General features: G+C 44.0%; 1 protein-coding gene across 1 annotated transcript; it reads right to left on the bottom strand.

The window, feature by feature from the left end:
• Nucleotides 1-81,472: 81,472 nt before the first annotated feature.
• On the bottom strand, nucleotides 81,473-130,660 carry ST14 (ST14 transmembrane serine protease matriptase). Its single transcript, XM_040432083.1, has 19 exons — nucleotides 130,368-130,660; nucleotides 99,217-99,376; nucleotides 99,000-99,127; nucleotides 98,817-98,887; nucleotides 94,551-94,699; nucleotides 93,638-93,673; nucleotides 93,207-93,447; nucleotides 92,954-93,093; nucleotides 92,764-92,861; nucleotides 92,558-92,667; nucleotides 92,109-92,239; nucleotides 90,997-91,101; nucleotides 90,719-90,829; nucleotides 90,523-90,636; nucleotides 88,598-88,726; nucleotides 83,664-83,850; nucleotides 83,307-83,584; nucleotides 82,846-82,982; nucleotides 81,473-82,442 (listed from the first exon to the last, which is right to left on the bottom strand). Exons 1-19 carry the CDS (start codon nucleotides 130,404-130,406, stop codon nucleotides 82,281-82,283), a joined length of 2,526 nt encoding a protein of 841 aa, XP_040288017.1. The 5' UTR covers nucleotides 130,407-130,660; the 3' UTR covers nucleotides 81,473-82,280.
• Nucleotides 130,661-144,179: the final 13,519 nt, after the last annotated feature.

Below are 144,179 nucleotides of genomic sequence, written 5' to 3'. Positions count from 1 at the left end.
GTAAACCCAGTTTTGAATACCTTGAGGGGTGTACTTTCTTAGATGGAGTCACTTTTTTGGAATTTCTATTCTAGGGGTGCAAAGGGGGGCTTGAAATGGGACATGGTATAAACAAAACCAGTCCTGCAAAATCTGCCTTCCAAAACCCATATGGCGTCCTCCCGTTTGGCCAAACAGTAGTTTAGGACCACATATTGGGTGTTTCTGCAAACTACAGAATCAGGGCAACCCATATTGAGTTTTGTTTGGCAGTTAACCCTTGCTTTGTTCCTGGAAAAAATAGATTATATTGGAAAAATTAAAAAAAAATCAAAATTCTTAAATTTTATGTCCATTAGCCATGAAGTCTCGTGGAAGACCTAAAGGGTTAGCAAAGTTTGTAAAATCAGTTTTGAATACCTTGAGGGGTGTCGTTTCTAAAATGGGGTCATTTTTGGGTGGCTTCTATTACGTAAGCCTCACAAAGTGACTTCAGACCTGGACTGGTCCATAAAAAGTGGGATTTGCTTCTAAACTTCTAAGCTATGTAACATCCCCAAAAAATAAAATGGCATTCCCAAAATGATACAAACATGAAGTAGACATATGGGGAATGTAAAGTCATCACAATTTTTGGGGGTATTACTATGTATTACAGAAGAAGAGAAACTGAAACTTTGAAATTTGCTAATTTTTCAAAATTTTGGGTAAATGTGGTATTTTTTTATGCAAAAAAATTTACTTTTTTGACCCAATTTTAGCAGTGTCATGAAGTACAATATGTGACGAAAAAACAATCTCAGAACGGCCTGGGTAAGTCAAAGCGTTTTAAAGTTATCAGCACTTAAAGTGACACTGGTCAGATTTGCAAAAAATGGCCAAGTCCTTAAGGTGAAATATGGCTTATGGGGTTAAACCAGTTTTGAAAAATATCTCCCAATGTCTATATTTAAAAAAATGTTCTTTTGTTTTGACAAAAACAGAATGCCACAACCAGATGTTACATACTGGGCTGTAGTAAATCAAAAATGCCCTATAATCAATGCTTTTTTGTTGTTGTTGCCCTTTATGACACGTTCCTCCTTTTCTGTTTTTTATTTTTTTTATTGCAGCATTCCCTGGTGTTTTCTCCCATAGACTCCCATAGAAAATTGTGGGGGGGGGGGGATATAAATAAAAAACACCACAAAAATAGGTTTTAAAAACAGCTTGACTTTCATGTCGCCACTCGCCAACCAACCGATGCATAGAAAGATGTTAGGTCACAGCTTAGAAACAGCTGGTAAAATTCTAAATGCATCTCAATCTTTCTTTATATGGTGGCAACATATTCCGCAGACATGAACTTAGAAAACTGCACTCTGCAGGATCTACGGACCAATACGTTATACTCAATATTGGGAGGATGAAGTGGAATGTAGATAGCTGGAGATCTCTCATATCCAGCTTCTCGACAAATCATACCAAAGTGGATTCCTAAACTGCAAACCATGTTCAGAGAAGGACGAGACACACTCGTTGTGTTAGTGTGCGTTCACACTTCAGTTATTTGGTCAGTTATTTCAATCATATTGGCCCATGTAAAGGAGCCTTTACAAGGATGAACTGTGGGAAGATCTGAAATATAATTCCTGCAGAACACATGAATGGTTTTAGCTGCCCCAGCACAACTTAGATTAACTGCATGTGTAATCTTCCTAGTTATATGAGAGTGGGAAATGCTAATGGGGTTTTCCGGTTTCTATATGATGTCCTATTCTCCAATAGGTCATCTCATCAATGTACATAGTCGAGTCACATCATTATGGCCACCAGCCAATATCCAGAGTGACTGCCATGTGCAGCATGGACAGCAGCTAGACGGGCTGGGAGTGACTCAGTAAGGTCCTGGTAGGTTGTCACAGGTATCTGGAGCCATTCTGACTGCAGTGCATCCCACAGCTGCTAGAGGGTGTGTGGAGGAGGATTCTATTCCTCTGGACATGGGTTGGCACACAAAGCAGCTGGCCCTGGCGGACCAGGGGTACCAGTGCAAGGTACTATCATGTAGAGGAAGTTAATACAAGCCACTTACTAATGTATTGTGATTATCCATATTGCTTCCTTTGCTGACTGGATCCATTTTTCCATCTCATTATACACTGCTCGTTTCCATGGTTTCGACCACCCTGCAATCCAGCAGTGGTGGTCGTGCTTGCACACTATAGGAAAAAGCGCTAGCATCTCTGGTGGAAAGGACCGTGGGAGTGCACATAGGCTACTGCATTTTCCTCTAGTGTGCAAGCACGCCAACCGCTGATGGATTGCAGGGTGGTCGTAACCATGGAAACGAGAAGTGTATAATGAGATGGAAAAATTAATCAAGCCACCAAAGGAAGTAATATGAACAATCACAATATATTAGTAAGTGGCTTGTATTAACTTTATCTACATGATAAATTCCACTTGCTGACAACCCATTTAACCCTTAAATCACAGGAAGTGACGCCCTTAAAGGGGTTGGCCACATTCTGGTTATCGTTGACCAGTGTGTAGGTAAGATATGGCACTTACTAACATAGCCTTTGTGGAAATTCTGCACCATTTTCAATATTTATAAGATATGCCCCCCTGATTTACAAAATCTTTTGTGCTGTCCGCACAGAAGTTCTGTCCATAAAATGGCTGCCGACGAAGGGTCATGTGATCAAAAAATTGCCTCCAAGTGATGCCTCCTCCATTCAAACACACTGCACCAGCATTAAACTCTCAACAAAACAAGTGCAGATGGCAGGTGCAGTGTATGTTAATGGAGGGGACATTGCATGGAGGTGATTTGTCTGGTCACATGATTTTGAACAGCACCTCTGTGTGGAACCAAGGTAATATATAGAGATGAGCAAATCGAAGTTGACGAAGTGGAATTCGATCCGAATTTCAGGAAAAATTCGATTTGCACCGAATCAGAATTTCCTCACGCTTCGTGGTAACGAATTGCATTTTTTCCTAAAATGGAAGCTGCACGTGTGAGGACATGGAGCAAGGAACTCTGGGAAGGCGGGTTCACCCATAATTCCATGCATGCAACCAATCGGCAGCCAGCCAGCCCTGTCATGTCAGAGCCCTATGAATAAACTCAGCCATCTTGGATTCTGCCATTTTCAAGTGTACTTAGTGCAGGGAGAGACGTCAGCAGGCGCTAGGGACAGTGAAAAAACTTTATTGTGCTAAAAAAACGATTTACAAGTGCAGGGAAAGATTATTCAATGTGTAGGGGAAGGATAGGGAGGAATCATTCCACAGCATTTATGTTGAACAGGGTTCAGTCGGGGAGGTTACAGCCTGGGTAATAGGAACAATCCTATTACACCTTGCTGCACTGACTGGGGGACCCAAATTGCCATTATACGGCTCTGTAATTCCAGCATACCATTCTTGTTATTGGGGTGCAAGTGCTGTTTGATATAGCTATTAACAGGGTTTATTACAAGGAAATATTTATATGTCTTATTTGCCCTTGTGCTGTGCAGTTATATGTTCTAAAGCATTTTTTGGCTTTTATTAGTGGAGAAAAAATGGGCTTACTAGCCATTATGTGGTGAAGTGTGAAAATTACAGCCCTTTTTGTCATGTATTAGTGGCAAAAGTAAAATATATTTGCCGTTCAGCGGTGCAGTTATATGTTCTAAAGCACTTGTTGTCATGTATTAGTGGCAAACGTAAAATATATTTGCCGTTCAGCGATGCAGTTATCTGTTCTAAAGCCCTTTTTGTCGTGTAATAGTGGCAAAATAAAAAAATATTTGCCGTTCAGTGGTGCAGTTATTTGTTCTAAAGCCCTTTTTGTCATGTATTAGTGGCAAAATAAAATTATATTTGCCGTTCAGCGGTGCACTTATATGTTCTAAAGTCTTTTGTGGCACGTATAAGGGGAAAAAAATAAGGGCCTACTTGCCATTCAGCGGTGCAGTTATATGTTCTAAGGCCCTTTTGTGGAGTGTATAAGTGGAAAAAAGAAAAAAATATTTGCCATTCAGTGGTGCAGTTATACGTTCTGAAGCCTTTTGTGTCCTGTATAAGAGAAAAAAAGAAAAATATATTTGCCGTTCAGCGGTGTAGTTATATGTTCTAAAGCCTTTTGTGTCGTGTATAAGTGGAAAAAATAAGGGCCTATTTGCCATTCAGCGGTGCAGTTATATGTTCTAAAGCCCTTTTTGTCGTGTATTAGTGGCAAAAGAAAAATATATTTGACTTTCAGCAGTGCAGTTATATATTCTAAAGCCCATTTTTTTGCGTGTATTAGCGTCACAAATAAAAGGATTTGCCGTTGTGTGGTGAAGTGAGAAAATTACAGCCCTTTTTGGCGTGTATTAGTGGGGGAAAAAAGGGCTTATTAGCCATTGTGTGGTGAAGTGAGAAAATCACAGACTTTTTAGGGGTGTTTTAATTTCCTTTTTATTTATATATTAGATTTTTTTTGGCATTAGCAATACTGATGGATTACTGACCAAATGCTGACCGATTGAAGGCGGATGCTCCACAGACAGGATCCGTTTTTTGGGGGTTATAGTTCTGACGGATCAGAGGAAGGGCAAAATAATCAGTGAAGTCAACACAAACTTACTGCTGACACCCTCTCTACTCTGTTGGGGGGCTCTACTTGTATAAGCGTTTAATAGAACAGGTTCTGTAGACATCTATGTGGAATCAGCTGACGACGGTGTAACAGAAGTGTGCTTCTTCTTGGCGATAACATCGACCTGTAAGGCAGCGTTCATACTTGAGTTATTTGGTCAGTTTTGGCCCCGTGACTGCCCAAATAAGTGAAGTGTGCAGTGATTCTAGGAGCGACGCCTGTCATCTTCATGTCATACTGATTCACAGTATTATTTCACTACCAGAGCAGACTCCCTATGCGTGTTACTGCAAGGCACAGTGTTCTACACCACTATAAAGGCTCTCTGCAGCCAGGAAATAGACGTTTTTTAATGCGATTTGCCGCGAATAAATTCGGATCAAACCAAATTTTTTTTTTTATTCAGTGAACCGGCCGAATCGAATTTTTTTAAAATTCGTTCATCTCTAGTAATATACCTTATGAACATGACTATATTAGTAACTGCCATATAATCATCTCACAACACACACTGGTCAACAATAACCAGAAAGCGTCCAACCCCTTAACGGGGTTATCCAGTATCTACAACAGCCCCCCCCCCCCCCATGTGCCCGGCCCCTCCAAGGGAATATACTTACCCCACTCCCTGCGCCGCTTCTGGTCCCCGCACCTCCGCTTCTACCTGTACTCAGATGAAAATATCCAGTGTTGGGGGGGAGCAGCCAATGGCAGATGGGGACGAGCCTCCCTAGCACCACGGATGATGCTAGAGAAGCTCGTCCCCGTCCCCCGCCTGCTATTGGCTGCTCCTTCCCCCGACATGGATGTTTTCATCCGTGTACAGGGAGAAGCAGCAGCGGTGGTGCGGGACCAGGAGCGGCGCAGGGAGCGGGGTAAGTATATTCCCACGGAGGGGCCTGGCACATAGGGGGGCTGTTACTGGATAACCCTGGCACATAGATACTGGATAACCCTTTAAAGAAATGTGCTACAGGAAACAGGTTGGAAATCATGCTGCGCCCGGGGCTGGAAGGAAACTGTGTTGGCGGCGTCCGGGAGGATGGCACCTGCAATGACAGAGCCCGGGACCACAGTAGTGAATAGGGAAACACTGGCAGCTGACCACTGCCGCTATCTGCCCCGCTATGCGGCTAGATGTGGACATTGCTCCCTGCTTCACTGTTCCGTTGGTCTCTGGAGCTCCTCTTCAGGCCACACATGAAGCAGCAGAGTGATGTGTGTTAGTTGTGCTGCTGCTGCTGAGAACGCAGGATGGATGTGCCGATCATCAGGGCAACAGGTAAGTATTTTTATTTTTTATGGAGCTGGAGAGGGCACCAGAGGCCAAAGGGGAATACAAACAGAACATAACTACAGTGAGGGGGTACAAAGGTGGGCATAATATTGTGAAGGGGTCACAAGGTGGGCATAACTACTGTGAAGGGGCACCAAGGTGGGCATAACTACTGTGAAGGGGTACCAAGGTGGCCATAAAGACTGAGGGAGCACAAAGGTGGGAATAACTACTGTGTAAGGGGTCACAAGGTGGGCATAACTACTGTAAAGGTGCACAAAGGTAGGCATAGCTACTGTGAAGGGCCACAAAGGTGGGCATAACAACTGTGAAGGGGCACCAAGGTGGGCATAACTACTGTGAAGGGGCTACAAGGAAGACATAATTACTGTGAGGGTGTACAATGTGGATATTACTACTGTGAGGGGGCACAATGTGGACATTAGTACTGTGAGGGGGCAGAATATGGGCATTAGTACTGTGTGGTAGTTCTAAGGGGAAATGCCATATATGGATAGGGGGAAACGTCTGTATGTGGGTAAGTAACTGGCTCAGTGATAGAAAACAGAGGGTGGTTATTAGTGGTACACACTCAGATTGGGTCACTGCCACTAGTGGGGTACCTCAGGGGTCAGTATTGGGCCCTATTCTCTTCAATATATTTATTAATGATATTCTAGTCCTGCCACGTTACAAATCAATAGTCAGACCACACATGGAGTACTGTGTACAGTTCTAGGCTCCTGTGAACAAGACAGAGACATAGCAGAGCTGAAATGGGTTGAGAGAAGGGCAACTAAAGTAATAACTGGGTGGACTACAGTACCCCGAAAGATTATCAAAATTAGGGTTATTCACTTTAGAAAAAAGATGACTGAGGCAGGGGTGTTGCTAGGGTCTGAAAACATCCGGGGCACAAGCCCATTGTATCACGCCCCTGTGAAGCCACGCCCCACCCCATGAAGTCACACCCCCATGGGCCTTCACAGTAGTTATTAACCCCTTTCAGCAGTCCCCCCCTTCACAGTAGTTATTAACACTTTTCAGCAGTCCTCCCTTCACAGTAATTATTAACCCCTTTCAGCAGTCCCCCCTTCAGTGAATGGAGGACTGCTGAAAGGGGTTAATAACTACTGTGAAGGGCCTAGCCGTCTGGGCAACCCCACAGATTATCCCCTCAGTAATCCGTATCCTGCAGTAACTGAACTTTAAATCAGCGCTCATATCATTACTATCTTACACACTCAGCTCCAGTAACAGGCAGTGCGGGCGGCGCTCACTCACTGACGTCACGCGCCTGCGCCGTCTAGTGGGAGAAGCAGGCGTGTGACGTCAGTGAGTGAGCGCCGCCCGCACTGCATGTTTCCGGAACTGAGTGTGTAAGATAGTAATGAAATCATGAGCGCTGTTTTAAAGTTCAGTTACTGCAGGATACGGATCAGGATGGCGGGGCTGCGCAGTGCAGGAGAGTCAGAGCAGCCAGCCCTGCCAGCCAGGGGTGTAGCTAGAACTGACTGAGCCCCACAGCAAAATTTTGTATGGGGCCCCCCCCTCCATGACTATCCTGGCATCCTATATGTGCATATGTAAGGGAGAGTTCACATCACATTTTTGCCATCCATTTGATGTTTACGTTGAAAAATAGGATACAAAAGCACAGCACACTACACTTTTGTATCCTGCAAAGTCTGTTAAAAAAAAAACGTATACATTAACGTATCTCTTTTTTTGATGGTGTCAGTCTGAGTCACCTGTTAACATATACATTTTATGTATACATTACCAGGGGTCAGCAACCTTCGGCACTCCAGCTGTTGTGAAACCACAATTCCCAGCATGTTCCATTCATTTCTATGGGAGTTATGAAAAGAGCAGAGCAATAATGCATGCTGGGAGTTGTAATTTCACAACAGCTGGAGTGCCATAGGTTGCCTACTCCTGCATTAGACGAATGGCAAAACGTCATGTGAAACCGGCCTTAGTGTGCCATGATAGTGCCAAGTGGCAAGCACTAGAGACAGAGAAGGGAGGCTGCAATGTACAGGGCACAGTATAGTATAGGGGGTACAGTACAGGGCAAGGGGGGGACGCACAGTGCAGCATAGGGGGTACAATGCAGCATAGGGGGCACACTAAAGGGCAGGGGGGACAGTACAGCATAGCGGGCACAACACACAGTGCAGCATAGGGGGCACAGTGCATTATAGGGGGTACAGTACAAGGTAGGGGGCACACACAGTGCAGCATAGGGGGCACAGTGCATTATTATAGGGGGTACAGTACAGGGCAGGAGGCACACACAGTGCAGCATAAGGGGCACAGTACAGGTCAGGAGCCACACACACAGTGCAGCACAGGGCAGGGGGCAAAATACAGCATAGGTGGTACAGTACAGGGCAGGGGGTATATACAGTGCAGCATGGGGGGTACAGTACCGTGCAGGAGGCACACACAGTGCAGTATAGGGGGTACAGTACAGGGCAGAGGGCAGAATACAGCCAAAACATGCACCTAGAAATGCTCCATTCACATGTCCTACCAAAGGACCTTTCATGATGTCAGGAGCACATGATCAGTCACATGAGTGGGCAGAGTCAGGCTCCGGGCTGTGCAGGAGATTGTGTGGAAATGACTGCGCTGGCACAAAAAACTGCATTAGATAATCAAGACACTTGGTGTCAGGCTGCCGGGCGCCAGGCCCCTTGACAGCCTGGGCCCCACAGCAGCCGCTTCCCTGGTAGTTACGCCACTGCTGCCAGCATAACATTCGGGGCACTGGTCAAAACATCCGGGGCTCAAGCCTCGAATGTTTTGACCTAATGACGCCCCTGGACTGAAGGGAGATCTAATAACTATATATATATCAGGGGTCACATACAGAGATCTCTCCCATCATCTATTTATCCCCAGGACTGTGACTGTGACGAGGGGACATCCTCTGCGTCTGGAGGAAAGAAGGTTTGTACACAAACATAGAAGAGGATTCTTTACGGTAAGAGCAGTGAGACTATGGAACTCTCTGCCTGAGGAGGTGGTGATGGTGAGTACAATAAAGGAATTCAAGAGGGGCCTGGACGTAATTCTGGAGTGTAATAATATTACAGGCTATAGATACTAGAGATGGGTGATTGATCCAGGGAGTTATTCTGATTGGAGTCGGGAAGGAATTTTTTTCCCCTAAAGTAGGGAAAATTAGCTTCTACCTCACAGGTTGTTTTTTTACCTTCCTCTAGATCAACTTGCAGGATAACAGGCTGAACTGGATGGACAGATATCTTTCATCAGCCATATAAACTATGTTACTATATTACCCTGTTATACATTGGGATGGCTCGGTCTTACAGGGCAGCACTGTGCCTCCTCCCAGGTATTTTATTCTGCCACAGATGTACGTTAGAGAAGTCTCTGACTGGTTGTGAGTGGTAATCTCTGTACAAGCAATGGTAGACAGTTGAACTCACTAATATCCCACTAGGTCGTGGTACCAGTTGCATGTGATAATCCAGTGAGGAGAATGCAATGGAGATGCTTTGGTAATTTATTGAATTTACCTTGAGCAAAGACACATGGAGGTCATTACAGGATATTAGAGGTCAAAACTAATGCTCTCACCAGCTCTGAGTCTGTTGCAGAAGAAAAAACACATCAGGACTGGAGCAAACAGGATATGATGTCACGGAAAGGTAGGAGTAGACAGAGAGCAAAGGCAAATGAGATTTACCGTATTTTTCGCCCTATAAGACGCACCGACCTATAAGACGCACCTAGGTTTTTGAGGAGGAAAATAAGAAAATAAATTTAACCAAAAGGTGTGCTTTTGGTGGGTTTTGAACTAATGGTGGTCTGTGCATGACACTATTATAGGGGATCTGTGGATGACGCACTGTCATGTTGGGGATCTGTGAATGGCACTGTTATGGGGGATCTGTGGATGGCACTGTTATGGGGGATCTGTGGATGACACTGTTACGGGGGATCTGTGGATGGCACTGTTATGGGGGATCTGTGGATGGCACTGTTTATGGGGGATCCGTGGATGGCACTGTTATGGGAGGGGCATCTGTGGATGGCACTGCTATGGGGTGGGGGATTTGTGGATGACATTGTTATGGAGTGGGGGATCTGTTGATGGCACTGTTATGGGGGGGATCTGTGGATGACACTGCCATATATGTATAAGCAAAACTTCGTGGCACTCTGCCGTCCGTTTGCCGCTGGAAGTCGGGTTCCCACCCCGTTTCAACAATAATATAAGAACTCCAGCAATAGCGTTGCAAAAAAGGAATCTTTTAATAGACATTTGCGGCTGTGTACAATTCATGACGTTTCGGCCCTATATTGGCCTTCATCAGACTTCTGCCGCTTTGGGGTAATATATGTGTCATCCACAGATCCCCCTCATAACAGTGTCCCCCAATACACTGGCCCTCTGCTCACCGAAGTATTTCTAGACCGTAATCCTTAACCTGTTAATACGTTTAACTAAAGCTGCGCTCTCCCCTGTTCCCCTGTATCCCCTGTATCAGTACAGCACTTACTAACAAGCTTCCATAGCAGGCAGAGCGACTGGCAGCGTTACGTCACTCACTGACGTTGCGCGCCTGCTCCGCCTGCTTCATTCATAAAGTGGGAGGAGCAGGCTCGCAACGTCAGTGAGTGACATTACTGCTGCCGTCCGCTCTGCCTGCTATGGAAGCTTGTTAGTAAGTGCTGTACGGATACAGGGGATGCAGGGGAACAGGGGAGAGCGCAGCGTTAGTTAAACTTAATAACAGGTTAAGGATTACCGTCTAGAAATACTTCGGTGAGCGGCGGGGCCCGGTGTAAGAGTACAGTGACTGCACCGGGCTCCGCCGCAACTTCCGGACTCCAGCCCCTCCTCTCTTCCCGCTCATACATCGCAGGCTGCGATGTAAAATGGGAGCATTCGCCCCATAAGACGCAGGGGCATTTCCCCCCCCACTTTTAGGGGGGAAAAAGTGCGTCTTATGGGACTAAAAATACGGTACATAATACCTTCAGGAAACCCATAACAAGAATGACTACAGGGTGGCAGCATTACATAACATGGCAATGATATGATAAGGGTACTTTCACACTAGCGTTTTTCTTTTCCGGTATTGAGTTCCATCACAGGGGCTCAATACCGGAAAAAACTGATCAGTTTTATCCTAATGCGTTCTGAATGGAGAGCATTCCGTTCAGGATGTATCAGGATGCATCAGTTCAGTCCCTCTTACGTTTTTTGGCTGGAGAAAATACCGCAGTATGCTGCAGTTTTTTTCTCCGGCCAAAAATCCTGAACACTTGCCGGAATGCTGGATCCGGCATTAATTTTCATTGAAATGTAAGTGTAAAATTTCCGCATTGACGGATCCGTTCTTCCAGTCCGCGCATTCGCTGACCTTTAAATCTGTGGGGAAAAAAATACTGGATCCATTTTTCCGGATGACAACCGGAAAGACGGATCCGGTATTGCAATGCATTTGTCAGATGGATCTGCATCTGGATCTGTCTGACAAATGCATCCGTTTGCGTCCGAATTGCCGGATCTGGCAGGCAGTTCCAGCGACGGAACTGCCTGCTGGAATCCTCTGCCTCAAGTGTGAAAGTAGCCTAACACGAATACAGCAATTAATCTTAAATTGAAGAAATAAATGCTAGAACAGCACACTCCCCGTCTGAAATCCTAGGATTTCACACTATATACTACAAACCGGATATTGCTCCACTATCTTTCTGCGCAACATTGTGGGAATTGGTGATCCTCTACCCATCTTGGCTTCTGAGAGACACTGCCACTCTGAGAAGCTCTTTTTATACCCAATCATGTTGCCAATTGACCTAATTAGTGTTAATTGGTCTTCCAGCTCTTCGTTATGCTCAAATTTACTTTTTCCAGCCTCTTATTGCTACTTGTCCCAACTTTTTTGGGATTTGTTGACACCGTGAAATTTTGAATCAACGTATTTTTCCTTTAAAATGATACATTTACTCGGATTAAATGTTTGATCTGTCATCTACAGTACAGACCAAAAGTTTGGACACCGCTTCTCATTCAAAGAGTTTTCTTTATTTTCATGACTATGAAGGCATCAAAACTATGAATTAACACATGTGGAATTATATACATAACAAACAAGTGTGAAACAACTGAAAATATGTCATATTCTAGGTTCTTCAAAGTAGCCACCTTTTGCTTTGATTACTGCTTTGCAGCTCTTGAAGCTCATCAAGAGAATGCCAAGAGTGTGCAAAGTAGTAATCAAAGCAAAAGGTGGCTACTTTGAAGAACCTAGAATATGACATATTTCCAGTTGTTTCACACTTGTTTGTTATGTATATAATGCCACATGTGTTAATTCATAGTTTTGATGCCTTCAGTGTGAATCTACAATTTTCATAGTCATGAAAATAAAGAAAACTCTTTGAATGAGAAGGTGTGTCCAAACTTTTGGTCTGTACTGTACGTTCTATTACAAATAAAATATTGACATTTGCCATCTCCACATCATTGCATTCAGTTTTTATTCACAATTCGTTTAGTGTCCCAACTTTTTGGGAATCCGGTTTGTAAACATGAATGTCCATATGATGTTCAATGAAAATACTGGAACCTGAAAGACAAAAAGCAACAAAGAAAATACTTTAAAATGGAATGGGTGGACAGGAACAGTCCAAATGTCTGGAATGTTCTAGGAATAGTCCGGAGATGGACGACTGAATGGATGAAAAGTTTTTAAAAAGTTCCTCAAGGGAGAAGAAATCATTCCTCTACGGGTAAGAGGAGAACAATCTCAGATGCAGGCCTGATGAAGGACTTGGGATCGCCTTGTTTTGCGATGGTCACTCCCACCTTATGGACCTTGCCATCTTCACTGGCGAAGATTTTGGAGATTGGACCCATGCGCCAGGAATTTCTTTCCACCTTATGGTCTTTCATAAGAACAAGAACTCCTGTTTGTACATTTGGCTTGACCTGCTGCCACTTCCTATCCTTCGTCCTTGAAGAAGGCTTAAGTACTCTTTTTTCCACCTGCTCCAGAAACAGTTGGCCAGATGTTGAACGTGTTTCCACCGTTTCTGATATAGCAGAAGAAGACTCTTTTAGGTGGATTAGGAACAGAGCCAAACTTCTGAGTGAGAAGAGTTGCTGGAGTGAGAATGGCAGGGGATTCTGGATAGATACCATAGATACAGGTACAAGAAGTCTTGCGTTGACAATAGCAGATACCTCAGCTAAGAAGGTGGTCAAAGTCTCATGGGTGAGCCTTGAGAAGTTGAAGTCCATAAGCATACAGTCCAAATGAGAGGCATGAGGGGGGTTAAAGATCCATGTACAACCATTGTTGGCCAAGTAGTCTTGAACTGGCTTAGAGTTGATTTGCAATTCTCGGCAGGCACCTATGAAGTTGGTTCCACAGTCAGATCTCATTTGCTTTACTTGTCCTCTGATGGTGAGAAATCATCTTAAAGCATTGGTGAAACTAGAAGCGTTCATGGATTCTATTACTTCAATGTGTATAACACGTACACTTAAGCATGTAAACAACACTGCCCATCGTTTGCTGTCTGCATGACCGGGGGTGGGATTCAAAGTTTTAACAACAGGTTCCCTACTCAACTGTGGACACGCTTAGTCAGGACACATGTTTACATATACATATACCATATACAGTACAGACCAAAAGTTTGGACACACATTCTCATTCAAAGAGTTTTCTTTATTTTCATGACTTTGAAAATTGTAGATTCACACTGAAGGCATCAAAACTATGAATTAACACATGTGGCATTATATACATAACAAACAAGTGTGAAACAACTGAAAATATGTCATATTCTAGGTTCTTCAAAGTAGCCACCTTTTGCTTTGATTACTGCTTTGCACACTCTTGGCATTCTCTTGATAAACTTCAAGAGGTAGTCCCCTGAAATGGTTTTCACTTCACAGGTGTGCCCTGTCAGGTTTAATAAGTGGGATTTCTTGCCTTATAAATGGGGTTGGGACCATCATTTGCGTTGAGGAGAAGTCAGGTGGATACACAGCTGATAGTCCTACTGAATAGACTGTTAGAATTTGTATTATGGCAAGAAAAAAGCAGCTGTCACGGCCATGCCCATGACCGTGACTTCTTTACCGCATGCAGTTGCCTGCGGTTTTGTATGGGTGTTCAACCACGGGTGAGGGCCGCTTGTTTGTGGCCTCACTTGTGGTTGCCGCGGGCAACTAGTGTTGTATTTAGCAGCAGAGCAGCCTGAGTGTCGCTAGGCAGCTTGCTGCCCTGGCATGCGGTCTCACCTGACTTTCTTTATGTTAGGTGTGTCTGTTGTGTGCATGGTATATTTTGTATTGTGTGCACTTCCCCTTTATGTGTCTTTCCCTTCTGTGGTACTGGAAGGGTTAACTTCCTTCCCAGTGTGTGTGAGATGTCACTGGGTGTGTCCAACCCTTGGGTGTGGCCACTTGGGCCTATATAGACCCTCTCTTTAGCAGAGCTCAGTAGGTTGTTTCAGTCTTGCTAGCTGGAGCAGCCTCCTGTCTTTTCTATCCGCCTGTGAGAGCCACCACTGTGGTCATAAGTTTAAGTTTAAGTTTAGCTAAGTCTGTGTGATGTTTGGTTTATGTTTTCCTGTATTATTCAGTGCTGCCATGTATCTGGGTTTCGGTGTGTGGATGAGTTTGTGCTGACTTCTGTTTGCTATTTGTGGACTTCAGCTCTCCTGCACACGGATCCAGTCAGCAGGGCTGTGGCAGGTGGCTGGAACTAGTGCAGCACCTGCCATATACATAGGCTTGCATTTGTTCCCCTTTTCCCAACAGCTTGGCCAGTGAGACTCCTGCTCCTCCGTGCCTAGGAGGAGTAGGTCGTCTTACCCTTACTCCTAGCGCAGGGACCGGACGGAGGGTGAGTTAGGGATCCGAGGTTCCTGCGCATGGGTCCTCCTACCTTTAAGGTCGGCCCATGCAGTTAGGAGTTAGGGTCAGGGTAGGGACGCTGTTACGAGGTGACCTGCTCCCTATCCTGTTCTCCTGGCTGAGCAGCCATAACATCACCCGGCACACACGGCTGAGGATTTCCCCCATCCTCAGCCGTGACAGCAGCTAAGTAAAGAAAAACGAGTGGCCATCATTACTTTAAGAAATGAAGGTCAGTCAGTCAGCCGAAAAATTGGGAAAACTTTGAAAGTAAGGGCTATTTGACCATGAAGGAGAGTGATGGGGTGCTGCGCCAGATGACCTGGCCTCCACAGTCACCGGACCTGAACCCAATCGAGATGGTTTGGGGTGAGCTGGACCGCAGAGTGAAGGCAAAAGGGCCAACAAGTGCTAAGCATCTCTGGGAACTCCTTCAAGACTGTTGGAAGACCATTTCAGGGGACTACCTCTTGAAGCTCATCAAGAGAATGCCAAGAGTGTGCAAAGCAGTAATCAAGGCAAAAGGTGGCTACTTTGAAGAACCTAGAATATGACATATTTTCAGTTGTTTCACACTTGTTTGTTATGTATATAATTCCACATGTGTTAATTCATAGTTTTGATGCCTTCATAGTCATGAAAATAAAGAAAACTCTTTGAATGAGATGGTGTGTCCAAACTTTTGGTCTGTACTGTATATGCCACACACGTACACATAAATACACCATATACATGCATAAATACACCATATATACACTACACACACATACCACCCAACTTTTAAAAATTCTAAGGAGCCATGACGATCACCCTGACGAAGGCCGCGCAGCCTGGTTTCGGCTAAAGAGGTCCGATCTGGATCATCATAGATAAGACCCAAAGCTTCGAAAAATTTATCTACCGACCGGAGAGACTGCGATCCAGTCGGCAGAGAAAAAGCCCATGACTGAGCATCCCCCTTAAGCAAGGAAATAACCACACCGACTCGCTGTTTCTCATCTCCAGATGAGTGTGGACATAGCCTAAAATACAGTTTGCACTCCTCCCTAAACAAAATGAAATTATCACGTCCCCCAGAGAATCTGTCTGGGAGGGCAACTTTATGCTCCAGATAGGCCTGGTCTCCACCACTACCACCAGGACCAACAGCCTGTGATCTCTGCATCTGCAAGACGGTCGTGCGGAGGTCAGCTACCTCCAAAGACAGCCTTTGCAGCTGACCTGATAGTGCAGCAACAGGATCCATGGCTGCACACAAACAAACAAAAAATTACGGTTTTGGCAGTTTATAATGTCATGCTTCGGTGTGGGAGGGAAACACCACACTGAGCATAGGAGGGAAGGGGGGAACAGGGAATCAGGCCTGAGAACTAAGGAAGGAAGATATACCCCTCCTAGTGAAAACCCTAACCAAAATCCTGACTGACTACCAGTATGAACAAACCCCAAAGGTAGGTAAGTTCATACGTAAGAATACCTAGAGTCCTATCTAGCCCTATAGGACCCTGGTACTAATGGCAAAGATGAGACTACCTGTGCCTCCAAAAGGAAGGATGAACAGGAGTCTTCTACATGCCTAATACAAACAATAGGGAAAAGCAACACACATAACCCAAACAAAATACAAAAGGGAAAAGAAAGACTTAACTTCAAAGAAGCTATAAAAGCAACGGGAACTCAGCCGAGATCCAACCACAAACTATCCATAGGCACAGAAGCTATAAACCACACAGCATTGTGGGAGAAGCAACTATAAATAAGGAAGGTTAAATGACCACATTAGCAACACCTGGAGGCAAGGGGTGTGGCCATTACCAGAAACAACACAGACGCCAATTGATCCACAAGGAAAACCTGTCAGATCAAACCACGTGTTGCCAGTCTCACAGATCTCCTGCCACTCACTGTCGCCAGGACGGCCGTATGTCTTGGTACGTCCGTGACAGTACCTAGCACTAAAGACATATTTGCATACACAATATAATCAATGCTATCCAGAATACAGCGCCACATACCTCTTACATCCAGTGACGTTGCCTCTGATGTAGATGTTCTCTTTTCTCATCTTCTCCTTTCAGACCAGACCCCCATGATGATTTCTTACCCATCTCTTGTCTCTGAAGTTTGACAAAAAAACATCTTTGGCTCCTACTTTTTCATCCTCCTCCTCTGAACAACTCATCCGGCCACCTGCAATACTGTGCCCGCTGTGCTCCCCAATACTATAATACAGAAACAGATAATCCACCTGATAATACTAGTACCACACAGATAGTGCCCCCCAATACTGTGCCCGCTGTGCTCCTAATACTATACTACAGAAACAGATAATCCTCATGATAACACTAATACCACAAAGATAGTGCCCCTTCAATAATTATTGGCACACACTGCCCTAAAATAACTGCACCCAGCAAATAGTGCCCCTGACACTAATAGTCTAAACATTATGTCTAGGGATGAGCGAATCGACTTCGGATGAAACATCCGAAGTCGATTTGCATAAAACTTCGTTCTAATACTGTACGGAGCATGAGCTCCGTACAGTATTAGAATGTATTAGCTCCATAATTAATTTGTACTGTAAAAAAACATTTTCTGAACTCGGGTTCAGTCCCAAGTGGTACTCTCTCCTTCCCCAATGTGTCCCCCATAATGTGCCAGTATAAAATGCCCCATAGCGCTCCTTCCCCTTCGCCATAGTGCCCCCATAATGTGTCCATATAATATGCCCCCATAGTGTTCTCCCCCCCAACTCCATAGTGTCCCCCATAATGCGCCAGTATAAATGCCCCTTCATAGTGCCCCCATAATGTGCCTATATAATATGCCTCCATAGTGTTCTTTACCCCCTCCAACACCATAGTGCCCCCATAATGTGCCAGTATAAGATTCCCCCATAGTGCCCCCACTGATGTGCCAGTATAAATTCCCCCATAATCCCTCATAATGTGCCAGGAAATGCCCCATAGTGTTCCCCATGATGTGTCAGTAATGCACCCAGTAGATGCCCCTATAGTTTCCCTTATGATGTGCCAGTAGATGCCCTCATAGTGCCCCCCATGATGTGCCAGTACTGCCCCTATGGTGTCTCCCATGATGTGCCAGTAGATGCCCCCACAGTGTCCCCCATGATGTGCCAGTAATGCTCCCAGTAGATGCCCCCAGTGTCCCCATGATGTGCCAGTAGATGCCCCCACAGTGTCCACCTTGATGTGCCAGTAGATGCCCCCATAGTGTCCCCCATGATGTGCCAATAATTCCCCCAGTAGATGCCCCCATAGTGTCCCCCATCATGTGCCAGTAAGGCCCCTATAGTGTCCACCATGATGTGCCAGTAGATGCCACCATAGTGTCCCCATGATGTGCCAGTAATGCCCCCAGTAGATGCCCCCATAGGTTCCCCCATGATGTGCCAGTAATGCTCCCATAGTGTCCCCCATGATGTGCCAGTAGATTCCCCTATAGTGTCCACCAGGATGTGCCAGTAGATGCCCCCATAGTGTCCCCCATGATGTGCCAGTAATTTCCCCATAGTGTCCCCCATCATGTACCAGTAATGCTCCATAGAGCCCCCCATCATGTGCCAGTAATTCTCCCATAGTATCCCCCATCATGTGCCAGTAATGCCCACATAGTATAACCCATCATGTGTCACTAATGCCCCCATAGTATCCCCCATCATGTGACGGTAATGCCCCCATAGTGTCCCCCATCATGTGCCAGTAATGCCCCAATATTGTCCCACATCATGTGCCAGTAATGCCCCCATAGTGTTCCTCATCATGTGCCAGTAATGCCCCCATAGTGTCCCCCATCATGTGCCACTAATTCCCCCAGTTGATACCCCCATAGCGCGCCACATAAAAGAAAAAAAAACACTAAGACTTACCTCCATGCTGGCAGCGATGCAGGCCTCTTCCGGCCTGTGTCCCGCGCAGTACAAATATCGGCTCAGGCGGACGCGATGATGTCATCGCTCCGCCTGCTCCAGTCTCTGATAGGCTGCAAGCCTAGTGCCTGCAGACTATCAGAGGAGCAGGAAAGGGAGACGTCTCTCCCTTGCTCTGCTGAAATATTAAACTGTATCGCTCATATCCCCCTGACCTGCTGCCGCCGCTGCCGAGCTCTGGATCGGGATTCAGCCAGCAACACGGTTCTCCGATCCGGGTGTAACTTTAACAACTGGATCTGGAGAGAACAGGAGGGAATCGGCTGAATCCCATGCCTGTGCATGACCACCTCTGGTCCTACGTGCAGTGACTGTCCATGGCTTGAAGACATCCAGACCAACGTAAGTAAACGGTGGTTCGGTGCTTGTCCTATCAACTGGCAAATCAGACATGCCTTGCGACATTTAATGCAATGGTAAATTATATGAGCAACCTGTCTTTTTGCTCCCACTATCCAAAGACCTGCGGCTCTTAAAGCACCCTCAGTGAAATGTCTGCCCTGGTGTTTGATTCTTTCATGATAATGCTGTATCAGCAGTGTAGTAACATGGTGATTGGCAGGAATAATGAGGGGATCCCTTTCTGAAATCTCTAACTTAGCCTTGTTTAGGCGACCACCAACCCTCAGCATGCCGTGATCGTCAATTGCTGGTTTCAAATTGACAATGGGGCTGCTTTTTGGAATATCTTGCTTGTCATGTATACATTTCAGTTCCATGTGAAAGGCACTCTGCTGTACGTTATGTAACACAAGCAACTCACTTAGGACAATACCTTCTGCAGTGAGAGGTTTATGGCACACGTGCCAACTGCAACATTCAGCGTTATGTTTGTCAGTGCGAAATCAATGTACAATGTGGACTAACCTTGCAATGGTGTGAACGAGCCTTGACCATCTGGAGAAGCGTTCAAAGCAATGACAGCCCAAGCCAGACCTCCTATCAGACTTGGTGACAAGGGTACTAACTTCAGGGCGAATCTCTGGATCTTCATGAGGGTCTTGGAGACTGAAGACGTCTTGAGTAGGAGTTTCTTTACTCTGGTTCAGCAAAAACTCCGGAACTGTTAACCAAGAAGAATTTGCAGAGACTCTTCCAGATGCTGGTCTGGTGGCGCAATCTGCGGGATTGAGATGAGATGGAACAATGGAACATAGTGCCACTGTTCAGATTTAGGGGACCTTCTAATCCTTTCAATGCAGTTACTGACATAGACGTAAAAGCGTTTCGACTCGTTGTATATATAACCCAGAACAACCTTACTGTCTGTGTAAAATTGAATGTCATCCACATGAATATCTAGCTCACGCTGTATAAAGTCTGCAATCTCGACAGCTAGTACAGTCCCACAAAGTTTGAGCCTAGGAATGGTGTTCTCGGGTTTTGGAGCTAATTTAGCCTTTCCAAACAGAAATCCAACATGAGCTTCATTGCAATAGTTTATTACCTTTAAATAAGCAACAGCTGCAATAGCTTCAGTAAACACATCTGAGAATATGTGGATTTCTTTCCTCTGAGTTGTTGTAAGGGATGTTGGAGTGTAGCATTGTGGTATGTGAAGCCTGTCTAATGCATGCAGGCATTCCTTCCAAAACTCCCACTTTTGCTGTTTGTCAGAGCGCAGTGGAGCATCCCAGTCTGAAATACACTTAACAGGAATTTGTCTTAACAGGAATTTGCCTTGTACAGTCAAAGGTGCTACAAATCCCAGGGGATCATATAGGCTGTTCACCACTGAGAGAACTCCCCGTTTAGTAAAGGGTTTATCGGCACAGCTAACTTGAAACCCCAAGAGAGTCATTTGATAAGTCCCACCTCAAACCCAGACTTCTCTGTACTGGTGGATTGTCTATCCCTAGATTCAAGTCTCTGAATTCTGTGGCATGATCACTTGGCTGGAAGGCTTTCATTACAGCAGCACAGTTAGAAGCTATTTTATGTAACCTCAGACAAGATTTTGAAAGCATACCTTGTGTCCTTATGAGCAGATCTATGGGTTCCTCCACCGTGGGCAAGGATTTGAGTGCGTCGTCCACGTAGAAGTCTCTTTCAATGAAGTTTCAGGCATCTTTCCCAAACTCTGACTCGCTATCAGAGGCAGCCCTACGTAGGCCATATATAGCGACAGCAGGTGAAGGACTGTTACGGAACACGTGTACCTTCATGCGGTATTCAACCATTTCCTTGCTGGTGTTATTGTCTCTGTGCCAAAGAAACCTGAGGTAATTTCTGTGGTCTTGCAGTACGATAAAGCAATGGAACATTTGTTCATTGTCTGCAGTAATGGCAACTGGCTCCTTTCTGAATCTCATAAGTACTCCTACCAGATTATTGGTCAGGTTTGGACCGGTGAGAAGGACGTCGTTCAGAGATGTTTAGCACTTGAGTCGAATACCACTCTTATCTGGTTTGGTTTCCGTGGGTGATATACTCCAAAGGAGGGAAGGTACCAGCATTCTTCATGCTCTTGCAAAGGTGGAGCCGGCTCTGCATGGTCATTGTGAAATATCTTTTCCATGAAGGCCACAAAATGATTTTTCATTTCAGGCTTGTTTTTTAACGTACGTTGCAAGGAGATAAATTCTGGATAGTGCCTGTTCCCGGTTGTTAGGAAGTCTGGCTCTTACAGCACGGAAAGGTAAAGGTGCAACCCAGTGGTTAGATGTAACCCAGTGGTTAGATGCATATTTGAAGAATCCATTGTCCATTATTTTAATAAACTCTTTGTCATCTATGCAGTGGCGTAGCGTGGGTTGCCAGCACCCAGGGCAAGCCAAAAATTGTGCCACCCCAGTCTGTGGGCAAGCCCCTTTTAACAGATAATGTAGTAGATCACTTGCAGTCCTATGTAACACCACGGATAACACAATGATAACTATCTCAGTACAGATAACGTAGTAGATGTTACCTGCAGTCCTATGTAACACCACAGATAACAGTGATAACTCTACGTGTACAGATAATGTAGTAGATTCACCTGCAGTCCTATGTAACACCACAGATAACACAGTGATAACTCTCTGAGTACAGATAATGTAGTAGATAGGTGTGAGCCCCCAGAATTCAGAACACGCACAGTGTGACCTGCAGTCTGGGGCCAGGGTAGGCCAAATTCTCAATCTCAATCTCCTCCCCCAACCCTATGGACATTATTATATACAGTAGAATACAGCAGTGGCGTTGCAAGGGGGGTGCGGACCGCACCGGGTGACACCATTGATGGGGGTGACACCAGCAGGGCCGGCATTTACGAACCATTTGTATTGCCGTCCTCAGGAGAGGGAAAGATGTGACTGGGATTCGAGCCCACGACCTTCTGTATCAGAGGCAAAGCACTGCGATGCAGCCTCTTCCTGTGTCCCGCCCTGTATGTCCATATATGGAGTTAGTGCTTGTGTATTTCAGAAAAGCTTCGGCTGGTATTCGAACCCACGACCTTCTGTATCAGAGGCAAAGCATCTAACCACACGGCCATAAGAAAAGCCTTGCTACTGACTGAAAATATATGAGACTTCTACTGTTATAGCTGTACATCTATACACATGACAGCTGCCCTAACACACCCAGCACTGCTATATCTCTATATGACAGCTGTCCCAGCACACTCAGCTCTGCTATATCTCTATAAATGATAGCTGCCACAGCACACCCAGCTCTGCTACATATGATACACATGACAGCTGCACCAGCACACTCAACTCTACTATATCTCTATATATGACAGCTGCTCCAGCTGTCATGTGTATTAGATGTAGCAGTGCTGGGTGTGTTTGGGCAGCTGTCATGTGTATAGATGTAGTAGAGCTGGGTTTGCTGGAGCAGCTGTCATATATAGAGATATAGTAGAGTTGAGTGTGCTGGTGCAGCTGTCATGTGTATTAGATGTAGCAGTGCTGGGTGTGTTTGGGCAGCTGTCATGTGTATTGATGTAGTAGAGCTGGGTTTGCTGGAGCAGCTGTCATATATAGAGATATAGTAGAGTTGAGTGTGCTGGTGCAGCTGTCATGTGTATCATATGTAGCAGAGCTGGGTGTGCTGGGGCAGCTATCATTTATAGAGATATAGTAGAGCTGAGTGTGCTGGGACAGCTGTCATATAGAGATATAGCAGTGCTGGGTGTGTTAGGGCAGCTGTCATGTGTATAGATGTAGCAGAGCTGGGTTTGCTGGAGCAGCTGTCATATATAGAGATATAGTAGAGTTGAGTGTGCTGGTGCAGCTGTCATGTGTATCATATGTAGCAGAGCTGGGTGTGCTGGGGCAGCTATCATTTATAGAGATATAGCAGAGCTGAGTGTGCTGGGACAGCTGTCATATAGAGATATAGCAGTGCTGGGTGTGTTAGGGCAGCTGTCGTGTATAGATGTAGCAGAGCTGGGTTTGCTGGAGCAGCTGTCATATAGAGATATAGTAGAGCTGAGTGTGCTTGTGCAGCTATCATGTGTATTAGATGTAGCAGTGCTGGGTGTGTTTGAGCAGCTGTCATGTGTATAGATGTAGCAGAGCTGGGTTTGCTGGAGCAGCTGTCATATATAGAGATATAGTAGAGTTGAGTGTGCTGGTGCAGCTGTCATGTGTATAGATGTAGCAGAGCTGGGTGTGCTAGGGCAGCTATCATATATAGAGATATAGCAGAGCTGAGTGTGCTGGGACAGCTGTCATATAGAGATATAGCAGTGCTGGGTGTGTTAGGGCAGCTGTCATGTGTATAGATGTAGCAGAGCTGGGTTTGCTGGAGCAGCTGTCATATATAGAGATATAGTAGAGCTGAGTGTGCTGGTGCAGCTGTCATGTGTATTAGATGTAGCAGTGCTGGGTGTGTTGGGGCAGCTGTCATGTGTATAGATGTAGTAGAGCTGGGTTTGCTGGAGCAGCTGTCATATATAGAGATATAGTAGAGCTGAGTGTGCTGGTGCAGCTGTCATGTGTATCATATGTAGCAGAGCTGGGTGTGCTGGGGCAACTATCATTTATAGAGATATAGCAAAGCTGAGTGTGCTGGGACAGCTGTCATAGAGATATAGCAGTGCTGGGTGTGTTAGGGCAGCTGTCATGTGTATAGATGTACAGCTATAACAGTACAAGTCTCATATATTTTCAGTCTGTTGCAAGGCTGTTCTTATGGCCGTGTGGTTAGATGCTTTGCCTCTGATACAGAAGGTCGTGGGTTTGAATCCCAGCAGAAGCTTTTCTGAAATACACAAGCACTAACTCCATATATGGACACACAGGAAGAGGCTGCATTGCATCGCTGACATGGAGGTAAGTAGAAGTGTTTATTAATTTATTTATTTTTTAATACCCGACTGTTACTGCCATGGGGGGAGCAGGAGTCACTTCATACTGGCACATGGGGGGAGGGGGGTTGGCACCTGATACTGGCCAATGGGGGGGGGCGGAGATGGCATGGCACTATGATACTGGGACATGGGGGGGGGGAGAGGCACTTTATACTGGCACTTTTTTGGGGGGGGATGGAATGGCACTATGATACTGGGACATGGGGGGGAGGCATGTGATACTGGCACTTTTGGGGGGGAGATGGCATGGCACTATGATACTGGGACATGTGGGGGGAGGAGAGAGGCACTTCATACTGGCACATTGGGGGGTAGATGGCACTATGATACTGGGACATGTGGGGGGGGGGGAGAGAGGCACTTCATACTGGCACATTGGGGGATGGGAAATGGCACTATGATACTGGGACATGTGGGGGGGAGGAGAGAGGCATTTGATACTGGCACATGATGGGGGGGCATCTATGGGGACACTTACTGGCACATTATTGGGGGGCATTATGGGGGACACTAGGCCGGCAGCCTATCAGAGGCCGGACACTGAGGGGCATCTACAGGGGCACTATATATGGGGCATTTTATACTGGTACATTATGGGGGGCACTAGCAGGAAGAAGGGGGAAAGGAGCACTATGGGGGAATTCACTGGGGGCACTATATAGGGGTATTTTATACTGGGACATTATGGGGGCACTATGGGGACATTAGCTCAACTGGGGGCATTACAAGGGGGTATTTTTTGCACTGTCACATTAAAAGGAGAATTATTTCTACTAGGGGGGGAGGGGGCATTATGGTGGGCTTTATTACTCCCCCATGGTATGACCCCCTAGTAGCAGCACCAGCCTCTCCCTGCTCTGCTATCCCTCTGCCCCTTCTCCAAATCCTTATTATGAAATCTTTCTCATTAGGATAAAGCACAACATCAGCTCCGCCGAGCCCCCGGCCAAAGTGTTGAAGTGGCGTCCGAGATCCCCAAGGGCCAAGCCAAGTAACTTAGTTTTTATGTGAAATATGTTTGTTATACACATATAGCCTACAGTGTGCCACACAATATACAGTATACCTCTACACTGTGCCACACAATATACAGTATACCGCTACACTGTGCCACACAATATACAGTATACCTCTACACTGTGCCACACAATATACAGTATACCGCTACGCTGTGCCACACAATATACAGTATACCTCTACACTGTGCCACACAATATACAGTATACCTCTACACTGTGCCACACAATATACAGTATACCGCTATGCTGTGCCACACAATATACAGTATACCGCTACATTGTGCCCCACAATATACAGTATACCTCTACACTATGCCACACAATATACAGTATACCTCTACACTGTGCCGCACAATATACAGTATACCTCTACACTGTGCCACACAATATACAGTATACCTCTACACTGTGCCCCACAATATACAGTATACCTCTACACTGTGCCACACAATATACAGTATACCTCTACACTGTGCCCCACAATATACAGTATACCGCTACACTGTGCCACACAATATACAGTATACCTATACACTGTGCCCCACAATGTACAGTATACCGCTACACTGTGCCCCACAATGTACAGTATACCGCTACACTGTGTAGTCTGTTCTATAAGCACCATTGTTTTGTGGTGGCGGACAGAAAATAATCTGGAAGTGCCCCTCCCGAGACCAGGCTCTGACTGCTAGGGGGGGTCTGCTGAGCTAACGGATGACCCCTATGGCAGTAGCACCACCATAGCCCCCATATATGGCTAAAAAATTTGCTTCGGGGAGGGGGTGGGGGGGGAAGGGGGTGACACCATTTTCTACCGCACCGGGTGACACCAGCCCTAGCAACGCCACTGGAATACAGCACCATACCTGTTACATCCAGTAACGTCTCCTGTGATGTAGACTTTACTCAATGTCTTAATTCAGAGATATGACCGCCATGATACCTTCTTTCAGCCGCTTCTCATCTCTGCAGAGTTTCACAGATTTTTTTTTAGGTTCCTCACATTACTATCATCCTCTCCTTCCTGGTTTCTCAACACTGTCATCCTGCTGCCCCCCAATACTGTGGTAGAGCCAGACAGATAGTCCCCCATTCCCCATAATATTATTCCCCCTGTATATTATAATGGCTCCCTCTGTATTAGTATTATTATAATGGCCCCCTCTTTTTTATTAATATAATAGCCCCCTCTTTATTATTAATATAATGGACCCCTCTTTATTATTAATATAATGCCCCCCTCTTTATTATTTATGTAATGGCCCCCTCTTTATTATTAATGTATTGGCCCCCTGTTTATTATTGAATTGTCCACCTCTTTATTATAAATATAATGGCCACTCCACTCTTATTAGTATAATGTCCTCGGTGGTCCTCCTCTTTCTGCTCCTCCCCCACACCCATAGTGCCCCCAGTACCTCTGCAATTAGGGTAGGGTACATAAAAAAAAAATACTTAACTCTCTAAATCACAGCTTGTGGCGTCCCGACGCAGGCGGTCATGAACGCCTCACTGTGTCTTCCTGCGCCGCGTCATCGCGTCATCTCGCGAGATCCGACGCAGGAGGTCAGAGTGAGGTAATTGTGACCTCTGTCGCCCCACTGCGTTATAGGTTTCAGACCTAGTGGCCTGAACCCTATGAGGCATAACAGAGGGGATGGGAATCATAGGCCCCCCCCCAAACTACGCCACTGCATCTATGGACAAGGCTAATCTGTTGTCCTCTGGTGTAGTACAAAACACTGATCTTCCTAAGTTGTCATAAAGGGTAGGAATGATGTTGGGTGCCTTAAGGAGGTTAGAAAGCTTTTCCTTTACCTCATAATGATGAACATCATGGCTTAAAGTGAGTTGTGCGACCATTTTTAACCACAAAAGTTTTGAAGGAGTTCACTTGAGATGGTTTGTGGCTCTTACCTATACATAAATCGCCCACAATCACCCAGCCTAAGTCGAGTCTCTGTGCATATGGGGCGTTGTCAGGACCGTTGCATTGTTGCCGCACCTTATGGACTCTCAGAATGTCTCTCCCGAGCAAGAGTAGGATGTCAGCATTCATGTCCATAGGAGGAATCTCACTAGCTAGATGTTTCAAGTGGGAATGATGGTATGCAGCTTCTGGTTTAGGAATTTCATCTCTTTCATCAGGTATCTGCTCGCATTCAATTAACGTTGGCAAGGGTATTTGAACATTCCCTTTAATGGAGGAGATAAGGTATCCAGTGGCTCTTCTGCCATAAGTCTCTACACGACCAGAACAAGTGTTTAGGGTGTATGTTGTTGCTTCTCTCTTCAGATTGCCCTTCTGGGTAGACGTTGACCAAACACACTTTTGCACAGCACTTGGAACCAGTCTCCTTGCCACATATTTCCATACAGGAGGAGGAGACAGTCATTGTAGCTAGCTCTTGAGCCGGTGACTCCCCGCCATGAAGTGCGACGGCGTTGGTTGCAGATGGTGCGTTGTCTGGAGGCAAAGTAGGATGCATTGCTGTAACATGCTTGTCACCGCTGCATTCTGCACACCTGATGATAGCTTTTCAGTCTTTTGCCATATGATTTGACGAGGCACAACACTTGTAACACACTCCAAGCTCTTTGAGTGTCTCTCTGCGTTCTTGCAAAGTCTTTGCCCTGAGCCCATTACATTCTTTTAAAGGATGAGGTCTTTTGTGGATAGAGCAACATTTCTTTCTTTAAGGACGGGGGTGTCCTTCCTAGTAGTGGAGGTTGTAATAAGTGGGACGTTTGTTTTCGTAACGGATACTGTTCCCCTTAAGTCTCTACGTTTACTTGTTGTGTTGTCATACCTTGAGCAGGAGGATGAAGCAGGTAGAGTGGATTCTGGGAAATCAAAGCTGGGATCATTCTTTGTCTGAGCTTGGTCACTGATCAATCTGGAAAAATAAGAGAAAGAGGGAAAAGACACATTGTGTTCTCTTTTACAGTACAGACCAAAAGTTTGGACACACCTTCTCATTCAAAGAGTTTTCTTTATTTTCATGACTATGAAAATTGTAGATTCACACTGAAGGCATCAAAACTATGAATTAACACATGTGGAATTATATACATAACAAACAAGTGTGAAACAACTGAAAATATGTCATATTCTAGGTTCTTCAAAGTAGCCACCTTTTGCTTTGATTACTGCTTTGCACACTCTTGGCATTCTCTTGATGAGCTTCAAGAGGTAGTCCCCTGAAATGGTTTTCACTTCACAGGTGTGCCCTGTCAGGTTTAATAAGTGGGATTTCTTGCCTTATAAATGGGGTTGGGACCATCAGTTGCGTTGATGAGAAGTCAGGTGGATACACAGCTGATAGTCCTACTGAATAGACTGTTAGAATTTGTATTATGGCAAGAAAAAAGCAGCTAAGTAAAGAAAAACGAGTGGCCATCATTACTTTAAGAAATGAAGGTCAGTCAGTCAGCCGAAAAATTGGGAAAACTTTGAAAGTAAGGGCTATTTCACCATGAAGGAGAGTGATGGGGTGCTGCGCCAGATGACCTGGCCTCTACAGTCACCGGACCTGAACCCAATCGAGATGGTTTGGGGTGAGCTGGACCGCAGAGTGAAGGCAAAAGGGCCAACAAGTGCTAAGCATCTCTGGGAACTCCTTCAAGACTGTTGGAAGACCATTTCAGGGGACTACCTCTTGAAGCTCATCAAGAGAATGCCAAGAGTGTGCAAAGCAATAATCAAAGCAAAAGGTGGCTTGTTTGTTATGTATATAATTCCACATGTGTTAATTCATAGTTTTGATGCCTTCATAGTCATGAAAATAAAGAAAACTCTTTGAATGAGAAGGTGTGTCCAAACTTTTGGTCTGTACTGTATATCTGGAGCCCTGGTCTGCCCATTTTTCTTGCATGCAGTGTGGTAGTTTCAACACAATTGGATTGACACCATGGACAGTATCAAGGTAACTCATTCCTGGCAGCCATGGGTCCATTTTAGACAATTCTAGTTGCTTTAGTAGGTCACTCAGATCCTGGAGCTTGTGATTGTCCTTGCCAGTTATCTTTGGGAAGGCTTTAAGTCTCCTGAATAAGGTGCTTTTTATAGCTTCAGAATTGCCATAGGTCTGTTCAAGTCTCTCCCATGCTGCAGCAAGACCTTCCTCTGAGTGGCCTGCATGAACTGCTCTTCATTCTGCAGATTCTAGGCCTAACCAGTTGACAAGCAAGTCAAGTTCTTGCTTGGCAGTGAGGTTAAGATCACTGATTACTGCTTCAAAGGTCGATTTCCAGGCCCTGTAGTTTACAGCACGGTCATCATACTCCGAGAGACTAATGTTAATCAGCTCCCTGCGCATCATGTATCTGGCAAAGTCCGACATGTCTGATCTCCCATTCCTTGTTGCTGGATTGCATTGTGATGCCTCTGGGGCGTGTAGGGGCTCTGGCACATAAGGTTGAGATTGATCAGGACAGAATGATGTGGCATAAGGATTAATCTGTGGTTTAGTCTGTGGAGGATCAGTTGGCTTTACGCTAGCACCAACATTAATAACATTACCTTGTTATTGGTGGATGACGACATCTGGTGCTCTGTGGGTTCACGCAGTTGGTGATTTAGAAGTGGCATTGGTACATGTGATTTAGCAAGAGGAGCAGGTGATGATTGCCTTAACACATATCTGGCAGTGTGGTCAGCTGGGTCTTCCACTTCTCCTGGGATAAAACAGTCTAGGTCGGTACTAGGGTTGCCACCTGTCCGGGATTGACCCGCACAGTCCGGGTTTGTAATCCTGTGCCCGGGTACAAGCCTTTCTTAGACCCGGGCACAGGATTATTCATTCAAACTGCAGACAGTCCGACCGAGAGTGAGACAGACTCCGATCGCATAAGCTTAGCTGCTATCACTAACTGCGGCGGCCGAGCCTCCCCGAGTCCCTCCCTCACCCTCCCTCCTCTAGTCTACAGTCACTACAGTGTAACAGTGAATGATGCCAGGCAGCGCAGCGGCTCACTCACTGTTCAGTCTCCGGACTCCTCACTCCTCCCCTGCCTCCCAGTCCCTCCCTCCTTCTCTCTGATAAGGAAGTGAAGTCCACACAGGAAGTGACATCAGAGAGAGAGGCAGGGAGGGAGAATTGAAATCATTCTTCTTCTCCAGACTCCAGTCCAGCTCCAGCAGCCTGCCCAAGTAGTGCCCAGCCCAGTGCCCACTGTGCCCTGCCTGCAGAGTGGTTTTTCAACCTGTGTGTGACCAAGACAGTCCTGACACCTGTCCTAGGCACTTCTAAAAAGGTATATAAAACATTTGAAGTGTGTAAATGTAACAGTGTTTAAAGGGTTTCTACCACCAGAAATACTGTTATGTAGCTGACTGATATAGTGATGCGCCAATGTCAGCACTACATAACAGTATGTTTCTAACATTAGTCCCTGCAGCCGTTTTTGCTAGAAAAGCACTTTTATTATATGCTAATGAGCCTCTAGGTGCTATGTGGGCGTAAAATCAGCACCTAAAGGCTCCGTCCACTCACGCTTTATCCCGCCCAGGTCCCCTTGTTCTGCCCGCCCCGCTCCTCTTGATTGATGTGACGGTTCGCAGCAGCATTGACGAAATCCCGCGCCTGTGCCGTTCACTATGTCTTCGGCGCATGCGCAGTGAGTGAAGGCCGCTCTCCTGATGCCGGCTTCCTCACTGTGACGTAGTCGGCGCAGGCGCAGTGAGGAATCCGGCACCAGGAGCGCATCATTCACTCACTGCGCCTGCGCCGAAGACAGAAGTGAACGGCGCAGGCGCTGGATTTCGCCATCGATGCAGGGAACAGTGGCATCAATCAAGAGGAGCGGGGCGGGCACAACACTGGACCTGGGCGGGATAAAGCATGAGTGGACGGAGCCTCTAGGTGCTGATTTTATGCCCACATAGCACCTAGAGGCTCATTAGCATATAATAAAAGTGCTTATTTTATCAGAACGGCTGCAGGGACTAATGTTAGAAACATACTGTTATGTAGTGCTGACATTAGCGCATCGCTATATCAGTCAGCTACATAACAGTATTTCTGGTGGTAGAAACCCTTTAAACAGGTTTCTGAATCTGTCAATCATCAGAAAAAACGTTACGTTATGTAGCTGACTGACATTAGCGATGGGCTAATGTCAGCAGTACATAACAGTGTGTTTTATAACTCCCTGCCTGCCGCTGCCGCCGCCGCCGTTCTCTTAAAATAAAGACTTATAATATGCTAATGAGCCTCTTCAGGGGCGTAACGATCGTGGTGTGACAGCGACCAGGGGTGGAGGCGGGACACGGGCGTGGCTGGAGGCGGGACATGGGCATGGCTGGAGGCGGGACATGGGTGGAGCCTGGAAGGGGCCCTCCCTCCCTTCTGTTCGGGTTTGGCTTGAAGAAAAGGTGGCAACCCTAGTCGGTACCTTGGCCTAATGCTTGCTTGAGGACCTTCAGTTAAGGTAGCTGCTTCTTCCTTTTCTGTTTGAAGATTTTTTAGTTTAACTTCTGCCTCTGCCTCCATCTGCGCCATTTCTGCTTTTTTCTTTGTCATCTCTACCTCTTTAGCGATCTCAGCCTCTATTTCTGCTCTCTACTTTGCGATCTCAGCCTCCTTCTTAGCAAAGGAAGTTCTTACACTAGCTTCCTCCGCTTCTGCCCGGATCTCTATAAGCTTGTCATGTAACGCCGACCTTCTAGAACAAGAGGTTTTGGAAGATGAAAGCGTATATTTGGTTGAAGTTGATCGATGAGATCTCACCTCCTGCAAGTGTGCGATGCGGAGTTCTGCCTTGTTCTTAGTGTCTTGTACTAAGGTATCCTTCTCTTGGAGGAGATTCTTTCTCTCTCTCAACTCTTTTGAGGCATCATCAAAATCGGAATCGTTCAGAAAGGTGATGTACTTTGCAGACAGTCGCTGATGGCGAACATAGGCGTTAGTTAAACGATTCAATGCTGTGATTAACTTTGGTGCATCATTGTTAGGGCTCGTTCACATGAACGTGTGAAGCCTGTGCCCATGCTGTGGACCGCAAATTGCGGTCCGCAATGCACGGGCACCATCCGTGGGGCAGGCGCATGGGGATCACAGACCAATTTACTTAAATGGGTCCACGATCCTTCCGTTCCACAAAAAGATAGAGCAAGTTCCATCTTTTTGCGGTGCGGAAGCATGGAACAGAACTCCAGAAAGCACTCCGTAGTGCTTCTGTACTGTTCTGTTCTTCCGTTCCGCATCTCCGGATTTGCGGACCCATTGAAATGAATGGGTCTGCATCCGTGATGTGGAATAGCCACGGAACGGTGCCCGTGTATTGCGGATCCGCAAATGCGGTCCGCAATACGGCAACGGGCATCACACGTTCATGTGAACGAGCCCTTATAGCGTGAAAGAGCTGCTATATAGTGTTCAGTTCTTTTCCATAAATCTTTTGTGTTGGCTTGATAACACGTTTAGATCGTACCATTTGTTCTTCAGTGAACATGGACTCTGCTTCCTGTATATCTGAGTTTTGGGAGCAGGGTTAGTGTCTGTATGTTCAGTGACCGAGAAATCCACGGTGCCTCTTGTGGACATGTTTTTCCTGTTTAAGTGGTACTGTCTCTTTAAGAAAGGATTTCAGCTTACTCACTGTGCTTATGAAGCCACGTGCATGTAAGATGGCGGACAGCTCTAACCTTGCTTGCTTGCAGGCTGCTTGTAGACATGCAAAGACTGTAGAGTTAGGCTTCGTTTTGACTATTCTGCCACAGATGTACGTTAGAAAAGTCTCTGACTGGTTGTGAGTGGTATTCTCTGTATAAGCAATGGTAGACAGCTGAACTCACTAATATCCCATTAGGTCATGGTACCAGTTGCATGTGATAATCCAGTGAGGAGAATACAATGGAGATGCTTTGGTAATTTATTAAATTTACCTTGAGCAAAGACACATGGAGGACATTAGAGGATATTGGAGGTCAAAACAAATGCTCTCACCAGCTCTGAGTCTGCTGCAGAAGAAAAAACACATCAGGACTGGAGAAAACAGGATCTGATGTCACGGAAAGGGAGGAGTAGATAGAGAGCAAAGGCAAATAGGATTTACATAATACATTCAGGAAACCTATAACAAGAATGACCACAGGGTGGCAGCATTACATAACATGGTAATTATATAATAACATGAATACAGCAGTCAATCTTAAATGGAAGAAATAAATGCTGGAACAGCACATATTTAACAGTTACCATCCCTTCCTTATGTAAGTCCAGAAGTGTAACATTACAACTAACTGGCTATTACAACGAGGATTTTCTTTACCAACTATTTCTGCAGCACATAGGAATACTTATGTCACGGCGGACGTGCACAGTTAAACAGACAACACACCAACCAGGCTCTGGACGAGAGACAGGGGAAGGGTCACCTCCTAATTTATCCCTGACCTCTTTCCCTGCAATGCTCAGCCCACAGACAAACCTTGATGGTAGGTTTGCTGTGTCCACCAGCCTAAACTAACAGAACCCTGAACTCCCTGAGATGGTGAAGTGGGGAGATAGGAGCAGCCTGCTCGCACAGAACCTGGATGGGTAAGATGACATAAACAACCAAACAAGAAAAGACACTTATCTGCTGAGAGCAGGAACAAACAGCCAACCTTCCTTCCAAACTTCCCAGACACTAATGAACAGTATAATCCGCTCAGAGCACTTTAGCTGGAGACCATTTAAACTAATGACTCCACCCAGTGCACCTGATGCGAGGCGGATCCAGCACAGCATCAAAACAACTACTAGACTCGTGCTGCAATCCTGGCTGACCTCCGCACATAGTCAGAGTGGGGCATGACAACTTAGATCAGAGAAAAAGGATTATCAAAAAAAATCAGGGGGGAAGTGTTTTTTGCAATTAATTACAGTACTGATTATTATAAGGTTATTGGCATTATTAAGAAATACCTCCTTAAACTAAATAAGGATTTGAAACAGATTCTGGCATCAGGGTGCCACTTTGTGGCTAAAAAAGCTATTGCATTGGGTAACCAACTTGCACTTATATTTTTGTAATATAACGTGATAGTGGAGGCACTTGGTTGAACATCACAGACAGATTAAGTCATACAGTACAGGCAAATTCTTTAAAAAAAAAAAATATTTTTACATGAAGTGTAGCATGACACACATAGTGTATTGCATCAATGGCACCGTGTGCAAACTACAATACGTGGGATGTACCACGAGACAACTACATAAACACATTGGCAACCACATATGTGATATTGTTGGGGAGGCAGAGATTGGGACCTCCTTGTGGATCCTCAGTTTAGATAGCAGCCACTGTAATTCTGTTGAGGATTCTTCATGCGTTATTTCTATTGGAATATTTATTCTTTAAGGCACCCATCCGGATAGGGATGGTGGCAATGACTGAGGGGATGGGAGATGGATAGGAGGGGTTAACTTGCCTCCATCCTGCATGTTCCTCGGTTTGGTATGCCCCCGTCCCCCCTGTGCTGGGATACTCCTGCCCAAACTCCTGTTCCTGAGGGTGATTGGTCCATGGTGTAGGTAGCCCTGCGCACTGGGCTACCTACATATAAGTGTGGTGTGGGAGGGGCCAGGCCTCTTTGACCGGCGTTCCTGGGAAGCTCCAGAGGTATGACTGACCAGAGTGTGATGGATGAGCTGCGTGCTCGTTTTCATGTGGAAGGAGAAGACTTCATTGCCCGCCTGGTGGCTGGGTTGAGGGCCACTTCCTTTCCTCCATTCCCCCTGTGCTCCCTCCACCTGAATCAGGGGGTCGGCGGACCACACGGCGCACCCGCCCCCTGCTCGTTTCAGCCCTGATATATCACCTCCTGTTTGGCGTAGCAAGCATCAGCCCTTATAGGGTAACACGTACATAAGGTGGATTGGTTTTGCAAGAACTTAGGTAATACTCACCAGGTATTTTAGCTTGCTGATTGTGTAACATACCGTAGTTCATGCCATGACTAAGGATGAAATACTTCATCTTAACCGTGCAGACCTTTTTCTACTGTCTTGTGTACATGTTTTTAACAGGATGAAATAAAGGATCTTCTTTTATTGATGATTGCTGAAGAACAACTCTTTTGGATATACCGGTGGTGAAGCCAACATAGCTTATTTTTCTTTGAGAGCATTATCTTCATCGGCTGTATGGCGATCAACATTGTGGAAGATCATGACCTGTGATCTGTCTTGTCTAGTATAGTACAGACCATTTTTAAGGATGGATTCATACCCAACTCGGTTGAGAATGCCTTTCACATGAATGAGAATGTCACAAAAACATTCTCCAGACAATAATGCTGCCAGCCTGCCACCACCAGCTTGTGCTCTTCTAGCAATGGTTGCAGGGTGTTTGATGTTTCTCGCCTGATACACCAACGTCCATCTATATCAGTGATAGTAACATGGTAACATAGTTTATAAGGCTTGGAAGGTACAAGGAATCATCGTGGATTATAGGTGAGTGTCACCGAGGTTCTTGGCTTCAGTGGAGTACTCGAGTCTCTCCGCTATTATTTGTTGGGGAGAACATTCCTGCTGGTGACTGACCACTCCCCTCTCAAGTGGATGAGCCAGGCTAAAGAGAGAAATGCCCGAGTCACCAGGTGGTTTCTGTCCTTACAAAACGAAGTTCTCTGTAGAACACAGGGCAGGCCGGTTGCAGGGAAACACGGATGCCCTGTCCAGAGTATACTGTATGGCATGTGTTCACCCCCTCAGGGTTGAACAAAGAGGGGAAGTAAGTAAGAAGATACAAGGAATCATCGTGGATGATAGGTACATGTCACCAAGATTCCTGGACTCGGTGGAGTAAGAGCCGGTTTTTATGTGTCTGCAGCAGTTGCTGTTTGACACCTTGGTACTTAGCATGGCTGTAATAGCTGATCCGGGAAGGCTCTTACTGGGAGTAGTCAAAGTGCTGGGTGGATGACTACTCCCCACGTTCCAGGCCGGGTTTTGCCAGGCATAAAAACCAGCCAGCACTGCCAGGTGGGGAGGATTACCTCCGTCTGACAGTGGAGCTCAGGAGGTCTGTATGCTGGGATCTGAGGCCTGTGCTGGGCTGGAGAGCGGAGACCCGTATGTCAGGGGAACAGGCTGCCTAAAGTCTGTATTTGAACATTCTGAGGCAGAAGGTGACTTTTGTTATATTAACTTGCCATTGGGTGGGAAGTAACACCAACACTGCAAAAGTGACGTTTTGTTTTTTGCATCATGTGTGAATAAACACTGAAGTTTGAATTACGAAGTTGTATTTTGCTTCTGTACTGCGCCCGCTTATCCGAACTACCAGAGCGAATCCCCACAGGCTGAAGAAAGATATCTGTCCATCCAGTTCAGCCTGTTATCCTGCAAGTTGATCCAGAGGAAGGCAAAAAAAAATGTAAGGTAGAAGCCAATTTTACCCACTTTAGGGAAGGGAGGGGGGGGGGGGGGGAATCAGGCAATCAGAATGACTCACTGGATCAACGACCCATCTCAAGTAACTATAACCTGTAATATTATTACACTCCAGAAATACATCGAGGACCGTCTTGAACTCTTTTAGTGAACTCACCATCACCACCTCCTCAGGCAGAGAGTTCCATAGTCTCACTGCTCTTACCGTACAGAATCCTCTTCAATGTTTGTGTACAAACCTTCTTTCCTCCAGACGCAGAGGATGTCCCCTCGTCACAGTCACAGTCCTGGGGATAAATAGATGATGGCAGAGATCTCTGTACTGACCACTGATATATTTATACATAGTTATTAGATCTCCCCTCAGTCGTCTTTTTTCTAAAGTGAATAACCCTAATTTTGATCAACTTTCGGGGTACCACCCATTCCAGTTATTACTTTAGTTGTCCTTCTCTGAACCCTCTTCAGCTCTGCTATGTCTGTCTTGTTCACAGGAGCCTAGAACTGTACACAGTACTCCATGTGTGGTCTGACTAGTGATTTCTAAAGTGGCAGGACTATGTTTTCATCACGGGCATTTATTTCCTTTTGAAGCAACCCATTATCTTATTGGCCTTGGCAGCAGCTGCCTGACACTGGTTTCTACAGCTTAGTTTGCTGTTCACTAAAATTCCTAGGTACTTTTCCATGTCAGTGTTAACCAATGTTTTACCAATGATGTATGGGTGACTTGCATTATTCCTTCCCATGTGCATAACCTTACATTTGTCAGTGTTAAACCTCATCTACCACTTCTCTGCCCAAGCCTCTAATCTATCCAGATCCATCTGTAGCAGTATACTGTCCTTTCCCATGTTAATTACTTTACACAGTTTAGTGTCATCTGCAAAAATGGATATTTTACTGTGCAAGCCTTCTACAAGATCATTAAGAAATATATTGAAGAGAATAGGGCCCAATACTGACCCCTGTGATACCAACTAGTGACAGTGACCCAATTTGAGTGTGTACTGTTAGTAGCCACCCTCTGTTTTCTATCACAGAGCCAGTTACTTACCCACAGACTGTCACTTACGCACCAGCGTTTTGCAGCCACTGATGGGTCTGCCAGGGGCCAGTGCACACCACACACTCAGGCCGCAAAGTGAGTGTAGATCATCGCCAAACACGCACAGACCCAACACCCCAAACACCAGCTGCACACTTTTGAATGACAATTGGAAGGTTATTGTAACAGCGGCTGCTGTACGCTGCTGTTCCCCCGCTTGCCGTCGTGGTCCTGGGCGCCATGCTCAGCGGTCATCCTTCCATCTACCGCTGCAGTCCTGGGCTCTGTCGCTGTACGTGCTGTGGTGCTGAGGATTCCGCTCCAAAGGTTCCACTCAGCCCTGGCCACAGCATGCTTGCTGCTGGTTTTGTGTTACACTGCCCTAGGGGTGGCGCGCATCACTCCCTGGGCTGCATGGGTTGGGTCATGTGACCTCACTGACCAACCCAGGCTCTCCTGCAGGTACTTAAGTGGCTCAACCCCCTTCCCAGATGCCTCAGTGTCAAGGTCCTTGTGTTTGCTAAGTTCCTGATACTCTTGTGTGCTCCTGACTTATACTTTGTTCCTGGATTCTGCTACTCATCTGATCCCTGCCTGCTTGCTTTGACTCTCCTGTTGCCTGAACTGTTCCTGTGCTGCCTGCCCTGAGATTTTGCCTATCTGACTACGCCTCTACCTCATCTTTCGGTCCTGCTCTGTTACTCCTGGTAACGACCCACCTGCCTGACTACGTTTGTACTTATGATGCCTACCCAGGTATCTCCTGGTCCGCCTGAACCAGCTGCTTTGTGTGCCTTCCCTCCTCAAGAGGTAGAGACCTGGTGTTCCCCTCGGGAAAGTCTATCCCCACCATCAGGGGTACTGTGAAGAATCGAAGGGTACACTTAGACAATGCCTTTAGAGGAGGTGGGACACGTGGCACAGTGGGTTCACACCCGCTGGTTCGTGACAGTAATTACTTTATTAAAGTGAATACAGTTTGTAGTGGCTCTCCCTCCTTTTCAAACTTGGTGAGGGTGCTCTGTTTTATGTGACTCACCCCTTCACAAAAGTAATTGTTAATAAAGAATAAGAATAAAACAGGCACTCACCATCTGGGACCAATTAAAATATTATAAACGACTATTTTATTTGATAAGAATAGTTAAAAACTGTTAAAACTACCTATAGTAGATCAGGTGGTACTAGAGGAGTTTATCTCACAAATGGTGCATACATATAATTAATGTGAATAAATAGTGCATAAATGTATTGAAATATAACAATCAGAATAAATAAGGTTTTAAAAGATGGTTTGAAAATAAAAAGGTAAATAAAGAAGTAAAAAATGAAAAAGTAAAAAATAGTGTAAAAAGAAGTGTCTCTTGATTTTACTGATAATTGTGGCAATTGTATATTAGAAAAATATTAAACCAATATCACAAATATAGGATTCCTGTGAAAATTGTGTTACCCCGTGTGGTCACTCAGGGTTAATGGACCGAGTTAAAGTTCGTATAAGTCTTGAGCAATTTTTTGTTATGCTTGCAACGGAGTATTCGAATTGTTTGCGACTTACAGAGTCTCTGTTTGGTATTGTCTTCGTTCTGGTGTTTGTTTCCTTACTTGTCGTGTTTTGATTTTGTGGTGTGGTGGTGTTCGATCTAAAAAAAGGGGATTAGCAAGGGTTTCATATCTGTTTGACACCGGGACATTGTAGGGAATATTTTTGTTCGGATTATCTTTATTTCTATTGTTTACATCTTGTTTCTGAGTATCTGCTACATCTTGTTGTCCATATTGTTGATTATTTTCATACATCTCTTGTGTGTCTGTTTTGGCGAAATTCCAAATTCTTTTACTTTTTTTGTGATTATTTTCGCTTGCCAATTTTTATATTCTTCATTTTGAGGTAGTTTCTCTATTATCTCCTTTAATTTATTAATTTTCTCAGTGATTTCATCTAAAATCTGCGATCTTCTTTTTATAAGTTGGACCAATGCAACTGATTGTGTTTTCAGAAAGCTAATCCATTCTTCTTTAAACAAATCATTGCATAAATCTTGTGCCAGAGTTTTAGACAACTGAAGACCCTTGGGAACAATACCTTTGTCTAGATATCGATCAAGGGATTTGATCTCTTATCTTTGTTTTATTTGCCTAATCAGAAGGCCCTTTTACTACGTACAAATTTTGCACACGATTTTTACTGCATACGAATATTGCACACGAATATTACATATAAAAAGCATTTACGAAAATTGTAGTAATATCCATCACAATTGATTGGATTAGAAACTCTAAGAAAACTACGAATATAAGCTAGAACAAGAGTATTTATTCATCATCTTAGCAATGCTTCCTATTGTGAAAGATTCAAAGAAAAAAAGAAATAAGAAAAATGGGATCAAACAAGGATGAGGGCCTCAATAACTAATTCTTTTCCATCCAGAATACTTTTCTGAGTATTTAGCAAAGAATAGCAAAAAAACGCATCAGATTGAAAAAAAACGCAACACAAACGCATGCGATATTCTACAATATTTTATAGTGTCTTTTACGGTTTTCTCTTTAAAATGCTTTTTACTTCTTAATATAAGGCAAAGGAAGATTATAAATAGGAATACAAGATATTAACCACTACTTTGCACAGCAATTATCTTATTAATCCATCCCACACTTCAGCCCACATCTTATGGCAAATCCAGAACATGGGCATATAAAAGCAGGAAAGACTCAAGTCCTATTCAAGGCCACTGAGGAAGAAGTAGTACACCTCAAAACGCGTCTGGCGGTATTGGATGGGACTCTCTTTTGGATGATACTACGTGCCCATTTCACCTATCCATAAAGTCAGAGACTGTGGAATTTGCAAATTCCAGAAACCATATGGCGCTCCTTTCCTTCTGCGTAATGCCGTGTGCCCATACAGCAGTTTACAACCACATATGGGGGGTTTTGTAAACTACAGAATCAAGGCAATAATTATTGAGTTTTTTTGCCTGTTATCTCTTGCTTTGTTATTGGAATTTTTTTTTGATAAAAATGGAAAATCGGCCAAAAAAGTGAAATTCTGATATTTCATCTCCATTTTCCATTAATTCTTGTGGAACACCTAAAGGGTTAAAAAAGTTTGTAAAATCATTTTTGTATACCTTGAGTGGTGTAGTTTCTAAAATGGGGTCACTTTTTTGGAGTTTATACTCTAGGGGTGCATCAGGGGGGTCTTTAAATGTGACATGGCAGCTTAAAATTGTCCCAGTGAAATCTGTTTTCCAAAAACCATATAGAGTTCCTTTCCTTCTGTGCAATGCTGTGTGCCCGTACGGCAGTTTACAACCACATATGGGGTGTTTCTGTAAACTACAGAATCAGGGCCATACATATTGAGTTTTGTTTGGCTGTTAACCCTTGCTTTGTAACTGGAAACAATGGAAAATCTGCCAAAAAAGTGAAATTCTAATTTCCATTAATTCCCTAAAGGGTTAACAAAGTTTGTGAAATCAGTTTTATATACTTCAGACCTGAACTGGTCCTTAAAAAGTGGGTTTTAGAAATTTTCGGAAAAACTTCAAGATTTGCTTCTAAACTTCTAAGCCTTCTAACGTCCCCAAAAAATAAAATGGCATTCACAAAATGATCCAAACATGTAGTAGACATATGGGGAATGTAAAGTTATAACTATTTTTGGAGGTATTACTATTTATTATAAAAGTGCTATAGGTACCTGTCAACCTGGGGGTGAAAGCAGAAAATATGCAGAGGTGGATCAAGAGGGAGTACGCCTTCTCCCTCGCCCAAAAAGCTGGATGAAGATATGGGGACTGTATGCCATTCTGCGTCTTGTCCAGTCTTGTTGAAGTATTCTTGGTTGCTAGAGGGTCCTCTTCAATGGGAATGTACCATCTGATTAGGAGGGCCTTGCCTTCTTCCACTGTGGCAGCGGCGTGAAAAGTTCCCTTTCTGTTCATAAGTATTTTAGTGGGAAATCCCCATCGATACGGTATAGAGTGTTGTCGCAGTAGAGATGTAAGTGGAGCAAGGCGCCTGCAGGCCTGCAAGGTGGCCGCAGACAGATCTGTGTACAGCTTCAAGGGGATATAGCGTTCCAGTAGTGGCTGTTGTTTACGTGCAATTTCCATAAGTTTTTCTTTGACATGGTAGAAGGTATATCTGGCAAGGACATCCCTAGGCACTGAGTCCGGGAGGTTGGGTGGTTTGGGGACCCTATGAGCCCGGTCTATGCTGAGTTCATATTCGTCACAAGTGGGGAGTAGTACCTTTGCAAACTGTTGCAGGTATTCCCGGAGTTCTGATACTGGAATTGTCTCCGGGATGTTGCGGAACTTAATGTTGTACCTGTGATTGCGATCTTCGTAATCTACCAATTTTGCTTGCAGGGTATCTGCTCTCTCGTCTAGTGCATTGTGGGAGTCCACCATCTCATTATGTGCTTCAGCAAAGGACGCCATTTTAGACTCGACATGAGAGACTCTGTCCCCTAGATCGTTGAGTACAGAGTGCAGCGGCAGTAGGAGCTTAGAAAAGTCCTATGCAGAGCAGGGGTTTATTCACGTCTAAAATTGTATAATGTCAACCCAAGAATGTAACAGAAAAATTACAGAAATTAATTAACCTGTCTACTTGGTAGAGCAGGGGTCTATGACAGAAAACAATTGTTTATTGTCACCCGAAAATGTAAAATAAAAATTATTGAAATTTATTAAGCTGTCAACTAGGTAGAGGAGGGGTATATTACACCCAAAAATTGGTGAATTTGACCCTAAAATGTAACTGACAAATGTATTTTTTTGTTTGTACCACTGCTATAATAGTTATAGCAGTGGTACATCACACCAAAAAATTGCTGAATTTCACCAGAAAATGTTAATGACAATTTATTTTATTTTTTTAAACGGCCTACTAGGTATAGCAGTGGTACTATACACCCAAAAAATGGTTAATTTCACCAGAAAATGTTAATGACATTTTATTTTATTTTTTCAACCGGCCTACTAGATATAGCAGTGGTACATCACACCCAAAAATTAGTGAATTTTACCATAAAATGTAACAGACAAATTTTTTTATTGTTTAACCTGTCTACTAGGTATAGCAGTGGTACTTCACACCGAAAAATTTTTGCATTTCAACTGAAAATGTAACTGACAAAAATATTTTTTTTGTTAACCGGCCTACTAGGTATAGCAGTGGTACTATACACCTAAAAATTGGTTAATTTCACCAGAAAATGTTAATGACAATTTTATTTTTATTTTTTAACCAGCCTACTAGGTATAGCAGTGGTACTATACACCCAAAAATTGGTTAATTTCACCAGAAAATGTTAGAGAATTTTTATTTTTTATTACCGGCCTACTAGGTATAGCAGTGGTACTATACACCCAAACATTTGTTAATTTTATCATAAAATGTTAATGACAATTTTTTATTAGTTTTTTTTAACCGGCCTACTAGGTATAGCAGTGGTACTATACACCCAAAAATTGGTGAATTTCACCAGAAAATGTAAATGACAAAGTAGTGAAATGATATAAAATAAAACACGTACAAAAAAAAAATGGATTTATGAGGTGGAGTTCCATATGGAGTAGGAGTTTGAGGAGACGGTGGACGTAGCGGAGTAGGTGGAAGCGGCGGTGGAGAACGAGATAGCCAACACAGGTTTTTGGCTTTAATTTAATTTTGTAAAATTAAGGTACACTCCAAAAGAGTGTGAAATATCCAAAATACAAACATGAGCAATTGCGCTGCAGTATAACAATGGCTGCTTAGTGCCGGTATACATGTCTATTCTGCACAAGGTACGGACAAGTCCTGTGGGATCCATGCCTGGTTCATTTTAATGAACGTGAGCTTGTCCACATTGGCTGTGGACAGGTGGCTGCGCTTGTCTGTGATGACGCCCCCTGCCGTGCTAAACACACGTTCAGATAAAACACTGGCTGCAGGGCAGGCCAGCACCTCCAAGGCGTAAAGGGCAAGCTCAGGCCATGTGCCCAATTTGGAGACCCAGAAGTTGAAGGTGGCAGACCCGTCATTCAGTACGTGTAGGTGTGTGCACACATACTGCTCCACCATATTGGTGAAATGCTGCCTCCTGCTAAGATGTTCCATATCAGCTGGTGGTGCTGGTAGTTGTGGCGTGCTGACAAAGCTTTTCCACATTTCGGCCATGCTAACCCTGCCTTCTGAGGTGCTGGCGGTGCCCCAGCTTCCTTGGCGACCTCTTCCTCGTCCTCTGCCTTCGCCTTGTGCTTCCACTGAGCCCCCGCTGTCAGGTGGGAATGCCACCAGCAGCGCGTCTACCAGCGTGCGCTTGTACTCGCGCATCTTACGATCACGCTCCAGTGATGGAATTAAGGACGGTACGTTGTCCTTGTAACGGGGATCCAGCAGCGTGGCCACGCATTAATCAGCACAAGTTAGAATGTGAGCAACTCGGCAGTCGTTGCGGAGACACTGCAGCATGTAATTGCTCATGTGTGCCAGGCTGCCCAGAGGCAACGAAAAGCTGTCCTCTGTATCCCCCCCATCCACGCACCCGTGATGGCCATGAGATGGTCTGGGTGCCACCCTGCTTTGAACATGGTTCCCCCTTCTCCTTCTCCTCCTCCTCCTCCTCCTCCATCTCCTACTCCTCATCCTCCACCTCCTCATCCTCCAGAACTGTGCCCTGGCTGGACAATTGTGTACCTTGGGTTTGTGGGTGCAGGAACCCACCCTCGGAGCCACTTGGGAATGACTGGCCGGAAACCCTACGAAATGATCCCTCTTCCTCCTCCTCCTCCTCCTGTGCCACATCCTCTTCCATCATTGCCAGGAGCGTTTTTTCAAGGAGGCATAGAAGTGGGATAGTAACGCTGAGAACGGCGTTATCGGCACTGGCCATGTTGGTGGAGTACTCGAAACAGCGCAACAAGGAACACAGGTCTCGCATGGAGGCCCAGTCATTGGTGGTGAAGTGGTTCTGTTCCGCCGAGCAACTCACCCGTGCGTGCTGCAGCTGAAACTCCACGATCGCCTGCTGCTGCTCGCACAGTCTGGCCAGCATGTGCAAGGTGGAGTTCGATCTTGTGGGCACGTCGCATATGAGGCGGTGAACGGGAAGGCCGAAGTTACGCTGCAGAGCTGACAGGCGAGCAGCAGCAGGGTGAGAATGCCGAAAGCGCGCACAGATGGCCCGCACTTTATGCAGCAGCTCTTACATATCGGGGTAATTTTTTATGGAATCTCTGCACCACCAAATTCAGCACATGCGCCAGGCAAGGGATGTGCGTCAAACCGGCTAGTCCCAGAGCTGCTACGAGATTTCGCCCGTTATCGCACACCACCAGGCCGGGCTTGAGGCTGACTGGCACAAACCACTGATCGGTCTGTTGTTCCATGCCCGTCCACAGCTCCTGGGCGGTGTGGGGTTTGTCCCCCAAACAGATAAGTTTTAAAACTGCCTGCTGTCGTTTACCCCTGGCTGTGCTGAAGTTGGTGGTGAAGGTGTTACGCTGATCGGATGAGGAGCTGGTAGAGGATGAGGAAGCAGAGTAGGAGGAGGGAGCAACAGGAGGCAAACTGAAGCGCTCTGCAATCCTCGGTGGTGGAAGGACATGCGCCAAACTGCTATCCGCCTCAGGCCCAGCCGCTACTGCGTTTACCCAGTGTGCTGTTATGGAGATATAACGGCCCTGACCGTGCTTACTGGTCCATGTATCCGTAGTCAGGTGCACCTTGCCACAGATGGGTGAGGTGAAAGACTGATGGACATCGGCTGCAGGTGCCAACTGTGGTCTTTCAGCAGGAGACTGGGTGGGAGACAATGTGAAGGAACTGGATCCACTGTCAGCAACCCAATCTACTATCGCCTGTACTTGTTCAGGCCTCACCATTCGTAGAGCAGCATTAGGCCCGACCAAATACCGCTGCAGGTTTTGTCGCCTACTCGCACCTGAGGAAGGGGTTTCACTTGTGCTTGTAGCTGGCACAGTTCGACCACGTCCTCTCCCTGCAACAGGAGCTCCACCAGCAGCACCACGACCTGGGCCACGTCCCTTATTTGACGCTCTCCTCATATTTTTTGAATTTAGGATCTTGCCCTAAATGGGTGTTTAATTAATAGTAGAATATAACGACAGTATGTAAAGGGTGTATCTCACACGTTCTGAACCAGTGTAGGCCTGAATTAAATATTTCTTTGCCCAAAATGGATGTATTTCAAATGGCTGTATTTCAAATGCCTGAATCAAACCCTGTATGTAGAGGGGGTATCGCACACGGTCTGAACCAGTGTAGGCCTGAATTAAATATTTCCTTGCCCAAAATGGCTGTATTTCAAATGGCTGTATTTCAAATGCCTGATTCAAACCCCTGTATGTAGAGGGGGTATCTCACACGGTCTGAACCAGTGTAGGCCTGAAGTAAATATTTCTTTGCCCAAAATGGCTGTATTTCAAATGGCTGTATTTCAAATCCCTGAATCAAACCCCTGTATGTAGAGGGTGTATCTCACAGGGCATGAACCAGTGTAGGCCTGAAGTAAATATTTCTTTGCCCAAAATGGCTGTATTTCAAATCCCTGAATCAAACCCCTGTATGTAGAGGGAGTATCTCACACGGTCTGAACCAGTGTAGGCCTGAAGTAAATATATCTTTGCACAAAATGGCTGTATTTCAAATGGCTGTATTTCAAATCCCTGAATCAAACCCCTGTATGTAGATGGGGTATCTTACACGGTCTGAACCAGTGTAGGCCTAAAGTTTATATTTATTTGCCCAAAATGGCTGTATTTCAAATGGCTGTATTTCAAATCCCTGAATCAAACCCCTGTATGTAGAGGGAGTATCTCACACGGTCTGAACCAGTGTAGGCCTGAAGTAAATATATATTTGCACAAAATGGCTGTATTTCAAATGGCTGTATTTCAAATCCCTGAATCAAACCCCTGTATGTAGAGGGGGTATCTCACAAGGTCTGAACCAGTGTAGGCCTGAAGTAAATATTTATTTGCCCAAAATGGCTATATTTCAAATGTCTGTATTTCAAATCCCTGAATCAAACCCCTGTATGTAGGGGGAGTATCTGACAGGGCCGGAGCCAGTGTAGGCCTGAAGTAAATATTTCTTTGCCCAAAATGGCTGTATTTCAAATGGCTGTATTTCAAATCCCTGAATCAAACCCCTGTATGTAGAGGGTGTATCTCATACAGCCTAAATCAATGTAGGCCTGAATTAAAGATTTCTTTGCCCAAAATGGCTGTATTTCAAATACCTGAATCAAACTCCTGTATGTAGAGGGTGTATCTCACACGGCCTGAATCAGTGAAGGCCTGAATTAAAGATTTCTTTGCCCAAAATGGCTGTATTTCAAATGGCAGTATTTCAAATGCCTGAATCAAACCCCTGTATGTAAAGGGTGTTTCCTGATCGTCCTTGGCAGCACATAACGAAAGGGTTAAGTCCCCTAGGTACAACCTGGATAGAGACACATTAGCAAGCAGTAGACTTGATTAATTGCCAATTAGCAGGCTATATAGGATAACACATGACACCAGAGCCTTGTATTATTTTTTTCTCTAGGTAGCAGAAGAGACACTTTAAACATCCTGCTACCATCCTGCAAAGGACCCGATCCCTGCCAGGCTGTATACAGGCTCCCTGTCCCTCAACCTGAAGGTGGAACGAGCGCACCTCCCCTGTGTAAAAACTTACAGTGCCTCGTTCCACAGCCGATGTATATTCCGGCTTGGTGTCTTATTATGTGCATGTGCGGCTGTGGGGAGCTAAGGCCGTGCATGTGACACCCGACGAGAGCGTCCCGGAAGTTAGGCTTTTAAGCTCACTCCGGCGGGAGGCCTGTGCGCTCAGCCAGAACGTCTCACCCGCTGCTTACTGCAGTAAGTATGGTGACTCTTGGGATCCGGGGGGCCGACTGCTTAAAATTAAGGTATTGTTTGCAGGCTGCAGGATGTCTTGGTTTTCTTGGATGTTATGTTCCTCCTCTAGTATGAGTAGAGGATTTTTATCCTGTATGTTTGCCTCTGCTACAACCATGAACCATGTGTTTGGCTGTGTTGTAATGCACAGCCATCTAGGCCACTAAGTGTATTTCCTGCTATTAGGCTGTTGGCTCTCCTGAGTTAGGCCTCATGCACACGACCGTTGTGTGCATCCGCGGCCGTTGTTCCGTTTTCCGTTTTTTTTCGCGGACCCATTGACTTTCAATGCGTCCGTGGAAAAATCGGAAAATGCACCGTTTGGCTTCCGTGTCCGTGATCCGTTTTTCCAGTCCGTGAAAAAAATATGACCTGTCCTATTTTTTTCACTGACAACGGTTCACGGACCCATTCAAGTCAATGGGTCCGTGAAAAATCACGGATGCACACAAGATAGTCATCCGCGTCCGTGATCTGTGATCCGTGTCCGTTTTTCCTATCATTTTCAATGCAAACTTGACTTAGTTTTTTTTTCCCCTTTTCATGTCCGTGGATCCTCCAAAAATCAAGGAAGACCCACGGAAGAAAAAACGGTCACAGATCACGGAACAACGGAAATCCGTTTTGCGGATCGCAAAAAAAAAACGGTCTTGTGCATGAGGCCTTAGGAGTGATCCATGCTTTTACTGTTCTGCATCTATGATTACTCTGCAGGATTAAATTCCCTATATGTTGCCTTTGTCCTTGCATATTTCAGGGATCTGGCTGTATACATCCTAATTGGCTTTTTTGTATGTTTAACTATAGATGTCTGCCTCACATGAGGAATCCAGCAAAAGGAAAAGGAAAACTAGGCATCGTTTATGTCAGAAATGTGAACAGCCTCTTCCTGACGAAATACACACTAATGTCTGCACTGACTGCCTGTCACCTACTACGTCTATCCAGTCTGGGAACTTTCTAATGTGGTTTAAGGAGCAGCTTACTTCAGTATTTGATGAAGTCAGGTCTATAAATAAAAAGCCTAGATATACAAACAAGTCTCCACCTCCACAGATGATTTCTTCCTCCTCTGAAGACGAGTATCTGTCTGAAGGAGAAATCTATTCTGACAATTCTTTTAATGATCCTGATGAATTTTTTATATTTCATAAAGAAAAATTACATTAATTAATTAAAGCAGTAAAACATACATTAGAGTCTGATAAAGACACCTCAGGAAAATCCAAATCAGATAAACTTTTTTATTTTCCCAAGACTAAAGGGAATGTGTTTCCAGGGCATCCAGTCCTGGATGAATGGATTAAACAGGACTGGGATATACCTGACAAAAAATCTAATCCAGGATCCAGACAAAAATCCATTTATAAATTGGATGAAAAATTTTCTGCGCAATGGGGTTCTGTGCCCAAAGTAGATTTAGCAGTCGTCCGTCTGTCTAAAAAAGCGATTTTTCCAGCGGAGGAAGCATCCCTTATAAAAGATCCTATGGATAGAAAAATAGAAACCTTATTAAAAAGAGATTATGCTGCTTCTTCAGCGGCCTGTGTAGCTGGCCTATCTTCAGTACCAGTGGCCAGAGCTTTAAGAATCTGGTTATCCCAGCTATCCCATGATCTAGAAGATGGGGTGTCTAGAGAAGAGATTTTAAAAAATTTTCCAGTAATAAAAGCTGCTTCAGATTTTTGGTGTGATGCTCCTCTGGATATTGTAAAATCCTCAGCAAGCTCCATGAGCCTTTCCAATACTGCAAGGAGGGCACTCTGGATTAAACAATGGCCAGAGGATATATTATCCAAAAATCATTTCTGTAGTCTTCCCTTTCAGCCAACATCTCTGTTTGGTCCACAACTTGAAAAAATCCTTGAGTCCTTGAACGAAGGCAAAGGTTCAGTTTTTCCACAGTCAAAAAAGAGACCATCGTTTAGACCCTTTCGCTCACAAAGGAGAAGATCTCCTAGATTCAGAAACAGACAACAGTTCTCTAAACAAAGAAGATTTCGGGGCAGACAGGAAAGGTCTGAATATAAGAAGAAAACTAACCAAAAAACCTCTGAATTATGACGCCACCTTAAAGCCAAAAGTTGGCGCAAGACTAAAGCTATTCTATCCCGTCTGGTCTCTCACATCCACAGACGCTTGGGTCACGTCCACGGTCAAAAACGGATATGTACTAGAGTTCGCACAATTTCCCCCAATTCGATACTATATAAATCATCCCAGGGATCAAGTTGTTTTACATCTACTTCAAGAATTCATCCAGAAAGGAGCATTAGAACCAGTGCCCCCAGAAGAACAGTTCAGCGGGGTATATTCCAAAGTATTTCCCGTACCCAAACCAGGGAAGAAATGGAGGCTAATCATCGATCTCAGGTTCCTGAACAAGTTCTTGGTGAAAAAGATGCTCCAGTCCCATGGATTCCTAATAAACAAAGAAAAATCTTCTCTAATACCATCTCCACAAATAAAATTTCTAGGATATGTTCTGAATTCGGATCAAATGACAATCAAATTATCTCCGCAAAGAATATCATCTGTTCACAGGGGAGTGCATCAACTTCTGTCCAATCACAAGCTCTCTATCCGTCATGCAATGAAGGTGTTAGGTCTCCTAACGTCATCTATAGAGGCTGTCCCTTGGGCCAAAGCTCACATCAGAGGTTTACAAAACAATATTCTAACCAGCTGGAAGAAAAATTACAGCTCCCTGGACAAGAAGATGATAATAACAACCACAACAAGCCAGGACCTGAAGTGGTGGATTTCGTCTCCTCACCTAAAGCGAGGCAGGGGTCTGAATCCCCATTCCCAAGAAATCCTCACTTCGGATGCCTCCTCTTGGGGCTGGGGTGCTCATGTAGACAATTTATGGGTACAGAAGAAGTGGACGAAGAAAGAAGCATTAATGTCCTCCAATTGGAGGGAGTGGAGAGCAGTGAGGCTAGCCCTTCTTCATTTTCAAACACATCTTTCGGGGTTCAAAATACTGATTCAGTCAGACAACCTACCAACTGTCTATTATATCAACAAACAGGGGGGCACAAGGAGTCAGTCTCTCCAAGGAATGTGCTATCCTCATGGCCTGGGCAGAGAAGTTCACGAAAGACATCTCAGCTATCCATATAAGGGGAATTTTGAATCACTCTGCAGATCTACTCAGCCGCACCCCTCTACATCCAGGGGAATGGAGCTTAAATCCGACAGTCTTCAACAGCATTGTATCTCGCTGGGGGGAACCCTGTCTCGACGCCATTGCAACAGATCAGAACAAGAAACTCAATCAATTCTGTTCCATTCATCGCTCCTGCCAAGCATTATCAATAGACGGACTGTCAACCAGTTGGAAGAAGGGCCTGATTTATATATTTCCTCCGATTCCCCTTATACCAAAAGTCCTAAAAAAGATAAGGGAAGATCGTGCAGAATTCATAGCAGTTCTTCCTTTTTGGCCCCGAAGAACATGGTTCGCTCTAGCCCTATCTCTCTCCAAGGGCAGAATCTGGAAAATCCCTCCTCGCCCAGACTTGCTGATCCAGAGAGGATTTCTTCACCACAATCCCAACAGCCTACAGCTTGCGGCTTGGAGGCTGAGCGGCAGTCATTAACATCACTTGGTTTTTCTTCTGAGCTAGTCAATACCATGCTAGCAGCACGTAAACCAACAACTATTAAAATATACAATAGAGTATGGAAGACCTTTAATGGCTGGTGCCAAAGAACTTCTTCTCTCCCTGAAGATTTAAAATCTGTACTGCAGTTCCTTCAAGAAGGTTTTAGTAAAGGTTTAAAAACAAACACCTTGAAAGTACAGTTCACTGCGATCAATGCCCAGTTACAAGGGAAATTTTCGAAAAATCAAATAATGCGTACATTTTTTAAAGCTCTGAAAAATCTAAGACCTCCTACCAGTGTGTCGGTCCCTTCCTGGGATTTGTCTGTGGTATTGTCTGCTATGTTAAAAGAACCCTTTGAGCCAATAGAATCCTCGTCTCTGAAGCATATATTTATGAAGGCCCTCTTTCTGGTCACAATCACTTCGGCCAGACGTGTTAGTGAACTTCAAGCTCTGTCACATAAAGAACCATACTTTAGAGATATGGGCGACTGTATTAGTCTACGAACCATGCCAGGTTTTCTCCCGAAAGTAGCATCGGTAGTAAACATTAACCAAGAGATTTCTCTTCCAGTTCTTCACTCAGATCCTCAAGAGAAAGTGCATTGGCATTTATTGGATGTCAAAAGAGCATTGCAGGCATATCTTCAAAGTACTGCTTTCTTCAGAAAATCAGAAGGATTATTCTTACAGATCCAAGGACCAAATAAAGGAAAGAGAGCTAGTAAAGCAACACTAGCAAGATGGATCAAGCTTGCAATTGAAGAGTCCTATACTGCTGCCGGCCTAGAGTGCCCTATCGGGTTAAAAGCACACTCTACGAGATCTACAGCTTCATCTTGGGCAGAATTGGCACAGGTTTCTCTTGATCAGATCTGTAAAGCGGCTACGTGGTCTTCTGTGTCCACATTTATGAGGCATTACAGACTTGACGTATTAGCAGCTGAAGGGTCAACATTTGGCAAAAGAGTGCTTCAAGTGGCGGCCAGTGCTCCCTCCCAATGAGTACTGCTTATCAAGTCCCTTTCGTTATGTGCTGCCAAGGACGATCAGGAAAATGAAAATTTACTCACCGAAATTTTTGTTTCCTGGAGTCCGTAGGCAGCACAACTCTCCCCCCCCTTTAATAAATTTATTGCTACATACAAATACAAGGCTCTGGTGTCATGTGTTATCCTATATAGCCTGCTAATTGCCAATTAATCAAGTCTACTGCTTGCTAATGTGTCTCTATCAAGGTTGTACCTAGGGGACTTAACCCTTTCGTTATGTGCTGCCTACGGACTCCAGGAAACAAAAATATCGGTGAGTAAATTTTCATTATCTCACATGGCCTGAACCAGTGTAGGCCTGAATTCAATATTGGTGCACCAAATGGCGGTATTTAAAATCTCTGAATATAACCAAAATGTATTAAGGGTGTATCTCACAATGACATCTGCATCAAAGGCTGCCAACTAAATGTTTTGTGCCCAAACGAGTGTTTGTTTAACAGCAGTATATAGGCCTGTAATTTCACACGTGCTGATGCTGCAAGGCCTGAAAATATAGTTTTTTGTCAAAAAAGTGTTTTTTTCAAACCCCAGAAAATGAAGGGTGTATTTCTAGCTTAAATTGCACACTGACTAACCAAGATGTTGTAGATTGCCAAAAATGTGTTTTTTTTTGGTAACAGAATATGAAAGCTGTATATATTAAACTTGAATTTAACACTTGCAGATCTGGAAAATACAGTTTAAAAAAAAAAAAAAGTGTGTTTTTAAAACCCCAGAAAATGTGTATTTCTAGCTTAAATTGCACACTGACTAATACAGATGTTGTAGTTTGCCAAACAAATGGTGATTTGCAATGTCCCAAAAGCTCAGATGCAGTGCTGGTGCACTGAGCTTGCATAAAATGGCCACCGCTACCGCCACCACCCACCTAACTAACAGAATTATAAAAGTTATTTTTTTTTTGGTCAATGGCCTCAGGGCAGGGTAAAACGATTGTGTCCTGCACCCACACAACTATTTCTCTGTAGATCGTTGAGTTAGATTCTTACCTATTCTCTCCCTGAAATCACAAGTCCAGCAGCATCCTCTCCCTACACTTGTAACAGCAGAGTGACGTGCAGCGCTACGTAACTCAAGCTTATATAGAGCCTGGGTCACATGCTGCTCTGGCCAATCACAGCCATGCCATTAGTAGGCATGGCTATGATGGCTTCTAAGGTCAGACAGTTAATCGCTTGTTGATTGGCTGCTGTGCAGCCTTTCAAAAAGCGCCAAGAAAGCGCCGAACACCGAACCCGAACTTTTACGGAAATGTTCGGGTCCGGGGTCCAAAAATCCTAAAGTTCGGGTTCCCTCAACCCTATTAGGGACCCATCTGCAGAAGCCACCTTGACGCCTGGTAGATGGGGCCGACACATATGTGCGCTAAGAGCTTCCATTACTCATTTATAGTCGGAATTGTACCACTTTTATCTAGAATGACCCCCATTTCTTAGCGCTATTGTTTGTATATAAAGTTGCAAGAAAAAGTATGTGAACCCTTTGGAATGATATGGATTTCTGCACAAATTGGTCATAAAATGTGATCTGATCTTCATTTAAGTTACAACAATAGACAATCACAGTCTGCTTAAACTAATAACACACAAAGAATTAAATGTTACCATGTTTTTATTGAACACACCATGTAAACATTCACAGTGCAGGTGGAAAAAGTATGTGAACCCTTGGATTTAATAACTGGTTGAACCTCCTTTGGCAGCAATAACTTCAACCAAACGTTTTCCTGTAGTTGCAGATCAGACGTGCACAACGGTCAGGAGTAATTCTTGTCCATTCCTCTTTACAGAACTGTAACGGTCAGCAATATTCTTGGGATGTCGGGTGTGAATCGCTTTCTTGAGGTCATGCCACAGCATCTCAATCTCAACCACATCATCTGTAAAACACGGTGGAGGCAGTGTGATGGCTTGGGCATGCATGGCTGCCAGTGGCACTGGGTTCCTAGTGTTTATTGATGATGTGACACAGGACAGTAGCAGCCGGATGAATTCTGGGGTTTTCAGAGACATACTGTATGCTCAAATCCAGCCAAGTGCAGCCAAACTGATTGGTCGGCATTTCATAAAACAGATGGACAATGACCCAAAACATAAAGCCAAAGCAACCCAGGAGTTTATTAAAGCAAAGAAGTGGAATATTCTTGAATGGCCAAGTCAGTCACCTGATCTGAACCCAACAGAGCATGCATTTCACTTGTTAAAGACTAAACTTCAGACAGAAAGGCCCACAAACAAACAGCAACTGAAAACCGCTGCAGTAAAGGCCTGGCAGAGCATTAAAAAGGAGTAAATGCAGCGTCTGGTGATGTCCATGAGTTCAAGACTTCAGGCAGTCATTGCCAACAAAGAGAATTTAACATTTTATTTACAATTATTTAATTTGTCCAATAACTTTCGAGCCCCTGAAATGAAGAGATTGAGTTAAAAAAAGCATCAGTTCCTCACATTTTTATGCAATCATTTTGTTCAACCCACTGAATAAAAGCTGAAAGTCTGAACTTCAGCTGCATCTGAATAGTTTTGTTCAAAATCCATTGTGGTAATGTACAGAACAACAATTAGAAAAATGTCTGTCCAAATATACAGTTGCAAGAAAAAATATGTGAACCCTTTGGAATGATATGGATTTCTGCACAAATTGGTCATAAAATGTGAGCTGATCTTCATCTAAGTCACAACAATAGACAATCACAGTCTGCTTAAACTAATAACACACAAAGAATTAAATGTTACCATGTTTTTATTGAACACACCATGTAAACATTCACAGTGCAGGTGGAAAAAGTATGTGAACCCTTGGATTTAATAACTGGTTGAACCTCCTTTGGCAGCAATAACTTCAACCAAACGTTTTCCTGTAGTTGCAGATCAGACGTGCACAACGGTCAGGAGTAATTCTTGTCCATTCCTCTTTACAGAACTGTAACGGTCAGCAATATTCTTGGGATGTCGGGTGTGAATCGCTTTCTTGAGGTCATGCCACAGCATCTCAATCGGGTTGAGGTCAGGACTCTGACTGGGCCACTCCAGAAGGCGTATTTTCTTCTGTTTAAGCCATTCTGTTGTTGATTTACTTCTATGCTTTAGGTCGTTGTCCTGTTGCAACACCCATCTTCTGTTGAGCTTCAGCTGGTGGACAGATGGCCTTAAGTTCTCCTGCAAAATGTCTTGATAAACTTGGGAATTCATTTTTCCTTTAATAATAGCAATTCATCCAGGTCCTGACGCAGCAAAGCAGCCCCAAACCATGATGCCTCCACCACCATACTTCACAGTTTGGATGAGGTTTTGATGTTGGTGTGCTGTGCCTCTTTTTCTCCACACATAGTGTTATGTGTTTCTTCCAAACAACTCAACTTTGATTTCATATGTCCACAGAATATTTTGCCAGTACTGCTGTGGAACATCCAGGTGCTCTTGTGCAAACTGTAAATGTGCAGCATTGGTTTTTTTTGGACAGCAGTGGCTTCCTCTGTGGTATCCTCCCATGAAATCCATTCTTGTTTAGTGTTTTACGTATCGTACATTCGCTAACAGGGATGTTAGCATATGCCAGAGACTTTAGTTTTTAGCTGACACTCTAGGATTCTTCTTCACCTCATTGAGCAGTCTGCGCTGTGCTCTTGCAGTCATCTTTACAGGACAGCCACTCCTAGGGAGAGTATCAGCAGTGCTGAAATTTCTCCATTTATAGACAATTTGTCTTACTATGGACTGATGAACAGCAAGGCTTTTTGGAGATACATTTATAACCCTTTCCAGCTTTATGCAAGTTAACAATTCTTAATCGTAGGTCTTCTGAGAGCTCTTTTGTGTGAGGCATCATTCACATCAGGCAATGCTTCTTGTGAAAAGCAAACCCAGAACTGGTGTGTATTTTTAATACGGTAGGGCAGCTGTAACCAACACCTCCAATCTCATCTAATTTATTGGACTCCAGTTGGCTGACACCTCACTCCAATTAGCTCTTGGAGAAGGGGTTCACATACTTTTTCCACCTGCACTGTGAATGTTTACATTTTTGTGTTCAATAAAAACATGGTAACAATTAATTCTTTGTGTGTTATTAGTTTAAGCAGACTGTGATTGTCTATTGTTGTGACTTAGATGAAGATCAGATCACAGTTTATGACCAATTTGTGCAGAAATCCATATTATTCCAAAGGGTTCACATACTTTTTATTGCAACTGTATAACGATGTGCAGCCATTTTGTTTTTGTAATTATGTTTGCTTCATGGATATGCACCTATGATTCTGAAGGTTCTAGTCTAAATTTTCTTGCAACTTAAAGGGAATGTGTCATCAGAAAATGACCCATTTGACCTTTTTGTTTAACATATTTTTAAAGAATTTTTAATTATGTTATTTTTTTTTTCTATGTCAATATCTATATTTAAACAAAAACCATAAAATCCTGCAGTTTTCCCACTGGCCACAAGCCTAATAATAGGCGCCCCTTCTTGGTTTATACAGATCACTTTACTGCAGTTACCTGCTTATCTATACACAATGCTGATATCATTATAGACAAGATTAAAATGACAGATAAGACAAGATCCACTATGCACAATCGGTGATTGTCAAAGGTTATCTATTCTTTCTTTGCACAATGTCCTCTGCACTGGAAAATTTCCCATAGAAGTCAATGAGGGCCCCTCCTGTCCATTGTGCCTATGGCCCATGGGGCTGCTGTAAAGCAATTTTCTTAATACTTTCTAAATGCTGTTAAGAACAGCTCGGGTAAGATGGCTGCCCCCATAATCATGTTCAGGAAATATAATAAATTACAGTTAGAAAATAAAAACAAATTAGGAAAAAAGATGTGTATCTGGTTTTAACTGGCAGAAAACAAAAATTGCTTACCGGTAATTGTTTTTTTTTAAACCCATGACAGCACCCTTGCTACTCTTGCTACTAAGACCTCTCATTCAGGACAGAAAACCTGATGAGATAAAAAGGTTCATACCCTTACCACACCTCTGTGATAATAATAACCGAGGTGTTCCAGTCACCAAAGTATACAGTCGTGGCCAAAAGTTTTGAGAATTACACAAATATTAGTTTTCACAAAGTTTGCTGCTAAACTGCTTTTAGGTCTTTGTTTCAGTTGTTTCTGTGATGTAGTGAAATATAATTACACGCACTTCATACGTTTCAAAGGCTTTTATCGACAATTACATGACATTTATGCAAAGAGTCTTTGCAGTGTTGGCCCTTCTTTTTCAGGACCTCTGCAATTCGACTGGGCATGCTCTCAATCAACTTCTGGGCCCATTCCTGACTGATAGCAACCCATTCTTTCATAATCACTTCTTGGAGTTTGTCAGAATTAGTGGGTTTTTGTTTGTCCACCCGCCTCTTGAGGATTGACCACAAGTTCTCAATGGGATTAAGATCTGGGGAGTTTCCAGGCCATGGACCCAAAATGTCAACGTTTTGGTCCCCGAGCCACTTAGTTATCACTTTTGCCTTATGGCACGGTGCTCCATCGTGCTGGAAAATGCATTGTTCTTCACCAAACTGTTGTTGGATTGTTGGAAGAAGTTGCTGTTGGAGGGTGTTTTGGTACCATTCTTTATTCATGGCTGTGTTTTTGGGCAAAATTGTGAGTGAGCCCACTCCCTTGGATGAGAAGCAACCCCACACATGAATGGTCTCAGGACGCTTTACTGTTGGCATGACACAGGACTGATGGCAGCACTCACCTTTTTCTTCTCCGGACAAGCCTTTTTCCAGATGCCCCAAACAATCGGAAATAGGCTTCATCGGAGAATATGACTTTGCCCCAGTCCTCAGCAGTCCATTCACCATACTTTCTGCAGAAGATCAATCTGTCCCTGATGTTTTTTTTGGAGAGAAGTGACTTCTTTGCTGCCCTTCTTGAAACCAGGCCATCTTCCAAAAGTCTTCGCGCTCACACCTGCCTGCTGCCATTCCTGAGAAAGCTCTGCACTGGTGGCACTCCGATCCCGCAGCTGAATCCTCTTTAGGAGACGATCCTAGCGCTTGTTGGACTTTCTTGGATGCCCTGAAGCCTTCTTAACAAGAATTGAACCTCTTTCCTTGAAGTTCTTGATGATCCTATAAATTGTTGATTGAGGTGCAATCTTAGTAGCTACAATATCCTTGCCTGTGAAGCCATTTTTATGCAACGCAATGATGGCTGCACGCGTTTCTTTGCAGGTCACCATGGTTAACAATGGAAGAACAATGATTTCAAGCATCACCCTCCTTTTAACATGTCAAGTCTGCCATTTTAACCCAATCAGCCTGACATAATGATCTCCAGCCATGTGCTCGTCAACATTCTCACCTGAGTTAACAAGACGATTACTGAAATGATCTCAGCAGGTCCTTTAATGACAGCAATTAAATGCAGTGGAAAGATTTTTTTGGGATTAAGTTAATTTTTATGGCAAAGAAGGACTATGCAATTCATCTGATCACTCTTCATAACATTCTGGAGTATATGCATATTGCTATTATAAAAACTTAAAGGGGTTGGCCACTCTTTAAATACTCTCCACTACAGTGTGGCAGGCAGGGAAAAAAATGAAGTTCCTAATATACTTCATTAAACACATCTGCCTGCTTCTCTTTCAATTATAAGCCACTCCCCCTCAGCGCAGCTCTACATTGCAGCTGAGTTCGTCCATGGCTGCACGTGACATGGAGGAGCTTGAGAGGAAGCTCGTCCATGCGCATGTGCAGTCTGCTCCTGTCAGTGGTCGGCTCCCTGCTGCCCGCTCCAACTCCGACAGGAATCAGCTGCTTGTTCCCTCTCTACAAACAGCTGATTCCTGTCACAAGCTGGCTGTGATAAAAACCTTCAGAGTCCCTACTGCAGTAGCTACTTAGTCAATCCCCATCCCCCCTGCACTATCACCACACAGCCGACCTGCTAAGCCACGCCCCCGGTTCCGTTAGACCACACCCCCTGCAACCAACAGGGAAAGCAGGACATCTAGCCAGGAACTATGATTTTGTGTGCGTGTATGTGTATGTATATGTGTGTATGTATATGTGTGTATATATATATATATATATATATATATATATATACATACACCTTTACCTTGGAGTGCTGCCAGCTTTTTGGATTATATATATATATATATATATATATATACAAACATCGCGTCCACATGGGTGAATAATCTTTTTTCTATTTTCATCTAATGAGTGCTGTTGTTTTGCTATATATATATATATATATATATATATATATATATATAGCAAAGGGAGTTCAGGGCAGCACACCTTGAAACAAACGGTTGGGTGCCAGCGGTGTTGCACTTTACCAAAGTGTCGATCCACAATAAATTAATACACTGCAGCACATCCAATGGTGAAAAATTGTGGGATCCCACAATTTTTCACCATTGGATGTGCTGCAGTGTATTAATTTATTTTATATATATATATATACACACTCACCTAAAGAATTATTAGGAACACCATACTAATACGGTGTTAGACCCCCTTTTGCCTTCAGAACTGCCTTAATTCTACGTGGCATTGATTCAACAAGGTGCTGATAGCATTCTTTAGAAATGTTGGCCCATATTGATAGGATAGCATCTTGCAGTTGATGGAGATTTGAGGGATGCACATCCAGGGCACGAAGCTCCCGTTCCACCACATCCCAAAGATGCTCTATTGGGTTGAGATCTGGTCACCGTGGGGGCCATTTTAGTACAGTGAACTCATTGTCATGTTCAAGAAACCAATTTGAAATGATTCAAGCTTTGTGACCTGGTGCATTATCCTGCTGGAAGTAGCCATCAGAGGATGGATACATGTTCTCATTCTGTTTACGCCAAATTCGGACTCTACCATTTGAATGTCTCAACAGAAATCGAGACTCATCAGACCAGGCAACATTTTTCCAGTCTTCAACAGTCCAATATTGGTGAGCTCGTGCAAATTGTAGCCTCTTTTTCCTATTTGTAGTGGAGATGAGTGGTACCCGGTGGGGTTTTCTGCTGTTGTAGCCCATCCGCCTCAAGGTTGTGCGTATTGTGGCTTCACAAATGCTTTGCTGCATACCTTGGTTGTAACGAGTGGTTATTTCAGTCAACGTTGCTCTTCTATCAGCTTGAATCAGTCGGCCCATTCTCCTCTGACCTCTAGCATCCACAAGGCATTTTTGTCCACAGGACTGCCGCATACTGGATGTTTTTCCCTTTTCACACCATTCTTTGTAAACCCTAGAAATGGTTGTGCGTGAAAATCCCAGTAACTGAGCAGATTGTGAAATATTCAGACCGGCCCGTCTGGCACCAACAACCATGCCACGCTCAAAATTGCTTAAATCACCTTTCTTTCCCATTCTGACATTCAGGAGATTGTCTTGACCAGGACCACACCCCTAAATGCATTGAAGCAACTGCCATGTGATTGGTTGACCAGATAATTGCATTAATGAGAAATAGAACAGGTGTTCCTAATATTTCTTTAGGTGAGTGTATATATATATATATATATATATATATATATGCACTGCTCAAAAAAATAAAGGGAACACTTAAACAACACAATGTAACTCCAAGTCAATCACACTTCTGTGAAATCAAACTGTCCACTTAGGAAGCAACACTGAGTGACAATCAATTTCACATGCTGTTGTGCAAATGGGATAGACAACAGGGGGAAATTATAGGCAATTAGCAAGACCCCCCCAATAAAGAAGTGGTTCTACAGGTGGTGACCACAGATCACTTCTCAGTTCCTATGCTTCCTGGCTGATGCTTTGGTCACTTTTGAATGCTGGCGGTGCTTTCACTCTAGTGGTAGCATGAGACGGAGTCTACAACCCACACAAGTGGCTCAGGTAGTGCAGCTTATCCAGGATGGCACATCAATGCGAGCTGTGGCAAAAAGGTTTGCTGTGTCTGTCAGCGTAGTGTCCGGAGCATGGAGGCGCTACCAGGAGACAGGCCAGTACATCAGGAGACGTGGAGGAGGCCGTAGGAGGGCAACAACCCAGCAGCAGGACCGCTACCTCCGCCTTTGTGCAAGGAGGAACAGGAGGAGCACTGCCAGAGCCCTGCAAAATGACCTCCAGCAGGCCACAAATGTTCATGTGTCTGCTCAAACGGTCAGAAACAGACTCCATGAGGGTGATATGAGGGCCCGACGTCCACAGGTGGGGGTTGTGCTTACAGCCCAACACCGTGCAGGACGTTTGGCATTTGCCAGAGAACACCAAGATTGGCAAATTCGCCACTGGCGCCCTGTGCTCTTCACAGATGAAAGCAGGTTCACACTGAGCACATGTGACAGACGTGACAGAGTCTGGAGAACGTTCTGCTGCCTGCAACATCCTCCAGCATGACCGGTTTGGCATTGGTCAGTAATGGTGTGGGGTGGCATTTCTTTGGAGGGCCGCACAGCCCTCCATGTGCTCGCCAGAGGTAGCCTGACTGCCATTAGGTACCGAGATGAGATCCTCAGACCCCTTGTGAGACCATATGCTGGTGCGGTTGGCCCTGGGTTCCTCCTAATGCAAGACAATGCTAGACCTCATGTGGCTGGAGTGTGTCAGCAGTTCCTGCAAGACGAAGGCATTGATGCTATGGACTGGCCCGACCGTTCCCCAGACCTGAATCCAATTGAGCACATCTGGGACATCATGTCTCGCTCTATCCACCAACGTCACGTTGCACCACAGACTGTCCAGGAGTTGGCAGATGCTTTAGTCCAGGTCTGGGAGGAGATCCCTCAGGAGACCTTCCGCCACCTCATCAGGAGCATGCACAGGCGTTGTAGGGAGGTCATACAGGCATGTGGAGGCCACACACACACTACTGACCCTCATTTTGACTTGTTTTAAGGACATTACATCAAAGTTGGATCAGCCTGTAGTGTGTTTTTCCACTTTCATTTTGAGTGTGACTCCAAATCCAGACCTCCATGGGTTGAAAAATTTGATTTCCATTTTGAATTTTTGTGTGATTTTGTTGTCAGCACATTCAACTATGTAAAGAACAAAGTATTTCAGAAGAATATTTAATTAATTCAGATCTAGGATGTGTTATTTTTGTTTTCCCTTTATTTTTTTGAGCAGTGTATATATATATATATATATATATATATATATATATATATATATATACACATATGTGTATATATACATATTTATATACATATATTTACACACATGTGTATGTGTGTGTATACATTGCAATGCATGGGCGCCGACAGTGTGTCCACTGTCTGCAGACATGAACCCATTCATTTAAATGGGGTCTGCAATCTGCATCTGACAGTACTTTTTTGCAGTGCGGAGGCATAGACAGAAAACCCATGGATGCACTCTATAGGTTTCCGATTTGTGCTTCCATTCCAGACCACACCGTATCTTTCGGATTTCAGACCCATCACTTGATACGGTGCGCACACGGCTGGTGCCTGTATATTGCAGATCCCCTGTTCGCTGGCCACAATACAGGCACAGGCAGGCTATGGTCATGTGCATGAGGCCTAAAGCCATACCTCCTTCCAGTATCCGGCAGGACAGTCCCGGATTTCAGTGGCGGTCCTGGTACGGGGGAGGTATGTCGAAAATGGATCAGTTTTGCCCTAATGCATTCTGAATGGAAAAGGATCCACTCAGAATGCATCAGTTTGCCTCCGATCAGTCACCATTCCGCTTTGGAGGCGGACACCAAAACGCTGTCCGCCTGATGAAACGGATCCGTCCTGGCACACAATGTAAGTCAATGGGGACGGATCCGTTTTCTCTGGCACAATAGAAAACGAATCCGTCCCCTATTCACTTTCAATGGTGTTCAAGATGGATCCGTTATGGTTATAGAAGACCTAATACAAATGGATCCGTTTATGACGGATGCATGCGGTTATATTATGGTAACAGAACCGTTTTTGCAGATCCATTACGGATCCGCAAAAACCACAAGTGTGAAAGTAGCCTTGGGCACATAGTGTCCCTCTTTCTTCTATTCTAAAGTTGGGAGGTATGCTGAAGCACTGATGAAATGACACCTAAGGTGCTGTTGTCACTATGGCATCACAGGTAGGCAGAGATGTCATGTGACCGCTCCCCTGGAGATGCTTTGCTGTGATGCATGCTGGGATTTTTACTTTCACTTTGCAGCTGCTCCGCCCACACAGCCTCTCATTAATGGGAGCATGCTATGCTAAATGCAGTAGGAAAATGATATATACACAGTATATCTGTCATTATACAAATTCCTCTTGGCTTTAGTTATTGTCTGGGGCACTTTATTGTTTTTTATACTTATGGTGGCCAACCCCTTTAAGCAGCAACTTTTCCAATTTCCAATATTTATGTAATTCTCAAAACTTTTGGCCACGACTGTAGAAGGGAATTTTTAGAAGAGAAAATGCAATGAGGAACCAATTTGGTACATTAATCCTAACCTAAAGAACTTACAACTTCCTTCTATATGTATTACTTCATACATATAACATTTCTCTATTTATGCTTTTTAAATATACTGTATACAGGGTGGGATATTTTGGGGTGCTATCATGGGTTTCAAGAAAAACAATTACCAGGAAGCAATGACAGCACTCTTGCGAGACTAAACTAGAAACTAAAATCTAGGGGAGAACTACTACTTTCCTCCCAAATGCTGCATGTCAATTCAGTTGCAAGTGGTAACGTTTCAAAAAGGTATGATGCTAGCTCAAAGTAGCTGCCCTACATATCTGAGCCAAGGAGGCCTCTGCTCTCTCTGCCCATGTTGCAGCCACCACCCTAGTGGAATAAGACCCAAACCCTGTTGAGGGAGATAAGTTTATTGATGAGTAGGCAAGATAGATGGTACTGGTAGATGCTTTATGACCTTCGGATATACCCTGAAACTGCTGTGGAATCAATCTACTGCATTAAACATCTCCTGACATCAAGACAATTATACTTCTTTTCCTGCTGATTTACAGGATTAGGGCAGAAAGATGGAAGGATTATATCCTGACTCATATGGAATTCAGACACTACCTTGGGCCGGAAGGATGGAATTGGTCTGACTTTGTCCCTCAACATTTTAGTATAAGGGGAAAAGTCCTGTAACTCCGAAACCCTCCTAGCTGATGTAATAGCCAGTAGAAAGGCCATTTTAAACGTAAGCAATTTAATAGAAATTATGTGAATCAGTTCAAAAGGTTCTTGAGTTAAGTCAGAAAGGACAATATTAAGATCCCAAGTCAGAGATAAAGGGTGATAGACAGATGTAGTCTACAGGCTGCTGTTAAAAACCTCCTAACCCAAGGATGTTCTGCTACTTTGCTGAGGGCTGCTACTTGGACTCTCAGTGTGGAGGCTTTTAGATTTTTATAGTGCGGATGTCTGGAACTCCAAAGACATACTGATAGGGACCTTAGATTTTGAGCCCCATTGGGAACAGCTTGATTCTCATGTCTGTAAAGCGCTGCAGAATATAGTAGCGCTATATAAGTGCGTAAAATAAATAAATATACTATCAAATGGTCTGGATTATATCCTAGAAAAGTAGAAAAAGTTTACCACACTTTAAGGTACTTTTTGGATGTTACCAACTTTTTACTGCCTATAAGAGTCGAAACCACCCTATCCAACAGCCCTCTCCTTGACCAAGTTATCCTTTCAACATCCATACTCAGAGCTGAAGCAGCTCTGGGCTGGGATACAGAAGAGGAGCCTGGAAAAGCAGATCCTTCCTTATTGGCAAAATCAATCTTCTGTAAAGCTGTGTACCAAGACCTCTTCAGCCAATTGGAACTACAAGAATTACCTTTGCCCTGTCTTCTTGCACTTTTCTCAATAATCTTGGGATAAGACAAATTGGGGGAAAGGCATATCCTAACTTCCTGCTCCAATTCTGAACTAGAGCATCCATTGCCATTGGTCTGTCCACATGGTTTAAGGAATAGAACCTGTTTACTTTTCTGTTTACCGTGGATGCAAACAGATCTATCGTAGGACATCCTCATTTCTGAACGATCTGCACGAAAACCTCCTTGTTCAAGCACCATTCCCCCTGCTTGATCTGAGTGCGGCTCAAGAAGTCGGCTATTACGTTTTGATCTCCCTTTAGATGTACAGCTGAAAAGAGGAGACTCCTCTCTTCCGCTATCTGGAAGATTTCTTGTGACAGGGCTAGAAGATGAGAGACTCTTGTTCCCCTTGGCGATTCACATAAGCTACCATTGTAGAGTTGTCCGAGTAAAAGATTATACTTCTTCCCTTTACTTCTGTAATGGCAATTTGTAAGGCCCTCTCTATTGCCTTCAGCCCACTGAAGTTGGAAGATGTCCTTCTTAATTTCAGATCCCAGAAGTTGCTCAGAGAGTGAGCCCCCATCCCCACAGATTGGCATCTGTTCTTATAATTAACTGATCCTGCACAGACCATGGAACTACTGCTGACAAGTTTTTTGGAATCAGCCACCAGAGCAGGGATCTTCTGGTTCCTGATGAAAGGTTAAATTTGCAATCTAAAAAGAATGGGGAGCCGTCCCAAGCCTTCAACATGTCTGCCTGAAGCTCCCTTGAGTGTATCTGAGCATACAGCACTGCTGGAATGGATGAGATCATCTGACCTAGTACAGACATTGCCTGCCTGAAAGAACATAGATAGAGTGAAAGAGTCCATACTTGATATATGATAAGGTCTTTCCTTCTGGGTGGTAGAAAGCTCTTCTGCTGTACCAAGTCCAACTGGATTCCTAAAAAGAAACATATCTGAGAAGGTAGCAGATTGAATTTTTCCTGATTTATTTTCCATCCTAATTCTTCTAAGGATGTGCAAAGGAATCTTAGATTTTTCTCTAGTTCTTTCTTTGACTGAATGAACACCAACAAATCGTGCATATAAGGCACCATGGAAAGACAACTTAATCTCTCAAAGGTTGCTATCTCTGTCATCACCTTGGTGAACAGCCTGAGAGATGCAAAAGGGAAGAGCCATGTACTGAGCCAACCCAAACGCCCACAAACTACGGTGGGGCACGGGAGCGCATAGTTCCCTGCCCCGCCGCCATCCGCTGATCACCGCCATAGGCTTCAGGCCTAGTAGGCCTGAAGCCTATGCGGTAGTAAAATCCCGGTGTAGGCGGGCGTGAAGACATCATCGCGTCACGCCCGCGCCTGCACCATCTATGAGTAAGCGCCGACTGGGACACAGGTAAGTATTAGCTTTTATTTTTTGATTTTTTTAGTGTGCCAACTGCCAACTTTGGGGGACATTACTGAAGGGACAGTGGGGGGAAAACTACTACGTGGGGGCAAATTACTAGTGTCGGGGAAATTAATACTGTGGGGGCAGTGTGGGGGACAATTAATACTATGGGGGCAAATTACTACCATGGGGGTATTAATACTGTGAGGGCAGTGTGGAGAAATTAATACTGTGGGGGCAGTGTGGGGGACAGTTAATACTGTGGGGGACAATTACTACCATAGGGGGGATTAATACTGTGAGGGCAGTGTGGAGAAATTAATACTGTGGGAGCAGTGTGGGGGGGGGGGCAAATTACTTAATGGATGGCAGTGTCGGGGCAAATTGTCTAATGGGGGGCAGTGTGGGGGGTTATTACTTAATGGTGGAAGTGTGGGGGGCAAATTGCTTAATGAAGGGCAGTGTGGGGGCAAATTACTTAATGGATGGCAGTGTGGGGGCAAAAAACTATATGGATGGCAGTGTGGGGGCAAATTACTTAATGGTGGGCAGTGTGTGGGGTTATTACTTGATGGGGGAAGTATAGGGGCAAATTACTTTGTGGGGGAATTACTACATGGGAGGCAGTGTGGAAGAAATTACTGTATGGGGGCAGTGTGGGGGCAATTACTGTGTGGGGGCAATGTGGGGGAAATTACTATATGGGGCACTGTGGAAGAAAATTACTGTATGGAGCAGTGTGGGGGAAATTACTATATGGTGGCAATTACTATATGGGGCAATGTGGGGGAAATTACTATATGGGGCAATGTGGGGGAAATTATTGCATGGGGCAGTGTGGGGGAAATTATTGCATGGGGCAGTGTGGGGGAAATTATTGCATGGGGGCAGTGTGGGGGAAATTACTATATGGTGGCAATGTGGGGGAAATTACTATATGGTGACAGTGTGGAAGAAATTACTATATGGTGACAGTGTGGAAGAAATTACTGTATGGAGCAGTGTGGGGGAAATTACTATATGGAGCAGTGTAGGGGAAATTACTATATGGGAGCAGTGTAGGGGAAATTACTATATGGGAGCAGTGTGGGGGAAATTACTATATGGGAGCAGTGTGGGGGAAATTACTATATGGGAGCAGTGTGGGGGAAATTACTATATGGGAGCAGTGTGGGGGAAATTACTATATAGGAGCAGTGTGGGGGAAATTACTATATAGGAGCAGTGTGGGGGAAATTACTATATAGGAGCAGTGTGGGGGAAATTACTATATAGGAGCAGTGTGGGGGAAATTACTATATAGGAGCAGTGTGGGGGAAATTACTATATAGGAGCAGTGTGGGGGAAATTACTATATAGGAGCAGTGTGGGGAAATTGGGTAGACAGCCCCGGGCCTATCATGCACTTAATCTGCCCCTGGTTGGGCCCCCCAGCGATGCCGGGCCCTGGGCTACAGACCCAAATCGCCCCAATTATAATCCGCCACTGCATAGGATGATGGTAACAGTACTCTACATCCTCCACATTGCTTATGCTTAGACATGCTGGAAGCTTTCTTAGGAGTTTTTGCTATCTAGTTTCACTGAAAGAATAAATACAAAAATTTGCATCTATCTGTATAATTAATTGTTTACTGCCTGAATGATAACGCTAAAAAGTAAAACAAAAAACTCTTTATTGAAAATAAATAAAACTCATAATACCAGTGACTATCTCAATATAGTCCTATTCAGGATGGGCATCAGGGGTGGGGAGCCTTTTAAACAAATGTATTGCTCCTTTCTATTCCAGCCTGCACTATGATATGTGACTATTTGGCCAGTCTCACTAACCACTATTCCCCCATATCAAGGCAGGGCTAGAGCAATGGCATCATATGACCTTAATATACAGTATGTCCATCTATGAGATGCCACTGTTGCCCTGTTAAACATGCCACGCAGGTACTAGCGCTCGTTTCTCTGAGTGGCAACATGCACTCACTGATAGACATTCATAGATCTCACCCTGCATTCAACTTTGGTGAGTCAAATAGCGGTCATTACTGCTGTCCCCTGTAAATCGCCCACCAGGTACTAGTTTATCCCTTGCTACGCTCTATGCGTTTCTCACAGTCAGCCTCTCATCAGGAGCTAGCATAAAGATATGGACAGTATCGTAAGGAAACTGGAGGCTACGATAGCTTAAACGCACGCCATCAGAGGCGTGCAGCGTGTTTACTTTCGATACTGTCCATACCTTATGCCGTTGAGAGGCTGGCTGTGTGGAGCAGAGAAACGCGTCGAGCATAGGAAAAAAAAAATACATCAAAAACAGAAATAGGCAAACAATACCCCACGTTAATAAAGAAGATATTTCTCACCACTACAGATTAAGGGCCACATTTATTAACACCACTGGTCTTAAGCCGTATATCGGAGGTGGCGAATAACCCACGTGACACACCGGGTTATCACGTGAGCGACCCGAAATCACGTGAGAAGCCGTCAGTGTAGCGTGGCCAGCTACACAAAACCATCAGACGGAGAGACACAGAGCCGACGGACGGGTGAGTGGCTGTGTAGCGGGTGGGACGCCCCCGACTCCAGCCGTAACCATAAAAGTCTGCTGTGAATAGAGACAGTCGATACTTACTATCCTTACTACTATTTTACCCTCCAAGTATGACTTCCACAAAAGTCTCCTGGGAGTAGAGACATTCGATACTTACTATTGGTACTATTTTACCCTCCAAGTTTGACATCCATCAGGTGGATTCAAGTTATAACGTTATAATAATATGGGATACTACAGCCAGGTCCATAAATATTGGGACATGGACACAATTCTAACATTTTTGGCTCTATACACCACCACAATGGATTTGAAATGAAACAAACAAGATGTGCTTTAAAGTAATGGGACAGAATAATCATCATAAATCAAACTTTCACTTTTTAATACTTGGTTGCAAATCCTTTGTAGTCAATTACAGCCTGAAGTCTGGAACGCATAGACATCACCAGACGCTGGGTTTCATCCCTGGTGATGCTCTGCCAGGCCTCTACTGCAACTGTCTTCAGTTCCTGCTTGGGGCATTTTCCCTACAGTTTTGTCTTCAGCAAGTGAAATGCATGCTCAATCGGATTCAGGTCCGGTGATTGACTTGGCCATTGCTTAACATTCCACTTCTTTCCCTTAAAAAACTCTTTGGTTGCTTTTGCAGTATGCTTTGGGTCATTATCCATCTGCACTGTGAAGCGCCGTCCAATGAGTTCTGAAGCATTTGGCTGAATAGGAGCAGATAATATTGCCCGAAACACTTCAGAATTCATCCTGCTGCTTTTGTCAGCAGTCACATCATCAATAAATACAAGAGAACCAGTTCCATTGGCAGCCATACATACCCACGCCATGACACTACCACCACCATGCTTCACTGATGAGGTGGTATGCTCAGGATCATGAGCAGTTCCTTTCCTTCTCCATACTCTTCTCTTCCCATCATTCTGGTACAAGTTGATCTTGGTCTTATCTGTCCATAGGATGTTGTTCCAGAACTGTTGTCACAGCCAGTTCTGTGAGAAGGTCTGACAGACGTTCTTCTCTACCTCTTGCATGAGGTTCTTTGTTTTGGTTTCACTTTGTCATCTCCTTTCCTCCTCCCAGCTGTCACCTATTTACACTAATTGTCTCCCTTTATATTTCCTCCCATACTGCCTCACTTTGCGGTTTATACTTCTTCCTGGATGAGTTGTTCACTGTTGGAGGCTGCTACTGCTGATTTTCCTTTATTTGTGTTTCCTTGCTGGCTTGATTCTAGATGACCCTGACTCCGTCGGTATTAAGTGCAGGGAGCCAGTGGTCGTGTCCCCTCACTATTATAGGGTTTTCAGGTGTCACATAGTATAAAGTACGTGGGCATGCAATCGTCTACCATAAAGACCTTTGCATGGGCATAGCAGTCAGGGAGAGCTCTAGGGGATTTATAGGGCTCACCCATATGCTCCTTAGTTTGTGATCAAGCCAGTCGGATGTTTATTTATAAGTTCCAGCTTTCTGCAACACCATCCGTGACAACTGTGAAGGCTTTTTTAGATGTCGTTTGGCAAACTCTAATCTGGCCTTCCTGTTTTTGAGGCTCACCAATGGTTTACATCTTGTGGTGAACCCTCTGTATTCACTCTGGTAAAGTCTTCTCTTGATTGTTGACTTTGACACACATACACCTACCTCCTGTAGAGTGTTCTTGATCTGGCCAACTGTTGTGAAGGGCGTTTTCTTCACCAGGGAAAGAATTCTTCCACCACAGTTGTTTTCCGTGGTCTTCCGGGTCTTTTGGTGTTGCTGAGCTCATCGGTGCGTTCCTTCCTTTTAAGAATGTTCCAAACAGTTGTTTTGGCCACGCCTGAGGTTTTTGCTATCTTTTTGATGGGTTTGTTTTGTTTTTTTCAGCCTAATGATGGCTTGCTTCACTGATGGTGACAGCTCTTTGGATCTCATCTTGAGAGTTGACAGCAACAGATTCCAAATGCAAATAGCACACTGGAAATGAACTCTGGCCCTTTTATCTGCTCATTGTGATTGAGATAATGAGAGAATAACACACACCTGGCCATAGAACAGCTGAGAAACCAATTGTCCCATTACTTTTGGTCCCTTAACAAGTGGGAGGCACATATGCAAACTGTTGTAATTCCTTCACCATTCACCTGATTTGGATGTAAATACCCTCAAATTAAAGCTGACAGTCTGCAGTTAAAGCACATCTTGTTCGTTTCATTTCAAATCCATTATGGTGGTGTATAGAGCCAAAAATTTTAGAATTGTGTCAATGTCCCAATAATTATGTAATAATAAGTAGTAAGAGTCACCTGAATACGATAGGAGAAGAAAAAAGGGGGAGAAAAATCTGTTGTGCCACTGGCGTCATAGATGGCTCACCGCGCATGCGCCGGTGGCGAATCTGAGAGGATGTGAAACATTCACGTGATTAAACATCACGTGTATTGTGCGCCCCCTTCCGGCAGTGGAATGCAGATGCGGTCCACAAGCAAGGAAGTAGGCACTCATATTCACGGTCTTTGTAAGCGCACTGCGTACCACTCCACAAGCAATAATGACACTGGAATATATCAGCATGGGTGAAAATTAAACGATAAGGAAACAAATGAAATGATGAAACATAGGAAGACAGCAAATTCATTTCTAATAAGAATTAATGAACACGATTGATTTATAAAAAATAAAACAGACAACCCTGTATATTATTAATAAAAAAATGTATCACATGATCAAAAATGATATATAACACCACCGATGATTGGATGACATAATTGTGAAATACAAATAACCACATTAACATATATATATAGAAATAGGACAGACATAAACCCATGATCAGATATATACACATAGAATCAATAGAATATATGATTAAATACAGATAAAAAATAATAAATTGTGATTTATTGGCCAGTAAATACCAAAAAGAGAATCAAAATACATAAAAATCATGAGAGAGTGTCAATCATAAATAACAAAACCACAAATATCATTATTGATTAAGAACCCCAATGAACTCATATACAAAGTGCCATAATATGACAGCCAGAAGCACAACCGAAAAAGTAAAAAATGAAAAATGATAAAAATGATGAAAAAAAAAAAAAAAAAAGGAGAAAAAAAAGACCATGACCGTCCAGTTCCCCCCCCCAAAACCACAACAACTTCCCCTGAATATGTTTATTTTGTTATTTTTGTTGGCATAACTAACCAATAATTATGTGTAGGTATATAAAGTATTAAATGCAAAAATAAAAGCCAAAAAATTCAAGAGCAACCTAAAAATAAACATTAAATAAAGTGATCCATGACGTCTTGAAGAACATATCTGTCCATGTGTACTGGCAAGAAGTGAATCCAATATAATGCAGATGATGACAAAGTGTAAACCTGTGTAAACTGTAAAAAATAAATAAAATAAAATAAAAATGTGATTGTGAAAAAAAAGGTGAAGAGTGAGAGAAGTGAAAAAAAAAAAGGGGGGAAAAAACTGAGTGATAGATAATAAACATGCTAAACACAAAATGTGAGGAATGAAAGTGAGAAAAAGTGTAAAAAGGAAAAGGAGAATAAAATTGAAATAGAGTTACTTATAAAAACCTACGTGAGCTCTTCATTCATCCCATTGGGTGTCAAAGAATCAAGGTCAAAGATCCATCTACATTCGAGACGGAGGAGTTGTGGGGTGTTCGGACTTCCTCTGGGATTGTAGTGTACTCTGCTCAATCCCACAACTTTTAGGCCTGTGGTACTTTGGTGAAGTCCGATTACCTGGTTCCCTGGTTGACGCATCCATTGGCCCAATTACATGGTCGGACCATGCCCCTATATACCTGGAATTAGCTCTCCCCTCTGTCCCGCTAAGACATACCCACTGGCGTTTGAATGATACTCTGTCGGCCAATCCATTGGCTTGTGCAGAACTCCGCTCATCACTGTCTCAGTACTTTGTGGGGAATGCATCTACTGCACCCTCAGTGGGAAGTATGCATTTCCCTTTCTTCTCAATTGAAGAAAAGAGAAAAAAAAAAAGAAAGAAAAAGAGGCGCAACACTGAGAAGATATACAGAGAAGGGGAGCAGTAACAATTTTAAAACATAACTTTTAATATGTCTATTCTCCCAGGATAGGGAGTAAAAGACCCCTTACAAACAAAAACACAAAAAGACAGACAAGACCCCTGGAGGGTTATGCCGCGTATAACGCTGTGTACCCACACAGGTGTCGTCCACCCTAGGCCTATGGTATATTAGCACCAGGGCCTATAAGGGAAGGACCATGTGATCCCTAGTATCTGAAACCCTAAGGGTGATGTTAGGATCAGACATAAAATAAATGGAAAGGTCTTACCAGTTTCTTAGAAGGCCTCACTTAATAACCCCAATGGTGGGTTAATACAGGAGGTGGTCACGATCGGGCAGGAAGGTACGTCAACAGATGTTCATGTAGGGAGGGGATAAGGACGTCCGAAGTGTCCAAACAGCCAGGTATTAGAGTAGCCTCAGAAAAGAAACTCACCCTAGTACCTCCCTACTTGACCTACCTGGCCCTAGTGACCTATCACGGGGTCCGTGCTCCGCAAGGGGTGGCCCCGTCCGGAACCTTGCCCTGATGCGGAATCCCTAGGTAACCCTATCACAAAGTGACTAAGGGCAGGGTCCTGTATATCAAGGCAGGTAGAGATATAAATAGTCTAAAGTAACATATATCTCAAAATCAATGATGTGAAAAAATTAAATAGCAATAAGCACAAGAAGAGTGCGTATTTATGGTGATATGTGAGCGTGTCCCAACGCGTTTCATAAGTATAACATATCTAAAATCCACAATCTTAAACCTAAAACCCCATAAATCATCAGGGGACACGGGGTAAGGTGTTATAGCTCCTGTCGGTCTGACTATTACAACTGTATAAGGTATTCCAGTGTATTATAGTGTAAGGGAGTGATCAATCAAGCAAATGACTCCATATCAAATTAGACCATAGACAGAGTGAGGCATATAGGAGGATGTACATAACTACTGGAGTGGTATCGTTCGGTATCCAGAAGTGACGGCATGGAGGTTCACCATGTCGTCCATCACACGGTGCACGCCTGCAACACTGAGAAGGTTTATGTTTTCTTCGAGTGGCAGAACAGTCTCTGGTCTCTCACCCCACAACACGAACACTGGCTTTGCCAATCGACGGAACGGATGATCTGTTACACTAGAAATCGCTTCTTTGCCTATGGGAATAAACCACACACCCTTCTGGCTCGACAACTTAAAGAACGCACGGCTGCTACTACTCCACACACTATTCAAGACCATAGAGGCGTGCTCCAGCATCACCCAACCTCCATAGCTAACCTGTTCCACACACATTACTCAGCTCTGTACTCCCTTCTACTCTCTCTGCAGATGAAACGACCCGAAATGCACTATTAAGGCCTCATGCACACGACCGTTGTGTGCATCCGCGTCCGTTCCGTCATTTTTCACAGTTTAGCGGAGGTCCCATTCATTTCTATGGAGTTGTGAAAAAAAACTGATAGTCCTTAGTTTTTTTTCTCCGCGTCCGTGATCCGTGATTCGGTCAGTCAAAAAAATATAACCTGTCCTATTCTTGTCAGTGGAAAACGGAGGACGGACCCATTCAAGTCAATGGGTCCGTCAAAAAAAAAAACACGGATGCACGACTGGTATGTCATCCGTGTCCGCGTCAGTTTTTTTCTACAAGACCTTGGTGCAATAAAATTACACTTTTCATTAACCTTCCTTTTCTCCCCCCCTGTCAGACAAAAAAAAAGGTAGACACAAGGAGACGCAACTGAAGCAAAATCGGACCACTAAAGCCAAATTACTGACAGTGAAAAAACACTGTCGTGCGCATGAGGCCTAAATGAGTTTCTGTCTGAATGTCATCTACCTACTCTAACTACAGAGGCCCTGACGGATCTTATAACTATTTTAAAACGTTTGGAGACTTATTAATATTTCATATGGCCCAACTATTTAACGGATTTCTAAAGGGTGAGAAAATACCCGACACCATGCTGGGTTCCTATATAACTGTTATTCCCAAACCTGGTATGGACCCCGCAGATTGCTCTAGCTACCGACCCATTAGCTTATTGAACTCAGACCTGAAGATATTTACAAAATTGCTGGCTCCCCCACTTGGTCCATAAAGATCAGGTTGGCTTTGTTTGCTACAGCCAGGCAGTTGACAAAACCAGACGGGCCATTGACCTGATAGATATAGCTGACCAGGGAGGGATGGAGGCACTACTGCTCAGCTTAGACGCAGAAAAGGCGTTCGACCGTCTGAACCAGAACTTTATGTTCTTGACGCTGCATCATCTTGGATTTAAGGGCCCATTCATGGCAGCCTTGATGGACCTGTACTCCTCCCCAAAAGCGGTGATTCGGTTACCACATGCCCATTCCCCCTCTCCCTCGATCTATAAACGGGAAAAAGACAAGGGTCCCCCCTCTTATACGTTCTCAGCATTGAACCCTTAGTGGCCCTAATACGTAATAGCCCCAACATCCAAGGTATACTGGTCAGAGATTAGTCATTTTCTATCCCCTTCTTTGTTGACGACGTCTTACTCACCCCTTACCAATTCCTCCCTATGTGGTGTTGGACCGATATAGCGTGGCATCTACCTATAAGTTTAATACTTCTAAGGCCTCATGCACAAGGTCATTGGATGGCCGTGGCCGTATTGCGGCCCGCAAATGGTGGGTCGGCAATCCACGGCCGCGTGCACCCCGCATTACTGATACAGACCCATTTACTTGAATGGGTCCGCAATTCCAGAGATGTGGAACGGAACGCCGGAAGCACTACGGGGTGCTTCCGTGGTGTTTCTTTTCGTCGTTCCGCCCCACAAATAAATATGTCATGGCATATTTTTATGCGGTGCGGACAGACCACGATCCCCAATGCACGGAACGGCCGCACAACAGCCGTGTGCCCAAGTCTGAAGCCTTACCAATCAATATCTCCCTTGACAGACTCAGCCATCTTCATAACAGGTTTAATTACACCTGGCGTACTCACTCTATTAAATATTTAGGGATCCAACTCACGCCCAGTTACTCTTCTCTCTATAAAGCCAATTTCCCGTCGCTACTAACGGCAACGAATGCCCTTTATACTAAATGGAAAACGTTCCCGAATTTCCCTTCTAGGTCGTATAGCGGCCATAAAAATGTCCACACTCCCTAAGTTTCTGTACTTGCTCAAGACCCTCCAAGTGAGAGTGCCCGCTGCAGTCCTGCGCTCTATACAGTCTACTTTTACCAATTTTGTATAAAACGCCATAGGTTCTCCAACCAGATTTTGGTAGACCCTGCTTCTAATGGAGGTATGGCCCTTCCTAACATAGCCTTGTATTATCTGGCAACGTACACGAGGCACATCGCCTACTGGTCTATGCTGCATTCATATAAACGATGGACTGAGGTTCAGCGACTCTGGCTGGCACCGATCCACCTGGGTACCATAATCTGGGGTTCCCTTCCTGCTATCTCCGCCTCTAAGCGATTGGGCCCCATGCTGTTCCCAAGGGAGGTCTGGTTCTGGAACAGGATCTACCTGAGAGTTCGAGGGTTGGAATGGTTGGACTGTGGAGGGCTGCAGGGCTGTACAGAATGGTCGACCTGAAAGACCCTCTCTCCGCTAGGATTATGACATTTGAGGAGCTGTAGGCGAAATTGTCCCTACCAGACACACTGCGGTTTCAATACCACAAAATACTCCACTATTGTAAGAAGGTGCTGGGTGCTTCGGAGGTCCCAGCCCTCTCCCTGTTTGAATGGGTCTGCACCCGGAGCCCTTGCTCCAAAGGCCTAATTTCCGACATATAACGGGTACTATCTGTTTAAGACAACACGGCAAATTTTAAACATACATACATACATACATACATACATGAAGAGATAGGAGGACTGGTTACAGAGGGAGCTCTCTCCGGAGACTTGGCGGACCATATGGAACAGGATCAAATCTAAAGTCCCTTTAGGGACCCTTGAGATATAATATTCAATATACTGTGCGGTCTGTTAGACCAAAAAATCCCTTTAGGGGTCTCTAACTAGTGATAAAAATATACCTTTATTTTATCCATTTAAAATCTACACACAATAAGGAAACTCTAAATATTAAAATTATCAGGGTACAGTGAGATATCAGATTTATTAGACTCTTGTCTGCTGATAGCAACTCAGGGAGCTTTTCCCATTCAGCACTTATTTCATATACAGTCAGGTCCATAAATATTGGGACATCAACACAATTCTAACATTATTGGCTCTATACACCACCACAATGAATTTGAAATGAAACGAACAAGATGTGCTTTAACTGCAGACTGTCAGCTTTAATTTGAGGGTATTTACATCCAAATCAGGTGAACGGTGTAGGAATTACAACGATTTGCATATGTGCCTCCCACTTGTTAAGGGACCAAAAGTAATGGGACAGAATAATCATAAATCAAACTTTCACTTTTAAATACTTTGTTGCAAATCCTTTGCAGTCAATTACAGCCTGAAGTCTGGAATGCATAGACATCACCAGACGCTGGGTTTCATCCCTGGTGATGCTCTGCTAGGCCTCTACTGCAACAGTCTCCAGTTCCTGCTTGTTCTTGGGGCATTTTCCCTTCAGTTTTGTCTTCAGCAAGTGAAATGCATGCTCAATCGGATTCAGGTCAGGTGATTGACTTGGCCATTACATAGCATCCCACTTCTTTCCCTTAAAAAACTCTTTGGTTGCTTTTGCAGTATGCTTTGGATCATTGTCAATCTGCACTGTGAAGCGCCCTCCAATGAGTTCTGAAGCATTTGGCTGAATAGGAGCAGATAATATTGCCCAAAACACTTCAGAATTCATCCTGCTGCTTTTGTCAGCAGTCACATCATCAAAAAATACATAGAACCAGTTCCATTGGCAGCTAAACATGCCCACGCCATGACACTACCCCAACCATGCTTCACTGATGAGGTGGTATGCTTAGGATCATGAGCAGTTCCTTTCCTTCTCCATACTATTCTCTTCCCATCACTCTGGTACAAGTTGATCTTGGTCTCATCTGTCCATAGGATGTTGTTCCAGAACTGTGAATGCTTTTTTAGATGTCGTTTGACAAACTCTAACCTGGCCTTCCTGTTTTTGAGGCTCACCAATTGTTTACATCTTGTGGTGAACCCTCTGTATTCACTCTGGTGAAGTCTTCTCTTGATTGTTGACTTTGACACACATACACCTACCTCCTGGAGAGTGTTCTTGATCTGGCCAACTGTTGTGAAGGGTGTTTTCTTCACCAGGGAAAAAATTCTTAGTCATCCACCACAGTTGTTTTCCATGGTCTTCCGGTGTTGCTGTGCTCACCTATGCGTTCCTTCTTTTTAAGAATGTTCCAAACAGTTTTTTTGGCCACGCCTAATGTTTTTGCTATCTCTCTGATGGGTTTGTTTTGCTTTTTCAGCCCAATGATGCCTTGCTTCACTGATAGTGACAGCTCTTTGGATCTCATCTTGAGAGTTGACAGCAACAGATTCCAAATGCAAATAGCACACTTGAAATGAACTCTGGACCTTTTATCTGCTCATTGTAATTGGGATAATGAGGGAATAACACACACTTGGCCATGGAACAGCTGAGAAGCCAATTGTCCCATTACTTTTGGTCCCTTAACAAGTGGGAGGCACATATGCAAACTGTTGTAATTCCTTCACCGTTCACCTGATTTGGATGTAAATACCCTCAAATTAAAGCTGACAGTCTGCAGTTGAAGCACATCTTGTTCGTTTCATTTCAAATTCATTGTGGTGGTGTATAGAGCCAAAAATGTTAGAATAGTGTCGATGTCCCAATATTTATGGACCTGACTGTATATGTACCAATCATGTGCATTAACTGTGAGCATGCTGGGAGCAGGGAACTAATAGGTGTATAGGTGTATACCAGCTGGTTCGATTGGTATATAAAATTCACCACAAATAAAAACTACAAATCTATATCTTACCAACACTATATATTGGTTGATCATAACTGTTCCCCACCGTTGGAAAAGTGGTGCAAATTAACGCTCAGTTAATGCACACGATTGGTACATATATATGAAATAAGTGCTGAATGGGACAAGCTCCCTGAGTTGCTATCAGCAGACAAGAGTCTAATAAATCTGATATCTCACTGTACCCTGATAATTTTTATAATTTAGAGTTTCCTTATTGTGTGTAGATTTTAAATGGATTAAATAAAGGTATATTTTTATCACTAGTTAGAGACCCCTAAAGGGATTTTTTGCTCTAACAGGCTGCACACCATATGGAACAGAGCACATTCTAGCTCCTCTTCAGTGGCGTACAGGCAGAACCAAGTGAAGATTCTTGTAATAATCTTTTTATTGATTATACATTTATGTGTAATACGATGATTTATCGCAAAGAAAAGAAAATTAAATCAGAATTTAAAAAATGCAAAAGCAAAGCAATCATGAGTTTACATCAGCTTTATACAAATCTGTGTCTATACAGTTACTTCACTGATGGGCATATGTTGTTCATATAAAAACAAATGAAATTTCCAGTCATTAATAAGTATAAATGTAAATTTGATCCTTGAATGTGTTAGATGATATACACACATGTTTCATTAAAGGATAACATTATTTGAACAGAAAGAACATAAAATAACAGAAAGGCAGGTTTCTTCCACAGGTTTTAGGGCACATAGAAGGTACTGATTCTAATGTTCTTTTACCATACACCTGAAGTTTTACACGCTATGAACTCCGGGATTGCTGGCGGTGCTCCCAACGGAAAGCCTCCCTGTTCCATATCGTATGGTCCTGCCCAATTATAAAGTCGTACTGGACACAAGTTACACGATTCATACAAATTCATATTGGATATCTATATCCGTAGGGATTAGGGGTCGGGGTGCCAGGCTGCTCCTCCACATGCTAACTGCAGCTAAATGTTTGATTGCACTTCACTGGAAAAGCTCTACACCTCCTACAGGTTCCGAACTATAAATCAGATACAAGATATAAGATCCCTGGAATATTCGGTGGCACTTCAGCGGTGGATGACGACTAATTTCCTAAAATGTTGGCAACCTTGGGACACTCACAAGAATATGATACCTTTATAGATGCGGAGACGTTCATTTTCTTTTGTACCTTTATTGTTCTTACTATACAAGGTTTAAATGCTTGGTTCTTATGTGACGGACCGTTGCAATATTATTATACTGTTTGTAATTTTATATTTCCTAAAAAAAAATTCTATAAAAAATAAAAATGGGAAAAAATCCTTTTCTGACAGAAGTGTCCTTTTAATGAAGCTCAATCATTGTGTAATGAGACGTTCTGCTGCATTTTCATAGACTATGTCTCTGTATCGACTTATCCTGTCTCACTCTGTAAAGTATAACAGTGTTACTTTAAGGGAGTCTTTCACCGAATATGACCATTACAGACCACTCAGATCAGGTTCTCCATTACTTTACCCAGATTACTATCGTACCTTTCATATTGCCGTCCATCGCTGATTTGCTCCAAAAAACACTTTTATACCATATGGTAATTAGGTTCTGAAGGTGCCCAGGGGCGGCATTCATGCGGCCGGTGCCCAGGCCCCTGGGTGCTTTGCTTACCAAACCCCTCCTCTTTCACCCCTCTGGCCCGCCCTTGTTTAATCTAAATACCTCCACCTCTCCGTCTGAAATCTGGTGCCTCCGCCGGCTGCATCGGGTTGCGCAGGCTGGGGCATGCGTATTGAAAGTCCCTGTTCCTCTGCCCATAATGGGCAGCGCACGCACCTGGAATGTGTGGACGCGGGATTTCAGACAGAGAAGAGGAGGTAATCAGATTAAACAAGGGCGGGCCGGAGGGGTTTGGTAAGCAAAGCGCCCAGGGGCCTGGGCACCGGCCGCATGAACGCCGCCCCTGGGCATCTTCAGAACCCAATTACCATATGGTATAAAAATGTTTTTTGGAGCAAATCGGCGATGGACGGCAATATGAAAAGGTACCATAGTAATCTGGGTAAAGTAATGGAGAACCTGATCTGAGTGGTCTGTAATGGTCATATTTGGTGAAAGGCTCCCTTTAACTACCTTGTGTCATTTGTTATAGTAGTCACATTTTATACTGGAGGTGTGCTGCTGCTTTTGGTTTAGCTTTGCTGCTTACATTTTATTCCAGTCTCCTAGTGACGTGCAGATTAATCTTTGGACTACAAATTTTTTAAGCTGTATTCCAAAAATATGATTAAAAAAAGTAAATGCATCCATAACCACACCCGTGGCCAGCACAAATCACAAAATAGTATGTATGCTATGCAGGCTACAACCCTCTTCTTGCCTGCAATACCCCTGTCGCAGGTGGTCACAATGATGTCACTTTGCAACCATATGTACGGTTCCACTGGCTCATGTAGTGAGGCCTATGAGATGAACTGTGGAGAAGGGAGCCACAGGATCCTGTCCCCTGCTGCAGTTTTCAACTGTATCACCATCCTAGGCGGCAATATAGTTAAATTCAGGAAGGCACCTGCAGCTGCCAGCTGAGTACATAGTTGACTGGCGAGTCCAGATTGTTATATAGCTGTCTGGCAGCCATGAGGGGGGCTTGGGTGGCCCTCTGGTAATCTTCCCAGTCCACCACTGATCCCAGTACTGCACAGACACAACTTTAATAATAATGTTTATTTATAAACATAAAAACTGTTGCAGAAAATTCATAATTGGAGTAAGATTTGTAACCATGAAAAACAACGCATATGATTAACCGCGTCTTCTCTGGATCAATGATTGTTTGCTACTAAAATGAACATTTAAAGTTGGAGATTTTTACAAAAAGTTATAAAAGACACAAAACTAACAGAACTAGATGAGCATCAAAACAGAGACAAAATAAAAAATAAAATAAAAAGTCACTAAAACATGTCTGACATAATAGATAAAATCCCAGAGGCGAAGAATTTAATAGACACAGTCTGCGCTTACACACCAGTGGCTGATGCACACTAGCCGCCATGGCCACTCTAATAGGGGTATAAGCTTTCCCGATGTGTGACCGTCATCATGGAGCTGAGGTTTCATGTTGATGCCTCCAATATGAAAAATTCCTTTTCAGTTATAAAAATTGAGCTGTCTGTTGGCTCCAGATCATGACCTTCCCATCAGGTATCCAACCAAGTTTAATGGTGCCAGGAGAGGCCGCCATTTTGGAGTATTTGTGGCACAATGTTCCCCGACACCACCGCGTTAAGATTCCTCCATCCTTGTCACTGCCCAGTACAAGTGTCCGACCTCAGTCCAGTGCGGCAGAGCAGAAGAGCAGGATAACAAATGGCTCCAGGTTCCCAGCCCCTCCCCCTGCACTGTCACAACTGGTCACAGTTTCATCCAAACTTCATGAAATAGTCCAAAAATATATTTATATAACCTTAAAAACAAGTTTGTGACCCTCTCCAGTCCACTGTGGCCGTTACAGACCTGCATTCTGTTTGATCCAGTCCCTCATAGCTGTCACTTTTGTGTAGACTCCTGGCTTGTTCCTGCGAGCGCAGCCTTCTCCCCAGCTGACAATACCAGCCAGGTAGACCTTCCCATTAGACTCCACACTGGACAGAGGACCCCCAGAATCACCCTAGAAGAATCAGCAAACACCCGAGTAAGCAACACAACAATGGGGGGAGCAGCAATCTCTAGTGACTACACAACACATGCATTCACCAATCCCAGATAACAACTCAGGTTGTCACAGCACCTGCAGCCAGAATCTGGGGGTTTGTAACAATGTACCAGTTTAAGTATCTAAAAGTCTCTTTCTGTGCCGATTGCTCCAGTTTTCTACAATCATTGTCTAGGCTGGATACAATTGTAACAAATCCTCAGCTGTATTAGAACAGAAGATATACTTGTGCTGTTCTTAAACTCCATAATGACAGGTTTATACCAGACTGCTCTTACACAGTATTTGGGGGTAGATTCACACAGCAATCTCCCATTCCCCGGTAATGTACCAGTTTAGGAACATAAACTGGACTCACCTGACAAGCGTCGATGCCGCCGCTGACGTATCCAGCACAGACCATGCGGGCTGTGAGCTGGTCTTCCAGAAGCTTGTTGCATTCAGTCTGATTGATGACCCGGATTTCTGCCTTCTGTAGGATTTGGGCTCCAGATCCTGCAGGATAATCAACAGATGAATACTACAAACACCAATCTATTCAGTTGTACGGGACATGTGGCTGCTAGAGAAAGCAGAACATCGCATGGTACAAATGAAACTGGGTACCCAGTATAGATTATGCTGCATATAAGGGCTGGAGCAGGACATGTTGACTCCTGCTGCCCTACAGTTATGGAGCGCCCCCTGTAGGCCAGTCATCAAATGTGAGATTTTTCTAGGAGATCGATGCAGCACTGTGAGGTGTCTAAAATGTAGTCCCTACACCTCTTGCATAAAAACACACATTCGCAGATACAAACGTTTTCCATGAATCCTCACCTCCTTCACTTAGAGCCCCCCAGCCTGTCACCCATATGGATTTGCCCACTGGGAAGACATGGCTGCTTTCGGGGATACAGATGGGCTGGATGAATTCTGTGTAGCTGATAGGACTTTCTAGTTCCAGATAAGCGATGTCGTTGTCGTACGTGAAATCATTAAACCCTTTGTGGGCCACAATCTTTTTTATTTTGCGCTGGACAACATCAGAGCTTGTGGTTCGTGTGGCCTGATTATGCACCCCCATATATGCTGTCCATGTGCTAGGATCAGAATACCTAGAAGATAACACAAGGATCAATCCATGTTCTAATGCTTCTGGAAATGATGGTATTCAACAAGGGGAAAGTCCTGTACCGTACTCCCGGGGCATCCTGGAAGCAGTGGGCAGCCGACAGCAGAATGGTTGGAGAGACCACCGAGGCTCCGCAAGTGTGCCCATCCTTCTTTGTGTGCAGACTGACTTGCCAGGGCCACTCGCCAATGTCAGCATTCACACCACCCACAATCCGGGTCTTTCTACTATAAGGACGGTTCCCGCAATCTGAAAGAAAAAGGAAAGTAAATGAGAGTCGGGCTCTGTTCACACCTTGCCGTTTTCCCTTCTGTCAGAGGTATACATGAGTATTTCCCACACAGACCACTCTACAGGAATATGTTGCCCTATGCAAAAAAATAAGATACAAAAAAGGTATCATATCCCAGAAAAAAGACACTTTTCACATACAGAGGGCGTATAGAGACCTACACATATGCTTGGGAAATGTGCTGGTACCTTTCCTTGCACATACACTGAACATGAAGTCTGAACAGAGCCTTGTATACATGGATCAGACACATGATACTATAGACATACCTGTTCTAAACATAACATACATGCACAGTGTCGGACTGGGGTACCTAGGGCCCACCAGTGTAACTGATTCTGGGGGCCCACCTTAGAGCTCCTGCACACAAACTTATTTTTTTTTTCCAGTGTCCGTACCACTTCAATGGGGCCGCAAAAAGCGGAAATTACTCCATGTGCATTCCGTGTCTGTATGTCCGCATGGCCGTTACGCAAAATGATAGAACATGTCCTATTATTGTCTACATTACAGACAAGGATAGGACTGTTCTATTAGAGGCCGGCTGTTCTGTTCCGCATAATGTGGAATGCACACACCCGGTATCCATGTTTTGCAGATCCGCAATTTGCGGACTGCAAAACATCCAACAATCGTGTTCATGAGCCCTTACAGTGATAACAGAAATAGTAAAGATGAAGTATGATGGCAGACATTCACAGCAAAATGCACAAACATACATGTGGCAGAATTTAGGCTACTTACACACTTGCAGTAGCAGGGTCCGGCAGGATGTTCCAGCGGGGAACAGCCTTGCCGCATCCGTGCTAACGCTAGCCCACCGTGCTGCTGGAAGTCCTCTGTAGTTTTTGTCCAGCCGCCTCTCGGCATATGTTTGTCGTGCTGCGGCCGGACCTCCGGCCCGCCCCCATTATATTGAATGGGGCCGGAGAGGACCTCAGGCGGCACGGTGGGCTAGCGCAAGCACGGATCTGGCAGGCTGTTCCCCCCCACTGGAATAGTCTGCCGGACCCTGTTCCCGCAAGTGTGAAAGTAGCCTTACACATATATGGATATCCTGCACGCAAGTCAGAAACCAGACACATGCAGGTCCTATCACACATAGGAAACATGCATTGCATGCACCAAGACATTTTTTGGCTAAACCTATTAAGTGTAGCACACTTAAAGGGGCTGCCTCACTTCAACAAATAGCATTTATTATGTAGAGAAAGTTAATACAAGGCACTTAATAATGTATTGTGATTCTCCATATTGGCTCTTTTCCATCACATTATACACTGCTCGTATCCATGGTTTTGACCACTCTGCAATCCAGCAGCAGTGGCCGTGCTTGCACACTATAGGAAAAGGTGTTGGCCTATGCGCACTTCCAGCCTTTCCCTATAGTGTGTAAGCATGGCGGTCGTAACCACGGATACGTGCTGTGTATAATGTGATGGAAAGGAGGCAACATTGATAACAATATATTATTAAGTGCCTTGTATTAACTTTCTCTACATGATAAATGCCATTTACTGAAGTGAGACAACCCCTTTATGCATAAATGTCTGGCATAAAATTTATCAAATCGTAACCTCCTCAGATTGCAAAGAATATTTAAAAGGGTTGTCCTACCATAATGACCTATTGCCAAGGTTCACAAGGGTCTTAAAGGAGCTGTCTCACTTCAGTAAGTGGCATTTATCATGTAGAGAAAGTGAATACGAGCAACTTACTAATATACTGTTATTATCCATATTGCTTCCTTTGCTGGCTGGATTCATTTTTCCATCACATTATACACTGCTCGTTTCCATGGTTACAGACCACCCTGAAATCCAGCAGTGGTGGTCATGCTTGCACACTATAGGCAAAAGAGTCAGCCTCTCTGGCGGTCGGGACCATGGGAGCTCACATAAGCTAGTGCTTTATCCTATAGTGTGCAAGCACGATCACCACTGATGGATTGCAGAGTGGTCGTAACCATGGTAACGAGCGGTGTATAATGTGATGGAAAAATGTATCCAGCCAGCAAAGGAAGCAATATGGATAATAACAATATATTAGTAAGTGGCTTGTATAAACTTTCTCTACATGATAAATCCGACTTACTGACATGAGACAACCACTTTAAGACCACATTCCCTTGATCATGGGGGTCCCAGCAGTCAGACCCCCCACCAGACACTTATCACCTGTTGTGTCATAGCTGTTTCACATTCCCTATCCTTAAAAGTTTTCTTTGGGTGTAAAAAATAAAAAATGTAATAAAAATTTAAAATCTGGCCCAAAATATGTGTCAACTGAAATAGAAATGCTCGCCTGTTAAAGGACCTGTGTCCACTTTTCTAGTTATGCTCTATCCACAGGATCGGGGATAACTAAGTGATCCGTGGGGGTCTGACCGCTGGAGCCCCCACTGATCCCCCTTCTTGACTGAGTGGCAGGTCGAGCATATGCCCTGCCTCTCCATCCATTCTCTATGGCGTCGCCAGAGATGGTGGAGTACCGCGCTGGCTAATTCCAGTGGTCCCAAAGAGAATGAATGGAGCAGCAGGGCGTATGTGTAGCCTGTCACAACATAAAAAGGGGGAACAGGACCCGTTCCTGGGATCAGTGGGGGTCGCAGAGTTGGACCCCACTATTCATATAGTTATGCCCTATGGTGTAGAGAAGATAACTTGAAAAATTGCACAACCCCTTTAAATCCTCCACCACTAGTATCTCTTTACACTGCAGCAGTGATGCCTGTAAATACGGAATATCATCACTGACGCCATGTAAATCATACGTGTCAATACTGCACTGTGCAGAATCACAATCTTTAACAAAGCCCAAACAAAGGTGCTAGAGGAGCAACGTGAGCAAAGGGCACAAACGGAGGGTCATAACTGAAGCAGCGACATTAGGGTCACCTGAGGCAGGGTAATAGTGGGGTTCTTGGAGCAGGGGTAACTGGAGAAGAGGCAATATTAGTGGTGCATTTAGAGTGGGGGCATCTGGAGCTGGGGCACTTATGAGGGTGCACCTAAAGCAGAGGCATTAGGTGGAACCTAGGGCAGAGTCCCCCCCAATGCCATTCTAAACGCTGCAGAGAGCAGCACACATTCATAGATCTGTGTCTGCTATAAACAAATCCCCTATTTCCCCCTTACAGTCTCCTACAGCTCACTACTGTCACCGCAGAGGAGTCCTTCTCTCCAGCAGCCACAGTTTCCTGAAAGCAGGGAGGGCAGGAGGAGGCAGACACCTTCTCTCCTCCTTCACAGCCAACAGCCCCAGAAGTCTAGAAGATGCGGGGCCTCCTGTACAATGTACCCCAGTTGGAGGCTGCATCACTGTGCGATACTGCCACCTAGTGGTTACAATAATTATTTCTCCTGAAAAAGGAGAAATAATTACTCCTAAATCTTCTCGGGCGCAGGAGACTGGGGGCCCACCGAGAAATCCCCGCCTCCCCGGTGGGCCAGTCCGAGCCTATACATCTGTACATGCACACAGACTACAGAGATCATACTATAGATCTGCATACTATAATGTATATAGACTGTCCAGAGCTGCACACTAAACCCATATTACACCATATTCTAGATCTGTCCACTATCATATGCACACAAAAATAAATATATACATACATATATACACACACACACACACACATATATACATACATATATACACACACACACACACAGTACAGACCAAAAGTTTGGACACACCTTCTCATTCAAAGAGTTTTCTTTATTTTCATGACTATGAAGGCATCAAAACTATGAATTAACACATGTGGAATTATATACATAACAAACAAGTGTGAAACAACTGAAAATATGTCATATTCTAGGTTCTTCAAAGTAGCCACATTTTGCTTTGATTACTGCTTTGCACACTCTTGGCATTCTCTTGATGATCTTCAAGAGGTAGTCCCCTGTAGTTCACTTCAGACGTGTTCCCTGTCAGGTTTGATAAGTGGGATTTCTTGCCTTATAAATGGGGTTGGGACCATCAGTTGCATGGAGAAGTCAGGTGGATACACAGCTGATAGTCCTACTGAATAGACTGTTAGAATTTGTATTATGGCAAGAAAAAAGCAGCTAACAGTCTATTCAGTAGGACTATCAGCTGTGTATCCACCTGACTTCTTCATGCAACCGATGGTCCCAACCCCATTTATAAGGCAAGAAATCCCACTTATTAAACCTGACAGGGAACACCTCTGAAGTGAACTACAGGGGACTACCTCTTGAAGCTCATCAAGAGAATGCCAAGAGTGTGCAAAGCAGTAATCAAAGCAAAAGGTGGCTACTTTGAAGAATCTAGAATATGACATATTATAAGTTGTTTCACACTTGTTTGTTATGTATATAATTCCACATGTGTTAATTCATAGTTTTGATGCCTTCAGTGTGAATCTACAATTTTCATAGTCATGAAAATAAAGAAAAGGTGTGTCCAAACTTGGTCTGTACTGTAAATATATATATATATACATACACACATATATATATACACACACACACACACCTGACCTGATAAGACCGACCCTATAATATGTATAACATGTGTGTATGTAGAGCTGTATGACTAATACCATTTCTTTTTATGGAGCCTCTACATTAAGTTTCGCGTAGCTGCCTCTTGTTTTGCACGTTGTGTGGCTTACACCAGCTCCTCACACGCAGTAAAGAATCCCCAACTCTTGGGGTGGATACGGGGACTTACTGCAGGACATTGGCTTCTCATCTGAGCCATCAGCGCAGTCCTTCACGCCATCACACTCCGGGTTCAGCTTGGTCATGCATTCTCCACTGTCACATTTGAAGGTGTTCACTGTGCAAGTGGTCGTCACAGCTGCAAAAACAAACCAACAAGCAATGTCATTTTTTATATGCCGATAAACCGATCCGTTTTGTGCCAGTCTTTCCGCTCCAATGCACCAAGAATCCAGAACATTGCCACGGACATCGTAAGACAATTTCCATCTCAGTAGCATCAATAATCACAACATCGATGCATTAGAAGGACTGTGCGGGCTAAGAATGAACACAGTGTCTGTCTTGTCCATAGCGGTGCCTGAAATTTCATCTTATTCATGTATATAACAGGCATGTGGACAGGACCAGTGATGTCTCTGGTAGAATACCCTCCCTTCTTAAGCCTCATTCACACATCAGTGTTTGGTCAGTGATTTCCACCTGTGATTGTGAGCCAAAACAAGGGGTGTAGGCTAATCAGAGATGAGGTGTAATGGAAATATCTGCACCTGTTCTGTGTTTAGAACCGCACCTGGTTTTTGGCTCACAATCACTGATGGAAATCACTGACCAAAATACTGACGTGTGAATGAGGCATAATACTGTGTGCCCCCGTGGTTTGTGCTGGAATAGTCAAACACAATCGCAGCACACATGGGGTTATAGTGGTATTTCCATTCTCAGGGTGCACACATTCTCCAATAAATGTTAAAGGGAGTCTTTCACCTAATCGGAGCGTTTTAGACCGCTCAGATCAGGTTATAGACTCTTTGACCCTCATTATAATTGTACCTTTCTCTTCTGTGTCCCTCGTCCAGATCATGAAAATAACACTTTTTAAACGTATGCAAATTATCTTCTGAAGGTGCCCAGGGGCGGCGTTACTGGGCGATGTGCCTAGAAAAACACACCTCCAGCCGGCGAACGTCACGAGCGGCACCAGAGGACGGCGGGCTGGGAACTGGCCCGCACCTGCGCACTGTTCTGCCCATTATTGGCAGAGGAACAGCTTTTCATATTGCGCATGCACCGGCCAACTAAAGACAGCCGGCCGGCGCATGCGGAATATGAAAGGCTGTTCCTCTGCCCATAATGGGCAGAGCAGTGCGCAAGTGCGGGCCAGTTCCCAGCCCGCCATCCTCTGGTCTCGCTCGTGACGTTCGCCGGCTGGAGGTGTGTTTTTCTGGGCACATCGCCCAGTAACGCCGCCCCTGGGCACCTTCAGAAGATAATTTGCATAAGTTTAAAAAGTGTTATTTTTATGATCTGGACGAGGGACACAGAAGAGAAAGGTACGATTGTAATGAGGATCAAAGAGTCTATAACCTGATCTGAGCGGTCTAAAACGCTCAGATTAGGTGAAAGACTCCCTTTAATGGAGAGCACTGTGCTCTCCATCCTTACTGCACAGCCACCTCATCAGTAAGGGTACTTTCACACTAGCAGCAAGGAACTCCGGCAGGTTGTTTCGGCAGGTGAACAGCCTGTCTGATCGGTGCTGCCGCTAGTGCAAGCGTGCGCCCGGACTAAAGCTCCGGCCCCAGTGACTATAATAGGGGCGGGCCGGAGTTCCGGTGGCTGCACGGCAAACATGCCGAGAGGCAGCCGTAATAAAACTACGACATGTTGTAGTTTCATTCCGGCCGCCTCTCGGCTTGCCCCCATTATAGTCAATAGGGCCAGAGCCCTAGTCCGGGGGCATGCGTGCACTAGCAGCAGCACGGATCAGACAGGCTTTTCACCCGCCGGAACAGCCTGCCGAAGTTCCTTGTCGCTAGTGTGAAAGTACCAGTTTTCAGTTTTCGCCTCAGGCAGTAGAAAGGCTATGTGCACCCCTGCATACTCACACATATCATTTGTACATTTATAGTTTATTTGCCGTCTGTCACTCACCCTCTCCACAGTCGGACTCGTCGGTGCCATCCCCACAGTTATCAGTTTTGTCACATTTCTGCTCCTGTGGTATACATTTGCCATTTCTACATTTTAGATACTTGTCTGGACATTCTGAAAGAGACACAGAACAGTTATCACCAGATGATCATGTGACAGCCGCGACCATATCCACCACAGAATAGTAGAGACTTACTACAGTCCAGTTCATCAGTGCCGTCTCCGCAGTCATTCACGCCGTCACACAGGAAAAACCGGGGTTTGCACAGCTGGCTGGTCTTGCAGCGGAACTGCAGGGCTGTGCAGGCTGTAGGGAGGAGAAGACAATGGAGACTTTGTGAGGTGGTAATCTCTGAACATAACTGCGACTATAGGGCAGACCCTGCACACAGGGCATCTACAGGCAAGAAGCTAAGGCCATCATTCCCCTCCAGCATAGTGTAAGACACATGGCTGCAGCACTATTATACTCACTGCATGAATTTTCATCGCTTGAATCTCCACAGTCATTCCATCCATCACACTTCCGATCCAAGTCTATACAGCGGCCGCTCTTACAGACGAATTGGTCGGGACAGGCTGCAGAAAACAGAAATCAGTCGGTGATGATGGATAGGAGAAACCAGCAACACTTGGAAGCCTACCAACACAGTGGGCCACATTTACTGTTGTAGCTGCACCTGAATTCTATGATTATTTGCGACACAATCTGACACATTTTTGGTGCAATTTGGCTTTTCCAATTTTAGACATATTTTTAAAATTATCCAAAAGGAATAATTCATTACACCACATTCACAGGAAAGAGTTGTTACTTTACAGGAGAGGGCTATGGTTTAAGATGCGCCATTTTGCGACAGAATTTTAAGCTAAACAACATGTGGTCTAATGTTAGACAGAAGTGCCTAAAAGGGCAAGAAAGTTATGATCCACTGTCATACATCTGGTGAATATTTAGACTGTCTAGTCATACAGTCAGGGGCGCAACTACCATCGAGGCAGACCATGTGACTGCTATGGGGCCCAGGGCAAGAGGGGGCCCTGGCCCAGCTAGGATCATCCCCTCTTCTACTGGAGGTGAAAACTTGGTCAGGACTCTACCCTCTAAACTCTAAAGGAACAACTTTTAGGAAGTGAAGCAGTGGAAAAATGGCTCACGGGTGTTTGAAAAGGGTTTAGGCAGAAACCCTGTCCTGTGTGGGGGGCCTGTTTTGATCCTTGCTATAAGACCCTTATTTCTCTATGTACGCCACTGCTTACAGTGCCTATATTTTAGACAAGACCGGTAAATCCCAAGCTGCAATATGCATCATATTTGATATATGTCCATAGGGACGAACGATTCCCATGTTACAGCGGGATATGGTGTGGACGTCATGATGTAGGTGTGACAACTGGAACATGCAAACACATCCTGAGTGATAGAATGGAAAAATGACTGAAGAAGTGAAGATCCCAATGCAGGGAAACCCCAGCAGAGGTGATCATGAGGGCTGGAGTCAAACAACAGCATGCATATCAACCATATACCATGACCAGAGTCTACATCTACAGATGCTGGAGTAAGTTTAAACACCCGTACTCACGATTATCAGGCTCGTAGGTTAAGTAGTTTGCCAAGAAGCCGGTGTCCGTGAACGACTGGTCAGAACGGAACTTCACAATCATTCTGCTGCTGTTGTTGGAAACGACAAATGGAGATCGTTCCCCACAGTATCTAGGAGAAGTGGAGGACAGGGATGATGGTGAGGACTAGGCAGAGCAATCCCCTGGTGGCCTGACAACCCTGAAATTATTATAACATTAATTTCGCTTTACCATTATATTATACCAGCTAAAGCTCTTGAGGTTCAGGGAGTGTAAGGGAGCGCAGCTGACAGGTTGTCACCTTCAACGCACAAACCATAGTTTCATCCAGTAGAACAAAATAACAGGCTGCTGTCCCCTACAGCAGACTTTGTGCATTAGAAAGATCTCATGTGAACAAGGCTCAGCATGAAGAACCAGTTGGTGTAAAATGCACTTTTAGCCTTACTTTTGATTATTGATCTCCACGTAGTCCTTGGGACACGATGTGATGGGGACTGAGGGCTCCAAGAGGTAGAACATGAGGAATCTAATCTTCACATGCTGGTTTGCAGGAACCTGCAGAAGGGAAAAAAAAATACATGAAAGTAGAAGGAGATGGGTAATGGGTCTGGATAAGGGGCATCTTTATGATTTATCACCCGGCACACATACCTGGATGTCCCATATACATTCCCTGTTGGGAGGGTAATGAGCTGGGTAGAAGGGCGTACTGAACTCACCACTGGCATCTTTTAAGACTCCCCCGCACACTGGAAGAAAAGGCACAGCTTGTCTATTACTTCTGCTAAGATTTGATATACATAAAATAACCGGCTGATAGACATGGCAGAACAGATCTTACATGTGGTCTTCTCTATCTGTTTAAATTCAGCCAGAAAGCCAGGATACCTCCCCACATTGTCTGTGACCAGAGTGACCAGCATGACATTCTGTGAGGAAATGAAGGTCAAGTTGTAGGACGGGGGGTAACTGCCACATAACCTGCAAAGACCAAGGGGTCAGAAATGAGAAGCTGCAGCACCCAAAACAAAGATGACCCTATAATCCTCATATAAAACCCTTCCGGGGCTAAGGTTCCTCCTTTACGCACTCACTTCACCATAATGCGCGGCTCCATGGCGGTCAGAGAGTCATACACAGTAATGTAGTCTCCTTTGTTTGCCTTGCAAGGCTCCATCTTGAAGGTTTTGAAGTGAAGCAGTAGCATGTGACCAGCATCTCCACGCAATGCCCATTGACACCTGGCATTAGGTCCATAAGGAAAGTTGGGAAATCCAGGGGTGGAAAACTGAGTCACAACTCCAGGGCTGGCGTGAAGTAAAAAAGTGCAGCGGTCTGTGGGTGAGGACACAAAACAAAATGGCGTGGTCATATTCAAAGCGCAAAAGAAGCAACTGTATGAGACACTGCACTGAACACGTTTTATTGATCACAATAATTTCTAAGAAAACATAACATCCAATAAATGTAATGACTGAGATACAACAATAAATACCAGCCTCAACGTAAGAAAAATGTCACTCACTGTCACGGAACATTCTCGCCATCTGCGGATCGGTCTCTGGAATAAAGGAGAGACAAGATTAGCTGCCATGTCATTTGACATCACGTGGCCTAGCATTCAGGAGAAAAGAATCTTCTAATTAAAATCAGCCCCTGGTGTTTACATGTGGCCATAGTGTGCACGTATTTGTATAGGTTGATGTCTGTATATATGTAGTGTACAAGTGTAGACGTATGCAGCGATATGTATAGACACCATATTAATGTCATTTGTGTGTAGATAGTGTGTACATAGTTCATACTTGTATTTAGAGATAACATGTCTTTATAGACTGTATTTGTGCACATGTATGTGGCAATAGTAAGCAAGTTTGTACAGATCTAGCTTGTGTGTACACCATTAGTAAATGTGTATAGTGTATGTGGGGCAATAATATGCAAATATGCATGTGTAGGCTGTATTCATGTAGTTAGGGGGTCATTTATCAAACTGGTGTAAAGTAGAACTGACTTAGTTGCCCATAGGAACCAATCAGATTCCACTTTTCATTGAGGACAGCTCCACTCGAAAATGAAAGGTGAAATCTGATTGGTTGCTATGGACAACTAAGCCAGTTCTACTTTACACCAGTTTGATAAATGACCCCTTTAATGTTTATCCTGTGTATAGAGATCATACGCATATATGTATGAAGAAAACGCACGCTTACAGTATATAGACTGTGTGCAACCATGTACGGCTCAAGTAGACACTGTAATAAGTCAGTTGTGTTCGCTTGTATATATATGGTGATGTGCATGGACACTATATACTGAGTGTATAGGGGGTATAGACTCGAGTGGAAGTTATTGTGAGTAGATGAGTCTCTGTATGAAGTTGCTATATATCATTGGAAATATGCTGAAGAGTAAAGAAATCCAACGTCACAACTTACGGTATGCCACAAACGCATCCACCGCCAGAGTCATACGCCGCGCAATGGCCGTCTTCACCTTTAGCTCACTCATGGCTTTGTCGAGGGCGTCCTCCTGATATGCTGGCACTTTAAACTCTGACACGTAATAACTAATGACGCTGCCCTCACTGTGGGACGAGAAGAGGCAGGAAGAGGGTTATTTGTATTGAGATGTTAATTTAATCCACTCTATAAGTCACCATCATCATCATCATCATCAGGTAACAACTTTCCTTGTTATTAACTCTTACAATAAGGAAAGTTTGGGTGAACATGCATCAGGGAAGTAAATGAAGTGCATGAGAGCATCCATGCAGGCAAACATGCTCTGCAGTTTATTGACGAATCCCACACATAAAAGCAATGTTTCAACCCACCCAGATGTATGTCCTGCTCGACAAAGACCACCGCATGGATCAAAATGTTGCACTTATGCATGGGATGTGCTAAAAATAAAATAAAAATATTTCTGCCTGCATGGACGCTGTTATATGCTTTACTTTTTGGTATCCATAATCTGAAATTGAGTTTTTTGAACAATGTAACTTTCTAAGTGTGCCATTAGCAATCAGTACTTGCTGATGTATGATGGTAGGTGTATTTTTCTAGTGACATTATTCTTCGTTCTTTTTTCACCTCTATTGGTTGGAGATGCATTGGCTTTACATGAGCAGCCAATACAAAAACTGGCATAAAAAAAAAGTCATAAACTGGCAGCCCAAGATGGCAGACACATGACTGTTGAGCTCCACAACTCCCACTCACTTCATCGCAGCTATCTATAGCTAATGAAAGCAGCTGTCCCCTGTTTTAGATCATTCCTCTCCCCGCACATCTGGGCACCCGCTGGATGGCCCATGGAGGTTGCAAACAGTCTCAGGCAGCCGCAAAAGAAGAGGGAAGAACTGTGCTGCAACTACCGACTTGCAGAATTCAGCAGCAGGTCTCGGGTACTCCAGATCCATTTACATCTACTGCCCTGGAGGGTCCGCATTCATCCTAACAAAGCCCACGGGACGCTAGGGTATCGGTGATTCACAGGCGACCATCTTTAGCCAGCACAGGGAGGGACCTTGAAGCAACTCCATTACTTATATATTCTATATAAGACTACTTTTACGATTACTAAATTTCTTGAGGGGTGACATCAGACACTGGGAGGCACCTTGATCCCCAAGATCAGAAGGTAGGGGCCACCATACAGAAAGCCAAACAAAACTCCAACATGGTGATTGACCTCAAGGGGCAACTTGAAGCCACCATAATGAAAACAGAAGATTTAGAAAATTATCCTGGGGTGGAGAACTTCAGAATTAGGGGACTTCCTGAAGATGGGACTGATGTTTTACAGGTGGTACAGGACATATGGAAATCGCTAGGGCTCTTGCTGCACCATGCAAAGAAAGACCCCCTAGTGACATAGTAGTGAAATATCCACTGCGAGCCAGAAGATCCAGAGGATATATTTCCAGGGACTATTCAAAGGAGCTGAGCTCTTAAACCCTTGTAGCAACACCTACTGCAGAAAGACATTTGCTATAGATGGGTCTTCCCGCTGCATCTGTAACACCCCAGAGTGGGGTTACTAAACGCTTTTACCCCGCTACAATCTGCTAAGGGCATCAACACGGTCATTTGATGTGATTTCCCTCATGTCATTCACCACTGTGCAGTTGAAACCATTGTAAATGTGATATTTCCTTTGTAGTGTTTCAGGTCTGCCAGCAGGTGGCGGCATCGTTGGTAGGATTAGTTTTAATGTTATGGCCATTCAGAATGGAACATTCCATTTCTGTTCTGCCCTCCTGCTTAAGGGAAGTGGAGTTTCGCACGCCCTGCAGCAAGGGAGGGAAAAAACCATTTAGATGTGGTGTGTTCCAGCTCTCCCTGCAAGGGGAAGGCTGTGCAAGTAGGAGCTCCAGGAAATAGGGATCCCAAACCAGGATCTTGTCTCGATTGAGACCAAAGATCTTCATTCCTAGTCTGAGCCCTTCAGCCTCAACTGGTGACCAGCAAGCAGCCACCTCCAGATCTTCAGGACGAACCATAACTGTGAGTAACATCCAGAGACCAGGAGAAGCCAAATTCCTCCTCAGCTAGTCAGTCCCATACACAGCAGAAGATAGACAGAGCAGAAGATATAGATTCCTGCCATATTCTCCAGGCACATGATAGGAGCAGAAGAGATATTGATCCCTGCCATACATTGCCAACACCTGCTGGGACCCAAGACTATTGCTGTAACTCATATGGATAAATGCTGCCTCCAGTAAAGAAAAGTTGAATTATATTCCAAGTCTGGATCTCATTCACTGCTACTTAAACCCTCAAATTACTCCTACTAGCAACACTCATTTATTGCAAGTGAGCCAGGATCCAGGAGTCCAGCCGTACCCAGGTAGGAGACACCGTTGACACTACACCTACTACTACACAGAGACATTATCCCACTCTGGCATTCCTAATCTGGTACGTGAGTTGCAACACCTTAAAGGGCCCTGAGACTGTACCCCGCGCACGCTACAATTGGCGTCACGAACAAAAACAATAGACTTCTATATCCATATCCGGACCCATTGCATAATTTTGGCGTTTGCCTAACCGTACTACGGTCCTGCTCATTGCACATCTGTGCTTCTCATACAATAACTGGCCATATGCCTACTTTTCAAGGAGAATTCATTCTCGATTCAGGTATAATTTTGGATAGTCCTTCTCCTAAGGCTGCCCCTGGCCTAAATGTTTCCCCCTTGTGGAAATTTTGCACCGAGAGGAAGACTGGCCCCTCACCTTGAGAGGACATTATATCTAGTTTATTCCTTTAAGCCGTTGGGGACTGGACCGCTATCACTTGCCTATAGTTTAACCTCTCCAGTTCTGAAGTGAACTGCGAAGTCTACAAACCTGGATTGCCTTCCAGTTGTAATTGAGCGTTTTGGTTCCCCCCTCCCTTCTGTCTTTTACGTTTTCCCATTCTGTGTTTTAGTCTCCCTTTTGTACCTTTGTGTGTTGCAACCCTAGGATGAGGTGGTTGCCTCTTTGTCCCTGTCCTGATCTCTTATATTTAGTGGGTTTTAGTATCTGTCTCTCTCTAACTCATGCATGCTATTTCTGGCTAGTACACCCCTCATTCTAATATTTTTGATGTGGTGTTCCTCTAGGACACACATTTTCTCTTACTTCTCCACCCTCATTTTTCACAGGTCCTTTCCTCCGTTATTTAGTTTCTTCAAGGGAAAAGAATAGGGGTGTGGGTATTTGGATCTCAAGTCATGTCTCCTTTTCTTCCTCAGAGATCCAATGTGACCCAGAGGCAGGTAGATTTTGGTTTCCGATATCCTAGATAATACTACTCTCCACGTTTCTCAAAAGGAGGTGTGGCAAGGGTGGGGAAGGGCTTGGTCAGCCACAGCAACAAATTTATCTTCATTTATACCAGTTTTCTGGCGTAAATGAAGCCAGAAATCTACAGCAGCTCTCAGCAGTCAGTTTTCTGGTTAGGCATGAGGACTGCAAGAAGATCCACCTAATTTATGACGAGGAGTGCGGCTCGTCATAAATTAGGTGCGTCCTCTGACAGTGCACGGGATATCAAGACTGGCCTAGACTTCATACTGATTGTTGAGAGGACAGTATGCATAAAGTCATATACACTCTTTGTTCTTTAATGAAAATCTTGAGAGTAAAAAGTAGCCAACCCCCAGTTTGTAACTTTTTGAACGCCACTGTGCACGAATGTAGATGCACATGGCATTTCTATGCCACCCTCGTCGCTGGGGTGTGGTGGAGCCGGGCCATCAGTCCCAGCAAATTATCATAATTTATGCCAGTTTGCTTGCATAAATGACCACTGAAATCTACTCTAGCTAGCCTGGAGTAGATTTCAATCTAGGAGCAAGGACCGTCAAAAGATTTGTTCAATTTGTGATGAGGTCTGCACATCGTCGTACATAAAGCACATCCTCCAGCATGACAGGAAATATCAAAGAGGCATAAAACGCCAGGCTGGCATAAATCACCCCAACTCAGTTTGTATCAGGGCACAATTGACTTCTATTCATAGTACATACTTCCACCATATCAGGGGAACAGCAATGGGGGCAGTATCTGTCCCATGGTATGTAAACTTGGGCTGGATTGTGAAGAATTAACTCCATGTTTTATTTTACTGCTGTTATACAGACATCTTATGGTTGATTTTCTTTAAACTCCCCTCTGGATATTAACACTTTGGCTGGAACTTACCTGAATGCTGTGACGTTGCAGCTGAGCACGAATGGCCCAATGGCAGGATCACTGAGATAGGCATTCAGCAGCTGCAAAAGAGGAAGAAAATTGTGAATTCTACATGTAAATTATCCTCTCGCTTCCACAGACCGATCATTGTCTTAAAGAATAAAAATCCAGTATTGAGATTAATCCACTCACCACTTCATTCACTTTTGAGGATAGATCTGCAAATTCTGGAGATGCTGGGTTCTCATATGCATCAACAAAAGGGATATTAGTTACCGTTAAATAACCAGTAAACATTTTGTGTACTGGTCTGTTCCGGTCTGGAAATAAAAAAGACAATTAAAGAACTGATGCCTGTGTCGATCCCACGCCTCCATCCTCAAACCATAAGATGCCCAGGTTCACTTACATGCAAAGTGCCAGACTAAGAGGCCGATTGCGAGAGAAATGAGTGCAAAGGCGACAATTATGCCAACTATCAATAGTTTCTTTTTTAGCGTCATTTTCTCCATTTTTTTCGTGTTTGTGGCAGGAAGAAACTCAACCATTTCCTCAATTCCATTGAAGCTCTAGAAGAAAAGGAACATCATTTGCTTTTACTAAACTTATACAGAGGATCTGCAAATAAATATTAACATTACATCCTGGATCAACCCATCTCTAAATTTGCTTCCACAGGAAAAGGTGCATGGTTCAGCCCCAAGATGTGCCCATCACTATTATACAAAATAAATATCCATAAAACAGCAAAGTCACATACCGTATTTTTCGCCCCATAAGACACACCCCCTCCCAAAAAAGTGTGGCAAAAATGTCCCTGCAGCTTATGGGGTGAATACTAATAAGCGCTTCCATTATGGAGGTGCTCATTAGTACCAGAGGACCGGGAAGCGGTGAAGGCTCTGTACTCACCGTTTCCTGGTCCTCGGCGGTCGGCTGTGCTGTGGCTGCACACACCGTGAGGGCGCTCTCTGACCTCACGCTATTTGCGCCGGTTTACAGCACAGCCAATGGCAGAATGAAGAGGATCGCACTGTAGGTGAAGAGCAGCGGCGTCCGGAGCAGATGTAAATGTTTTCTTTTTATTTTAAGTTCTCTGTGGCATGGGGGCTCATATGGGTCTGATAAGAGACAGTGGGGGCTGATGAGAGGCTTGGGGCTCTTATCTGAGGTCTGATTGGGGGTCATTCACATTGGGGTCTGAGATGAGGTCTGATTAACATTGGGGGTCTGACCTGACTTGTCCTCCTCTAAAACCTAGGTGCATCTTATAGGGCGAAAAATACGGTACATTACTTATCCAGTACCAATCTTGAGTTATAAAGTGGAGATCAGAATTAGAGAACATATTTGAAATTAACCAAACAGGAGTAAAAGATCAGTATTTTAAGCATATTTCATGAGTTACATATATTCTGAAACAGCATAAAGAAAAGCAATGAGATATTTGAAAAAGAACACAATAAAGTTAGACAACGCTTTCAGATATATCCCAGTTATTGGTGATAATCTGGCACCTGGTGTTAATTTCCTTAATTATCTGATAAACCCCATTTAACTGACAGCCTAAAGGTCCCTTTACATGGGACAATATTACCGCAGATTGTCAGGAAGGAAGCATAATCTGCTAATCACTAGCGGAGGAGACCACTGCATGTAGATCTCCTCCAGAGTACGGGGAGGAGCGATCGCTTATGCCAGCAGATCGTGTTTACAAGGCACGATCTGCTGCCAGTAAACATTTTAGCGTGTGCATGATCGGATTACCCAATGAACGACCGTTTCACTTGTTCATCGGATAATCTGCATTACATTAATATATCCCGATCATTGCTAATGAGCGTTACGATGAACACTTATTAGTGATAATCTTTGCAATTCTCGGGCCAGGTAAAGCGTTCCTTCACGACAATCTCCTAATCGCTAGCGGAGGACACCAGTGTATGGGAGGAGTGATCACTAATGCCACCGCTCTTCTCCATACAGACTCGTTTCCCGGAAGATCGTGTTTACACAGCACAATCTGCCACTGGGAAACAAGGATTTTTTGTGGTGCACAAACGATTTAATTACCTAAAGAACAAATGTTTTGCCCGTTCATCGGCGATGCATTTACACCTCCAGATCATTGCTAACTAGCTTTACTATGAATGCTTGTTAGTGATGATCTGTTCAATTCTCCTTAACTTTCCAGTTTTCACTGAGCCATTCTGAAGTAATTGAAACCCTCCAGCAGCAGGTTGTCCAGTTGAAGTCCGAAGAGGTGACCCTATCAGACATTGCAAGAGAAGTTGGTCGTTCCAAGTCTGTGATTTCTAGAATATTGCATCTTTACAAACTCAAGTACCCCAAGAAGGCTGGTCATCCACAAAAGACATATGCAAGAGAGGACAGGATAATGCAAAGAATGTCAATGGGCAAACAGTTCAACACTGCAGCTGGAATGGTTCACCAGTTCAGCACTGAACAGGGTAAGGATCAGTCTCATCATATAAATGTCTGCAGTGACCATACCTCTCATTAGCAGAAAGAAATAAAAGGCTAGACTGCTAGACCGTCCTTTGCTGAGGAGCATATTGTGTGGTCAGAGGAGAAGTGGTCCAAAGGTTACTTTACTGATGAAAGCAACTTTAATGTATTTGGGTCTGTTGGGAAACATGTTTGTCATAAAACTGTGGAAAGACTGAATAAAGTGTGTAAGGAAGTCCGTGAAAAGTGGAGGAGGAAGTGTTTGGTTTGGAAAGTTGAAGCAGGAGTTGGGCCTCTTATACAGCTACATATCAGAGTGAAGGCAAATGTTGATCAGAACCTCTCTCGACAACATGTGGTTCCTTCCCTGTGGTCATCACTAAATCAGACAGCAATTTTCACACAGGACCATGCCCCCTGTCACGCAGAAAAACGGGTAAAGCAGTTCTTGAAACTGAAAATATTGAAATAAATAATGAAAGGGCCAGTCTGAGTCCTGATCTAAACCCAATAGAAAACATCTGGAAAATCCTTGTTGACAGTAATGGACAAGAACTCCATTATAGTCACCGAACCGTGGAAGGGACTGGAGGAAGAGTGAGCCAAAAATCACACCAGAGCAGTGTGAGAGAGGAGAGATGTCCTGTGGCCACAGATGTGCTGAAGTCATTAAAGGGCTTCTGTCACCCCCCATTTAGTGATGCTCTTTTCCGGGTGTATAATAATTATAGTGGATGGCACTCCTTGTAAAGCTGTTGGTGCTCAGTGGAAATAATCAATCTGAAATAGGAAGAGACCACGGCCATTGTTAAAAAGATCCAATTTTGGGATGGACAATAAATGAACTACTTCTGATTACTTGAAAACGAGTGCCATGGTCTCTTCCTTTTCCGGGTGTAGGCTGACGTCATCAGCGCAGGCGCACTGAGGAAGGAGCGGGCAAGAGAGCATCCTTCTCTCAGAGTGCCTGCGCCGAATGAGGACCGGTACGGCGCAAGCGCTGGATTTTATGGGCAGAGAGGGCCAGCGAGAAGAGGAGAGCGCTCGCTGGCCCTGTCGATCAAGTGGAGGAGGGGGCGTGTTTATAGTCCTAGGATGCGGCGGCTACCAGCAAGTAACCGCCCAACTCGCTGGTAGCGAAGTAATTGGCATATTTAAAAAGTACGATTTTTACAGAAATTACAGCACAGAGACAGGTAACAGTGATATATATGGACTCATCTGACATTAGCAAATAGCTAATGTCTGATAATGAAAATTGCTAAATGGGGGGTGACAGAAGCCCTTTAAATGCAAAGGTCTGAACACTTAATCGTGACTGCTGTAACATTCAGAAAATGTAGTTGTATCTTTCTGTGTGCTATAGTCATCGATGTTCTCCAATTTTGATCATTATGTATTCTGCAAAATAAAAGTTTTTTTGTTGAAGTGCCTTTGTTATTTTGTAAAACACTGTTCTTGGAGCGTGGTAGCCACAACAAAAATTCCTTCACCTGCCGATCAATGAAAATTACATTATTTCTTTAAAAAAAAAAAAAATCAAGTGTTCATAAATTGTTCCTTAATTTTGATTTCCAGTGTACATCCTGTATTACACTCCAGAGCTGCACTCATTATTCTGCTAGTGAAGTCACTACGTACATACATTACTTTTTCAGTACTGATCCTGACATATTCTGTATTGTACTCCAGAGCTGCACTTTTCTGCTGGTGGAGTCTCTGTGCACATACATTACTTATCCTGTACTGATCCCGAGTTACATCATGTATTATCCTGCAGAGCTGCATTCACTATTCTACGAGTGGAGTCACTGTGTACATACACTACTTATTCTGTACAGATCCTAAGTTACATCCTCCATTATCCTCCAGAGCTGCACTCACTATTCTACTAGTGGATTATCTCTGTAAATGCACTACTTATCCTTTATTGCTCTTGAGTTAGAACCTGTAATGTGTATTTAAGAGGTTTCACACCTGGTGTAAAAAAACAAAAACAACGCTTCTGTTTTGTCCCAATGCAATCTGAATGGAAAGCAATCTGTTCAGTATGCATCAGGATGTCTTCCGTTCTGTCCCTTGTACAGTATTTTTTCCAGCCAAAATTCCAGAACACTACCGCTCTTGCCGGATCTAGCATTAATTTCCATTGAAATGTATTAATGCTGGATCCGGTACCAAGTGTCCCGGAAATTGCTGCATCGCCGAATCTGTTTTTTTCCGGTCTATGTATGAGCAGTTGTTTCTATCTTTGAAAAAAAATTAAATACCAGATCCGTTATTCCGGATAATACTGTTTTTTAAATGAATAAGTCTAACGGATCCGTATCCGGGGAAAAAAGATATCCGTTTGCATACGGATTTCCGGATCCGGCAGGCAGTTCCGGCAACGGAACTGCCTGCCGGATTCTAACAACGCTAGTGTGAAAGTACCTTTATACTCCTTATTTTGTACTGATAAGATTTTACAATGTATTACACTCCAGAGCTGCACTCACTAGTCTGCTGGTAGTCACTGGAAGCTGTGAGCAAGCTTGAGAACATCCCATGTTCTGTGACTCTACAGTGCCTTCTCAGAATGCCAATTTACCAGAGCTAGTTAGCCAGAGAAAAAGCAAGATGCTGGTAGATTTCCGCTCTGAAGATGCAATTCTGTACAACTTGTATCTGGTCTCCACACATATTTCGGAGGATCATCCCCTCAGGAGTCTGATTTGCTCTCTATTTTCCTATAGATGGCAGTGTCATTGTACAGTACATGCTTCATAGCAGGAGTCAGACTCTCACAGAAACTGAGCGCTCTACCTGGAAGTGACACAGGAGCAGGCAGTTTCAGTGGGAGGACAGGCGGACATTCCCAGTCACGCCCAGATCTGTTATTCAAACCATCTATTGAGTACTGATGATGCACGACTGACACGCGACACGCCAGAAAATACGAAAATAGTCCAAGACAAGAGGCGGAGAGTGGAGACTGAATACACTGACGGTGTATACCTGTATGAGCATGTCGGTCTCTGCACATGTGCGTGTCTCTTGTGGGAGCCCTCGTTATAGCAGAGTCGGGGCCAGATGCCACCGTGGATAAACAAATAGTGACACATGGTGACACGTCACTCAGGAGCAGCGCAGAAATTAAGTCACCTCGGGACAAGTCCCGACACAATTGACTCACAAGAAGTCTGGAGATGTCTTCTAGGTTATAGTTTCTGCTGAAATTCAGAGACAGAGGTAAAAGAAGGAAGCAGAACAAGTATCTGCTGATTCATTGATTTAGAGCCAAAACCAGATGCAGCTCTTTCCCTTCCACCTTATGTCGGTGGAGGCCCCGCTCCTGGTTTTGGCTTCACAGTCACGGATGGAAATCACCGACGTGTGAAAGAGGCTTTATTGTGCAAGGAAGGAGATAACGCATTCCCTAGTGTGTCAACTTGCAGACATAAAATATCTGCTGATATTCTATGACGATGAGACACTAGCACATTCCCTAGTGGTCTCCTTTTTCTCCCTCTCGCATCATACGGGATTCTATAAATGTAGGTCATAGCCATGTAATACATCTTTTACTATAAAGCAATATCTGGACTGTAATTCAGAGTGCACAATGTGATCTAATGCATGTGGGAAGCTCCTCCAGAAGGTTTAACATTAATTACATAGGAAACCCCCACCAAGAGAAGGTTTCCAATGCAGCCAAACCTCTTATTACAGCACATAACCCTTCTTTTAAAAGCTTTAGAGACTTTGCAATTGACAAATTAGTTGCTCCCCTGGAGGAGGCGTTCTTAAATCGAAAGGGTTACAAAGGGAGGCATACTGGATGTTCCGGCTAAACACTAGACATCCACATGGCTTAAATATGAAGAAGGAACCAATTTATTATTATTATTATTACTCAAAACTTTTGCTTTTGTACAGTTAAAGGGGTTGTGTCACGTCAGCAAATGACATTTATCACGTAGAGAAAGTTCATACAAGGCACTTACCAACACCCCAGGAACTTCTTCGAAACCTCCCTCCCCCTGTGGCTAATCAAAATCGCTCTCTCAGACTTGGCCCAACAGCCGCTGTCTGTCCTTTTTCTACAGTGTCTCTGTATAGAATGTCATTGTATAATACTGTTGAGGGGGGTCCTGACAAAATCTTTTAGTCTTCTTCCTTCTGGCTTAAAGAATACAACTCACCCTGCAGAAAATAAGGTGCGTCATTATCCGGCTCCCCTCACTCCTGATCAGGGTCGCCAACCAGAAATTTTCTTTTTTCTGGACAACTTATCACAAAATCACAGACAGACAACATTTTTTTTTTTACGGACTAGTTGGAAAACCATAACGAATGATAAAGATAAATGATGCTCAATATACTGATGACCAGTGATTACTCTGAGCTGTAAAATGATGATAATTACCACCAAAATAATTGAGTCAATTACTAGCCGATAGAGGAAAGAAGTCGCCTATTTTTACAGACTGTCCAGAAATTTCTGGACGGTAGGTAACCCTGCTCCTGATGATTTCCTGTTCCCCAGTAGTCCCTGTGCCGGGACCACACAGCTCAGCCCTAAACAGCTGTAGAAAATGAAGAATGAAACGGGCCTGCTGGCCCATCCCTGCCCACAATTTTAGACATGGCATGAGCGAAGCGAAGTTGCAGAAGTAGCGGCGCCGCTATCTGCTCCTGAAATACACCTAATTTAGGCATATTTCAGCATAGTAAATAATCCCCTTAGTTCTTTAAAAATAGTCGTTTTGTTAAGGGATGTTACTCCAGTCACCCCCCCCCCCTTCCCCAAGCCATATTGGGGGAAGAAAGTTACATTTTTCCCCCCAACTTTTTAAAAAGTTAAACCTGATGAATTTGGGGTGCACCTAATTAACATAGCTCAGCATGTCCTCTTTTCTACCCAGTTTTTAAAATGGCTTAGAGTAATATAAATTCACAGAATGTCACAAATTTGCAAACTGCAACTTTTTGGTGTTTGACTCATTTCTCACCATTTCAAAAGTTTACTGTCAGCGAGAACGTGGTGCTTTACATCCAGAAATACTTCTCACAGCTGACAATTTGTTACAATGTATTCATGTAGGTAGCAGCCATCACAACCTGGAGTCCAGAACAGGAGATTAAGGGCCCATGCACACAACCATATGTATTTTGCGGTCCGCAAAAAATACGGATGACATCCGTGCGCATTCTGTATTTTGCGGAACGGAACAGCCGGCCTCTAATAGAACAGTCCTATCCTTGTCCATAATGCAGACAATAATAGGACACGTTCTATTTTTTTTTGCAGGACGGAAATATGGACATACGGAAACGGAATGCACATGGAGTAACTTCCGTTTTTGTTGCGGACCCATTGAAATGGAACGGACACGGAAAGAAAATATGTTCGTGTGCATGAGCCCTAAAGGGGTTTTTCCAGGATTTTATTATTGATGGCCAATTCTTAGGCAAGGCCAGAGCTATAGTTACCAGCTCTGTCCGCTACACAATGGACAGCGCTGTGTAGTGCCAGACCCACTGCTTTTGCCAGAACAGGGCCCCTGAACTGAAGGAGAGCACACTGCACATGCACTGGGTCCTTTTGCAATGTCCTATAGTGGTGAATGCAGAGCGCACAATGTACACACGGCCATCTATCCCTTCACTGAGTGCTGGCTCAGTTATTTCCTGCAGTCCAATAGTTGCCAATAGAGGGTGGCCATCCATACACAGCTTTTCTCCCTTCAATTCGGGGGACCCATTCTGGCGATAGGAGCTGATCCCAGGAGGGAGACCCGCATCTATTTTAACATTATGCCATCAATGTCCAAGATAGGAATACCCCTTAACCCGTAGGATACCAACGCCGTACATGTACGGCGCTGATATCCGGGACAGAAATCCGAGCACCGTAGTACTATGGCGCTCTGATCAGGCGGGCGCAAGAGCTGCGGCAGAGGTCCAGCAGTTACTGATAGCAAGACCCCTGCTGTATGCGCCGCCATTGGTGAAAACACTGATGCCGACACATTAACTCCTTGCACGGCCGCGGTCAGCGCTGACTGCTGCACGTGTGGGATCCTGCCGGGTGCGGGGGTGGCCATCGGGTCCCCGCGCTGTTGTGACAGGGATGCGATGGCAGGGAAGGCAGCTGGATGCCTTCCTTAGGCATTGTGGCTGCCTTCCATGACAGCCTGTGAGATCCAGCCCCCTGGATCTCACAGGAAGGAAGCTGTAAGTGTATACACTTACAGCCAATGCATTACAATACAGAAGTATTGTAATGCATTGTAAAGAGGATCAGACCCCCAAAAGATGAAGGCCCAGAGTGGGACAAAAAAATAAAGTGTAAAAAGTTAAGAAAAACGAAGTTTAAATAAAATTGTAACAAATAGGAAAAAAAATAAAAGTAGACATATTAGGGCTCTTTCACACCTGCGTTCTTGTCTTCCGGCATAGAGTTCCGTCGTCGGGGCTCTATGCCGGAAGAATCCTGATCAGGATTATCCCCATGCATTCTGAATGGAGAGAAATCCGGTCAGGATGTCTTCAGTTCCGGAACGGTACGTTTTTTGGCCGGAGAAAATACCGCAGCATGCTGCGCTTTTTGCTCCGGTCAAAAATCCTGAACAATTGCTGCAAGGCCGGATCCGGAATTAATGCCCATTGAAAGGCATTAATCCGGATCCGGCCTTAAGCTAAATGTCGTTTCGGCGCATTACCGGATCTGACGTTTAGCTTTTTCTGAATAGCGTCCTGGCAGCCATGGTAACCAAAGTCCTGTTTGCCATGGTAAAGTGTAGTGGGGAGCAGTATACTTACCGTCCGTGCGGCTCCCAGGGCGCTTCAGAGTGACGTCAGGGCGCCCCACGCGCATGGATGACGTGATCGCATGGATCAGGTCATCCATGCGCATGGGGCGCTCTGACGTCATTCTGGAGCGCCCCGGGAGCCGCACGGACGGCAAGTATACTGCTCCCCCGCTCCCCACTACTACTACGGCAACCAGGACTTTAATAGCGTCCTGGGTGCCATAGTAACACTGAACGCATTTTGAAGACGGATCCGTCTTCAAATGCTTTCAGTTCACTTGCGTTGTTACGGATCCGGTGGGCACCTCCGGCAAATGGAGTGCACGACGGATCCGGACAACGCAAGTGTGAAAGAGGCCTTGGGTATCTCCGCGTCCGTATCGACCGACTCTATAAAAATATCACAGTACTAACAGTCACCTCATCCCGCAAGGTCCTACCTAAGACAATCGCCCAAAAAAAACAACAAAAAAAAAAAAAACCTATGGCTCTCAGTTATGGAGACACTAAAACATGATTTTTGTTGCGGCAAAACGGATCCGGCTTTCCGGTCTGCGCATGCACAGACCTTTAAAAATGCAAAAAAAATAATAATACTGGATCCGTTTTTTCCTGATGACACCGGAGAGACGGATCCGGATCCGTCTGACAAATGCCATAAGTTTGCGTCCGGATTGCCGGATCCAGCAGGCAGTTCCGGCGACGGAACTGCCTGCCGGAATCCTCTGCCGCAAGTGTGAAAGTACCCTCAGGTATTGCCACGTGCGTAACGACCTGCTCTATAAAAAATATCACATGGCCTAACCCCTCAGATGAACGCCATTATTATTTTTTTATTATAAAAACTGTGCCAAAAAAGCAATTTTTTTGTAACCTTAAAGGGACTCTGTCACCACTTTCTAACCCCCCCTTTTCAAAGTATTGTTATCTGCATGGCGCCCCTGTGATTATAAATGTGTTGTTAGAAGTTAAATTCGCCGTCTCCTTTTGATAAAAAGAGCTTTTATCTAACCTGTCAATCTTCTTGATAAGGTGCCCAGGGCGTTTCTTTTCGTCTCAATCTGCCGCCCGCCGCCGCCACCGTTGGTGCCCAGCTCCTCCCCTCATGCTTTCAGCGCCGCCTGAATGTAATCAAATACGCCTCCGGCTCTCTCTGTGCCCCCTCCTCCTTTTCAAAGATCCCGCGCGTGCGCACAGGGCTGTGCCTGATGCGCCCGTGCGGACATTTACAATCAGCCTCATTGAGCGAAGTGCGCATGCGCGCACTTCGCTCAACCTCCTCATCAGACGAGCACTGCAGCCCTCCTCCTTGAAAAGGAGGAGGGGGCACAGAGAGAGCCGGAGGCGTATTTGATTACATTCAGGCGGCGCTGAAAGCATGAGGGGAGGAGCTGGGCACCAACGGTGGCGGCGGCGGGCGGCAGATTGAGACGAAAAGAAACGCCCTGGGCACCTTATCAAGAAGATTGACAGGTTAGATAAAAGCTCTTTTTATCAAAAGGAGACGGCGAATTTAACTTCTAACAACACATTTATAATCACAGGGGCGCCATGCAGATAACAATACTTTGAAAAGGGGGGGTTAGAAAGTGGTGACAGAGTCCCTTTAAATCACAAAAAGAGTAATACCAAGCGATCAAAAAGTCTTATGTACCCCAAACAGTCACCTCATCCCGCAAAAAATGAGCCCCCACATAAGACAATCACTTAAAAAATATAAACCAGGCATGCTCAACCTGCGGCCCTCCAGCTGTTGTAAAACTACAACTCCCACAATGCCCTGCTGTAGGCTGATAGCTGTAGGCTGTTTGGGCATGCTTGGAGTTGTAGTTTTGCAACAGCTGGAGGGCCGCAGGTTGAGCATGCCTGATATAAACCAATGGCACCCATAAACCTATCCATCAAAATCTGCGCTGCAAAAGCCATATGGCGCTCCTTCTTTTCCGAGTCCTGCCATGTGCGCCCACAGCAGTTCACCACCACAAATGGGGTGTTGCCGTATTCAGGAGAAAATGGGTAACAAATTATGGGGTGCTTTTTCTCCTGTTACCCCTTGTGAAAATGAAAAATTTGAGGGTAAAGCAACATTTTATTGGAAGAAACAAAACTTGAAATTTTTACATCAGTTTCCAAATTCCGTAAAACGCTTAGGGGGTCAAAAGTTGTCAGTACCCCCTTAATATATTCTTTAAAGGGTGTAGTTTCCAAAATGGGGTCACTTTTTGAGGGTTTCCACTGTAGGGGTACGTCAGGGTCTCTTCAAATACAAAATGGTGCCCAAAAACCATTCTAGCCTCCAAAATCCATATAGCGCTCCTTTCCTTCTGACCACTGTGCCCATAGAGCAGTTTACCGCCACATATGGGGTATTTCTGTAAACTGCAAAATCAGAGTAATATATAGAGGTTTATTTTGCTGTTAACCCTTGCTGTGTTGCTAGAAAAAAAAAATCTACCAAAAAAAAATTAAAATCGACCAAAAAAGTGACATTTTACCTCCATTTTCCTTTAATTCTTGTGGAACACCTCAAGTGTTAAATTTTGTAACATCAGTTTTGAATAATTTGATGGGTGTAGTTTCTAAAATGGGGTCATTTATTGAAGGTTTCTATTACCTAAGCCCCTCAAAATCACTTTATAACTGAATTGGTACTCCAAAAATGGTTTTGGAAATTTTGTAGAAAACTTGAAAAATTGCTTCTGAACTTCTAAGCCTTCTAACGTCCTAAAAAATAAAATTACATATACAAAATGATGCCAACATAAAAGTAGACATATGGGGAATGTTAAGTAATAAATATTTTATGAGGTATCACTTTCTCTTTTAAAAACAGGGAAATTGAAATTTTGATGTGATGACAATGACAAAAGACATTTGCTCATATCTCAATAGATCAGCAGATGTGTAAACACAAGGCAAGGAACAAGGATTCTTAAAGGGGTTGTCAGAGTTATTTTTTTGTTCGTTCTATGTTCCTAACTAGGTAAATATAACAACTTTACAATTAACTCATTTTATCTGCAGTGCCTGGTTTATCAGATTTGACTGAGGGTCACATGACCTGTGATGTCAGCTTCTCTCCCTGCTCTGATAAAGTTCGCTGCACAAGCCTGTAAATGAGACGTCACTGTGCTGGCCACGCCCCCTTCACTGCCGGTGTTCTGCCAGATTTCTATACCTTGCCAAAACGCTATACCGGAAGTGACGCCGAATCAGCTGGAGGAGGGAGTGTGCGGTGCTGCGCAAGTGCACATCCACTGGATTAGCAAAAAATCATTGCATCGCCGCGGGAGAAGGAGTTTATGCGCAAAACCGTACACCGCGCTTGCGCACTTAGGGGTAGGTAGATTTTCTGGCGCAAAATGTTCCACCAGATCTCCCTACCCCTAAGTGCACAAATCATAAGGAGCAGTTTATCCTTACTGCAGAGCTGAGTGCAGAATATCGAGGTCACCACATAGCAGAGCTGAGTGCGGGATATTACCCCAATATCCAGCACTCAGCTCTGTGGTGTCCCCCAATATCCCGCACTCAGCACTGCTATGTGGTGACCTCAATATTCTGCACTCAGCTCTGCGGTAGGGATAAACTGCTCCTTATGATTTGTGCGCGCGTGCGCACTCAGGGGTAGGCAGATCTGATGGAACATTTTGCGCTGGAAAATCTACCTACCCCTAAGTGCGCACACGCGGTGTACGGTTTTGCGCATGAACTCCTCCCACGGTGCTGCAATGATTTTTTGCTAATCCAGTGGATGTGTGCTTGCTTAGCACCGCACACACCCTCCTCCAGCTGATTCCTGTGCAGCCGCGTCACTTCCGGTATAGCGTTTTGGCAAGGTATAGAAATCTGGCAGAACACTGGGCTGTCTGCTGTCTCCTAGGATTCTTAACCCCTTCAGCTGCACAGACTGGGTAGCTGCAAGCAGTGAGGAGACAATGCTGGGCACTGGAGCTGACAGACTAGAGAGCATTGCACAAGGTAGGGGGAAGATCCTGTGTGTATTAGCAGTCTCATTATACAGCTGGGACTTGTAGTTCTACACATACAAGATGCTGCTGATTCTCCCAGCACTCAGGGCAGCTCTTGTATCCACTCCCTTAGCAGTACAGGGGGAGGGGCAGAGATTGTTGTTATTGCATGTAAACAAAGGGCCAGAAGAGAACCAGGGAAATGAGGAAATACACGGTATATATATTTTTGCCTGAAACTTGCTTAGCTTAGTTATAGATTGCTGCCCATCAGATTTTCAGTGCTATATATATTTTTTTTCATAACTCGGACAACCCTTTTAAGAACAATTCTTGGGCAACTAAGCCAGTTCTACTTCACATTTGTTTGATAAATCTCCCCAGAGCTCTGCATAGACAAAACAAAGGCAGATTATTTATACATTTTAATCAATTTCTGAAAACTGGGTTTCACATTTCATTTTCCAAAGGAGCACTGAAAAATGAACGATTGGTTGTTATGGGCAACTAAGCCAATTTTCATTTACACCGCTTTTGATAAATCTCCCCCATAATGCTTCATTTTAGATGCATTAGGGCGAACTAGAAAAGAAACTGGTTGCAGAGGTGGACATATCCTTTAGGCTGGGTTCAAACGCGCTGTAAAACGCTCAACACATGAAAACCAATGCTTCCCTATGGCCCTGGTTCTCACTTGAGCGTTTTACGCGCTGAAAAACGCCCTACGCTCAAAAAAGTTCTTGAGCTTCTTTGGGGCGTTTTGTCGCGCGTTTGCGGCCATAGGACACTGCTGTCAATCACACAAACGCGCGTTCACTATGGACAAAAACGCGCGACAAAAACACGCGTTAAACGCGCATATCAAATACGCTCAGGTCTGAACCCAGCCTTAAACCCGTCCTGCTTGTGCATTCACTAGGTCGTTCCGATGCATCAGTGAATATAATCAGAAGCAGCACAAGTCTCTCTCCTGTCCTAATACATTGTAACAAGCCCTCAGCTGTGAGCTCCCACTGACCACCATGTGGACCCCAGGGCATAGGGCTGCAGAGACCCGGCTCATTCTGTGACTTTCCACCTCAGTCCTAGCTCTTCAGAGGTTTTCGTTTCTGCTCTTTGTCTTCCTCCACATCCACACAAGGACGTCAGTCACCTACAGGAACTGGTATAGCAGCTTCACATAGCAGAGGCCATGGCCCAGCCCGCCCCACCAGGAATGTGTACACGGAGGAGGCAGCAAGGAGCAGGTAGCTGACCTCTGGGGATATACTCTATAGGGGTAGATGACCAGGTCACACAACTGCTGCCATCATCCATGCCCGCTGAGCTTCCCCACAGTAGAAGTTAATATCACCGCTCCAATTCAATAATCCAATCATCAGGCTAACCAGTCCTCAGTATGTAGGAAAGGGTTAGCATGGTAATCAGTACAAGGCTTGTCCAGTTTTATATTAATAAAGATTGCTGATCAGTGAATAGAAACAATCATGTTTGGATCCACAGGTACAGGGCGCAATCCAAATGATACGTTATAACAAGCCCTGGACCTGTGTGAGCCGACTTTTCAGGGTTTGGATGTAAACTGTCTATTCGAACATTGGAGAATTTCTCAGCGAGCAGGTTGCCCCACGAAGAGCTATATTACGATGCAGTGCCTACGCTATGACTTGTGAGAGTTGGCTGTATTATATTACTGCCACAATCAATAGCAACTGCGGAAACTAAGTGGTTTCACAGTTGTGGCATTCCGGTTTAGAGATTGGCCAGAGGATCCCCCACCGCCGCATCTCCCCGTCGTGCGGATCAAAACATACGGGTGGTGGGAGCAGCCAATAGAGCAGGCCGCAACAGGGACGAGGGTGATGCTAGGGAGGCTTGTCCCTGTCAGTCTGCTATTGGCTGCCCCCACCCCACATATGTTTTGATCCGTGCAAAGCGGAGATGCAGCGGCAGCTGTGTGGGCATCAGGAGTGACGCAGGTGCCGGGGAGCAGGGCAAGTATAAGGGATCTGGGCATTATAGGGGTGGATAACCCCTTTAAACTGATCTATGCCATTTAATACATCTGGATGCATCTGTTTTGGCCGGATCCGGTTGTATTAAACCAAAACTGAAGAAACCGCTTACATTGATTTTCATGCCAGATATGGTTTGTTCCACTTCAAAGACTGGACACAAAACCGCAAAACGGAACGGAATGCATCCTGATCAGGTTTGTCCTCATTGACAATGAATGGGGACAAAACTGATCCGTTTTGGCCCGGTTTTGAGATCCTCTGCCGGACCTCAAAATTGGAATGCCACAACGCAAGTGTGAAACAGACCTTAGGTGTCTGCACGAAAGATCCCATTACAAAATGACTGAGCGTTTCGCATGTTCATCGGGTAATTGGCGGCACCTTTACATGGGCAGATTATCGGCAACTAGCTTTGGATATCGGACAATGTAAAAGGGCCCTTAAAGGGGGTTTTACCATCTCAGACAATGGGGGCAATCACAGAAATTTTCCGCAACAAGATCTGCCTCGTGTGAAGGCGTCCTTATTCTGCCTGGCAATGCTCCTGCATTTGCCCTGGAGGCGATGCTCATTGTGAAGTGTTGTGTGCTTTCAGCTCCCCTCTGCCCTGAGTGACAGCTGTAGTGTTTAACCAGGAGACCTCTACAACGGTCACACAGACCACAGGGGAGAGGTTGTGAGGAACGTCAAGGCAGAGAGCACTGCCTCCAGGGCATTTCAGGAGCAAAGCACGGCAGAATAAAAGTTCACATTCAGACTATTCATGATAACAAAAGATCCACAAAAAGCTCCCATCCCCTGTCTAGTGCTGTCAGCAGTTTTGAGTGTGCAAAACTGCTGACAGACTCCTTTTAAAACTAAACCCAATTGGTACGGCTGTGCCTATAACAACCAATATTGTAAAATTAAAAAGGGTGTTTTTATTGTACAAAAGTAGTAGGGACAGTCTAGTCAGGCACTGAAAAATGATCTACAAGTCAGTACCAATGGTGGCGATTTCCTCCAGCTTGGTAGTCTAGCTCAGCTCTACTACGGAGTTAGAGGTAGTCTGAGACACACACCCCTATCTCATCATTGGTTCACACCGCTGCTCTGCCTCCTCTGATTGGCTGCTGTATACAAATCCATAAAAGGCAGGTCAGTGCAAGGAGAGCAGAGTTACTAAACCACCACTGAGAAAGAAGAGGATGGCTGGGAAAAATAAAACTAAAAAAAAAAAAAAAAAGTTTTAGAAACCGAAAAAGAAAAATGCTGCAACTTTAAGAGGTTAATAGTCATGACTGCAGAGGACACATAGTGGGTGCAGTCACCGTACACAAGAGAGCTGAAACCAGACACAGCCGGACAGAGAACTGACAAAGAAACGCCTGAACACCTTCCTGCAGGTAGGGTGTCATGGCCTCCAGCTGTCTAATAAGTGTAAGATACAGCAGGGGATGTCTGTGTCAGGATAGCACCCTGATCCATTCAATCCTTTAGGGCCATGCACACATCCACATTATTTTTTTTTCGGATCCATGTGGCCTTTACGCAAATTACAGAACAGGCCCGATTCTGGTCCATTTTGCAGATGGCAGCGAGAAAAATTAAGAATGCACACAGAAGGTAACTGTATTTTGTGGATCCGCAGTCGTGTGCAAATTAGGCCTCTTTCACACAACCGTTTTTTTCCGTTCCGTATACAGAACCATTCATTTCAATGAAAAAAAATATATAAATAATATTTCCCAAAAGGAGTTATACATTAAGCGACACGTATATCACTCAGCTATACAACCTACAAAGATACACGAGTCTCCATGTAAAAAAACAAAAAACTGTATCAACACCATATACATATCAAAAATATATTTTATTAGTACATCACTTCATAATATCTATTCACATGATTGACAATACACAACATTTAAAATATTAAAACAAAAATGACTGATGGTACATGACTGTTGACAGGATAATAAAGTGCTAGTGCAATTCATTTCAATGGTTCCGCAAAAAACACGGAAGGTACTCTGTATGCATTCCGTTGAAAGATAGAACATGTCCTATTATCACCCGCAAATCACATTCCATGGCTCCATTCAAGTCAATGGGTCAGCAAAAAAAAGGAACACATACGGAATGTACTCTGTATGTCTTCCGTATCTATTGAAAATTTTATGCCCAGTCCAATTTTTTCTATTTAATTACTGTATATGCCATTTGAGAACGGAAACAAAAAAACAGAACAATGGACTTCAAAACACTGAAAAAGCCATACAGTCGTGTGCAGGAGGCCTAAGGCCCCCTTCACACGGGTGTCACGGGTGAGGGCCGCATGCGTTCAGGGTGCTTTGTGGGAAACCCGCGCGAGTAGGCACGCAATTGCAGTCAGTTTTGTCTGCGATTGCGTTCTGATGTTCAGTTTTTTTCCGCGCGAGTGCAATGCGGTACCCAGACCCGAACTTCTTCACTGAAGTTTGGGTTAGGTGTTCTATTCCTTTTATTATTTTCCCTTATAACATGGTGTAGTGTCCCACTAGGTAAAGGTGGGCACTACACAAGGGTCAATTGGGCTACGTTGTTCTCCACCTCCTGTGGAACATGGTTATTGTATTTTATATTGCATTTTAATGTATAATTGTCATTTTATTAATGTTATCTCCTGAGTACCAGGCCTATTAGGGGTGTAATTCCTCCTCCTAGACTGTAGAGGGAGCTAGGGAACCCCCTAGTATAAATAGCCAGGTCCAGACCAGAAGCCAGAAGTGTACAAAAGCCAAGAGTCACCTTAGCCAGAGATTAGCTGAGGAGCAGCTTCTGATATGCAGCTAGACAGCCCAGGCTTCTAGCTTGCCACCAGGAGAGGGTTTTGCATCCTGAGAAACCTGAAGTTCCTATAAGAGTACAGAGCAGAGCTATTGTTCCAGCCAAACAGAGAGCTGAAGGGCAGAAGGATATACACTCACCTAAAGAATTATTAGGAACACCATACTAATACGGTGTTGGACCCCTTTTGCCTTCAGAACTGCCTTAATTCTACGTGGCAATGATTCAACAAGGTGCTGATAGCATTCTTTAGAAATGTTGGCCCATATTGATAGGATAGCATCTTGCAGTTGATGGACATTTGAGGGATGCACATCCAGGGCACGAAGCTCCCATTCCACCACATCCCAAAGATCCTCTATTGGGTTGAGATCTGGTGACTGTGGGGGACATTTTAGTACAGTGAACTCATTGTCATGTTCAAGAAACCAATTTTAAATGATTCGAGCTTTGTGACATGGTGCATTATCCTGCTCGAAGTGCCATCAGAGGATGGATACATGTTCTCATTCTGTTTACGCCAAATTCGGACTCTACCATTTGAATGTCTCAACAGAAATCGAGACTCATCAGACCAGGCAACATTTTTCCAGTCTTCAACAGTCCAATTTTGGTGAGCTTCTGCAAATTGTAGCCTCTTTTTCCTATTTGTAGTGGAGATGAGTGGTACCCGGTGGGGTATTCTGCTGTTGTAGCCCATCCGCCTTAAGGTTGTGCATGTTGTGGCTTCACAAATGCTTTGCTGAATACCTCGGTTGTAACGAGTGGTTATTTCAGTCAACGTTGCTCTTCGATCAGCTTGAATCAGTCGGCCCATTCTCCTCTGACCTCTAGCATCCACAAGGCATTTTTGCCCACAGGACCGCTGCATACTGGATGTTTTTCCCTTTTCACACCATTCTTTGTAAACCCTAGAAATGGTTGTGCGTGAAAATCCCAGTAACTGAGCAGATTGTGAAATACTCAGACCGCCCGTCTGGAACCAACAACCATGCCACGCTCAAAATTGCTTAAATCACCTTTCTTTCCCATTCTGACATTCAGTTTGGAGTTCAGGAGATTGTCTTGACCAGGACCACCTTCCTAAATGCATTGAAGCAACTGCCATGTGATTGGTTGACTAGATAATTGCATTAATGAGAAATAGAACAGGTGTTCCTAATAATTCTTTAGGTGAGTGTATATATGCAAAGCAAGGAGATATATACCTGAGGAAGTTTCCCTAACCAAGGATAAAGCCAGCAATAGGGCATACGGGCCTTGGGATGAAGACAGACAGGATTCTGAGGAAAAGTGCAGCCTGATCTGTAAGTGTTTAACCCTCTGAGTATCTTGCAAGAACATTGTGCCTGCCATTGGATGTAAAGCCTGCCTGTCACCCTCTTGTACAAGTGGAACTGACCAAAAACTGTAAAAAGTTAACTGTTTCAGTAAAAGGAAGTTTTGGTTCACTGCAACTTGTGTTCCTCCTCTATTACTGCAACAAATCGGTGTGCCACCGTTACCGGCACTGACGTCACGAACTTTAGGGGATCTTGCCACAGGCACATTAAACCTACAACACCTAGGGCACCTCACCTACCATCTGGCCTGGTCCCTATATACAGAGAGTACCCCAGAGGATCCAAGTGCCAGCCTCTCCATCACTGCTGTACGCCTGCCCAGGGTCTTCCATAAACTGTGAGTAACCAAGAGCAACCCTCGTTTCGCTCACCCTGCAGGGCTGCGTACAGCAATGGTTATAAAGGAAGATAATAGCATTCCTAATACAAAAGAGTAAAATGTCACTTGAGGGTTAAAATATTAAAAACACAACTCACCTAATCCACTTGATCGCACAGCCGAAATAGTCTTCTTTCAGGACCTGCAAAAGGACCTTTGATGGCGTAATTGTGCTCATCACGTGGTGAGCGCGGTGACGTCAGTGCAGGTCCTGCTGAATGAAGGTCATTCAGCAGGACCTGCGCTGACATCACCACGCGGCGAGCGCGATTACATCAAAGGTCCTTTTGCAGGTCCTGAAAGAAGAAAGAGGACGATGCCGGCTGCGCGAACAGGTGTATGAGGAGAGGCTGCGACATGTCAGGAGAGGTGACAGCTCCTCTCTATCCCTAGGAAAATGTATGGTATCTACAGAACGTCGCTGCGTCCACAGGGAATATTTGCCTCACGAAAAGCCTGATAACAGAGCACACAGCCACTGTCCGGCTTTGTTCACATCTGCTTTTGAGCCTCCATTAAAAACGACAGACAAAATACAGCAGCACGATGCACTAGTTGTCTGACTCCCTTATTGTCAATGAGCCTTTGGCTTCCATCATGGCAGGGATCTGCCACTTCCGTTATTTTCGTTCTGCTACTATGATAGAGCAAATTAATGGGGATGACAACGCAGATGTGATCGAAGCCTCGGGCAGATTATCGGGAATGATCTTTCCTGCGAATGATCGGGAATCTAGCCATGTAAATGTGCTGCCGATCACCCGATGAATGAGTAAAACGCTCGTTCATCAGGTGATCCTGTCATTCATGCAGCAGATCGTTACAGCAATCTGCTGTATGAGGAGAGTTAATTTTTTTTAGTTTTAACCCCTCACGGCACATTTTACTAAGCATTCTGTATTAAGAATGCTATTATTTTCCCTTATAACAATGTTATAAGGGAAAATAATACAGTGAATTTACTTTAAAGGGATTCTGTCATCAGCATTTCACTTTTTTTCACCCTTCCCATAGCTCCCTAGCATGCTTACATTTAATAAAAACGTTACCTCTGGCATCAATCCTGGACTTCTAGAACCATCAAAAACGATCTTTATAACTTATGCAAATGAGGGCTCGCAAGTGCCCAGGGGCGGCGTTACACTCGTAGGTGCCCTGCTTGCTCAGCCTTTTCATTGCGTCCCCCCGCCCCTTCCTACCCTCCGCCCCGCCCATCCTTTCCCTCTGACCGCCTTTCTACTAACTTGTTATTCCGCCGAGATCCCGCGCCTGCGCAGTCAGTCAGTCGGCCGGCGGATGCGCACTGCGATGCCCATTCCTTGTACGGCATCACAGTAACTATTGCGCATGCACCGGCTAACGGCGGACTGACTGTGATGCCATACAAGGAATGGGCATCGCAGTGCGCATGCGCCGACGGACTGACTGCGCAGGCGCGGGATCTCGGCGGAATAACAAGTTAGTAGAAAGGCGGTCAGAGGGAAAGGATGGGCGGGCGGAGGGATGCAATGAAAAGGCTGAGCAAGCAGGGCACCTACGAGGGTAACGCCGCCCCTGGGCACTTGCGATCCCTCATTTGCATAAGTTATAAAGATCGTTTTTGATGGTTCTATAAGTCCGGGATTGAGGCCAGAGGTAACGTTTTTATTAACTGTAAGCATGCTAGGGAGCTATGGGAAGGGTTAAAAAAGTGAAATGCTGATGACAGACTCCCTTTAATGGGGTCCGGGGTTGCTCATCCCCATCATCTAGCAACCATGCATGAAAATCGCACCGCAACCGCACTTGCTTGCGATTTTCACACAGCCCCATTCATTTCTATGGGGCCTGCGTTGCGTTAAAAACGCAGAATATAGAACATGCTGCGATTTTCACGCAACGCACAAGTGATGCGTGAAAATCACCGCTCATCTGCACAGCCCCATTGAAGTGAATAGGTCCGGATTCAGTGCGGGTGCAATGCGTTCACCTCACGCATTGCACCCGCGTGGAATTCCCGTCCGTGTGACAATAAATTGCCATCATCCCGGTTTCCAGGAGCTCGCAGTCTAATTTCCCTATTTGACACAGTGTATCACTCCCATCATCCCCAATGCAGTGCCTATACACAGACTTTGCTGGAGATTACTACTAGGAATCAGTCAGCAGATTCCTCCCTTTGATGAGGTTCTGTGTGCGTTCCTGAGAGATGATTAATCAGCAGTCGTTAAGTCATTCCCACAACCTCACTAATGACATATTCACACACTAAATAGGGTTAATGGAACAATTAGATGCACGTAACCTTGTGTCACCAGTATAAGCTGGCAGCAACAGCAGCGAGCTGTAACGTATACTCACCATATGACTACCACCATCACCTTACCTAGAAGGACTTGTAACAAACCCTCAGCCCCTCTCTTCACCACCTCCTCAGGCAGAGAGTTCCATAATCTCACTGCTCTTACCGTAAAGAATCCTCTTCTATGTTTGTGTAGAAACCTTCTTTCCTCCAGACGCAGAGGATGTCCCCTCGTCACAGTCCTGGGTATTTATACATAGTTATTAGAGCTCCCTGGAGTTTTTTTTTTTTTTTTAACTAATCCTTTAGTAAAGTTGCTTTCTGGTTGCTGTCCACTCTCAGGAATGGTGTTTTGTAGTCAGGCCTACTTGGCAGAACACATCGAAGCAGGTCTCGTCTCAAGCTCTGCTTGTAAGGGCTCATTCAAAGGACCGTATCTTTTTTTGCGGTCGGCAAATTGCAAAAAATGCGGTTGTGTGAATGGGCTCTTAGGAACTCTCTACTCTAAGGCCCCCTGCACACAACCGTTTTTTCCCCCCGTTTACTGGCCGTTTTTTGCGTTCCGTATACGGTCCATATACGGAACCATTCATTTCAATGGTTCAGCAAAAAAAAAAAACGGAATGTACCCCGTATGCATTCCGTTTCCGTATTTCCGTTCCAAGATAGAACATGTCCTATTATTGCCCGCAAATCACGTTCCGTGGCTCTATTCAAGTCAATGGGTCCGCAAAAAAATGGAACACATACGGAAATGCATCCGTATGTCTTCCGTTCAGTTTTTTTGCGGAACCATCTATTGAAATTGTTATGCCCAGCCCAATTTTATCTATGTAATTACTGTATATGCCATATGGAAAAACAGAACAGAAACAAAAAAACGGAACAATGGATCCGTGAAAAACGGACCGCAAAACACTGAAAAAGCCAGGACGTTTTTCATACTTCTGCCTCATCTGAATGCAGTAAGAAAATCATCATTAGAAACTCACTGCCGGCTACTTGAAGGTACTGCTGGCGGTTTGGGATGGCTTTTGCCGCTGACAGGTTCCCTTTAAAGTGGTGACCCTGAGGATTAAGCCTTTGACAGTGAATCCCAGTATTAACCCTTTAGCATCGAACCACTGAGTCACTGAGCACGATCTCGAGGAGCAGAATATTACAAAGCGGTAGGAAATGTAGGGTATTATAAGGACACGTGATAGTAGGGCCCCTGGTATAGGATTGGCATGAGGGTCCTACAGCTACAGGCTCCTCCTGCAGTCATACAAGTGATGGAATATTAGACGGATCTTCGCTATTTGGTGGGCGCTGCACTGCCTCCAAAAGGAGTGGGTCTTATGCAGGTCCTAAATGCCCTTAGTCACGCTGTAGATGCGAGTCACTTCACCAGCTGTGCCAACACACACATACACACCTCAGCTCTGTATCTGATATACACAGAACCCAAAGTGAGATCCTTGCCCTGGGAATACCAACCTTTCATCACCAGGCAGAATAGTCTACAGCCACAGGATCCACACCCCCCATTCCCCAGTTTGGGCTAATGCTAATCACACAACAGCGGAAACCAGTCGCATTTCATTTCTCTATTCAGGATTTGCATACCAGACCAGACGTATAGAAACTTCTGGGGAGAGACAAACTGTAATACAATTGTACAGTCTCCCTGTTATCAGCCACGTCAGGCTAGGATGACAGGACATGCAGAAACCTCCCTGCCCCCGCAATCACGACTTCTTGTCACATATCCCATGAGAACCTTCTATATTGTATGCGAGAGCCTCTCCTCGTGACGACTCAATCAGTGCTGCCAGTGTCCGACTGCGCGTGAACCCCCCTCTCGCCCATTCAGAACTTCTAGTAGGAATAAGAAAGGAATGGCACGACGAGTCATAACAATAGATGTTACAGAATTGTTATTACATGGGGAATACAAGTAGTTAGTAAAACAGACATGTCAGGAGAGGTGACAGCTCCTCTCTATCCCTAGGAAAATGTATGGCATCTACAGAACGTCGCTGCGTCCACAGGGAATATTTGCCTCACGAAAAGCCTGATAACAGAGCACAAAGCTACGGTCCGGCTTTGTTCACATCTGCTTTTGAGACTCCACCTCGAGCCTCCATTAAAAACGACAGACAAAATACAGCAGCACGATGCACTAGTTGTCTGGCAACATGCCGGACGCCATGGTGGAGAGCCAACTGACTCCGTTATTGTCAATGAGCCTTTGGCTTCCATCATGGCAGGGATCTGCCACTTCCGTTATTTTCGTTCTGCTACTATGATAGAGCAAATTAATGGGGATGACGACGCAGATGTGATTGAAGCCAGGGGGAGATTATCGGGAATGATCTTTCCTGCGAATGCTTGTTCCCAACAATCTGGCCATGTAAATGTGCCGCCGATCACCCGATGAATGAGTGAAACGCTCGTTCATCGGGTGATCCTGTCATTCATGCAGCAGACCGTTAGTCTAAACAGCAATCTGCTGCTCAGGAGCCATGATTCTGTATGGGATGAGGGATGGCAATAGAGATCCCACAACCTAAGGCTCCATTCACACGTCCACAAATGGGTCCGCATCCGTTCCGTAATTTTGCGGAATGGGTGCGGACCCATTCATTTTCTATGAGGACGGAATGGATGCGGACAGCACACAGTGTGCTGTCCGCATCCGCGGAGCGCGGCCCCGATCTTCGGGTCCGCAGCTCCGCAAAAGATAGAACATGTCCTATTCATGTCCGCAGCTTGCGGACAAGAATAAGCATTTCTATAGGGGTGCCGGGCGGGTGTGTTGCGGATCTGCAACACACCACGGACGTGTGAATGGACCCTAAGGCCTAGTTCACACGAATGTGTGTGATCCGTGGCCGTATTGCGGCCCCACAATACATGGCCACAGTTCCGTGTGCATTCCGCATCTCGGATGCGGACCCATTCACTTCAATGGGTCCGCAAATCCGGAATTGCGGAACGGCCGCACGGAATGGGAGCCCTCGGAAGCACTACGGAGTGCTTCCGTGGGGTTGCGTCCCGTACTTCCGTTCAGCAAAAAGATAGAACATGTCCTATCTTTTTGCGGAACAGGCGGATCCATTAAAGTGAATGGGTCCACGATCCGATGCGGCTGACCTACGGCCGGTGATCGTGCATTGCGGCCCGCATTAGGCCTAGTTCACATGAACGTTTTTTTTTTGCGAGTGTACGGGCCGTTTTTTTTGTGTTCCGTATACGGTATCATTCATTTCAATGAATGTGTTCCGTATGCATTCCGTTTCCGTATTTCCGTTCCGTTGAAAGATAGAACATGCCCGCAAATCATGTTCCGTGGCTCCATTCAAGTCAATGGGTCTGCAAAAAAACGGAACACATACGGAAATGCATCCGTATGTCTTCCGTATCTGTTCCGTTTTTGCTGAACCATCTATTGAAAATGTTATGCCCAGCCCAATTTTTTCTTTGTAATTACTGTATACTGTATATGGCAAACGGAAAGGAAACGGAAACACAACGGAACTCAAAAACGGAACAATGGATCAGTGAAAAACGGACCGCAAAAAACTATAAAAGCCATACGTTTGTGTGAACTAGGCCTAATACAGTGAAGGAGATCGCTGCGTGTAAATACAGCGGTCTCCTTCACCAAACGATCAGCCGACTGTCGGGAAAGAACGCTTCCTTCATGACAATCGGACGCTCAGTTGACCCATGTAAATCCAGCTTTAAGGTTGTATTACACCTGCTGATTTTTTTCGGCAGATGATGGCTAACAAAAGTTTGTATGAATGCTTGGGAGCGATCACTTGGCAGCGTAATTCTGCCGCCAATTGCCTGATGCAAACGCTTATTCATTTGGCAATTGTGATTTTTATTCACGCTGTATAATTACAATCTGCCGCCGCCAAACCACCATACAGCATGGGTCTCCCCCGCAAGCGAGCAGGCGATTGCCGGGAGGGAACGGTTTAATGACAATTATCTCACGGATCCTCGACAAATGATCTCACTGATCTCATCAGGTTTGTCGACTATGAGGTCTGCAGTGTTTGTGACACCTTCATGGTGCTGCCTTCAGCTTCTCAGCTCCGCATTGACAGAAACCGGGATCTCCACATTCCTGAGCAGTGTTTTACGTAATCCTGGTGTCCGCGGTTCAGATCACTACGCTCAAGAACAAATCGTGTGCAGGATCCATGAATGAAAATGGTTATGGATACTGTGACATAATGGTCATCTGGCAGAGTCATCTGCCCTGGTGGGTGGAAGCAAGATCCTCTGGGATTCTCAGAAATTCTGTACAAGCAACGTTATGACGGTGACAGAAGTCGGAAAACCTGGACCCTTCACCCCCACCGACCAATCATTTTTCGAGAGCAGTTAAGAAAATGAAAGCTGTATGTTGATTAGTTGCCATGGGCAACAAGGTCAGGTTCTCTGTTAAGACACTCAAATGAGGCCCTTGGGGCCTGCCCTGTTGTCATGGCAGCTTAAGGTTCCATTCACACGTCCGTAATTTGGGTCCGCATCCGTTCCGCAATTTGCAGGACAGGTGCGGACCCATTCACTTTCAATGGGGCTGGAATCGATGCGGATCCGCATTTCCAGGATCCGCAATTCCATTGCCGAAAAAAATTTAACATGTCCTATTCTTGTCCGCAATTGCGGACTACAAAAGGCATTTTTTATTATAGTGTCGGCGATGTGCGGACCGCATATTGCGGATCGCACATTGTCGGTGTCTGTGTTTTGCGGTATCCGCAAAACGCTTACGGACATGTGAATGGACCCTAAAGTCAACTAGTCTCTGCATGGACTTCCCAATATGTCACTACCATATCTGACCAGTGTGGAGATCACATGACAGGAAGTCCATGGAAATGGTCTGATGATGGTACCATGGCAACCTCAGAGCAAGCAGAATACTGTAGCAGTGAGGGGGATCAGGAGAAGAGAAACAAAAAAATCGATAAGAAAACACCTGAGTGTCAATCCCATTGCCTTTGGCAAAATCTCTACTTGCTGTCAGTGAATGGAAAAAATCAGTTTACATCCAAGAGGCAAAAAAAAAGAAAAAAAGAGACAGCATCCAGTACAATAAACAGGAGGCATGATTGCAGGATGGGCACTGAGTAACCCACCAGAACCTCACACTGTTGTGCAAATGGGTATGATGCCCATGGTGAGGTTTTGGGCCATTACCGGGACTCTGGTAAACACAGCGGGGAGACATACAGTGTCCATCATCCCGGGTCCAGATTATTCCCAATGACAAAAAGTTATCAATGCGGATGAATCATTAGACAGACACAGCTCAGCTATGCCGTGGGAATGCCAATCCAACAAAATCTCCTAAAATGAAGTCTCATGTGGCTGTTCTGTGAATGCCACATCTGGATGCCTTAAGTCAGTAATAGACTGCTAGGACCCCAGATGACGGCCCCGCCACGAGCAGCTTCCAGTAATACATCCTTCTCATAAATGAGTCATCAGCAGGAGGATCTGAGTAACAGAAGTTACCTAACAGAAACGGAAACAGCGTTTTATCCAGGAAAGACTGGGCACACTGGGTAACCATCCCATGCCACTCTTTCTAAGAAGGCTGGGTGATAGCCATTGAGAAATCCCATACCAGGGAATTGTCACCCAACTACCCCAGCATTCTGCCCAGCAAATCTGACTATTCAGAGGTTTATCTCCTGCAGTGCAGTATATTCAGGAGCCTAGGGGAGCTGGAGGCCATTACATCTCCCACAGGGACCCAGCCATGCTAGAAATATATAAGAAAACAGCTAAGCCAATTATTTAAAAAGGTCCTATGCACACCACTTAGGTTTTAAAATTAAGTGGAGAGCAGAAAGTTTTATAGAAGGAAAAAAAATAAACTTGAAGGGGTTGGCTCCTCTAGGACCTGCACCTATCTCTAGAACAGAGCTCGCAAAGCAAAAAAGCGAGCAGACCGTGCACGTGCGGCCACCCTCATTCATTTCTATGGGAGTTGAGCAGCTCGCTCAGCCATTTTCGAAAGTCCCATAAAAATGAATGGGAAACACACTGCGCAAGCGTGGCCACCGCTCCACACTCCAGTCACTTCTATGGAGCTGAAGGAAATAGCCAGCACTCGTCTATTTTCGGCAGTCTCATGTAAATAAACGGAGGGTGGTTGCACGTGCGATTGCTAAGGCCCATGATTCGATGACTGGTCACGTGAACGTGCCATCATCACTTCTGACCTGAAGTGAGATGGGATTAAGCGCCAACCGCCATTCTTAAAGGGGTGGGCCCATCTCATACATCAGATATCGCAAGGCTATGTCACCCTCTAGAACAGAGCCCGCAAAGTGAAGGTGAGCGGACTGAGCATGAGCAGCCACCCTCCATTCATTTCTTTGAGCACCGATTTAGTTATTTCTATCAGCTCCATAGAAGTGAATGGAGCGGCAGCCACGCTTGCGCAGTGTGCTTCCCATTCATTTTTATGGGACTTCCAAAAATAGTCGAGCAAGCTGTTCAACTCCCACAGAAATGAATGGAGGGCAGCCACTGATGCAAGATCTGCTCTCCTTCACTTTGTGTGCTCCATTCTAGAGATCGGTGCGGGCCCCACTTCTGAAACCTGCACCTATCAGACATTGGGGGTATATCCTAGCAATATGTCCCCCGTGTATGAGATGGGATAACCCCTTTAAAACTGGCAGTTGGCACTTTATCCCATCTCACCCCAGGCCAGAAGTGATGAGGTCACGTCTATCGTTCATGTGACCACTGGACATGTGAATGATGGACGTGACATCATCACTTCTGGTCTGATGGGAAGCCCCTGGGACAGGACACGCAATGCTGGCACTGAGTGACCCTTAGAGGGCGAGTTAAGGGAATATTCCACTTACAACATTATCCTCTATAACTATTAGATCACCGACTGTCTGGCGACTAGGTCCCCCACTGATTATGAGAATGGGGCCCCGTGGGAACCCTGAAATTAATGGAGCAGCAGGTTGAGCATGCGCATTGCTACTTCATCCATCTTTATGGTACTGCCCAAAAGAGCCAAGCGGTTGAACTCTGGCAGTCCCATAGAGATGAATGAGCATGCTCGACCTGCCACTCCATTCATTTCAGACGTCATTGTTGTGTACGGGATTCCCCAACAGTCAGACCCACCAATCTAACAGTAGGGGATAACTTCATGTAATCCGAATAACTCTAAGCTTTTTTTTTGGTTTGTTTTATAGCCCTGTCTGCTCCCCTGGTAATAAAAAAAAAAAAAACATTAATCCCCTACCATTTCCAGCACTTCATCTTCAGTTCTCACCTGCGGTTGTGTATCAGATACCGCCGACACCAGTGACTGGCTGCAGCGGTAACATGCCGTACACTGGTACATCACCACTACACGGTAAACACAGACCAGACCTGGAAATGGCAGTGGGACTGATTGGCGACTATTTGATCATTTATTATTTTAACGTATTTAGGGGCTTCAGGCACTGTGACAAATAAGTCAGACAACCCTTTGACCCTGATATTACACCACCCCCCCCCCCCCATTTGTATGTCAGACAGGAAGATTAAAGGGGACCTGTCACCACACAATGCAATGCAATCTTATAGAGCAGGAAGAGCTGAGCAGATCGATGTATACATGTGTAGGAAACTTCAGCAAAACCTGTCTTTTATACATTTATATCTTTGCTTTTTTACTTGCTCTGAACCGCTATCAGTGACTGACAGCCATCTCTGTATGCCAACACCTCGGCTCTATACGGATGCTGCTCACAGCAGGCGGAAAAAAAGCAAAGATCTAAAAGGTATAAAATACAGGTTTTACTAAATCGTTTCGTACGAAAATATAGATCAATCTGCTCAGCTCTCCCTGCTCTATAACATGGTGCTGTCAGATTGCATTGCATTTAGTGCCGCCAGGTCCTCTTTAAGTTCCGAGTAGCTGGGGGTCAAGGATGATGGGAGTGATACATTGTGTTTGTGAGATTAGAGAACTGCATACAAACAACATTGCTGACTCTCCATGCAGAACGTCCCTCACAGATGGGACCGTCTTCAGGAGCGACGCTCTGCATAACTTGTGCTGCAGCCAATTTCCTGTAGGTAACGGCCGCCATAAAATAAATCCACTACATGACACAGCAGAACAAGCGCCAAGGTTACACAATCCCTATAAAACTTCCCGGCTGATCAGCCCTTAAAAGGGTCGTCCAGCCTTTTTCTAAGTGAAGGCCTAAGACATGACTAGCTGATCGGCTAGGGTCCAACACCCCGCACCCCCGTGGATCAGCTGTTCTTCGCACTACACAGCACCTTGGTGCATCAGGGGGAAGTTATGTTTCCCCTTGCTATTTCCAAACTCTCTGCTTGCCATCAGTGAATAAGAACTCTCTAACCATACAGAGACCCTGTTCTTCTGCATGTATACAGTGTCAGCTAAACACCACAGCAGAACTAATGGCCTGATAGTCTGTTACAATATTACAGGGTAAAGCCTCAGCCACACAGTCAGTGTTTGGTCAGTGATTGTGAGCCAAAACCAGGTGCGGCTCTAAACACAGAACAGGAGCAGATATTTCCCTTAGACCTTATTTCTGTGTAGCCTCCACTTCTGGCTTTGGATCACAATCACTGACCGAACACTGACGTGTGAATGAGGCTTAATGGTTTATGCACACAAATGTATTTTTTTGTCCGTGTCTGCTGGTATTTTTTGCAGCCCCTATACGACTCCATTAATTTCAACGGGTGTGCAAAAAACAAAACGACTGTGTGCATTCCGTATTCGCAAGTCCGTTCCGCAAAATAAGAACATGTCCTATTCTTCTCTGTTTTGCGGACAAGGACAGGCATTGTTACAATGGATTAACAAAAAAAACTAATGTAACACGGACGTCATCCGTTTTGTTTTTGCAGACCGCAAAAAACAAAAGGTTGTGTCCGTGAGCCCTTAGACACGTAACTACTGTGGCTATTAGTCTACATATTATATGCGACAGGAAGTGGACAGAAGAGCTGACGCTCATTCACCCATCATCCATACAATCACCCACAACACTCAGCAATAACATCATTCAAAATGATGGTCCCCGAGGGGATCCTGAAAATCTGAATATCACAGCCAGGGGTGCACCTAGCCTTTCTGCTGCCCGAGGCGATCGCCTCACCTGGCCTCATTGGTGGTGCACCCCTGATCACAGCCACACCTGATAGGAGTTGTAGTAAGAAACCGAAGCATACACTCCAGAATGTATAGACATTTAAGGGCGGTAAGAGCATGTTGGGGGTTGTATAGTATACTAATGGATTACACTACACACAACCTGTAGCCTGAAATGAGTGGTGTTACTACAACGCCCATTATACCCTGACAGTCCGAGAATGCTGGAAGGTGCAATTATCGTTCAACCAAGCTAGAGGGCAGCAGAGCTCTGGTCTAAACCACCGCAACCGGCTAAAACACTGGCCCCAGCCCCGGCTCTTACCTGCGGGCGGTTGTTGTACTTGATGTCCGGCTCCTTCATGGTGGCGGCCGCTGTGGTACTGCTGCTCCCGGGGTCTTCCGTTCAGGTGTCTTAGGGCGAGAAGTCTGCCGCTCCTACCCCAGGTACGAATCTCCAGGTGTGTCCTCAGCCCCCGGGAGGAATCACGTGACTGAGGCAGCTCCGCCCACTGCCCAGGTGTGTCACCGGCCGGATCAGTCATGTGACGAGGGACAGCCCCGCCTTCTGCTCCAGGTAAGAGAGCGCTACGGCCGCAGGAGAGGGACAGAAACTAAGAAGACGGGGGTTGGGAGCGAAACTGCCACTTTACTCACCCCTCCCCTCCAGGAAACTTTCCTCCTCTGATATATAACACCCCCCTCCTTCCCCCGCAATCACTGAAAATATACCCGAGATCACTGTGACCCTATGTACAACTGTCTACAGTGTACACCCTCCATGACCGCTGTCTGTACAGTGTATATACACCCTCCGTCACTGGTGACTGTGTACAGCACCTGTATACACTAATCACCGCTGACTGCATGTACAGTATCTATACAGCCTCATAACCAGTGTCTGTATATATATATATATATATATATATATATATAGTATCTATACAGCCCCATAGTGTCTATATATATACAGTATCTATACAGCCTCATAACCAGTGTCTATATATATATAGTATCTATACAGCCCCATAGTGTCTATATATATACAGTATCTATACAGCCTCATAACCAGTGTCTATATATATATAGTATCTATACAGCCCCATAGTGTCTATATATAGAGTATCTATACAGCCTCATAACCAGTGTCTATATATACATATATATATATAGTATCTATACAGCCCCATAGTGTCTATATATACAGTATCTATACAGCCCCATAACCAGTGTCTATATATACATATATATATATATAGTATCTATACAGCCCCATAGTGTCTATATATACAGTATCTATACAGCCTCATAACCAGTGTCTGTATATATATATATATATATATATATATATATAGTATCTATACAGCCCCATAGTGTCTATATATATACAGTATCTATACAGCCTCATAACCAGTGTCTATATATATATAGTATCTATACAGCCCCATAGTGTCTATATATATACAGTATCTATACAGCCTCATAACCAGTGTCTATATATATATAGTATCTATACAGCCCCATAGTGTCTATATATAGAGTATCTATACAGCCTCATAACCAGTGTCTATATATACATATATATATATAGTATCTATACAGCCCCATAGTGTCTATATATACAGTATCTATACAGCCCCATAACCAGTGTCTATATATACATATATATATATATAGTATCTATACAGCCCCATAGTGTCTATATATACAGTATCTATACAGCCTCATAACCAGTGTCTATATATATATATATATATATATATATATATAGTATCTATACAGCCTCATAGTGTCTATATATATACAGTATCTATACAGCCTCATAACCAGTGTCTATATATATATAGTATCTATACAGCCCCATAGTGTCTATATATAGAGTATCTATACAGCCTCATAACCAGTGTCTATATATACATATATATATATATAGTATCTATACAGCCCCATAGTGTCTATATATACAGTATCTATACAGCCCCATAACCAGTGTCTATATATACATATATATATATATATAGTATCTATACAGCCCCATAGTGTCTATATATACAGTATCTATACAGCCCCATAACCAGTGTCTATATATACAGTATCTATACAGCCCTATAACCAGTGTCTATATATACAGTATCTATACAGCCCCATAACTAGTGCCTATATATACAGTATCTATACAGCCTCATAACTAGTGTCTATATATATATACAGTATCTATACAGCCTCATAACTAGTGTCTATATATATACAGTATCTATACAGCCTCATAACTAGTGTCTATATATACAGTATCTATACAGCCCCATAACTAGTGTCTATATATACAGTATCTATACAGCCCCATAACTAGTGTCTATATATACAGTATCTATACAGCCTCATAACTAGTATCTGTATGTACAGTATCTATACAGCCTCATAACTAGTGTCTATAAATACAGTATCTATACAGCCCCATAACTAGTGTCTATATATACAGTATCTATACAGCCTCATAACTAGTGTCTATATATATACAGTATCTATACAGCCTCATAACTAGTGTCTATATATACAGTATCTATACAGCCCCATAACTAGTGTCTATATATACAGTATCTGTACAGCCCCATAACTAGTATCTATATATACAGTATCTATACAGCCTCATAACTAGTGTCTGTATGTACAGTATCTATACAGCCCCATAACTAGTGTCTATATATACAGTATCTATACAGCCTCATAACTAGTGTCTGTATGTACAGGATCTATACAGCCCCATAACTAGTGTCTATATATACAGTATCTATACAGCCCTATAACTAGTGTCTATATATACAGTATCTATACAGCCTCATAACTAGTGTCTGTATGTACAGTATCTATACAGCCTCATAACTAGTGTCTGTATGTACAGGATCTATACAGCCCCATAACTAGTGTCTATATATACTGTATCTATACAGCCCCATAACTAGTCTGTATGTACAGTATCTATACAGCCCCATAACTAGTGTCTATATATACAGTATCTATACAGCCCCATAACTAGTGTCTATATATACAGTATCTATACAGCCCTATAGTGTCTATGTACAGTATCTATACAGCCCCATAACTAGTGTCTGTATGTACAGTATCTATACAGCCCTATAGTGTCTATGTACAGTATCTATACAGCCCCATAGTGTCTATATATACAGTATCTATACAGATCTATAGTGTGTCTATGTACAGTATCTATACAGCCCCATAGTGTCTATATATACAGTATCTATACAGCCCCATAACTAGTGTCTATATATACAGTATCTATACAGCCCCATAACTAGTGTCTATATGTACAGTATCTATACAGCCCCATAGTGTCTATATATACAGTATCTATACAGATCTATAGTGTGTCTATGTACAGTATCTATACAGCCCCATAACTAGTGTCTATATATACAGTATCTATACAGCCCCATAACTAGTGTCTATATATACAGTATCTATACAGCCTCATAACTAGTGTCTGTATGTACAGTATCTATACAGCCTCATAACTAGTGTCTGTATGTACAGTATCTATACAGCCCCATAACTAGTGTCTATATATAGAGTATCTATACAGCCCCATAACTAGTGTCTATATATACAGTATCTATACAGCCTCATAATTAGTGTCTATATATATACAGTATCTATACAGCCTCATAACTAGTGTCTATATATACAGTATCTATACAGCCCCATAACTAGTGTCTATATATACAGTATCTATACAGCCCCATAACTAGTGTCTATATATACAGTATCTATACAGCCCCATAACTAGTGTCTGTATGTACAGTATCTATACAGCCTCATAACTAGTGTCTGTATGTACAGTATCTATACAGCCCCATAACTAGTGTCTATATATACAGTATCTATACAGCCCCATAACTAGTGTCTATATATACAGTATCTGTACAGCCCCATAACTAGTATCTATATATACAGTATCTATACAGCCTCATAACTAGTGTCTGTATGTACAGTATCTATACAGCCCCATAACTAGTGTCTATATATACAGTATCTATACAGCCTCATAACTAGTGTCTGTATGTACAGGATCTATACAGCCCCATAACTAGTGTCTATATATACAGTATCTATACAGCCCCATAACTAGTCTGTATGTACAGTATCTATACAGCCCTATAACTAGTGTCTATATATACAGTATCTATACAGCCTCATAACTAGTGTCTGTATGTACAGTATCTATACAGCCTCATAACTAGTGTCTGTATGTACAGGATCTATACAGCCCCATAACTAGTGTCTATATATACTGTATCTATACAGCCCCATAACTAGTCTGTATGTACAGTATCTATACAGCCCCATAACTAGTGTCTATATATACAGTATCTATACAGCCCCATAACTAGTGTCTATATATACAGTATCTATACAGCCCTATAGTGTCTATGTACAGTATCTATACAGCCCCATAACTAGTGTCTGTATGTACAGTATCTATACAGCCCTATAGTGTCTATGTACAGTATCTATACAGCCCCATAGTGTCTATATATACAGTATCTATACAGATCTATAGTGTGTCTATGTACAGTATCTATACAGCCCCATAGTGTCTATATATACAGTATCTATACAGCCCCATAACTAGTGTCTATATATACAGTATCTATACAGCCCCATAACTAGTGTCTATATGTACAGTATCTATACAGCCCCATAGTGTCTATATATACAGTATCTATACAGATCTATAGTGTGTCTATGTACAGTATCTATACAGCCCCATAACTAGTGTCTATATATACAGTATCTATACAGCCCCATAACTAGTGTCTATATATACAGTATCTATACAGCCTCATAACTAGTGTCTGTATGTACAGTATCTATACAGCCTCATAACTAGTGTCTGTATGTACAGTATCTATACAGCCCCATAACTAGTGTCTATATATAGAGTATCTATACAGCCCCATAACTAGTGTCTATATATACAGTATCTATACAGCCTCATAATTAGTGTCTATATATATACAGTATCTATACAGCCTCATAACTAGTGTCTATATATACAGTATCTATACAGCCCCATAACTAGTGTCTATATATACAGTATCTATACAGCCCCATAACTAGTGTCTATATATACAGTATCTATACAGCCCCATAACTAGTGTCTGTATGTACAGTATCTATACAGCCTCATAACTAGTGTCTGTATGTACAGTATCTATACAGCCCCATAACTAGTGTCTATATATACAGTATCTATACAGCCCCATAACTAGTGTCTATATATACAGTATCTATACAGTCCTATAGTGTCTATGTACAGTATCTATACAGCCCCATAACTAGTGTCTGTATGTACAGTATCTATACAGCCCTATAGTGTCTATGTAGAGTATCTATACAGCCCCATAGTGTCTATATATACAGTATCTATACAGATCTATAGTGTGTCTATGTACAGTATCTATACAGCCCCATAGTGTCTATATATACAGTATCTATACAGTCCCATAACTAGTGTCTATATATACAGTATCTATACAGCCCCATAACTAGTGTCTATATGTACAGTATCTATATAGCCCCATAGTGTCTATATATACAGTATCTATACAGATCTATAGTGTGTCTATGTACAGTATCTATACAGCCCCATAACTAGTGTCTGTATGTACAGTATCTATACAGCCCCATAACTAGTGTCTATATATACAGTATCTATACAGCCCCATAACTAGTGTCTGTATGTACAGTATTTATACAGCCCTATAGTGTCTATGTACAGTATCTATACAGCCCCATAGTGTCTATATATACAGTATCTATATAGCCCCATAACTAGTGTCTATATATACAGTATCTATACAGCCCTATAGTGTGTCTATGTACAGTATCTATACAGCCCCATAACTAGTGTCTATATATACAGTATCTATACAGCCCTATAGTGTGTCTATGTACAGTATCTATACAGCCCCATAACTAGTGTCTATATATACAGTATCTATACAGCCCCATAACTAGTGTCTGTATGTACAGTATCTATACAGCCCCATGACTAGTCTATAAATACAGTATCTATACAGCCCCATAACTAGTGTCTATATATACAGTATCTATACAGCCTCATAACTAGTGTCTGTATGTACAGTATCTATACAGCCCCATAACTAGTGTCTATATATAGAGTATCTATACAGCCCCATAACTAGTGTCTATATATACAGTATCTATACAGCCTCATAACTAGTGTCTCTATATATATACAGTATCTATACAGCCTCATAACTAGTGTCTATATATACAGTATCTATACAGCCCCATACTAGTGTCTGTATGTACAGTATCTATACAGCCTCATAACTAGTGTCTGTATGTACAGTATCTATACAGCCCCATAACTAGTGTCTATATATACAGTATCTATATAGCCCCATAACTAGTGTCTATATATACAGTATCTATACAGTCCTATAGTGTCTATGTACAGTATCTATACAGCCCCATTACTAGTGTCTGTATGTACAGTATCTATACAGCCCTATAGTGTCTATGTAGAGTATCTATACAGCCCCATAGTGTCTATATATACAGTATCTATACAGATCTATAGTGTGTCTATGTACAGTATCTATACAGCCCCATAGTGTCTATATATACATTATCTATATAGCCCCATAACTAGTGTCTATATATACAGTATCTATACAGCCCTATAGTGTGTCTATGTACAGTATCTATAAAGCCCTATAACTAGTGTCTATATATACAGTATCTATACAGCCCTATAGTGTGTCTATGTACAGTATCTATACAGCCCCATAACTAGTGTCTACATATACAGTATCTATACAGCCCCATAACTAGTGTCTGTATGTACAGTATCTATACAGCCCCATAACTAGTGTCTATAAATACAGTATCTATACAGCCCCATAACTAGTGTCTATATATACAGTATCTATACAGCCCCATAGTGTCTATATATACAGTATCTATACAGCCTCATAACTAGTGTCTGTATGTACAGTATTTATACAGCCCTATAGTGTCTATGTACAGTATCTATACAGCCCAATAACTAGTGTCTATATATACAGTATCTATACAGATCTATAGTGTGTCTATGTACAGTATCTATACAGCCCCATAACTAGTGTCTATATATACAGTATCTATACAGATCTATAGTGTGTCTATGTACAGTATCTATACAGCCCCATAACTAGTGTCTATATATACAGTATCTATACAGCCCCATAACTAGTGTCTGTATGTACAGTATTTATACAGCCCTATAGTGTCTATGTACAGTATCTATACAGCCCTATAGTGTCTATGTACAATATCTATACAGCCCCATAGTGTCTATGTACAGTATCTATACAGCCCCATAACTAGTGTCTATATATACAGTATCTATACAGCCCCATAACTAGTGTCTGTATGTACAGTATCTATACAGCCTCATAACTAGTGTCTGTATGTACAGTATCTATACAGCCCCATAAGTAGTGTCTGTATGTACAGTATCTATACGGCCCTATAGTGTCTATGTACAGTATCTATACAGCCCCACAGTGTCTATATATACAGTATCTATACAGCCCCATAACTAGTATCTATATATACAGTATCTATACAGATCTATAGTGTGTCTATGTACAGTATCTATACAGCCCCATAACTAGTGTCTATATATACAGTATCTGTACAGCCCTATAGTCTGTCTATGTACAGTCTCTATACAGCCCCATAACTAGTGTCTATATATACAGTATCTATACAGCCCCATAACTAGTGTCTATATATACAGTATCTATACAGATCTATAGTGTGTCTATGTACAGTATCTATACAGCCCCATAACTAGTGTCTATATATACAGTATCTATACAGCCCCATAACTAGTGTCTGTATGTACAGTATCTATACAGCCCTATAGTGTGTCTATGTACAGTATCTATACAGCCCCATAGTGTCTATATATACAGTATCTATACAGCCCCATAACTAGTGTCTATATATACAGTATCTATACAGCCCTATAGTGTGTCTATGTACAGTATCTATACAGCCCCATAACTAGTGTCTATATATACAGTATCTATACAGCCCTATAGTGTGTCTATGTACAGTCTCTATACAGCCCCATAACTAGTGTCTATATATACAGTATCTATACAGCCCTATAGTGTGTCTATGTACAGTATCTATACCGCCCCATAGTGTCTATATATACAGTATCTATACAGCCCCATAGTGTGTCTATGTACAGTATCTATACAGCCCCATAGTGTCTATATATACAGTATCTATACAGTCCCATAGTGTGCATATGTACAGTAGCTATACAGCCCCATAGTGTGTCTATGTACAGTATCTATACAGCCCCATAGTGTCTATATATACAGTATCTATACAGCCCCATAGTGTGTATATGTACAGTATCTATACAGCCCCATAGTATGTATATGTACAGTATCTATACAGCCCCATAGTGTCTATATATACAGTATATATATATACATCCCATAACTAGTGTCTATATATACAGTATCTATACCGCCCCATAGTGTGTATATGTACAGTATCTATACAGCCCCATAACTAGTGTAGATATACAGTATCTATACCGCCCCATAGTGTCTATATTTACAGTATCTATACAGCCCCATAGTGTCTATATATACAGTATCTATACAGCCCCATAGTGTGTATATTTACGGTATCTATACAGCCCCATAACTTGTGTCTAGATATACAGTATCTATACAGCCCCATAGTGTGCATATGAACAGTATCTATACAGCCCCATAACTAATGTCTATATATACAGTATCTATACAGCTCCATAGTGTGTATATGTACAGTATGTATACAGCCCCATAACTAGTGTCTATATATACAGTATCTATACAGCCCCATAGTGTCTATATATACAGTATCTATACCGCCCCACAGTGTGTATATGTACAGTATCTATACAGCCCCATAACTAGTGTGTATATATACAATATCTATACTGCCCCACAGTGTCTATATATACAGTATCTATACAGCCCCATAGTGTATATATGTACAGCCTCTATACAGCCCCATAACTAGTGTCTATATATACAGTATCTATACAGCCCCATAGTGTCTATATATACAGTATTTATACTGCCCCATAGTGTGTATATGTACAGTATCTATACAGCCCTATAACTAGTGTCTATATATACAGTATCTATACTGCACCATAGTGTGTATATGTACAGTATATATACAGCCCCATAACTAGTGTCTATATGTACAGCATTTATACAGCCCCATAACTAGTGTTTGTATGTACAGTATCTATACAGCTCCATAGTGTCTATATATACCGTATCTATACAGCCCCATAGTGTCTAAATGTACAGTATCTATACAGCCCCATAACTAGTGTGTATATATGCAGCCCTATAACTAGTGTCTATATGTAAAGTATCTATACAGATCCATAGTGTCTATATATACAGTATCTATACAGCCCCTTAATTTCTGTATGTACAGTATCTATACAGCCCTATAGTGTCTATATATACAGTATCTATACAGCCCCATAACTAGTGTCTAGATATACAGTATTTATAACGACCCATAGTGTGTATATGTACAGTATCTATACAGCCCTATAACTAGTGTCTATATGTACAGTATTTATACAGCCCCATAACTAGTGTTTGTATGTACAGTATCTATACAGCTCCATAGTGTCTATTTCCCATTTCGTCCTACGGCAGCACAGCATGGGTTAAGCTCGTCTTCATCCCCTTGGCTAGGACCGCCCACCTAGATTAAAATAATTAATTAATTAAATCATTAGTAGAGACTATAAAGCTGGCCTCCCACAATGCTCCACTGTGTTTTTTTATTGTCCTCATTCCTTGAGGATGAAGCCCACCTATATGACCGCATATCGTGGTGTGTCCAGGTTCTAATGGTCTGTAAGAATCGGCGTGTGCCATGTGTGGTTCCCTGGCTGCCGTTCTTAGCCGCTGTGGCGCTGAATAGGAGAGTGATTCACTCTCCTGGACGCTATTTCAAATCGCAGGAGGCGTGCGTCTGGGACCGGAAGTGGAATCCGAACTTCCGGTTCGCGCCGTGGAACGCACGGTGGAACGCAGGAAGTGCGTCTTCAAGCACACCAGGTGCCTCCCCTACAAGCGCCCCTACAGCTAATTAAGTTAAGTATATAAAGCGGCTCTGTGCAGAGCTCGGCGCCCCGCTGTGCCTGGCAGCCGAGCTCTAGCAGAAATAAGGTAAAAAGCCTGTCTTGGTCAGGCAAATCCTTTATTTATTTTATATATATATATATATATATATATATATATGTTCTCATGATTCCCCTTTTCTCACTGCAGATGTCCTTCTCTTCTGAGAAAGGGGGAAAAAGATCCCGCAAAGGCAGGCATAGACTATGCAAGTCCTGTGAACAGCCATTGCCTGATGAATGTACAGATGATCTGTGTACAAGCTGTAATGTGGACTCTCTAAGGTCTCCACCCAGATCTAATAAGAGGCAGAAGACTAAGCATGGTCTATGTATTTCATGTGTTATGCCCTTACCCCTGAACTGGTCATCTAATATATGTGAAAATTGCTCGCATCCAGAAGAAGTGTCGGATGCAGAAACCAAAAAATTAATGTCTATGTTTAAAGCCTTTTTGTCGCAAGCCAAAAAGAAAAAGCATTTAACACATAAGAAGCATTATGTCTCTCCATCATCTTCTGAGGAGTCTTCTAGATCTGAGGGTGAAGTGTCTTCAGACTCAGAGCTTGACTTGCCTACCCTGGAAGACAATTTTTTGTTTAACAAAAGTAATGCAAATCACTTGATTAAGGAAGTGAAAAACATCATGGAATCAAAAAAAGAGGAGACAGCCGATTAGGAAGAAGATAACCTTTTTTATTTTCCCAAGAAGAAGGCGTCTGTTTTTCCTAGCCATCCAGTACTCAATACTATTATGTGTAAAGAATGGCAGCAGCCAATAGGAAAAATAAACTTAGGATCAAGATTCAAGTCTATATATAAAATAGACCCGGCTGAGTCTACAAGTTGGGAAGTTCCTGCTAGGGTTGATCCTGCTGTCGCCAGATTAGCCAAGAGATCCATGTTTCCTAGCGATGATTCTTCTCTTCTCAAGGATCCAATGGAGAAAAAGGCGGACGGTCTCCTAAAAAGATTGCATTCCTACCTGTCTCTTACAAATAAAGCTGCTATGGCTTCGGTTCCGGTAGCCCGTGCTCTGAGGGTCTGGCTAAGTCACCTGGGCAGAGACATAGAAGACGGTGTGTCCAGAGAAGAATTACTCCAACAGTTACCCACATTGAAACTAGCAGCAGAGTTCCTCTGTGATTTTTCTGTAGATTCTTTAAGATTAATAGCTAAGAATATGGCGCTTTCCAACTCCGTCAGAAGATCTGTCTGGTTCAAATTATGGTCTGGAGAGTCAGCATCAAAAAATAATCTATGCTCACTCCCTTTTGAGCCCGGGAAGTTATTTGGGTCCCATCTAGATAGACTGCTGGAATCCAGTAATGAAGAAAAAGCGTTGAATTTTCCCCAATTCAAGGGTAATGAAAAGAAGCGTTTTTTTCGTCCCTACAGAGAACAAAATTATAGAAGGTATAGATCAAGAGGACGCTTCAACAGAAGCAGACCTGACAGGAGATCCTGGATGCCTTCAGAAAAATCAAAGCACAAATCAGAGGATGGAAAACCCTCTAAGAAGGAATTCTGACGCCAGAAGCCAAAAAGTAGGAGGTCGGCTGACACATCACTACTCACAGTGGCAAGAGATTACTTCAGACACCTGGGTTCTAAACATCATAAAAGAAGGATACATGTTGGAGCTAGATCGTCATCCAAGGGACAGATTTCTACTGAACAAGAAAGAAGATCCCAGAATTTTCTCTCTTCTAGACGAATTCCTAAAGAAAGGAGCGTTAGAACCAGTACCCAGGCACCAAAGAAGTTCAGGAGTATACTCCAAAATATTTCAGGTTCCCAAACCAGGGGGGAAGTATCGTCTTATAATAGACCTTCGATACCTGAATCAATTCATAAAAAAGATCCATTTCAAAATGGAGACATTAAGATCTATCACAGCGGTGCTCACAGAAAATCAGTTCATGGTCTCTCTAGATCTAAGAGACGCCTACCTGCACATCCCCATAAGGGAAGAATCCAGAAGATTCCTAAGAATAGCGGTCATAAGAAAGAAGAAAGTGTCACACTTCCAGTTCAAAGCACTACCGTTTGGCCTTTGTTCCTCTCCCAGAATCTTCACCAAGGTGGCAGTCCTGGTTGCAGTACATCTTCGTCTCCAGAGAATACAAGTTTTTCCATATCTCGACGACTGGTTACTGGTAGCTCAGTCAGAAGATCTTCTACACTTTCATCTCAAACAAACTATCATGACACTTCAAAAACTGGGGTTTTTAATAAATTGGGAGAAATCCGACGTGATTCCTACTACCTCAAAGATTTTTTTGGGCCTGCAGATAGATACACTCTCAATGGCTCTGTTTCTTCCCCCACCAAAGATCAGAGCTCTGAAGAAAGAAATAAAGATTCTCATTTCTTTACATTCTCCCACAGTCCGCAGAGTGATGAAGACCCTGGGACATCTAACAGCAGTAACGGATGCGGTACCTTGGGCAAGAATCCATACCAGAGACCTACAGCAAAATATGCTTTAAGTCTGGCATCACACTTCTCACAATCTGGAAGCAAGAGTGAGACTAAGGCCTTCAACAGTTCAGAGCCTCAGGTGGTGGTTGCAATCCAGGAATCTATCCAAGGGGAAGACCTTCAAATATCTACCACCAGTGGTAATCACTACGGATGCGTCTGGCCGAGGCTGGGGAGCCCATCTTCAAGACAGTTGGATCCAGGGGCTGTGGTCCTCCGAGGACAGGAAGAAGTCTTCAAACTTCAAAGAACTAAAGGTAGTGCAACTGGCACTTCTCCAGTTCAAGAAACTTATAGTAGGAAAACCAGTGTTGATTCGTTCGGACAATCTTGCAACTGTATTCTACCTCAACAAGCAGGGTGGAACGAGGAACAGTTCCCTCCTGAAGTTGTGCAAAGAGATCTTCTGTTGGGCGGAAGCCAATATCTTAGAGCTAAAAGCCTCGCATATAAGAGGTTGCTTGAATATTCAAGCGGATCGTCTGAGCCGGAGAAAAATAGACCCAGCAGATTGGGAACTGAACCAGAGAATATTTCAGCAGATTGTGACCAGATGGGGATGTCCAGAGTGGGACTTGATGGCATCAGCATCGAACAAAAAGGTTCCCAAATTCTGCTCTCTGAACAAGCTGGACAAGCCCACAATACTGGATGCCTTTCCCTTCAGTTGGAGACGCCTGTTTGTCTACATTTTTCCTCCAGTACCTCTCATTCCAAGAGTCCTGAGGAAGATAATGATGGACAAGCCTCAGACGATATTAATAGCCCAATTCTGGCCAAGGAGGTCATGGTTCCCTTTACTACTCCAGCTATCCAAGGGGGAGTTCTGGAAGCTTCCCCTAGTTCCAGATCTACTCTTACAAGACGGTTTCTATCACCAGAGCCTCAACCATTTACATCTGACAGCCTGGAGGTTGAGAGAGCTAAGTTAATGCAAATGGGCCTCTCTGATTCTGTAGTTAAGACCTTATTATGTTCCCGCAAAGATTCTACTAATAAAAAATACGCTAGAATATGTAAAAGGTTTACAGCCTGGTTGGCTGAAGCGAACCATGTGAAGATTGAGGTCGGATCCATTCTTCAATTTCTTCAGGAAGGTTTCCAGAAGGGATTTAAGCCTAACACATTAAAAGCGCACATGACGGCTATCAATATTATGACTGAGAACAAGTTTCTCCATCACCCACTTATTTTCAGATTCTTCAAAGCAATAAGAAGATTGAAACCTACACATAGAGAGCCTACACCAGTCTGGAACCTCTCTCTGGTTCTGAGGAGGCTTACACTTGCTCCATTTGAACCCTTGCAGCAAACTGACTTAAAATGGATGTCATACAAAGTATTGTTTCTGGTTGCGGTCACTTCCGCAAAAAGAGTAGGTGAACTTCAAGCGCTGTCTTC

This window comes from Bufo bufo, chromosome 1 (assembly GCF_905171765.1).
Source record: "Bufo bufo chromosome 1, aBufBuf1.1, whole genome shotgun sequence".
Classification (NCBI taxonomy): domain Eukaryota; kingdom Metazoa; phylum Chordata; class Amphibia; order Anura; family Bufonidae; genus Bufo; species Bufo bufo.
This window is presented reverse-complemented; position numbering and strand designations above follow the sequence as displayed.

Excerpts from the sequence above, each read along its gene's own strand:
- ST14 (XM_040432083.1), bottom strand. The coding sequence starts at position 130,406 with ATGAAGGAGCCGGACATCAAGTACAACAACCGCCCGCAG. Across the intron at positions 83,585-83,663 it reads CAGGATGCCCCGGGAGTACG|GTATTCTGATCCTAGCACAT; the intron begins GTACAGGACTTT and ends GTTATCTTCTAG. Across the intron at positions 82,983-83,306 it reads GGGGGCTCTAAGTGAAGGAG|GATCTGGAGCCCAAATCCTA; the intron begins GTGAGGATTCAT and ends ATTATCCTGCAG.